The following is a 131,071-nucleotide window of genomic DNA, read 5'->3' on the forward strand; positions in this document are numbered from 1 at the left end:
TCTTCAAAATCTTGGTGCGTCTTATACTCCAGTGCGTCTTATACTCTGAAAAATACAGTGTATGCAAGAAACACCATTTGCCTGCAACCCAAAATCACAAAATAGACCAAACAATAGAAAATGAAGAAGCTAAAGTGCTCTGGAAAAAATCTCCAAACATAAAGACCTGCAAATAGAAGTAGAAAGACTGTGGCAAAGAAAAGCAAAGATAGCAATTGCTTTGATGGTATTTCAATTCAATTCAATTCAACCTTTATGGTCAGTGCACAACACGTTTACAATGAGATTGGCTGAGCCTCCCTTAGTGCACCCTCCCCAACATAAATACATATCGCAGTGAAAGAAAATCCCTAACCCAATAAATCATACTAACAATACACAATCCTCTATACATACGGTATATGTGCATAACATTACATTATAATATATTGCACCAATATGAACATGTTGTCCTGGTCCTGAAAGGCCACCTGATATTCAGCTTTACTATTGATCAAGATTAATCTGGGTGACCTTTTATCTCCCACCTTAAACAGAGCAGGCAGAGAGTGAGAAAGCAAAAGCCGCATGCAAAACCTTTTCTCAAACCTCTTATAATTTACACAGCTTGCACAGATTGTCATAGGGTTAGAAACTTAATTTCATATCCATTAGTTCACGCAAACCTCATGGTTTTCTCAGTGCTCTGAAAACAAAGGACCCCAGAAAGGAGGAAAAGAATACATTTTCTGGCATATAGCCCGGAGCTTTGTTAGGGAGGGCACTATCTCACATTAGGTTGCTGAGAATACACATTTTAAGTTACTTCGCTAGGCTACTTGGCAATTACCCTGGAGTCTTTACCTTTGCAGTTGTCACGTTAGGTTACAATGGAGCTTCTCTCAGCAGCAGTTAACAAAAGCTGAGTTAGGTTACACTCTGTGTATGCTCTAATCCTTTCAGAACATTGCCAGGGAGCATTTAAAATGTTGATATCTTGATTTTCTTTCAATTTAAATTATTACCAGCCATGTCAGAGACTTTTAATATAACACTCAGCGGTGAATATCTAAACAAATAAAAAAAGAAACAAATAAAAGTTTGTCGGTATACATTGTGAATCTGGAGAACGGAAGATGTAAGGCCAGCCCCCTGCAATGTGTGCGTGGCATTCTAGATCATCAGTGGCAGCAGAGTCCACTTCTGTTTTCCCTTAGAAGCAGCAAACCTCTGAAGATGCAGTGTTTACTCTCGCCCCCACGTTTTCTTCATTACAAAGTAAAATCATCTCACATATACTGTGTGATGATAGGAGAAGACAATAGAATATTGTTTCTCAATCTTGGGAATTTCCAGTGGAATGGATTTCAATTTCCAGAATTCTCCAGCCAGCATGACTTTTTCTTTTACTTTACGACCCTATAATCCCTCACATCAGAATGGAGTCGTGATGACTAAATGGAGCTGAGCATTTACTGGTCAGATGCCCATCCTGACGCCTACACAGAGCTCAGAGCAAATATTTTCTCTTTGCACCCAAAGAGAAAAATATCTGTTGCCCTCTAGAACCGAACTCACAACCTCCTGGTTGTAAGGCGAGACCTCCACTACTAGGCCACCATGCTGCTCTCTCCAATTAGCATGACTATTGCTGAGAATTCTGGAACTGAAATCCACACTTCTAAAATTAGAATTTTCCTGCCCTATCTCGTTATGCAAAATTCTCTGCAACCTCATTATTGAATGGAAGGCCTTGCTTTGAGGTTCCTGAACCCTGGCCCAGTACTTGATCCATTCCCTTAAACATATATTTAATTAAGGATCCAGCCACTGTAAAGATGCACATGCAAAAGCAATCTGGATGACTTTGGGCCAGTCACTCTCTGTCCAACCCCACCTCTGTTGTTGTGGGGAAAATAGAAGAATGATGGAGTATTACATATGTTTGCCACTTTGTGTTATTTTCATAAATAGTAGTAAAGTAGCAATGATAGGATAAAAATGAAATGAAATAAAATAAAATTCTGAGCTTCCGTGGCCCAGGATTGGGAAACTTCATCATGCCTGAACATAATAAAGAACTATGAATTAGTTCAGGGAATGAAACTCTAGGAAGTTATCACCCAGCCCTCTCCCAGAAAAATGAAATATCCTAGGAAATATTGAAAAGGCAGAATATTTCCATGGATGTGAAAAGGAAGAAACATGTTTTATAAAGAGAGCTTCCTGCCCGCACCCACTTTGTCAATGGACCATTAAAAAGGCCAAGCCAGTCCCTTTACATAATAAAGAGTTCTCCCCTTCAGCTCCAGGGGATGGGATTAAGGCATGATAATATTGGCCTTTATCCAACTCACCACATGGCATCTGAGAACTCAACCACACCTGGATTCAAAACGCAGCCTAGAGAGTTGCCCCTGCATGTCCCCATGGGAGTCTGACAACCAATCAGAATACAAGTTCAAGATCAAAGGCCAGAGAGGGCATAAAACCAGGGTCTCAGCTTCTCTTTTTTCCTTCTCTTTTTCTCCACCAACATTGAAGCATGTGATCACCTTTTCTGTTCAGGACTCAAGCCATGTGGTCCTGTCCACCATTAAAACCATCTTTCCAAGCAGCCTCCATGTCTCCAGTGTCTTTTTCCCCACTTGGAGCCGAACCCAGAAGGACATTTCTTCCAACAAAACTAACTACTTAATACAAATGTATCAGGGTATGTTGCAACAGGAGTCTTTCCCCCACTTTCATGAGTTATATCCTGCAAAGTGTAGCATAAAATCAAATAAGAGTAGAATATAGGTTGCAAAGCTGCAACCTTCCCTTTATGTATTGTAGAGGACAAGAGGAAGAGCTGTCCCCAAGAGAGAGATCAGGTAAGAGGAACTAAAACAGGAGCAAAAAAAATAAGTTGAGACAGTGTCTTAGACGAGCACATCCTCAGTTCACATAGAGATGAAGCAAGAGAGAAACACATTCAGATTTGCAAAATTATTTACAACAAAAGTACTCTTGGCTCTATATACTATTGGTCTCCTAGTCTGATAAACCTTATAGGGCTGACAACTGTAGATGCAATCAGAAAGAAGGGAAAGTTTTATAGGTGACATCTCCCCCCACCCCAACATTGGCTAAAATGTTTAGCAATATGCCCCCAAGCTGTTTGAAATTTAAACAAACACCAGACACTTACTACTACATGTGGCAGACCTGTAAAAAAGCAAGGAAATTTTGGTTACAAATTCATATGTGGTTAGAAAAATGGTTAGACAACGTATAGAGTTCAAGCCAGAATTATTTCTATTAGGCGTTATAACAGATGGCTATGATAAAGGAACAATATACCTAATATTACACTGGGCGCAGCAAGAATGGTGTATGCGCAGCAATGGAAGAGTGAAAACACCCCTTCAGAGGAGGGGATAATAAGGAAGACACTAGTCTGTGCAGAAATGGATAGACTAACCTTAACAATAAAAGACAAAGGAGAGACAAAATATCATGACACATGGAACAGATTTTATCAATGGTTAGAAGTACGAGGTGGAAATCAGAATACAAAAAAATTAGGGTAGAGGGACCTGGAATGAGATATTATACATGCATCATGGTATTAGAATGAATTTGATGGTTAAAAATAATTGTACAATACTAGCCCTGTTTAAATAGTATATACGTTATTTGTTTTCACTTTGGTTTTTATGGCAAGTGAAATGCCAGGACAATCACACTGTGTTCAATATACTTACATATGTAAGTAATAAAAAAATATATTTTTTAAAAAAGAAAGAAAGAAAGGGAAAGCTGTACTGTCATAATGCAACTGGGAAAGAATGGGAGCAAGGGAATTGAGGGTCATGAGGTTAGAATATTTACACATGTTCTTTGTGCTTCATATATACAGAAGAATATTTACACATATTGAGACATTTCCACTAAGGATCTGCCTCAGTCTTGTTTAGGACAAGTTTAGAGGCTTCTTCTAGTTTGGGCGGCCTTTTCTTCTGATTTTGATTTTCAGAAGATTTGATTTGATTGCACCCACACAGAGATGAAGTAATGACTGCATTCCAATCAGGGTAGCTGCTTCCAAGAAAGACTTTTAGTCAGAAGCCCTTACGAGGAAAAGGAAGGAAATCCCTTAAAGGAATTAATACTGAGGGAGGGATTTGATGACGGAGTAAAGGAGTCACTGAATGAAATGTATATAAGCTATCATAATATGCCTCCCCCTCCCCCCCTCATGACCGGTTCACCTAACAGCTTGCTGTTATTGTTCTTGGGTAAAAAATAAAGACTTCCCGTTTCTTTTATCCTGGTTCAGAACAAGCCTGGTAAGGAACAAGATTCTAACAATGTTTTTTTTTTAAAGCTACCAATAGCTAAATTGACCTAGATTCAATAGATACAAAGCACTGGAAACTTGGCCTTTTATATCTCTCTTCAGTGGCTGAGAGAAACGTTTATTTCATGAAAGGAAACTTTAAAAGAAAAAGGAACTGTAAATTATAAAGGCCTACACAACTGTTGTAGAAATGAATCGTGATAATACAACTATTTCCCATAAGCTCTTTATTGTTGTTGTTGATGTCTCTTTATTATTGTTGTTGTTGTTTATGTCCAAGCCTTTTCTATTTCTTTGTGCCTGGCTGGGCTTCTAAGCTTTTCGTCTTTTCTGAATTTTTACTCCAGCTGAAGGAAACAGCTAGAAGAACGTTTCCCTCATAGTAAGTCTGAGGGAAAGGGGGGGAAAAAAAATCTCTTTTCTGCACCCGTTTTTCTCAGCTGCTGCCACTTCTTCTGGTGTCTCTTTCTCCACAGGGCAGCCTGTTCTTTTCGTTGATAATTTACTTTCGTTCCTGGGCTTTAGCTCTGTTTATTCAGCCAACAAGTCAGTGACTGCTAGGTTCCCAAGTGAGACATCTTATCCATCTTTTCCTCCCTGCCTGCTTGATTGACAGCTGTTGTATGATTGGCAGTTACATTGCCCTGATGGCGGGGGTGGGGGGTGGGGAGGAAGGAAGGAAGGGGTGGAGAGGCTTTCCGTCTGCTCAGGCGATAGGTCCTTCCAGGGCAAGTGCAGTGAAATTAAGAGAAAAAGAGTAAATCTGAGGGGGGGGGGAAGGAGCAAAAATGGGGGAACAGAGCCAGGACAAAATACTGATGGATCCCGTCCCCACATAATTGCCTGTGCCAAAGAAGTCTACTAGATATTTTGATGGGAAAACCATAGGTGAATGACCCAGACGGAATAAACATCTATTGGCTGAGCACTCAAGAGTTATATTTCAATAACTGCGTAAGATACATACTTTTTAAGTTACACACTTTTAAAAATTAACTGTCAGTACAATGGCAAGCTACTTCCAAAATCTTGCCAAGAAAACTTGACCGACTTGTACAGGCAATAATCAGAAAACAACATTGACTCAAAGTCTCCCTACCTCCCCCACCCTCTCTTTCACACACACATTAAAATCATGTCCGATTCATGTTCCTACAATCTCAAGCAACCATGTAATATCCCGTGTGATACTTTAAGTGCTACTTAAGCCAGACGTGGGTTCCTACCGGTTCGGATCGGTTCAGACGAGTAGGTAGTAACTTGGTCTGCTATGCCCCTGAACTGGTTCTCTTGGTAGCACCATAGAAGCCGCCATCTTCTTTTTTGCTTCTGCGCATGCGCAGCAGCAGTTTCTTTAGTACTGCGCATGCGTGTCCCTGAGTGAACTAGCAGTAGCAGCAGCCGTAACCCACCCCGACTTAAACCTTCCTACACAAGTACGCATTCTGTTTTCTGACAGAGATATCCACTATGTTAGTGGAGAAGAAAAAGGTACATTAAATAAAACTTCACCTCATCTGCTTTCATATCGGAATCCGAGACTGAATACATACAGATTGAGCCTTTTTTTGGGGGGGGGGGGGAAGAAATGCAGTGTTTTATACAAAAACCAACACTTCTGCTTTTTGAACATGTGCTTGGAAAAGGTAGAAAAGAATATTCTTCAAACATTTATAAACTACCAGTGGTGGGTTTCAAATTTCTTTTAGAACCTCTTCTGTAGGTGTGGCCTGCTTTGTGGGAGTGGCTTGCCAGCCATGTGACTCGGTGGGCATGGCCAACTTGTAAAATGTGGTGAAACTCACTTAGCAACGCTCTTGCTTAGCAACCAAAATGTTGGCTCAGAAATTCTGGCATTTGAAGCACACAAGTCTTAAAGCTCTCAAGTTACAAGACCCTTGCTCCCGGAACCCTTTAGAAAAAAAACTCGGGTGTTCAAACTTGACAGCTTTAAGACTTGTGGACTTCAACTCCCAGAATTCCTCCTCTCGCTCTTCATCTTGATGATGTGCAGACAGGCGGGGGGAGGGAACTGGAACAGGTTCTAAACAGCACTGTACATTTGTTGAACCTCTTCTATAGAAGAAGTTAGAACTGGCAGGAACCCACCTCTGTAAACTACTAATATAATTAGAAATTATGTTCAAGCTGACTTGTGAGATGAAAGGTCTTCAAAAATAACAAGAAGGGTTATGCTTTTCACAAGTTCTTCAATTATTATTTTTAATTAGCTGTATGTGTGTGTGTGTGTATCACAAATATTGTAGACACCCCACCCCACCCAATATTTAACTTTTCCATTTTAAAGATGTCTTGTTGATACTAAAGAAACATTTTTAGGCTCTGTAAATTGGATGTCCTGTAGGCATTTTAAGCTATACTTCCCATCCAGCATGACCAGTGCATGAGAATGATGGAAGCTATAATATTTCATCAGCTCTGGAGATGATGAGTTTGAGGGATGCATTTGTATGGAATATTCTACTTTGATTTACTCAATGATTGCAAAAGACATAAAAGCTACAATATTTTTAAAGTATAATATCAAATACATTAATAGGTAGTCCTGGACTTAAGACTTATTGGTTAATGACATAAAATTGCAATAGGCCCAGAATGGGTTTTCTGGATATCATCTTCTGGATATCACTTCTTATCATAAAATCTCATGTTAACCATATGACTTGACCACATTTTGGGTGCCTGACAATCAGCTTGCCTTTATGACCATTACAGCATCCCAAGGTCATGTGACCATGAATTTGATTTTTATTTTTTTTGCCAGCTTGGAAGAATGGCTTTGCATATACTATGGCATTCACTTTATGACCATATATTCGCTTAATGACTACAAAAAATTGTAAAATCAGCTCTGGTGACATAGGACTTATGACTGTAATGACTTACAACCAGAAATCCAGTTACAGCTGTAATCATAAGTCAAGGACTACCTATAATAGATGCAACATATTTAAATACATTATAATTCTGTTCAGGTTTTAACTGTTTTGCACTAAATCTCTCTGCCCTTCCTCCCTTGTTTCAGTGTACATGTAGGCCTCCTAACCACAACATTTGGTTTCAGATGACAGGAAGTAAACAGATTATGAAGTTTGAACCAGACGAGAAATTGTGAAATACAAAAAAAATTGTATTGAGGAGAACATAATGAAAAAATTATGGTGTAACTTTATTTTGGGAATGTAGCCATTTACTTTTCAGAGTAGTTTTGGTACTTGAGATGAAATAAAATACTTCAAACCAATATTTTAAGTTGCTTACATATTTAAACAATTGCATAGCATATTCATTAACAATTTAATTAATTTTTTTCAATTTTTTAAAACTCTCATTTTTCTGAATGAATAGAGTCCTTGCTGACCATTGCAATTGAATAGGCAGATGATCCAGATGGCTAAATTCAATTTTCCCCAAAAATACAGATAGTCCTTGACTTACAACAGTTCACTTAGTGATTGTTCAAAGTTACTATGGCACTGGAAAAAGCAACATGACCATTTTTCATACTTACAACTGTAGTTGATTGTAAACAGTGATGGTGTGTGTATGTGTATGTGTGTGTGTGTGTGTATTATATATATATATATATATATATATATATATATATATATATATATATATATATATATATATATATATATATATATATATATATATATATATATATATATATATATATATATATATAAATATATGTTTCTGTTTTGAAGTCATTCTTGACAGTTATCTTCAGAGGTCGTTTGCTCCTGGCTTATTCCTAGGACACAGAGAGAGAGAGTGACTGGCACTCACTTGGTACTCACTTGGCTTCTTCATGCCTAAGACAGACTACAACTCACAGTCTCCTGGCCCAGAGCCTTTACTCACTATTATAAACACAATAAGGTTAATACAGACTTTGAATAAAAATACCAATATGAAATGAGCCTCATATAACAGCTTGGCTGTCTGCATCTTAGCATGAAAATTGTGTTTTAATATATGAAGAAAGAAGGGAAGTTGTAGAGAGCACAATATGCCCTCCTTACGTCATCTTCCTGTGCCATATCCATCATTGGACATTGGCGATCCTATTTTTATCAACAGCCGCACGAAAAAATGCTGTTGAGTTTTGTCCCTTAGATTTTGAAGCCATGACATTCTTCTTCTGTCTGGACCTCATTTGCCTTCAATCTTTCCTATTAATATTTCATATTAAGTGAAATATGCTGTATTTTTCTGGGTGTCGCATCACATGTCCAAAATATTCTTTCACTTTTTTATGGTTTTGGTGAGTTCCCTTGGCTTTCCCAGGTGGCTTATCACCTCATTTCTGATTTTGTCAACCCAGTTTATACATAACATACACTGCCTGTAAATCCACATTTCAAATGCTTCTAGTCTCTTCTAGCTTCTAGCTATGGGTATCATAACCTATTTATGACTCCTTACACCCTTCAGTGCTAAAGCAATTCTGTTAAAGTTGTTAAGATCATTTGCTGCTTTTGGTGGTGATTTGTTGGCCCATTAAACATTGAATTCTCAGTCTGGTGCTATACCTGCACAGTTTCTCTCAAAGTTGTTTTAGTTAATATTTAGTTACCATTGAGTCAAGTTTGACTCCTAGTGATTGTATAGATAAATAGTTGCTCTCATGATCAGTCTTTAGAAATAATTTGTCATTCTTCCAGGGACATTTCAATAACCTCATTGATCCAGTTCATCTTTCTCTTAACTGTGTTTCCTTTGTTTTCCTCATCCTTGAAACAGCATCCCATGGCTAAATTAGGAGCGTTTCCATTTACTGAGTATCATCCCCACTAGGAAATCATCTTTTTTTAATTTTTCCACCGAGGAATAATTGATTGCTTTTTACCGAAATCCTAATCATCAACACCTGCCAGCTCTCTTGCTTTTGTTAGAATGATGAAAGCAACATTACACAACACAAGACCTGCTACTCTCAGACAGGCATAACCTGAATGCTCATAACTCAAAGGGCAATGTTTGTACCATAATGTCACAATGCTGCATGATTCATTCTGACCCCTCTTGCTCCCCCTTCCCCCACAAATGCCACTGATCTGATGCAGATGAGAGGACCATAGTTTAAAAGTGTTTATTCCTCTGTCTGTCTGTCCATCTGCCCAACCCATCCATCCACCTATTATCTATCTATCTATCTATCTATCTATCTATCTATCTATCTATCTATCTATCTATCTATCATCATCATCTATCCATCATCTATCTATCTACCTACCTACCTATCGATCATCTATCGTCCATCATCATCTATCTATTTATCATCTATCCATCATCTATCTATCTATCTATCTATCTATCTATCTATCTATCTATCTATCTATCTATCTATCTATCATTTATCTATCATCATCTATTTATCATGTATCCATCATCTATCTATGTACCTATGTACCCATCCATCCATCCACTAAAACTCTTGTTCCCATAATGTTTATGGATAAAACAGTGCATTTATAAGGCAACCATTTTGAACCAAGGTACTTCAAATGGGCTAATTTACAAAAGGCATTCAAAACTGGGACAAATGACCCCCAAGGGAATAAAATTAGGCAAATTTTATTAAACATTTTAGGATATGAAATTATCATAAAGCATTTATGACATAATACAAAATGTCATAAGATATTTTCTGTGGTCAGCTCCTCACATTTGATTATGCTATACAGTTCAACATGGGCTACTTTCAAGGCAGATACATCTCTGAATATCCTCCTGAATTTTAAAGAATTTTTCCAGCATATTAGAAGTTTTGTCATGTTGAAAACGAAAACACTGAGATACCTGGTAAGGAAATATTTATGAAACAATGGCCCATCTTGTCTAAAACCTATTTCTATAAACTTTAGCTAGGCAAAACAGTGCAATGGTTTTCGAGCCAAGGGTACCTCAAATGAGCTAACTTATAGAATCCGTTCAAAGTCCAGGACCCAAGGCTCTTAAGGGAATGAAATTTGGAAAAATTGTGGCTGTTTCAGTGTTGTTGGGCTACTGCTATGGTCATGTGACCCTCATTTGCAGCATTCTATGACTGTTTCCCAGCCACTCTTGCAATCCCTCACTCTCTCCACCACCCAGCAGCAGCCCCCTACCTTCCCTCTGAGAAGGAAAGGGGAGAAAGGGGAAAGAAGGGAAAGAGAGAGGGATAGGGGGGAATAGAAAGGGAGGGAGGAATCCTGGTACATCTTTCCTATCCTATACTCCTTCTCCCAACCCCTGCACGGATCTTCTGTGGCACCTCTTGAACGTGCCCACGTACCTTCTCCCATTCACTTCACCACCCCTCACAAACCTCCCCCAATCCACGGAAAACCTTGCGTGCACCCCTATGCACTCTTTGTGACCTGTGCCACTTCCCTGCGTGCCTCCCCTGACCTTCGCAGCACCTCATGCACACCCCAGCAACTCCCATGCACCCTTCTTGGTCCACCCACCCCCACGCACACACTTTCTTACTCATGTGACACTGTTTCTCCATTCCTGTTCACACGCCGTGACCCACAGAGCTCATCTGTGTGCTCTCCATGACTCCTGTGACATCTCTCTCAAAAGGAAATTTTTTGATGTTCCCTGCAGTTTTTCCATGAGGAAACTCAATCAGGAAGCTGGCAGTCAGTCAGAAGTTGCTCCCACTCCCATGGCTTTTTAACCCATCATAATGAAATCTGTTCCTGTTTCAGTAAGAAATATCTCTGGAACAATGACTCAAAAGGTCATGAGTTGTCTAGTAGCCACATAATACCAACTGGAAGACTAATGCTTCTATTCTGATTTATGTTATTCTTGGAAAATCCTTATTTTTAAAAGCTCTGAATTTATCAACATTTATTTTTTCCCCTTCTTCTTTACTTTTCCACACACTGTTCATCTTTATCTGCTCTTTATCAGCCTAAGAAAATAAAGCTATCATAGTTAGTTCTTTGCCAACTGCAAATTCACAAAGCACACAAACTGATATAAACTTCAGCTTCCTAAAATTATACAGTAATCCAAATTTGTCATTTTCCATTTGTACTTTTATTATCTGCATTTTCAATAGCAAAGCAGGGTCAGATGCGGGTCTCATATTATTAGAGGTTCACTTTTGGTTCCAGTAATCATCCTTTTCAAGGCAGTGTGGGTAGAAAAAAAATCACCATATTCACACCATCCTATCCTGTAAGCTTTGCTCTTTTTGTGCGTGCTTCATCACAATAACATTTTTCCATAGGTCATGACTTAGGTTGATGAAGATGTTGTTGTCATTGTTATCTCTGTGAGGGAAGAAAAAGAGTTGTTTTCTTCAGAAGATGCTGTCTTTTGGGATCTTATTTCAATTTTTCATAGTTTTTATTCATGTTAAACCAGAATCATTGAAATTATGCAGTCTAGAAATTTGAAATCTCTCTATATAAATGCGAAAACACTCATATAGGAATCATGAAATCTCCAGAACCATAAAGCCTACAAACTTGAAATTTGGCACATATGTTCTTCTTGGCTTCTAGGTGCTTGGTAATAAAATTATTTTTTGAAACAACCATCAAAGCATTAGTATTTTGTATAATATTATTTACACGCTCTCATGCTAAGGAGTTAAACATTCTACTGCCCCTCCCTATCTGAAAACCTGGACGTGGGCATGGCCAGCGTGTGACTCATCCGGCCTGCTGGTTGGGAGTTTGGAAGGGAGCCTGAGGGAGAGAAGGGGATAAGACAGGTGGGGCTTCTGTGGGGCAAACCTGAGATAGAGAAGTGGATAGGATAGGGGAGTTTTCTGTGGGGCCAGGATGTGGGAGAGAACAGGATATTTCTTTGTTTATATAAGTCAATGGTTAGAACTCTGCTCACGAGGCCCATCTTTGATCCCTTGCTGATGTGACAAATGCTCCAACTTCCCCTGGTTGGAAAAAAACAAGAGAGAAAATGTAGTGGCTAATCAGCTTTATGTAAACTTGGAAGAAGCAGGACCCATTTCAAATTGGCTTTAAGGCTATAAGATTGTGATTGCTTTGATTGGCCTGATATAGGAATATTGTGAATTTCTTTAGATCCTTCAGCATTTTTGATATTATCAGCCATGTTATTCCTTTGGGTTGCCTAAGGGATGTGGGTTGGGTTACTGCACATTCTCTCAGGTAGATTTCAGATGGTTGTGTTTGATGGCAGTTGCCCCTCAAAACAGGAACTTTTATAAAGAGTCTATCGGGGTTTAATTCTGGTACCAATACTTTTTAAACATCTACGTGAAACACCAAGTGGGTTCATCAATGATTTTTAGTGAATTTTATAAATATTCAGATGTGTGTGTATGATATGATATATAGCATAGTAGTGCTCCAATATCTAAGGGATTGCCGCAAAGAAGAGGGAGTTAACCTATTCTGCAAAGCATCTGAAGGCAGGACAAGAAACAATGGATGGAAACTAATCAAGGAGAGAGGCAACCTAGAACTAAGGGGTAATTTCCTGAGAGTGGGAATAATTAATCAGTGGAATGACTTGCCTCCAGAAGTTGTGGGTGCTCTAATACTGAAATTTTAAAGAAGAGATTGGACTATTTGTCTGAAATGGTATGGGGTTTTCTGCTTGAGCAGGGGGTTGGACTAGAAGACCTCCATGGTCCCTTCCAACTCTGTTATTCCGTTATATATGAATAATAAATGAGAGCTGAATCCAAGAAAGTTAGAGGTATTCATTATGAGGAACTTTGATTTGGAAACAGAGAGAAATTCTTCTGTGGGTTAAATTAAATTCCTGTGGAATGAACAAGTATAGTAATAAAGGTTGAGAGTGTTTGCCCGCTGTGACTAATACAGTAAGTATTCCCATTCCCTGAAGAAAATGATCTAAAAATGACCTGCAGACTGGACTACTACAATGTACTCTATTTAGGGCTGCCTTTGTAAATAGTTGGAAGTTATATAGTTAGTTCAGAATATGGCAGACTCGTCTCTAGAACAGCTCCAGTGATTATATTACCCCTGCTCTCTAATATTGTCATTAGCTGCTCATAGCTTCCTGGGCAGGATATAAATGCTGACTGTCATGTTTAAAACCCAATGTGGCTTAGACTAAGATTAGCTAAAATAATGTTTCTTTGTATGATCCTCACTGTTTGCTCATTAGAGCTTCATCTTTGGATAACCACTCCGTGGTTAGGTGATGCCTGGGATGTCTCAGCTCTTCTCAGCATTCCTTCTTACCTATGGAAGGCTTTCTGGAGACATCAGGGTTGGGTGTGCATAAGAAGAGCAAAAAAAAAATGCTTCCCCACAACCTAGCAATGAAAGCCTTGCCCCTTTTTTAGGTGAGCCATAAACGCAAAGCATCTTTTAGAACTTTCAAACTCATACATTCCACCTGGATTCTAATGATATCAATTGCCTTTAAGATGAGATGCTTGGGTAATATAAATAGGGCTAGCACTAACAATAATACAATACAATACAATACAATACAATACAATACAATAGCAGAGTTGGAAGGGACCTTGGAAGTCTTCTAGTCCAACCCCCTGCCTATACTGTTTCAGACAAAGGGCTATCCAACATTTTCTTAAAGACTTCCAGTGTTGGGGCATTCAAAACTTCTGGAGGCAAGCTGTTCCACTAATTAATTGTTCTGTCAGGAAATTTCTCCTCCGTTCTAAGTTGCTTCTCTCCTTGATTAGTTTCCACCCATTGCTTCTTGTTCTACCCTCAGGTACCTTGAGAATAGTTTGACTCCCTCTTCTTTGTGGCAACCCCTGAGATATTGGAACACTACTATCATGTCTCCCCTAGGCCTTAATTAGACATACCCAGTTCCTGCAACCGTTCTTCCTACGTTTTAGTCTTCAGTCCCTTAATCATCTTTGTTGCTCTTCTCTGCACTCTTTCTAGAGTCTCCACATCTTTTCTACATTGTGGTGACCAAAACTGAATGCAGTATTCCAAGTATGGCCTTACTAAGGCATTATAAAGTGGTATTAACACTTCACGTGATCTATCCCTGTTTATGTAGCCTAGAACTGTGTTGGCTTTTTTGGCAGCTGCTGCACATTGCTGACTCATATTTAAATGGTTGTCCTTTAGGACTCCAAGATCCCTTTCAGAGTTACTACTATTGAGCAAGGTACAACCTATACTGTACCTGTGCATTTCTTTTTCTTGCCTAAATGTAGAACCTTACTCTTTTCACCATTGAATTTCATTTTATTAGATAGCGCCCAATGTTCAAGTTTGTCAAGATCCTTCTGTATCTTAGACCTATCTTCTGGAGTGTTGGCTATTCCTGCCAGTTTGGTGTCATCTGCAAATTTGATGAGTTCTCCATTTATTCCCTCATCCAAATCATTGATGAAGGTGTTGAAGAGTACTGGGCCTAAAATAGAGCCTTGGGGTATTCCACTGTATACTTCCCTCCATGTAGATGCAGTTCCATTGAGGACTACACGTTGAGTGCGGTTGGTCAGCCAGTTACGAATCAATCTGGTGGTGATGCTATCTAACCCACTTCTTCTATTTTATCTAGTAGTAGGTTATGGTCTACCTTATCAAATGCCTTATTGAAGTCCAAGTATCAACAGCATTTCTCTGGTCCACTAATTTTGTCACTTTGTCAAAGAATGCAGTAAGATTAGTCTGGCATGATCTGTTTTTGACACACCCATGTTGGCTTTTGGCTATTACTTTGTTTACTTCTAGGTGTTCGCAAATTCATTGCTTTTCCATTATCTTTCCTGGTATTGAGTCAGGCTGATAGGTCTATAGTTTTCTGGATCTATTTTTTTTTAAATTTTGAAGATGGGACCCACATTAGCTCTTTTCCAGTCCTCTGCAGTTCCCCGGTGCTCCAGGATCTCTGAAAGATATAGTCAGTGGTTCTGAGACCTCGTCTGCCAGTTCCTTCAGAACCTTGGGGGTGTAATCCATCCGGTCCTGGCGATTTGAACTCGTCTAGGATAGACAGGTGCTCACGTACCATTTTCTTCCCTATTTCAACTTGTGTTCCTAATCTGATTTTGTGGTGGTGTTTTTGATAGGTTGCACTGTTTTATCCCTTTGTGTAAAGACAGATGCAAAAAATGAGTTAAATAGTTCTGCTTTCTCCCTGTTGCTTGTCACCTTCTTGCCACTTTCTCCCAGCAATGGACCAATTGTTTCCTTAACTTTTTTCTTGTTTTTTACATATTGGAAACTTTTTTTGTTATTTTTTACTTTTGTGGCAAGCCTTTCTTCATTGTGAGCCTTCGCTTTCCTCACTTCATTTTTACAGGCTTGGGCTATTTGCTGATATTCTGCCTTAGTTATGTCCCCCTCTTTTCACTTTTTATACTTACCTTTTTGTCTTTCAATTTGTCAGAGTTCTTTATGCAGCCATGCTGGTTTCTTTTGGGAGCTGTTATTTTCCTTCTTCATTGATATTGTGCTAGACTGGCCTTTTATAATCCTACTTTTCAAAATTTCCCAAGCTTCTTGAGTTGTTTTCCCCTTGAAGATCATCATCCATGGAATTCTTCCAAAGCTCTCTCTAATTTATTGAAATTAGCTCTCTTAAAAGTCCAAGTCTCTAGTTTGACTTTGTTCTACTACTTGTGTCTGCATAATGTTGAATTCCAATATTGCATGATCGCTTGCCCCCAAGGTTCCTGTAGCTTCAACACCTTCTATCATTTCCTCTCTGTTAGTGAGAATTAAATCCAATATGGCTGATCCCCTTGTTCCCTTCTCTACTTTTTCGGAAGCAAAGTTGTCTGCTAGGTTTGTTAGGAACCTGTTGGATCTTCCACTTGGTGCAGAGTTTGCTTCCCAGTTGATGTCAGGGCAGTTAAAATCCCCCATTACTTTTGTGGTGTGCTTCCTACATACCTTAGTTAGCTGACTAGCAAAAAGTTCGTCTACTACTTCCTCTGCTTGGTTGGGTGGCCTGTAGTATAGACCTGTGGCAATGTCATCCCCCCCCTTTAATATTGACCCTAATGCATTCGTTATAGTTCTCATCTTAGTTGTGCTCTATTTCTGTAGAGATGTAGTTATTTCTTATATATAGTGCACTACAACTCCACCTCCTCTATGTGCCTTAATCAAGTTCGGTTATTATTCGGTTCAAAATACTTTTTATTTGCTTGTTCGTTCGTTTGTTTTTCGGACCAAGAAGACGCTCCGTCCGAATTCCTTCAATTCACTAGAAGAATGGGAATCGTAAAGTCAAAAGCTCTACATCAGAGCCTCTCCCCAGCGTCCGAGCCTATCCCGGCCCTTTCCCTTTCCCTCTTCCTCCATCTCCTGTAAGCAGACTTTGTTTTTTGCTTTCACTTCTGATTCAGTGTGACTGTGAAAGCAGTTTGCGTCGTTGCCCCACACCTCGTTTCCTCTTCCCGCCTCTCGCGGCGCAGATCCCGAAGATACGGAACTTAGCCGAATTTTCGCTTCGAAGAAGAACTGGGACTTGGGACCTTACCGAGTGGATTACAAACGATCGGTTTTCACGAAAAGCCAAGCTTTTAGGAACCAACCGAGGGAAAGGACCTCTCTGGCGTAAAAGGTACGGAAGGGGTGGGAACAATATTAACAACGGAGGGAGGGTGAGAGCCGATGAGTAGAGGTAATCGGCGAAATATCCAAGAAATTCCGGAGTTAAGCAATAGGGTGAAAAACGACAACAGATCCGGACTGCTGTACAAATTACTATTATTATTATTATTTTAATAAAATCGGTCTATATGTATGTGGGGGGTGGGGGTGTCCAGCTAACAGAGTAATGGAAATTCGTGAAAACGCACACGACGTGAGAACACCCAGAGGGGGTTAAATCCCGCGTGGGACCTAGCAGTCCCGTTACCCCTTGGATTATACCCTGAACCCAAGACAGTTGAATTCATAATATATACTTGTTATGGATTCGAATCCTAGCCTGTGTGACCATGCAGTTAAAGTGATAGGCGCTCGCACACACCCCGATCTAAGTGACGGATTTCGGAAGAGTTTACCGGTTTGTGGCTTTGGCTGATTTCACTTTAATACCCATACTTACTCATAAATAATCCCTCGAATTCTGTAATTATGATTCGTGCATACCATTTGCATTGTGCGTAATATGTTGTTCTTGGCATCTGCATCATTAGGAGTGTGAAAGTTCATTTCTGTGCACAATTGTTTTGGTTTTACAGAAATGACAAGTGTGAAGGCCAGTACAAATTAATCCAAAAATCTAGTTGCAATATATGTGGGGTCCTTCTTGGCTAGCTGCCACCCGCAGGCAGGACAAAAGCATTATTTGTAAGAGGGATGTTTCCTCAATGCATTCCTACAATTTGTTCAGAAGAAGCATGAATTCTCTCTGGGGTATACCTAATTTACATTAAGAAATTTTGATTAAAAATAGGTCCTTGTATATACTTTCTCAGTTTGACAGGGCAACAGCAAGGTAAAGTGAGATAATGATTAATTCTGTGAATCCTATGTCAGATAGACCATGAAGATTCGTGGAAAAAATAGGGTTTTAATTAAAAATGGGTGATAAAGATGACTTTTTTTCACTATAACATTAGAGTGGTAGATTATTTGCATTGGCAAAGATTGAGCTATGTCAATCTCTCTCTGTGTTGTGTCTTCCGTATTAGAGTACAACTCTCAGAATTTTGAACTAGAATTTATGTATATGACTTTGAATTCTTTACAATTTCACATAAGACACTTCTAATATAATATGAGAAATAGAAAAATATTACTTCTTACTTCGTAAAGTGTCTTTATTTTATTGTGTCCTTTGATTCTCCCCTTTTGTTCTTTTAATACAAATTATTGGGAAAATATGGTAATGGCTGTGAATTTAGTTACAAAAAAATATCAGTTTTAGTGTAAGTATTTATATTGTTTTAATGTGTATTTAATTCATTTGGAAATAGCTTATGGTATAAGTATCACAATATATATTATTGAATATACCATGACTGAAAATGATACATTAATAAAACCGATCTTAGAAAAATGTTCTTGTTGCTTTTCACAGCCTTTTCCTTTCCTATAGCAAATATGTCAGTGACATTTTTAAACATTTTTATTACAAAAATGTATATGCTGTGGCATGTAATTAGGTTCCATCAAATTGCCTTCTTGTATCACATTTAAACAAATTATTAAATTATGCATCAAAATTGTCTAATTGAAATGAGAAGTTTATGGGCATTGACAATGCCCATAATGAAATGTCTCCAAGCAAGCAACCTAGCTCAGATCGCACCAAGGATTCTATAGTTATTGGTCATTTTCCATCAAGATCTGTATCAAATTTAGCATTCTTTTCTGGGGGAAAAAAGTTATACAATTTAGGGAGAACGGTGAAATTGGCTGTGTCTAAATTCAGAATATTTTTCCCAATTAAATATGATATTCCATATGGTCATAATACTTAATATATGTTTTAGCAGTTGAACTGTCATTTATTTATGGAGTAGTAAATTATGGAGTAGTAAAAATAATTGAATTCATTTTTGAGAAAGCAGAAATAAGATTACTTCAGTAGATCCTCGCGATTCCTGCACAGAACTGTTTTAATGTTGGTTGAGCTACAATTTTGTTAATGGTGGTTTCTCAAATGAAGTTGGTTGAGTTACACCTAGCACTAAAACATAAGCCACAGTTTACCAGTCACGGTAGATATATTATCATATTACAGTAATCACATAAGTAAATCACATTATGATGTGAGAATTCAACTAGAAAGTCAAGATATTTTGGCAGATAATTTACACTGATTCCTCAACTTACAGTTTTAATTTTAGTTTATATATTGATCATATTTGTATAGCCATCACTCTCACATAATGATTCTGGGTGGTGAACATAATGAAAGCAGTCCAAATACATAAAGATGTATTTATTTAACAGCTTTAAATTAAAATAAAAACAAGACCAAATAAAATGCTGAAAAAGCCTATAAGCGAGTGCATTCAATTAACTATCATACAGCCATCTAGCAAGTTCTTCTCTGCCAAGGGATCCCCAAATCAGGTGACATAATCATGTTCTGAAAGGCCAATAGGGTCAGGGCCAGTGTCATCTTCATAATAATATTTCACAGGACAGAGGCCATGGTAGAAAAGGCTCATTTGTCCCAGGTTCCACATGATAAAATTCCCTGGCTGATGGGACTTTCAACATGCTGTCCTGCCAGACATGATGTAACTGTGGAGGAGCGGTCCATCCAATAACCTGGTCCCATGCCATATATGGCTTTAATTGGACCCCAAAGCAAAGTGGCAGTTGACTTAGCTTGCAAAGCAGAGGTGTAACATGTTCAATCCTTGGAGCACACATAACTGCCCACATGTCTGCATTTTGCACTAGTTGAATCTTTCCCAGTCGTAAGGATTTATGATTCAAATAAATAGATAATAAAGTTATTCTCCAATAAGAGGTTTCTGGACACGGTTTCTTTGTACAACTTATTATATGTCATTTATCCATTCCTAAATTTTCTGGAGATTATAGTTTCAGAAAGTTGTTGGTTTTCTTAGTAACAAGATTATTTATTTTTGCGCCGTGCACATCTAGTTCTGTCAGCAAAACCATCAATGCATGAGATAAACTATTCAGTGCCAAATATGCTGGAGCATCTCTAGGTCACCAGACAGCCTCTATCTGAAGTTCTTTAGCAAAGGGGAATTCACCAAGTCTTAGGGAATTCCGTGCCCTTGATATGTATAGTGTTTCTTAATGTCTAATCTGAACCTCTTCCTTTGTAATTCTGGTCATGTCACCCGAGACAATTGAGAATGAGTTCATTACCTGCTCTGAGTGGCAGTCCTGATATTTGAAAACTGCTATTGTATCTTGCCTTGGTTGTCTTTCCTACAAGTTAAACACACCAGATCCTTTAATCTTTCCTCACTAGGCTTTGTTTCCATAGTGCCTGTCCTCGTCTCCCACCTTTGATAGCATTTTTCTGAATTTGCTTTAGTATGTTAATGTCCTTCTTGAATGCTGATGCTGAACAGAGTATCTTAGGACAATTGCTTCCCATGTTATGGATTCTAACTCCTGTTAGTGTATCCCTAATAATATTTGCTCTTTTAATAGCTCCCATATACTGATGGCTAATATTTCGTTGTGATCAATAATGTCATCCAGTTTCCTTTTACATGTACTATTTCCTGGTCTAGGCCTCAGCTCAGTACTCCTTGGAAGCCTCTTTCAAAGTGCTAATTGGATACTTAATTAACTTCTATGCCAGACAAAAATCAACTATGTGCAGATGGCAATCTGCATTGTTGATTCTTTTCTCCGACATTAATTTATTGCCAAAGGAAACATAAGATCAGAACTTTTTTTGTGATTTGTAAATAGAGGGTTGGTTTGTCACAGATCCACCACTTCCTTCAGCTCTAAAAACGAAACACATGCAAGAAATAAGAATAGAGATCTAAGACATGTTGGCTTATTCAATTAATTGGGACGTGAAAAGCATAGAGATCATTGGTAGAGCCATGATATTCAGTAAGACTACAAAAAGGAGAAGGAAGGGGAGAGAAAAGAAAACTTCGTTTGGTGTCCCTAGATCAAAAATAGTTGTTCTGTATGTATCTGTGCATGTTTAATTTTAGCGTCCTGTGGTTTCATGACAATTATTTTGAAGAGATGAAAATGGGTTGTTATAGAAGAATCCTTCTACTGCATTCAGTATTGACAAGGAGGAGTAGGATCATGTTCATGAGGAATCCTGCATATGTGCCGCCCACAATCAATATTTTCTTTTACAAATACAAGTCCAGGAAAAAGCATAGCTACCATGCATATTAGACTGGTAGTACAGTGGAGCAATTCTTCCGGTGTTTGGTGCATACTGGGTGGGAAAGTTACCTGTGCATGTAGACTTTGTTTCCTGTTGAACTCAAAGATAACAGATGCTAGGGCTATGCTTTAATAGAGAATAAGCTTCCTTGCAATAAGCTTCTAGCTATTGCTGAAATACTATACATGGCAGCTCTGTACAATGGTAAAGAACAAAATGTCTTGGACCAGTTCTGGATCTTTTGGCTCTTTCACTTCCAATCAAAGAATGACAGTAGAATAAAAATGGATCTTTTTTGTGATATGTGCCAGGAAGCCATGACAACTTTCTGTGGATATAGTTGCAGATATTTATAAAACTTAATCTATATTATAATGTCCTCAAAAAGTTAATTTCAGGATGCTAGAATACAATATGCTCTTTATATGAAGAGGACATAGAATCTTAGGACCTCAGAGGTCTTCTAGTCTAACTCCCTGCTCAAGGCAGGGGACCTTATACCATCCTGGCGAAATGGTTGTCCAGCCTATTTTTGAAAAACTCCAATAATCAAGCACCCACAACTCTAGGAGGCAAGCTATTCCATAGATTAATTGTTCAGTCAGAAAATTTCTCCTTCTCGGTTCTTCTTACTACTTGGTTTGGCATGTTGTAACCAGAGTTATGCAGTCATTATCATGTTAGTCACAGTGCTGGGATTCAATTTTTTTTACTACCGGTTCTGTGGGTGTGGCTTTGTGGGTGTGGCAGGGAAAGGATACTGCAAAATTCCCACACTCAAAATTCCCACTACTGGTTCTTGAGAACCTGTCAGAACTGACTGAATATCACCTCTGGTTAGTCAATCATTTTAAAGAAAAATATCTTGATTTCTGTCTTCCGCTCAACTTATTTTATTTGTAATGGTTGAGGTATAACACTCATTGTGATTTCCAAGCCATGACTTATGGCTTTATTCAGTTTGTGAACTCAATTGTTGCCACCTTTTTAATAAGCTATAGTAAAAATAAAATTTCAGCGCACACACATTCCAAGACCCCACTAAGATTTCATTGTCAGATGGTTGGCAATATACTGTACATAGCAGTGAGTGAAACAATAATGTCAAAGTGATATTATTTTCTGAATGCCACAATTACATACATTGGTCACAATGTCTCATGTAAGAACATTACTTATGGCATTTGTATGATGACATGAGCGTATACATGTTATAATTCCCTCTCTCCTTAGATAACCGTATGAATAGGTGTCACTTCACCCAGTTCAAAATGGGATCTCTTTGCGTGTCCTGCTGACCCACTTCTGCCCATACTTTGCTGTTGACACCATGGTTGAAGGACTCAATTAAAGGACGAACACGCTGCATACGGACAAATTCAGTAAAACTCAAGTAACAAACTCTACAAAAACTTCCTACAAACTTATTGTAACTTGAGTTACTTAATCACTTATCCTCCCACCCCAAAGAAACAAGGATTGCCCAATATTTATTCTCAACTATGCCTCTGCAATATGAGCATTTCTCAGCAAATATTTTGCTAACATAAGTGGGGTGATGAAATAAGCTGCTCTGCAGAGATATGCATCCTGTTAGAAGAATAAGGGAGGAGAAAGTTGGCTTCTGAATGGAATCCAATTGCAGATGAGTTCCAAATTTTCAAAATTCAAGGTCTCTTCTCCTCTGAATGTTTGCATGATCCAGGACAGAGGTGGTATTCAGCATATTCTGAATTCTAGAGAACCGGTAGCGGAAATTTTGAGTAGTTTGGAGAACCAGTAAATGCCACCTCTGAATGTCCTGGCCCCCATCTATTCTCTGCCTCCGAAGTCCCAGCTGATCAGGAGGGAATGGAGATTTTGCAGTATCCTTCCCCTGCCATGCCCACCAAATTATGCCCACCAAGCCATGTTACGCCCACCAAGCCATGCCGACAGAACCGGGAGTAAAAAAATTAGAATCCCACCACTGATCCAGGACTACCATACTTTTCCTCCTATCAAAAATAGATCACCTTTTGTATTTCAGTGGATCCAGGTGAAAAACAAAGCAGTAGTAATTGATTTTTGCTTGTGTTGCTCTATAGTGGCCCCAAAAATCTTTGTGGGTTCTTCTTTTAAAGCTTCTTAGTCTGGTAACCATTTTCTCATGGTAACAAATCCTATATATAAACTGAGTCCTTCTCAACACTATTATGAATCAGACTTTTCTCACTTCCCTTTAGCATTTAAGGTCTTAAAATGTATTTGCTGTTGGCAAAATTAAGCGAAAAAATTATGCTTGTACCCTCTAGCAAACAACCTGTGGGCTATAGGGACATCAGAAACAGGCTATGGTTGCTAGACATTTTATGTTTTACAAGAAATTTCCAGGTTTTTATTTTGCCCGTTTCTTTGCGAAATACGAACTGTTCACTTATTTCATAATAATGTGTATCTTTTTTCCTGTGCACCGCTTGGAGAGTCCAAGTGACGGGTTAAATCAGTCTGGTTGCTCTGGGACTGAGGAATCTTTTTCTTGGCCATGCCTCCTGGTGTTACTTGGCACCAGAATTTTTTCTCAGTCTGCCCGTTCAGGACTTATATTTGTGAGCTCCAGTGTAAGTTATCTAGGCTTGGACTCTCCTAGTTTTTTTCCCTTTCTTTTTTCTTAATTTGTTCTTTCCCATAGCTAACAGTTTAATTGTCTCCCCTTTTTGCTTCACGTCGTTTGAATTCTCCTAGAGACTCGGAGGTAGGCGTGGTGGTGGTGGGTGCTCCGCTTGCTGTGCCGCCTTTGGATGGCAGTGGAGAGCTGCCGCATTTGCTGCCGGCGTTCCCCTTTTAGTTGGAATTTGTTGTTTTTGCATTTTTCTCGCCCTTTGGAGGGCATAGCCGGCTGCATGAGCTTCAAGCTAAACTACTGGCAGGAGACACTCATCTTCGCCAGGACATAACTAAAATTATTGCAGCGTCCCAGTATTCGACTGATGCCTCCCTTAACGCGGCCAAATTTGCCTCTAGGGCATTAGCATCCAACGTGACCTCCCGCCACCTCCTCTGGCTCCGTCACTGCCAGGCGGACCAGAAGAATAAATGGAAATTGGCGCCTGCCCCGTTTAAGGGGTCCAAATTATTTGGGGAGGTCTTAGACCCCTTCTTGATTGAATCCAAAGATAAACGTAAAGTTCTGCCCACCCTGAACAAGAAACAGGATTCTAAACCCTCTCCCTATTTCAAGAGGCAGTCCTTTCGTTCCAGTGAGTCCGCACGATCCTCTTTTGCTCCCTCAAACAGACCAACTGGTCAGTCGGGAGATAGGTCCCATGACAGGCAGTCCTTTCGGGACAGGGGTAGGCAGCAGTTCAACTACTGCAGGTCCAACCACAGAGGGGCCTCTAACAGGCCCTTCCGCAAGTCCAAGTGACCATCAATGCTCCCCTCCCATTGGGGGCTGACTCTGGCTGTTCGCTCCCCAATGGGCACTGATCACAGAGGACGCCTGGATCCTTCAGATGGTCAGGGAGGGGCTGTCCTTGGAGTTTCTCTCCCAACCCCCTTGGAAGTTCATCCGCTGTCCAACCCCCTCTTGCCCACTGAAGAGGGAACTCATGACCCAGGAAATTCACCATCTCCTGGAGATCAATGCTGTGGAACAAGTTCCACCCAACCAGGAAGGGAGGGATTTTATTCCATTCTCTTCCTGGTGCCCAAGAACTCAGGGGGGTGGAGAGCCATCTTGGATCTCAACAACCTCAACCATCACATTGCATACAGGAGGTTCAAGATGCAATCCCTGCAGATTATCCTAGCGGGGATTCGCCAGGGGGACCTCCTCACGTCCATCGACTTGAAGGAGGCTTATCTACACATTCCCATTCGGCCACAACACCGAAGGTTCTGCGGTTTTTCTATGCGGGCCAACGCTATCAGTACGGGGCCCTTCCATTCGGCTGTCAACTTAGGCTTTCTTTTACTGATTCATCACGCTTCCAGACCATCTCAAAATTCTGGCGCCAAGTAACACCAGGAGGCGTGGCCAAGGAAAAAGATTCCTCAGTCCCAGGGCAATCAAACTGATTTAACCTGTCACTTGGATTCTCCTGCAGTGCACAGAAAAGGACCCTTCAGGTAAGCCAATGGTCATTCTGCTCTGGGTTTGTACACACTCTTAAATATTTTCCCAACTCTTGATGGGAGAGAAAATAGCAGGAAATCAACAGTGAACTGTCAATCAGTTAGCTGTTACTGTCTTGTTTGAACTATATAGCTTTTGATGGTAGCTGAAAAATTCATACAAAGCTCTGTTGTATTAAAAGATGGACTTTGATATGATTCAGCAAAACATGACCCTTCTATTACAGTGTTAAAGAAGAGTGTCAGTACACTTGGAAACCTTTAGCCCAGTGATAAACTTGATTGTTGCCTTGATTCTTGGGATAATCTGAGTAGACATTATTTTGTAGAAGTGTGTGAGGCATAGGAATCTACTTTTTTTTTTTAAACAAAGCTCAAATTATGTGAATTATGTCAAATTATAGAAATTAGGTGCTTGGATATAAACAAGATCTGGCTCAGAGATGTCAGTGTTACCAAAAAGGAAGGGAAACAGATGAATCCTGCCCATTTCAGATGTCAGGATGTTATATCCAATAAAGCATGCAAAGTAGGTCAAAAGTTGAAATCATTCTCAAACTGGGTTGCCTCTACAGCTACTCAGCTTGTTAAAATACACATATCCATACATCATACAACACCAAACCATTCTGGACTGAATTATTCTAAATATTTACTTTGTTAGTTAGTCTTAGATCATAATAACAACTAACTAATGAACTTCATTAATTAGCTCAGTTTATTATTATGGACTAACATCTTTTTATTTGGCTTATTAATAATTAAAAACAATAGTCACACATTTGCTAATCAGCATAAAAGATAAAGGTAAAGGTTCCCCTCGCACATATGTGCTAATCGTACCCGACTCTAGGGGGCAGTGCTCATCTCAGTTTAAAAGCCGAAGAGCTAGCACTGTCCGAAGGCATCTCTGTGGCCATGTGGCTGGCAGGACTAAACGCCGAAGGGTCACAGAACCTACTCACCAAAGGTGGTCCCTATTTTTCTACTTGCATTTTTTACTTGCTTTTGAACTAGTAGGTTGGCAGAAGCTGGGACAAGTAATGGGAGCTCAATTTGTTACACGGCACTAGGGATTTGAACCACCAAACTTTCTCATTGACAAGCTCAGAATCTTGGCCTCTGAGCCACCGCGTTCCTCAATCAGCATAAAACAGATGACCAAGACAGTTCATAAGTATTTTGAGAAGTAAATCAGTGCTCCAGGGTCCATCGCTTAAGTCATACAAAATATCTGATTCGTAATTCATGTCAAGGATCATCTATTGTGCTAAGCCAAGTTCTGGTTTGTTTGGGTTGACTCAGTGTATGAACTTGTGATGGGTGCAAATCCTACCAGCATTGTGTGATGTTGAAGAAAGCCAGTGGGAAGTCAAACATTGATAGCATTGGACAGAAAACTACCAGGAAACCCAGGACTATAAACTAGATGGGGAATTTAAAAATATTAAAAGAAGACAATGGGAAACAACTTCTGCTTTGCTGCCCAAAATCCAATATGTATTAACTCATAGAAGTTGAGTTTTTTCACCCACTTTTCCACTTGTAAATGGGCTACAGGACTTCCTCCAATCCTAAACTTTTATTCAAGACTGCTTTTACATTGTAGGAAAAGCCAGATAAATAAATAAATACATTTGCACTGCAGCTTCCCATATTTTGAAGCTGTAACCAAATTGAGTCAGGAAGATTTGCATGGAATACACATTGCACTATTTGATGCAAAGAGGTGATAGCAGGATAACAACATTAAGAGAAAAGCCAACTCAGTCTTGACTATGGTGTTTTTATTTCCCCCTGTGCTATAGTGCAGGGGCCCCCAACCTTTTGGGCACCAGGGGCCGGTTCCATGGAGAGAGGTTTTTCCACCGTCCAGAGGGGATGTGGTTTCGTGTGCTACCTGCATCCTGCAGATGGGGCTTTGCTTGTTTCCGCAGCCTGGTTTCTGCCATGTCATGGACCGGTGCCAGTCCATGACTGGGAATTGGGGGCCCTGCTTTAGTGGGATCAGAAAAAATATTATTGGGCTAACTAGAAGTATATAAGTAAATATTGAGATTGGGGATAAGACTCTGGTGTTATGTATTAATTATGCAAAAGAATGATTTCCTAAGGGCTAGAAAAATATCTAACAATATTTTAGCTGCCAAAATGTTTGGTTCCAAACAAATGTTGGTGTAGCTGTTCCTATCTGACCACCAGCCTGTCTCTCGTGTAAGGCTTAGCAGCTTTGCTTGGTTTCCACAGAGGAACTGAAAAAAGAGAAGGTTATTTTAATAGTGTTAGCCAGTTGCTTGGTGACTTTAATTTCTTAAATAGTTTTTTTCAGAGCCATTCCCATAATGACCTGTTATTACTCCAAATGCATTAATATTTTGGTTTAATCTTTGGAAGGGTAGTGAGTATAGTTTTCTGTTGTTAAATTTGGTCTTGGTTTTAAGTGGATACTTAAACATGTATATTGAATTTTATTATATAATTTGTGCATTTTATGTTTTGTTATGTTTGGAGAGCCATTTTGGTGTAGTGGCCAATTTGGCCCCAGACTAGAGACCAGGACTTCTAGTCCCACCTTAGGCACTAAGCCATTTGGATGACCCTCCACCAGTCACTCCGTCTCAGGTTCTGAAGTTTCTCTGAAGTTTAAGGAACTAGTCTGGGCAGTCATCAGGAGTCAACACTGACTTGAAGACACACATTTTCTTCCCCCTCTCCCCACTATATTAGATCCATCCTTATCAGTTTTACTGGACAACACAATAAGAAAATAAATAATTTACTTATTAAGTGATAATGAATAAATATTAAAAATAGGGTACCACTCATGGGTGGGCTGCTACAGGTTCTCCCAGGTTCAGGAGAACCTATAGCTAATGTTATGGCTGGTTTGGAGAACCTCCAAATCTCACCCCTGGGTGGCCCTGCTTCGCCCATCCCTCCTCTCCCAGGATTCTCCACATGGCCCATTTTGGATGCCAGGTAAGTGTAGGCCTGCACGGAGGCTCAGGGAGGGTGAAAATGAGGCTCCTGGAAGTTCTGAAAGGCTAGAAAGGGACCCATTTCCAGCCTTCAGAGGGCCTCCAGAGTGTGGGAGAAGCAATTTTTGCCCTCCTAGAGACTTGAGGAAAGCCTCTGGATCCTGGGGAAGGTGAAAGTGCTCCCCCCCGCAATGGTGCAGGAGGCTGACTAGGCCACGCCCATCATCGCCACGCCCACCCAGCAACCGGGCAGAGAACCCATTGCTGAAATTTTTGAAGCCCACCTCTGGTACCACTCCTTTTCTAAATAATCTCTCTTGCTGTTCTAACATGCTTCCAGATGCCTGAAACACTAACAAATAAAGTTTCAAGTTAAAAAGGCAGATGGGAATGTTATGTGTGTGAACAACTCGGAACAATGGCAAAATCAAAGATATTGCGTAAATGCTGATGACTTCATACAGTATAAGGTAAGCTCAGGTAATTGTGGCTTGGCATCACCTCATGGAACTAGTTACCTTTTTTAAAATTCTTGGATGGAAAGAGTGGGTAGAGGACATTCATTGTTGTCTTGCCTTTCTGGAAGTTGAGATACTTTCCATGAATTTTCAGGAAATTGTGTAATATCATGTGGTCACTTTGCTCAAAGTTGGGCCTGAGTCTTTCAAGTGATTTCAGCAGGGCAATGAGTTCAAAATCTTCCGATACAGGCCACATGATATTCAATAGCATTTCTTGAAATAGCATGTCCTTTTATCCTTTTTAGTAGCAGCTGTCTGGTTTATGAAGAAGCACAAATTAGCTCTTTGGAGCTGTTTCGCCTTTCTTCTGTGAAAGAAAATCACCGGTAAGTTCCTAAATTGGATTTCTGTTGGATTTCACTTCTTCTGGAAGGAAAGCAAGCATAAGAAATTAGTGGTGACGTTTGTGATATTATTAATTTACAGGTATATAAGTAGAGCAGAAGTGGAGTCACAGAGGAGTCTACTAGGCATGATTGCATTATGTTTGAGATGGGTGGCTGTACAAATTCAATAAACAAATGGATAGATAAATACACTCTAGATATGTTTCCAGAGTGAAATTTTGCATTGTTAGTATCTCTTCAATCAACTTACTGCTCTCTGTAATTTGGAACAATATTAAAACATTCTTCACAATCTGGGTGTTCGACAATGATTTGTTTTAATATTGGCTTGTTGAAAAAAACCACAGTAGCTGGGTTCATGCATTGTACCAAGCCAAAAAACATGATGCCTAAATTCCCAAAATATGCTAAACCAAAATCTAACAAAACATATGTGAGAACCAGCTATTCATACGTAATTATACCTAACTTCAAGACTTTTTACTCACCAATTACTCAAAGCAATAAATCAGGGGTATCAAACTCACAGGCCAGGGGCTGGATGCCTCACCTGCTGGCCATGCCCACCCCCAGTATAGTGAAGGGGGGAAAGTTGTGATACATCACATGATGACAACATGAAGATGTGAGTTTGACACCCCTGCAATAGATGTTCAAGTATCTATTGAAGTAATTGAATTATATACTATCAGAGACTATCTGGATAGCTGAGGCTGATGGGTATTAAAGTCTACAAAATTCTAGAGTCACTATCCTAATTAAAGATATACCACCCATCCTAATGAAAGACAGGCTCAGTTAATAGCATCTGTATTTTTTTATGTAATCAGCATCAAAATAATGTGGTTTATAGATATGGAAGCCTCAATTGCACTTGCCTTTTAATTCATTAACCTAAGTTACACTCTCACTTCTTAGGAGAAAGCCTCATTGATATTTATGGGGATTACACGGGTTCTGAGTAAAATGGTTTGTATCAAGTATTCCAGCTCAATCTTCTTCAACTAGGCATCCTCCAGAGGTAGTAGAATACAGTTCTCTCTTCAACAACTGGAAGAGGCGAAGTGGGAAAGACTTCTTGGTTTGCTGTTTCTCATTGGGAGACAGAGTTTTCGCTTCAGCTTTCTTCTTGATGGACAAATGTTATAGCAATTTTGTGTTGAACTAGATCCCACTTCTTGAAATTAGGAGGAGGAGAGTTAACGGCATGAATCCTTTTGGAGTAAATATTTGGAGAAAGGTTCCTAAAATAGATGGGAAGGACAGATTCTGTGATTGGATAGTCTGAAGAAAAATTCTTCTTAAATCCAACAAAATAGCTCAGTGGGAAACATGTTGAAAGACACGTATACAGTAAACTTGGGGTTAAGATTTGCTCCATCAGATAGGAACAAAAAGCTGTTTTTTTTCCCTGAATGTGCTTTTGATTTAGTGGAGGTCCTAATCTTGTTCCAAGATTTTGTGATTAAGTTAATGACAATTTAGCTGTCATTAATCTACAGATTCGCTTCACAGTCCATAGTTTGCTAGGTTATGATTACTTTAATCAGGGTTATTAAACCCACTGGCACCAGATAGGTTCAGACATTGATTGCGCTGACTCGTAAACTATGTTTGTTGAACCACAAGTTTAAACTTCATCTTACAGAGCATGTTAAGGCAAAGCCACATTAAGAGATAGCAGACTAAATGTAACCAGCTGATAAAGAGAGCTTCTAAGCCAGAAATTAGGGGGGAATATACACAGTTTCCTATATTATTATGGTGGTAATAGTTGTTGCACATCAGCCAGGTGCTTAGGCTGAATTTGGCATTTTATCCATCTGAGACCCTGCCAAGGACATGGGATAGGCAGTTGTTGTTTGAAGTAAAGTTGTTCTAAGTAAAGCTGCCTTTTGCAATTGATTGATGGTGATTTTGCCAGTGCTGAAGATGTTCAGGTGGTGCTCCAGATGCTTTGAGTTTGCATCCAAGTGGCTTTATTACTATTGGTACTATCTTTGTTTTGCCCCAATCGGTCTTCTACTTGTATTTGCAGACTTTATCCTTTCCAACTCTGTTATTCTATTCTATTTGAATCGATTCAATTTGATTCAATTCTATGTGTTAACTGTATTGATTGTATTTCCTCCACTGAGTTTGGGTTTTAAGTGAATACATCACTTTCATGATGTATTCACTTCTAACCTTCTTCAACATGCTTGATAGTGTTAGCTTGAAGGATGACAAGGTATTTGTAGTGATTGTCTTCATCAGATTCTTGATGTTATTTCCACAGGGCATCTTCTTCCCTTCAGTTTTTCACTACTTTCCCCGTGTTGATTGTAAGAGTAACATATTTGTCCCATTCAAATTCCATTGCACTTTCTTGGCTGTATACACAATGCCGAAGCAATAGCAGTTAGCAGTTAGACTTATATACCGCTTCATAGGGCTTTCAGCCCTCTCTAAGCGGTTTACAGAGTCGGCATATTGCCCCCAACAACAATCTGGGTCCTCATTTTACCCACCTCGGAAGAATGGAAGGCTGAGTCAACCCTGAGCCGGTGAGATTTGAACCGCAGAACTGCAGAACTGCAGTCAGCTGAAGTGGCCTGCAGTACCGCACCCTAACCACTGCACCACCTGAAGCAGTTCTACTTCAGATGGTGTTTTTCCGTATAGCTCCAGAGCATTCATATAAAGGAGGTAGAATAGTGTGGTGGAATTTTGGATGTTGGATAGCTATGGTCTGATTTGCTCAATATTGTTGACAGAGATATCAGTGCAATGACAAACATTAGAGGTAGTTGTGAGTCTTCATCAATGATTCCTGTTTTGATATTAACCTCTCCCAGTATTACCATTGATTGGCAACTGTGTCCTCCATTATACCATTGATATTTGTCCAATTCAAAACATATATTACAATTAAAATTTAAAAAACTTTTAAAAATAATAAAAACCGTAAAAACCATTAAAACAATAAAAAACAGTTAAAACATTAAAACGTCTAAGTACATATAAAAGCACAATATCTGGCCTTTTAACAATATAGCCTGGTGACAAAGCCCTTGGAACATGTAGCCAATCTTCAGTTTTACTTCTATGCAATATTTTGTTAAATGTATTGATGATAAATGGGTTTAGACCAGTCAGATATTTCAACCAAAACTTAGGTCATTTATCTTCACCTGATGCTAACCAATTCTTGATCTTCCCTGACCTTTTCTCCATCATTTCTGCTGGTATTACAAGTTCTTTCATTTTGAGTGGCTCGGGAGGCTGTGAGTTTGATCCTAGGTAGAGGCAGATATTTCTCTCTCTGGGCACGATGAGAATATATCAGCTGAATATAACGCCACATTGGTGGCATGAAGGGTGTCTGGCCAGTAAACACTCAGTTCCATTCAGTTGCCCAGACTCCATCCCGCAAGGGATTGAGGTCGTTAAAAGGAAATTACAAGTTCTTTCATTTCAATTTCTTTTTTTACTCTTATATTTTTTTAATGCAAGCTGCATTTGGTTACCCCATAGTTGTGCATTGCAGTTTTTCTTTTGTTGACTGGTTCACCGCAGTCTCTCCATTGATGGATTGGTAGAAATGTTTCTGATTGGAATGAAATTGGAGATTCTGCCTGATAATGCATAATTCGAGCTTTGTATGTGTTGAATTTCATGGCTTCAGGTGTAATTTGTTACTTTTATTTCCAGTACTTTCAATTCTGCTCCGGTGAAACCTTTTATTTTGTATTATAAGTCAGGGTTGATCTGCAGTCTTCTTTTCTATCATTTCTAGAACTGGTTATTCTGATTGGTGCATTCTTTTCAGACATCCTCTTGTTGGACTTGATTTGTAATGGCAGATCGTTATTTCTTTGTTTCCAATCTTTGTATATTTTGCAACTCATCAAAAACATTCCTTCTAAAATAGTTCAGCAGTTGCTGGTCCCAGATGTTCAAGCCACCGTCCTGAGTCCTGTAGCCCATTTCTCATCAGATGTTCAAGAACTCCAACACCTAGTACGATTCTACTCAACCCAAGTAACAACTTATCTAGTACAGCTTTCTGTAAATTATGTTTCACCATATTTTTTATGTGAGAGATACTCTTCATCTGGTTCCTCTTATAAAATATATTCAATATAGTTGAATGGTCACAGGTGGGAATGAACACCTCACTAGGTTTTGGATGCTTCTGAATTGAAAGGATTAGGCAGCTATAAGCTGTTGCCTAGGGAGTGCCCGAAAGTTTTTCCAACACACATTCTTCCGGGAGGCTCCTTCCATGTCCTTTATGTCCTGATCAGTATACACTTGTGGATCATGTTATGACACCATGGCAGAACACAATTACGGTTACTAGTTTCTGGGAAAGATCTGTTTAAATTGAATATATTTTGATTTGAATTTTTATCTCAAATTTTATGTTGTATACTATGCCTTATTTTAATTGTCACGCTTTTGACATGAACAAATAAATATAGTTGGTATGGCTCTCATCTTTCTCAGAATGCACAAACATCACAACCACACCAAGATAGTGTCTCGCTGTTGTTGTTGTTTTTGTTGTTGTTGTTGTTATTGCGTGGTTAATCTTTGGTGAGATTCACAGCCTTTGGGGCTGGTTGGTAGTTCAACAGCTGGAGTCCTAACCAAGGACCTAGGAACTATTAAGGTAACGTTGGAATATATAATTATTCCAAGTAGGGTGATTTTTTGTAGAATCAGAATGTTCAAGTCTGATAAATTTAAAATTTCCAAATAGCGAGGTAGCCCTTTGGGTATTGCTCCAAGGGCTATAATTACAATTGGGACAACACACAATTTCTTTTTCCACAATCGCTCAACTTCAATTTGCAAGTACTTTGTGATTTTTTTCTTGCTGTTAATCTTCAATTTGTGCATCTCCAGTTACTGCAATGTCAATGAACCATACTTTTTTCTTTTCAATTATTGTTATGTCAGGTGTGTTGTGGGCCAAGTGCCTGTCAGTCTGGATTCTGAAGTCCCACAAGATCTTGACTTTCTCATTCTCTAAAACCTTCTGAACCTAATGGTCCAGTGGTTTTTGCTGTACTCAAATCCAAACTTTTGGCACAATTTCCAGTGAATGATCTTAGCAATGCGGTCATGGCGTTGTAGGTAGTCAGTTTGTGAAATTTTGCTGCACCCACTGATCAAGTAGTCAACTGTCTCATCATTCTCATTACAGAGGCGACATTTGCTGTTGGTGGTAACATGTTGAATTTTGGCCTTCATGCAGTTTATGGCTTAAGGCTTGTTCTTGAGCTGCTAAATTAAAGCCTTCCGTTTCTTTTTTCAGTGCTCCTGATCTTAACCAATTCCAAGTTAGCTTTTGGTCAGCTTTGCCTTCAATACTTTTCAAGTATTGGCTATGCATAGCTTGTTTTTTTCAATTTTCAGCTCGCTTCTCAATTACTTCTTTTTTATATTCAGCTTTTGACTTAGTTGTCTTTAAAAGGCCTCCTTTATTTACTTCCTTACAAACTGTATTGGTTCTTCACTTTTCTGGATGTAATCATTCAAGCTGTGTTTTTCTTCTTCCACAGTCTGTTTTACTTGTAGGAGTCCTCGACCACCCTCTGCTCTTGGTAGATGATGATATTATTATTATCACAACAACAGAATTGTATCACAGCGGCCAGTTGTTCCACCGGATTTAGCATTGATTACTAGTCGGGCCCCACCCAGGGGCCTAGGGCGTCGTAACGTATTTTCGTAATATGCGTGCAGATCCAAGCAGTGCGGCTTTTTGCATTTGACTGATGGTGATTTTGTCAATTTTTAACTGTTTTAAATGTAATTCCAGTGCTTTTGGAATAGCACCCAGTGTGCCAATTACCACTGGAATTACCACTGCTGGTTTGTGCCATAGTCGTTGAATTTCGATTTTTAAGTCCTGGTATTTTGCGATTTTTTCATGTTCCTTCTCAGCGACCCTGCTATCACCTGGTATTGCGATGTCTATGATTGTGACCTTATTTTTCTCAACCAGTGTGATGTCTGGTGTATTATGCGCCAGTATTTTGTCCGTTTGTATACGGAAATCGGACAAGATCTTGACCATCTGATTTTCGGTGACTTTTTCAGGCTGATGTTCCCACCAGTTTGTTGCTGCTTTAATATTATAATTTTTGCACAATTTCCAATGGATCATTTGTGCTACTGAATTGTGCCGCAATTTATAATCAGTCTGCGTGATTTTTTTACAGCAGCTGAGTATGTGATCAACAGTTTCATCAGCTTCTTTGCAAAGTCTGCATTTGGCATCATCAGAGGATTTTTCGATTTTGGCCTTAATGGCATTTGTGTGGATAGCTTGTTCTTGCGCAGCCAGGATTAGTGACTCTGTTTCTTTCTTTAATGTACCTGTTGTTAACCATAACCAAGTTTGTTCACTGTCCACTTTATCTTTTATTTTTTCCAGAAATTGGCCATGCAGTGCTTTGTTCTGCCAACTCTCCATTCTTGATTTTATCACATCTTTTCTGTATTCTTGTTTTGTCTGTTGGGCCTTCAGTAGTTTTTTGTTCTTTACTTCGATTAATAGATGTTCTTGACTGTCTTTTAAATAATCAGTCAGTGCATGTTATTATTATTGCTGCTGTTGTTGTTATTGTTGTTGTTGTTTGATGCATAATCAGCCAGATGTTTAGGCTGGATTTGACATTTTTATCCACCTATCAAATCCTTTCCAATGGCTTTAAACTACACTTAATGATTCTCTACATGTTCTTCCCCAAATTTGCACTGCAATTGAGTAATTTTGAGTAATTTTCTTAATTACCCCTGTATTTCACAACTTTTAATGATTATACTTGCATAAGATGATATCAGTGGCTGAAGTAACACTATTAAAATCTTAGAAAGGGTGTTTTATTCAGTCTTTCTTATAGTGAGTGAAGAAAAAAAGCATAGTAGGATCTTGAAGGCATATTAATTAAAAAACCCTTGTATTATTTATGCCCTTTCATCCCAAGTCTTCCACTTATTTTTACAAAATGTTCCAACATGTTATTTGAGGAAAGATCTGTCTAATTTCTTCATTTACGATTAGGGTATTTGTTTAGTAAAACTGAATAGATGTAAAACTTATCAAAAAACCCTATTTTAGAGCTTAAGATCATAAAATTAGAGAGTTGTGCAGTTGAAAGACTTTAAACAGATAAGGGACCCCAAATCTCAGGCTTTTATTCAGGGTGGATAAAAATCGATAGTTAAAAAAAAAGGAATGATTTTTTAAAATTTAAATCAGATTTTTTTTATTTAAATTGGAGTTTTTTATTTTTATCAAATTTATTTTAATAAAATGCTTCTGGAGTAAAAATTTATTTAGAGATAGTTTTCTGTTTAAGAAACATTAATATATTTAATTTATTCAGCATACAATGGAGCTTAGTTATGTAGCACGAGGCTGTATATTCTGCAATATTTACATTTTTGGTAAACTCATTCAATGAATCCAAGCTCTGCAAGCTAAATAGAAAACTTCATTTTGTTTATGAATAATAATATTAAAGAATCACTACAGGAGTAATGATTCTTTACATTTAAAGAGCACCTATCATTTCAGATCCATCATAGCAGCACCTGTTAGCGGGCATCCACTCACCTGCCCGCCACATCCCTCACTTCGTTGTGTTTTTGTTTCATCACCAGCCATCCCATTAAAGAGAACAGGACTGTCAGTGACTCAACAGTAGGTCAGAGGAGGAGCAGCTATGGGACAGATATGATAGTTTCTCTTTAAAAATTATTATTTAAATCAAGTTGATATAAATCAAGCCTTTTTACTAGTGATTTAAATTGACTTGATTTAAATTAAATGCACCCTGCTTTTGTTTTAGACAAGCTATTGGCAGCCCAGTCTCAAACTGGAGGCTCAAGTCTCATACAAGCAATTACAGATAGTTCCATTATTCAAGAATATGCCCAAATTATGCTTGTAATCCCCCCTCCTGTTAAGAACCACCCACTTTTAACCCATATTGATAAACTGTTCTAGAATTGTACAGTTCTTATTGTCAGGAAGTTGTTCCTTATTTTTAAGCAAAATCTAAGTAACTTAGTAGATAACTATACATTATACCTGATATTTCTGGTCCTAGTTTCTGTACCAGTGGAAAATAATTTCTGACTAACGGATATCCTATTTTCCTTCAGTCTTATTTTCTCAAAGACTGAACATCTCCAGTTCCTTCAGTCTATCTGACATGGCATTTCTCCAATGTTTTTACCTTCCGAGCCTGCTCCAACTCTCCATTTGTAAACAATGCCCAGAATCACAAATGGTACTCCAGCTACCACCAGTGCAGAATAGAGGGGAATAAGAACTCTTTATGTGTTTTAAAGTGCTTCTAACCCCAGTCCAAAATTGCATTAGCTCTTCTAACAACTATCTCATAATACTGGCTCATGTTTGGCTTGCTGTCAGTGACCGCACCTAGTTCCTTCTCCAAGATGGTGCTTCCAAGACATGACATTTTATATGCGCGGCTTGGATTTTTCTTTTCTAAATGTGATACCTTACGTTGCTCCCTCTTGAAGGACACCTTGCTTCTCTCAGCCCAGGCTTCTAACCTGCCCAGGTGAGATTTATTTGTGTTTTGTCTTCCCGGATTTTGGCCAAAGCTCCCATTTTTTGTCATCTGCACATTTGAGAAGCAGAAAACAGGTTGCGTACAAATTAGGAAACTATGCACAGCATGGCTTCTGGAATTTTGGAAGCACAGAAAGGACTGCAGCAAAGTAGCATGAACTTCTTGAAAGTTTGCCATCTTCTTAATAACATCTCCATCCTGTTACTGGGAGGGGATTTTAATAATTGAGCAGTCAGTAGTACTCCAAGCCCCTGCCTATCTGCCTCTCCCACAGGAATGCATTGGGGATGTTTTTCCCTCCGGATTTTTTTCTCCTCAGTCCGCAATTGGACCCATCCCATTTTCAACATAGTCTTTCTTTTGCTTGCTTCTTGTTCCATACCAAATTTGGTCCCATTCTGTTTATGTTTTTGGAGTATTATCCTGTTGATGGGCGGAAGGAGAGACACACATATACCAGAATCTGTTTATCTCTCTTGGTTGTTTTTCCCTAACATTCTGTTGGGTTGAAAATAAAAAGGTAACAGAAGCAACTGATTTGTCCTGGCTTGTGAGTTGGGTAGGAATTCGGTTGGGAAGTGAAGATTCTTATAACACTGCAGGGAACACTATTAAACTGAAAATGTGCATTTTGGTAATAGGGAATGGTGTCAAAACACCCAGTGTGACATGCACTTTGTAAAATGTGGTTTATGATTTAGTGAAATAGGTGGGACTTCAGCAGCTGATAACGTAGCCAACCGTCTCTTACCACTGTGTGCAAATTGTCTTTGGGCTTGCTCTCAGGAATGAATTTTTGCCAGCAACATTCCATCAAATGCGCTAGTAAAAACAAGAATCTTGTGATAGCCCCAATAGCTTGCGGCTGTTTTTAGGAGAGTGTCTTCTCTTACTGTCTCTGTCCATGCTATGAGATCAGGCAGGAAAATGTTGCCCAGTCCTATTGACTAAATGGTGCCATCTTGTAGAATCCTGGAGGTGTATCTTCTCTGTCACCATTGTGGTTTTCTGGAATACCATTCCACCTAAGGTATGTCTGGCCCCAACCCATATATTCTCAAAAGCTTTAAAAGATTGGCTTTTGAAATCAACCAGAAACTCAGACAATTTATGATATTTCCTCAATATATTGGTATTTCCTACGACGTGTATGCCAATTTAAGTCTTTCTGATTTGGTCACCGTATGAACCTAACAAGTTATTGTTATCATTGCTAGTTGTTGCCTAGGCTTTGGTGGACTCTGAGCTGTACAGTAAACAAAACGCAGTTTATTGACGTGGCTTTTTCTTTGGGTGTTGCATGCTATTTTCAGCACTTACGTCTTCCTCATTTTCGACTTACTGTGGCAAGGAAGACCACACAGATAAATCCAGAAAGTCAGGCCAGGCTTAGAGCTAAAAAAAATAGTCTGCAGAAGACCAAGGTTGACAAGGTCAGTGTAAACAAGGCGGAAAAGGGGCAGTACAACCTGATGATTTGCTTAATAAGTTGGTCAAATGAGAACAGAGAGCGGAGGAAACTTGGGAAAGCTGCTGTGCTGCAACTTTTGTTGCTTTTCTTCCCAATCTTTTTCCCCTGTTGTAGCAAAAGGGAAATAAGCAAGAGAGAAACAAGTCTTGCTTGCTTCCTTATTTCCCTGATGCAATCAAAAGCACATGGGGAAACTCTGAATTTTTTTTACAGCCCAGCAATTCAAAACAGAGTGAGCAAAATTTTATTGGTGCCTCAGTGCAAACTCCGACTTCTTGTTTGCCTTTCCTCTATCAAAATTCAACGCAGATGGCTTCATACTAGTCAAAGGGCATTAGGCAGCTGTTCTGTTTTTCCCCCCTCCCTAATTTATTTTCACTGTTGTTGTAATAAAATGAGAGAAGAGATAGGGAAATACTGCAGGATCTGACAAACCTTAGGGTAGTTCCATAATAAGAATTTCATTACCATGAATTTTTAATTATTTCTGCAGTTACCCTGCTTCATATACAAGCAATTGAAGGCTATTTGTGACCAGTAATGTTTAGTTGCTAGAAATTTAACTAAATACCTCCATTCTCCGAGTTCTGCATGGCTAGTTGGGAGCTATCGGCGGTTATCAGACTTTGCTATAGGACAACATGAAAATCCTTTTCCTCAGAAGGTACAATGCAAGGTTGGGCAATGGGATCAGAGAAAGCATTGGAATAAGAATCATTATTCCTATTCTATCTGTATCTCATTTTGTCACTACGGATTTGTTAAATATTCGTATTACAACTTGGCAGCATCATTTTCTACTTGTACAAACAATTATGTCATGTTCCCTAGACTAGAAAAGACAAAAATAGAGAAAGAACTACATTTTTTCTATGAATAGTTGAAGAGGAATGGTTAAATTTCAGGAGCTCTATCGTGAATTTTTAGAGCTTCAGATTGAATGCTTTTTAGTTTGAACTGAACTCAGATTTAAGAGACAGATACACAATAGAAACAAAACGGACAAGTTTTATTTTAAAGACACTTGGAATCTTTTTTGGATCTTTTTTCTAGGATCCTGGCTCCCTGGTTGCTGACATCATTGGAAACCAGTAATGCCACTAGCACTTTCTCCATGCCAGGTGTAAAAAAGAAAGTGACTTACAGTTTGTAAGTCCTTGACTTACAACCATAATTCAGCGACGAAAGTTCTGTTGCCAAATGAAACTTTTGTTAAGTGAATTCTTATTCCCTTCTTGCCACAGTTGTTAAGTGAATCACTGCAGTTGTTAAGTTAGTAAAACGGTTATTAAGTGAATCTGGCTTCCCCATTGACTTAACTTGTCAGAAGGTCGCAAGAGGGGATCACATGACCCCAGGACACATCAACTGTCGTAAATATGAGTCCGTTGCCAGACAGTCAAATTTTGATCATGTGGCCATGGAGATGTTGCAACAGTCATAAGGGTGAAAAGTGGTTGTAAGTCACTTTTTTCAGAGCTGTTGTAACTTTGAACGCTCACTAAATGAACTGCTGCAAGTCATACCTGTATGCTGCACATACATATGATACTTAACATATTTGAAAAGTCACTCCATTTTAAAGGAGACTCAAACCACAGTGGGATTTAATGGATCATGAGATGCATTGTGGAGGTGAGCTGAAGCAGAAGAGATTAAGATGAAAATAAGAGGATGCAACAAACCTAATTTGCACATACAACTGAGAGCATTGGATAACTCTTGAGTTCCCTGTGTACTTCTGCCTGATGTCTCTGCTTCCTTACAACAATTAGATACACAGAGCTTTTCCTTCTCTGCATTTCCTCACTGTCTGGGTCAACCCTTTTTCCTGTGTGTCCTGACTTTCACATTCCCAGCCTGAGAATGAGACATTATTTTAGCCATTTTCACCTATAATGACATTGTATAGTAATGGTGATAGTTTATTAATTGATTAGTCTTACAACCAAATCAATAAAAATAAATAAATAAATAAAATACACGATCTGATTCCGGGATAAAAATAGATAAAAATAGATAAAATACATGTATGGTAATACAGAGAGTCAGCAGTCAGATAAAAGCATCACCCTTACAAGCAAGGTACCTCAATTTGCTCAATATATCGAGTTCTTAGTGTAATTCCCACAGCACTGTCTTATGCCTAAGGATACCTAATGGTGTAGTAGGACTGTATTACTATCATCCTTCTCCCCTTTCCTATTAGCTACTCCGATTGGTATCTTATGACTATCACTTTATTGGTTGTATCTTATGATTTACAATTGTATCTTATGATATATGATTTACCAATTTGTTGCTTGTATGTACACTGAGAGCTTATGCACTGGAGACAAATTTCTTGTGTGTCCAATCACACTTGGTTAATAAAGAGTGTTCTAATTCTAACCCAGAAGCATATAAAACAATCTATTAGTAGCATAGTTGTATTTCCCCCTTCTTTTAACATCATCCGAGGACAGCCTCAAAATTTTTGCCACCTACTGCCTTTGAGTACAGTTCTCAAACTTTGCAGGACTCAACTTCCTAAAAGGATAAAACTAAGGATTTCACTGGAGATAGGGCTGTGTGTGAAATAAAACTACCATTTATTTTGAATGATTAAAGCATAATCTGACTATCAACAGGGGTCTCAAATATTACGGGACTATAATTTCTTGCAGGGTCATGTAGGCAAAATGGAAGACAAAGCCCAGGGCACTGTTTCTGCTTTGCCTGCAAACCTGATCAGGCTTTTTAATTTATTTATTGTGAAGTTCCTCCAGTTGTTGCATCCAAACCCCTAGTTTTAGAACCTCTGCCTTACAGGGTGGCTGCCAGCAAATGGGAACGATGAGAGATACGGTAGAAATCAGCAGTATAGCTTTCTGCCAACTCACGGTGGGTGGAGAAAGTGCATTTCCCTTCTCTAAAATGCCCCAAAGATAAATAACAAATTGGCTGCAGTTCAGCGCTTGACATTCAGTGATTCAGTTCCACATGCTAAGCCATAGTCTAATTTTCTTGGCATTCATGTTGAACCTAGCTGTTTGGTTAGGTACATAAATCCTAACAATAAGATAAACAGATTTGACAGAAGATATTCAATGATTAAGACTCTGGCCCATGCACAAGACAAAAAACAAAAGCAATTTATGCCCAGTTCCCCCCCCCCTCATTAAAACTCAATGGTCCCAGGCTCCCAGCGACATGAGAGCGTGGCCCACAATTATAGTATGAGCCAAAAGTTTACTAAGGAAAAAACTATTTTCAGTCATTCGGAATACAAGGAGGGTTGAAACTAAGGATGCTTCCAGGGGCAGCGTTGGTGGGAGCTACTGCAAAAAACCTTTAACTTCTAGCCCAAACTCCTTTCACTTTACACATTAGTAGAGTCTCTCTTGGTGTCCAGACTATATTGGAAGAATCATGCTTTGCAAGGTTCTATATAAGATGCTTTAATGATAAGATTTAGGGTAAAATATGGAATCTTAGAAACTCTGGCAAAACAACTTTCTAAATTGTTAAATCCTACTACGTCCTGAGGAATAATCCCATCATCCTGGAGCTGAAGATCTTTTGTTTTTTAGATAGGCTGGTCCAGTCTTTCTTAATGGGCATAAAATATCTGGGGGAGGGGAGGTATTAAGAGTGAGTCTGCTTCCTGCTTCTAAAAAAACATGTTACTCCATTTCTCATTTAGAGAAATATAATATTCTGCCTTTTTAATATTCCTCAAAATATTTCATTCTTCAAAGAGAGAGGTGGGTGCTAAATTTCTACATATGGTAGGAGCTGGAATTTTCTGGGAAAGAGATGTTGAGAATGTAAACCAACAACAGCAATTTAGGACTGAAAACTCTGGGAAGAGAAAAGCTCCAAATTAAACCCATGAGGGTATAAAGTGGGACAGTGATTTTTTCAATTGCCAGAGGCAATAATCTGCTATTTATTTACTTGTTAAATTTGTCACCTGACTCTCAATGATTCTGTGCAGCTCACATGTAAATTCATTTTTAAACATACAATAAGAAGCAAAACTAAAAGAATAAGAGATGACAAAGGTGGGGCAAACCAGAGTGTAACAAAAAAGAAAGAAACTCAGGCAATCTAAGAGAGCCTTCATTCACCCTTGCCAAAGGCCTGAAAGAAGATCCAGATCTTATAACAGGGTTTCACTTCTGCTTTTACTGTAAATATTGACTTCATTCTGCTAGGGATGAAGAAGCTAGGAAGCTTCAGCCAAATTGTAGCCTATTGACTGCATCCTACCTGCTCAGTATCAAACTTAGCTAGATTGTTCTACTGTTTTCTTTCTCTCCTGAATGAGATCCAGAGGTGGTATTCAGCAGATGCTGACCAGTTCTGGAGAACTGGTAGAGGAAATTTTGATTAGTTTGGAGGGCCTGTAAATACTGCCTCTGACTGGCCCTGCCCCCATCTAATACATCTAGAGAGGTATGAAAAACTATTTGATGTTTGCATTGGGACTAGTTTTGGACTCAAATTAGTGGAAAAGACCCCTCAGGCAGGAAATGAAGTGTTAGTCAACACTGTATCTTGTAACACCTTCTGTGTGATGTATTGCAATAATGAACATTGGTTTTTACCATTTCAGATGACCAATACCAACACATCCCTGTGGAGCTATGTCTCCACCATGTCTCCGGAGCGGTTCAACGGCTTGTATGAAGAATTTCCTCATACTCTACGTTGTCTCCTAGGGGAATGGCTAGAAACAGAGCCATGGTAAGTCTGCTAAAAAGGTAATGAATGGTAAATTTAATCACCTCTGGCTATGTGTGGTTTTTAACCCCATGTTCCTAATGTACAGATGGGTATACCTTGTTCTATTTCCATCTGACTATTTTGTTTACATCATAAATTTGGAATAGTTCCTTGTTCAACAGAATTGTGCTATATTTATCATTTCTAGATCTTCATTACATTTCAGTTTTGACTCAGAAATCATCTTAGTCAGCCTCTTAGAAATCCATGAGTAATATGAAGATAATATATAATAAGATGGGTAATATGTTCTCATCTTACTCAGATCCTTCCAAGAAGTTTGGCAATGCAAAGTGAGGTTTAAGAGTGTTACCCTTTTCTTGGTAATGGTTTGTGTGATAGATTAGGTTGAGAAGAGTCACAAGTTTATGTAGGAGATTATAGATTCTTGTGAACGGGGTCTTTCTGTTATCAAAATCTTGTGAACTACGTTTTCACTCAAATCTAAGCTTCAAGTGTCTTTTATTACCTCACTTTTTTTTCTAACATAACATTTACTTGAGTTTCATTATCTCTTATTGCTCCTTTTCGATTTTCTCTAGAGTTTATATCTCAGCTTTGTCCTAGTTTCTATCTCAGATATGTATGCATGCTTGTGTGTGTGTGTGTGTGTGTGTGTGTGTGTGTGTGTGTAGGTGTGTATAATATCTATCTGTCTGTCTGTCTATCTATCATCTCTCTCTCTCTCTCTCTCTCTCTCTCTCTCTCTCTCTCTCTCTCTCTCTCTCTCTCTCTGTCTACCTACCTACCTACCTACCTACCTACCTACCTACCTACCTACTAGAGAAACACCCCCACAACATGAATAAACGTGACGATACCTCCCACCTACCAGACATCTGGAAACTACCCCTAGTCAACAAATGAGTCCCAGCCATGAAAACCGACACTGGACCCAGAACAACACAGGATGCCACCCTCACCAGACTCAAGCCCAAACCCAACCCATAGATGAAATGCAACCACTATCCAGAAGCCAAACCACGGCGGCATCACCAACTGCTGCACCTCCCTCCGACTCCCACAAAAGCAAACTGACACACGCCATGAACACATGGCCAGACCGCAAACTCGGAGCCAAACCAAAGCCCGGGATGTTACATCACAGCCATCTGCTCAGGACATTACATCACAGAACTCAAGAGGCTACAGTGCAAAGGCTCAGGATTTTACAACACAGCCAACCTCCCAGGACTCAGGATATCACTACACTAGAGCTCAGGATGTCATCATACAGCCCATTACCCAGATCGTTACAACACAAAAGACTAATGGACACACAGCTAGTACCTTAGCCACACAGGATGTTACGAAACAGCCGACTAATCTGCATACATCAACTCCATCAACTAATCAAGATGTAACAACACAGCTAACCAACCCGCTTACAGCAACAAAGCCAACACCACACACACACACAATATTTATAGAAAGACGCCATCTCCGATCACGCTTTGCTCCCACAAGCCCGAAGCTGAAGGCACCAGCCTGAAGATGGCGAGTGGGACCTCATCAAAACATCGCCAGGATACTCTCAATCTTACACGGAAAAAGACCTGAATACGCCAAGACCTGCACACCTGTACCTGTGAATATCTACTAACACACACACACGCAAGTGAGCAAAAGCTGCCTGCCAGCGCCAGCTGCCCCTGAAGCCCCGACGCGTCCCGCTCTATGGCGCGGCTTTCCAAAAGCCGCCCCCGAAGCCCCGACGCATCCCGCTCTATGGCCGACGCATCCGCCATAGAGCAGAACGACAGCCATAGAGCGGGACGCGTCGGGACTTCAGGGCGGCTTTCGGAAAGCCGCACCCGGGCTTTGGCACGGCTTTCCAAAAGCCGCCCCCGAAGCCCCGATGTGTCCTGCTCTATGGCGGAAAGCCGCACTGGGACTTTAAACTTTAAAGTCCCGGCGCGGCTTTCCGCCATAGAGCAGGGCGTGTACCACTCTATGGCGTGGTGTGGCAACATGGCTTAAAAAAATTAAAAATTAAAAAATAAAGTGCCAACCCGCGCGCCACCAGAGGCGGGTAAAACACACACACACACAAAAATTACTTATAATAATACAAATTACAATTACTTACAAATTACAATAATTTTGAATTCCTCCCCCCTCCGACCCACATACCTTTTCCAGCTGTTTCACAGAGGATTTCAACTCTCCTCTTGTTTGCCATGATGAAAATGTAAAAAATGTAAAAAGAAAAAGGGAAGAGCTGCTGAAGTAAGGCTGGGTTAGCTGCTGCCAGAGCCTCCAATGGATGACTCTGCTTAACTGTTTAAAAAAAAGCCTCTAAAAAAGTGCCCTCTGCAGGAGGAGGCGAGAGAACCACGTGCCTCCTCTACATAAGGAATTTTTCACCTTTTAACCCTTGCTCTGCTCAAGTGATCATAAAGATAGACTAAAGGAGGCATGTGGTTCTCTCGCCTCCTCCTGCAGAGGGCAATTTTTTTAGAGGCTTTTTTAAACAGTTAAGCACTAAGCAGAGTCATCCACTGTGACTCTGGCAGCAACTACCTCAGCCTTTTTCCTTATAATTTTTTTTCCGTTTCATGATGACAGTGGTGAGGCCCTGCCTCCCCTGCCTCCCCTGTCTGCACGTCCCAGGTATGCAGGTTTTGGCATATTTGGGTCTTTTCCCATGTAAGATTGAGAGTATCTTGGCATACTCTCTTATCTTATCTCGGGAAAAGACCCGAATACAACAAGACCAGCATATAGATATAGAGATATAGAGATATAGAGATATAGAGATATAGAGATATAGAGATATAGAGATATAGAGAGATAGAGAGATAGAGAGATAGAGATAGAGATAGAGATAGAGATAGAGATAGAGATAGAGATAGAGATATAGATAGTTTTGGCTATATATATATAAAATATTATAAGCCTCCAGGGAATAACGCTGTCCACTCCCCCCCACTCTTCTTCAGACTCAAAGGCACATCTGATGTATTAACTAGCTTCATTTGTTGTTTTGCCTGTGATCTTGTAACTGGCCCGGCTCGTTATTCCCTGGGGATGAGCAGCCCAAACTGGAGGCTGCTCAAACAGGAGGAAGGAATAGGAGCATCGATTAACATGCCTGATATAAAAACAACAAAGTTAATTACAGGTGGGAGGTGCACACAATGGCCAAATTGATTAACAGTGTCTAAAGGCAGATATCTCTTTAATGGTTTTTACACTGCTGATTTTAGCAGTAGGTAAGGAAGCTAAGTGAGCAACATATTTTAAAGTTCCGGAGATCCCAATGTCTGTTTCTTTTTTTATAACTACACCTGGAACTCATATTTTTGGGATGTAGAGCATGTCTCAACCTGGATCCAGACTCAAGTGCCCTCAGATTTTCAGTTAGGGCTGGGCTTGGGTTTGCAAGTGGGTAGAAGTATTTTCTATCCTTACCCTGGGGCTTATCTGAGAGCAATCCAAGCTTCAGTGTATCACTGAAGCCATGGTCCTATCTTCCTGGATACCACTGCACTGGACTCACTTTGGTGTGGTTTGTTTGGCTCCTTCTCAGCCTTCTTGTTGGTGCTATTCTTTTCTGACTGTAATAATCCAAATTGGACTTGTTGCTTGTTGCCCTTTCCACTTGCTCCTTTAGTTTGAATGTTGTTGCTCTGTCCACCTATGCTCTGGTTTGGGTGGTTACCTCTGATTTCTACTGCTGTCTACCACCATCATTAAATTTCTTCTCTTTGCTGGCACCGCTCTGCCCAACATTTTCAGGACTTCAACCTTGACTTTCAGCTTCTTTTCCTTTCTTTTCCATGTTCCTTATTCCTGTTCCTTTCCTCTAGAATGATCTCTTCTTACGCCCTTCCATTGTTTCAATGACCCTCTTGTTCTGGCAGAATGGGAGTCTTTATAGATAAAGGCAGAAGGAATAGCACAGGGACCTTTTTGCTGCAATGCATCCAACTTTCTCCAGTTTGAACCAGCTGAGGTTAGGAACTTTGAAGAGGAAGATGGCTTGGGTGCAGGCATAGTAGCCTGGATCTCTACCCGTCTTTATTTTTACCTTTTTTGTCCCATTTCCCTGCCTGCTCCCGACATTCCCCCTAGGGAATTTATCAACAGATCAGATTCTTTCTGTACTCTTCTGGCTGGAAGGCTGCTATCTGCCATGGTGGAGAAGATACAAGATCTTGCCAACAAGAACTGCAATTCTGCTGCTCAGATTCTTCAGTTTGTTGTCAACATTGAGGTATGGAGGCTGTAATGTGAATGTGATATGTCACCGAAAGGATCCTCTTCGGCCCTACCACAATGTACATATTTATTTCTGTGTCATCCATTGTAATGCTGAATCCTGTGGTTTAAACTTCCACTTTATTTTCTAGATAGCAGAAGAAACAGAGTTCCTTCTACTGTATTCTCCTTTTTAAAATGGTAGAAAAGAAGGGCTGGGCTTTAGCTTAGCTAAACATTTCAGGCAGCATTCCCTAGATCAGGGGTCGGCAACCTTAAACAGTCAAAGAGCTACAAAGATCCTAAACGGAAGCCCCTGTTCAATTCTGGAGCTGACTGGAAGTCTGGCTCCCCCACCATAGAGTTTCCTCCTAACATGGCGTCCTTTTTACTCTACCTGTCCTAACCGAAAGCTCCATCAATTGTGGAGCCGACCAGTGACAGGGAGCTGCAGCAGAGGGATAAAAGAGCCACAAGGGGCTCCAGATCCGCAGGTTGCTGACACTGCCCTAGATTAAGAAAAGGGATGTCTTCTTGTCTGGGATGAGGGAAATGATTACAAAAGTTGTCAATTTACTAGCTCGTAACTGAATTAAGTTGCTTCATCACAGAAAAAGGCAAGTGTAGGCATGTTTTAATCTGAAGTTCTGGCATAGAATCATAGCCAAGCATGACATGCAAGCTGCTTCTTGAAAATTGAACCTCACAGATCTCAATCAACCAGAGACCAATTACAGAGATTGGTCTATAATTGGATCCATCAGACTTATGCTTTTAGTTTTGCATCCAAGCAAAATCTCCTCCCGTCCCAACGCACACCTCAAAACCCAGAAAAAAAGAAAGTAAATAAGATCATATCCCTGAGATTTATGATTTTGAATTAACATTTTTTTATGCAGCCATGCCAGTTGCTATGACTCCACAGAATTGCCATGCAACACACTATGTTTTTATTCATTCCTGCTTCTGCATTGCTATTTGCTTTTGCAGTCAGGAGCTTCCTGTTTATACAGAATCTTGATATTGCAACAGAAGGAAGTCAGGACCACAAGCAAACATTATCCGACAATGGTCTCTGATTGCTAGGAGGCTCCTTGAGGTTCAAGAATGGAATCTAACTTAACTTCTAGTGAAGTTCAATGACTACCTAGGCTCAGTCTTCTTTCAACAATCTTAGAGAAGGGCACTTTAAGAAAGGGAACCCCCTAGGTCCTAATGCCCAAGTAAATTTCAGAACTTCAAGGCCGCAATGCAAGAAACATGCATATGTAAACCTGGTATGCACAGTATATGAAGTAGTGTCCTGAATTGACAGAATGGGTTGAACCAGAAATGCCTGGAGGGCTCCAGTTCTGAATGTTTTACAACAATTCAAAATATGGAACCTTACCCAGGAGTAATAATTCATGGTGCCGCTGTTCTTTTTTTGTAAACAAACCAGAGGTGGTATTCACTGGTATTCTGCAGAACTGGTATTCTGACCAGTTCTGCAGAATCAGTAACAGAAATTATGAGTAGTTCAGAGAACAGGTAAATACCATCTCTGGCCCCGTCCCCATCTATTCTCTGCCACCCGAGTCCCAGCGGATCAAGAGGAAATGAGGATTTTGCAATAATCTTCCCCTAGAGTGGGGTGGGAATGGAGATTTTACTGTATTCTTCTCCTGGCATGCTTGCCATGCCAAGCCACACCCACCAAGCCATGCCACACCCACCAAGCTACGCCCAGAAAACTGTAATAATTTTTTTTGAATTCTACCACTGAAACAAACATCAAATCTGTATTAACCTAAAGATCTTTGCACAATTTGTGATTTAGAATCACTTGGGAAGTATAGGTAGGTGCTTCGCTTCCCAGAACTTGAAAGGAATAAATGTTTAACTTGTATGTTTCAACTTGTTCTTAACTCTTTTTAATCCACGCTTTAATTTAAGTATTTATGTGGCTTTATTATATTGCTATAAATGGCCCAGAATCACTTTGCTGAGATGGATGGTGTAGAAAATTACTAAATAAATAAATAAAATTAGCCAGTACAGCAATTCTAGGTGAATTTGTTATGGAAAGAATAGTGGATTATCCCAGAAGTAAGTAAACAGAAGGATGACAAGTATTAACAGTTGCCATCTGCCTAACAATTACAGAGCAGATATCGGAAAGATCCACTGCAGCTGGCAAATGTTATAAAAAGGATCTTGGAAGCAGAGCAAACAGCAGTTCAACAGCAGGTAAGAGATTTTCCACATTTGTTTCTGAGACCTAAATCATTTCTCAGATTATCAAATCCCATCTGTTAGACAATGGTTAAAAATGGAGGCAGGGACCCGACTCATATTACCACATGTGGTGGACTTGCACTGAAGCCAAAAGATACTGGACTAAAATTCACATGTGGTTGGAGAAAATGATGCACAAACATATAGACCTTAAACCAGAGATTTTTTTATTGGGAATCATACCAGAAACTTAAAATAAAGACTTGAAATATCTGATTGTAAACCTTTTAACAGCAGCTAGAATTTAATAACAATATACTTTGCAAAAAAAACTGGAAAAAATGAAACAATACCAAAACAGGAGGAAGTTATTTGAAAAATAATGAAGTGTGCTGAAATGAGTAAATTGACATTTGAAATTAGAGAACAAGAAAATGAGCAATTCTATAAGATATGGGATTTGTTTTATCAGTGGCTTGATAAAAAACCTAGAAATGAAAAATGTTTTATTTATGTTTTAATTGAAGGAGATAAGTGATAATACAATCATGTTGTTAAATAGATTAATAACGATACAATGAAATATTGACACACATATGAATTGAATAATTTAGAATATTTTGTTTTAAAATGAAGGATAAGGATAGTAATGAATCTATGTAAATTTGATAGATGATTGGTGATATTATGCATAACTCTAAGTAGTGATGTGTATTATAAAGATATCCTGCTGATAAATAGTCTAATAAGGAAGTAATGAAAAATTGGTACATGTATGAAGTGAGTATTTAGAATACTCTGTTTAAAAATGAAGGAATAACATTTGTGCTTGGATGTATGAAAAACAAGGACAATAATGAACATAAGCATACTTGATGGATGATTGGCGGGACTATGCATAATTGAAAGTAGTGATGTATAAACATAAACAGTTGGAAAATTCTTTTACACTGTAAAAATAATCAGTGAGATAAGTGATTACATAAAGGTATATTGTTATTAAATAGACAAGGAGATTAGGTTTGCTGAAAAGAAAGAACTATTAACTGTAATTGAATATATGATGTACAATGAAAGTGAGATACTTAGTTATACTAGACGGAAATTTTGTGATTGTATACGTAATTGAAAATATGGATGCACAAACGCTTGTAACCAAATGACATGCTGTATGTAATGAATGAGAGTTTTATATGTTGTCTTTTATGTTTAAAAAATAAATAAAAAAATGGAAGCAGGGCAGCTATTATCTGTTGCTAAGGAGCCAACTTAGCTAGCAACTTCCAGTGATTGCAAAATCCATTCTAGCCCTTGGCATCCCAAGGTTGTCTATGCCTTCCATGATATGAGCGCCATCAAATATTACTTCTCTCTTTACTTTTATTTGTAAAATCAGCACAAGAGGTACAAGCTATGCTAAAAATGTGCTGGTTTCAGTCTCTTTTGACTGTTGACTTGGGACATTCCATTGTGTATAGGGCAGTGATGGGATTCAGCCAGTTCGCACCTATTTGGGAGAACCGATTGTTAACTTTCTAAGCAGTTCAGAGAACTGGTTGTTGGAAAAAATCTCCTTTTGTTTTTCCCTTTTTGTTTTACTTTACAGGGCTAATCCTGTAAGGAAGGCAGGAAGGAAACATTCTGGTGTTGTTTCTAGCCTAATCTTTATTGCCCTGCTCTCAGAAACTGCCTTTCTGGTTAACACTTACTACTTAGTGACAGCTGAAGCGAAGCAGCCATTGATATTAGTGATGTTGAGTTGGCCACGCCCACACAGTCACATGAGCCACGCCTACCCAACTGGTCATTAGGGCAGAGAACCGTTTGTTAAATTATTTGAATCCAACCACTGGTATAGGGTCTCTGGCCTGTAAGGTCTCTGTCCTGATGTGTTTTTTCAGCTTTTATTACCCGAAAAAGAGTTCTGTCCTAAAAGGAATACAGTAGGGAGAATCATGTCTCATTTTTCCCTCTTGCAGCATCAACATGTTCCCCTTGTCATCGAACGTCAGCGGGAAGAACTGATGTTTCGATTCAGCATACAGAAGCTACAATACAGACTTCAGGAGATTCAAACTCTCCGGGAAAGCTTCCAGCAGATGAAGGGCAACACCAGAGGTAGGATATAATATAAAGAGCATTTGAGAAGTTTGGGCACTGAAAAAGTATTGAAAATACTGTACCTCCCCCCCCCCACCCCTCCAATTGTCCCTTCCAGTCTTTCTTGCTTGGTGCACATACAACAAGGAATCTTGGCAGCAGAACGGGCCATGTTTGATCCTAGCCATATATGGACACCTAGATATGAACCACTTTAGTGGATCAAACCCCTGTCATATTTCACTGTGACTAGTACAATACAGATATTAAAAACTCTTATATACACTTACAATTATTACATAGGCATGCAGGACAGGGGGCAGAGTATCCTCAGTATTAATAAGCCACCTGAGTTTTCAGAGTCGTTCTAATTAAGAAAATTTCAACATAAGCTGCGTAATGTCTCAAAGGTGCTTTTTCCTTGAAGACATTTCAACTGATGAAGCTTGTTGATTGAGAAATGAAACATCTTTAAGGAAATCAAAGAAAAGTTCAGTTGCCTTTTGAAAAAGCATCTTTAAGATAACCATGACCTGAATGATTGAGAATCTCCATAGACAGTAATAAGCGTCCTAAATTTATACTTGTGGAGCAGATACTGTACTGTACTTAAGCAATCACCCAGAGTTGCTTTAGATGTGACCGTATAAATCTTTTAAATAAATACATTTTCCCCCTTAAAAGAAATATTTTTAAAAACAGAAAGGTATTTTTTCTCGCATATATTAGGATGCCCGTACCCTTTTTTTTCCATAGCAGATTGATACAAAGGAAATCAGCAAAGGTGGGGAAGAAGAGAGAGCTGCAGAATTTTTTTGTATGTATTTTTATATGAATTTTATCTCTTTTTACTTGAAAACTCAGTTAGTAAGACGGGTGGTAGATACGTTTGATTAAAAACGTATTCTCTACCTCTTCAATCTATGAGGGGAGGAAAACATATAACTGAGAAAATTCATATATGGCAGATCCATTATCCTGGCTTCAAAGAGATGCTCTCGAGTATCCAACGAGTGGTTACTAGCTTTGGTAACCATCAATTAGGAACTACTAGTACTTCCTCCCTGCATGGGGAAGCCAGTTTGATGGGAACTTGTCTTTGGGATCGTTCCTTGCAACAACACCTGACATTATAACATCTGCTTTGTTGTTTGTTGTGCCTGGCTGAGGCTGGGGTTGTTATTGCCATAATTCACATTTGAAGGACTGTACCAAAACACTGCAGCTTGATGAGAAGGGAAGAGGCATCACACATAACTTAATAGCCCTCACTTAACTCCTAATCTGCTGGGGCAAGAGTCAAAGATTTAGTGAAAAGACTTTGGCAAGCAAAAACAGAAGTTGGAAGAGATAACAAGGGAAGTTACAGCCACATCTTGACAGCATCAGTGTTGTCACTTTGTTTACTGCATAGGACAGTGATGGCGAACCTATGACACGCGTGTCAGTGCTGACACGCGTAGCCATTTGGGGTGACACGCACAGGATATCATGCGATTCATCCTCGGCTCCTGCACGGCCGCCGAGGATGAAAGAATCTGTGCTGGAGGAACGGGGGGGGCGGGACGTGTGATCTCCCCCGCCCACACTCACTTACTGTATCGCTGCCGCCCCTTTCTGAGCGCAGGGGCTGCTGGTAAGACGTGTGTGCCATGCGCACACACGTCATCAGCGCGGCGAGGGAGGACCCGCAGGAGAGAAGCGCGGGAACAGTGCGCGCCTCTCTCCAGTCAGGCCGGCACAGAGAGTCTACTCCTGGGACTGTCGGTTATGACTGCACCACAGCAGGGAACAGCGGAGTGCCAACGGGAACTGTGAGCGCCATTAGCAGCAACTATTGGGGTGCCATGGACTTGTAATTGCCCACAATAACTGAGATAAGTGAGGGGGAGGTTGTGTTAGCTTGTTAGGCTAGTTAACCCCTAATTGGCTATCTATAATTCTATCTGCTGTCACTGGCCCACTGATGGAGCACCCAAAAAATAAAAAACAAAGGTTAAGTAAAGGGAGTGGTAGTGGCAGTGGCCGACCCTTTCAAGAGACATGGAGCGAGATGTATGGCATTATAGAAAAAAATGGCAGATCATTTTGCATTCTATGTACTGAAACGGTAGTAAGCAGAACGTGGAATATAAATAGACATTTTGAAACTAATCATTCCCAGATCTTGGAAAAAAGTGAGGATGAAAGGAGGGAATACATTTCCAGGAAGCTACACCTTTATAAGAGCCAATCTAACTCCATCCTTAAATTTATGAAAGGCTCTACAAATTTAAACTCTGCAAGTTTGAGCATTGCTCACTCCATAGCTCAGCATGCAAAAGCGCTTAACAAAGAAGTTACTAAGCAGGTATGTTAAATAATTTGTTTTTGGTTTATTAAATACAATTATATATTGCAATTATACATTTTTGTAGTTTAAACTATAAATTGCGCAAAATTATGTTTTTGTCAAAGTGACACACAACGCGAGTTATGCTCGATTTTTTGCCGATTTTTGACACACCACGCCAAAAAGGTTGCCCATCACTGGCATAGGACATAAAATTAAGAATGGGTGACCTGCCTTTGAGGCCTATCTCTGCTCCCTAATCTTCATCTAGAACAGAGTTTCTCAACCTTGGTGACTTAAAGTCCTGTGGACTTTAAGTGGCAATGGTTGAGAAACACTGATCTAGAACAATGCCTTTTGAGCTAATCTGGCCCTTCCATGTTATTCCTATGTTTCAGAAGAGCACAGGGCTCTTCACTACCTCCCATTTGCGTCAGAGCTAAGTTTAAAATTCTGGTACTTTCCAAGATCTGATTTCTCTCATCTCTTCCCATAGTTTTTTTTTTTTTTAATGCTCTTCTAAATAGGGTCTTTTTCTTCTCTTTTCAATTCCTTCTGCCACAGCTACTAGTTCTGGGATTTTAAGAATCTAGACTTATATTTATATATATATTACTATCATCATACCTCAATCTTCATATGACTATGATTGTTTTTACATCCCTTTATATATTTATATATATTTAATTTAAAACATATAACTTGATATGAATGGTAGGTGATTACTGTGGAAGGGATGCACGAAAGCTCTTTGTAACCATTTGACACACTCTTTACAATTTGTAATGGAAGATTTTTTGTGGTGTTTGTTGTGTTTTGTCTGTTTGTGTTTATTTAAAAATAAAAAAAATATTTTAAAAAAAATATTAAGACCTTATGACTTATGACCCTAAAATCAGTTCCCTTTCTCTCTGTGAAAATGTTACAACTTTTAAAAAGGGGTTTAAAGACCTTTTTATTGGATTAATGCATGTTTGTTTATGTAGTCTGGTTATTTCAGCCTGTTCTTACTTAGCTGTCAGTTTTCTATTAACATCTGCTTCAAATTATGAATACACTTGGTCTTCAGCCAGCTAATGTTATTTGATTGATTTGTAATTGTTATTTGTGGGATTTTTTTCTTTCTTTTTTCTTTCTTACCATGCTTTGGTAAATATTAATAAATGTATTATTAAGCAAACAGAAGAAGGTTTTCTCCAGTTTGTCCAGGGACAAAGAAATGAAGCACTTCCCTACCCATTTCACAACAGTAGATAAGATGCATCTGTGTATTAGCACATATCTCATCCATTTTCTTGGCAACATTTGAAAGGCCATCAACCCATATAGAGATATGGATGTGAAGGGCCAAATAGAATGTATCTGGTCATGTGCATATCATCTGCCAGGAACACATTATACCAAGCAAGCCTTTTCCCAGGACTGTAAATCAGTTTCAGGCAACAGCCATACAAGTTCATGCAACTATTTTAAAGGGTTCTGTATCTAAATTCATTTTTGTCATTTGATCTGGATCACTGCATAGACTTAAAAGGCAATATTCCAATTGGTCTTTTTTTAAAAATTTATTATTTTAAAACATCCATTGGGATAAAAATGGGTACAGGTAGTCCTTGTTTAGTGACCACAACTGGGACTGGCAACTCAGCTGTTAAGAAACTGGTCTCTAAATGAAACCACAACTGTGCTTATACAAATGTTATTGAAGTCTATCTGTACAGATTTCAAATACAGGGAGAAATGAAGATAATAAAGCGAATCAATTTGGCTTAGTGGTTAAGGCCACAGGCTAGAAGTCAGGAAGCTATGAGTATCAGGCGAGAAAGTGGGAGATTGTGAGTTTTAGACCTGCCTTCCCATGAAAGCCAGCTGGGTGACTTTGGGCTAGTCTTTTTTTTTCAATCCAACCCAGCTGACAAGATTGTTCAGAGGAAAACAGGAGGAAGAAAGAGTATTGTGTATGTTCACACCTTGAGTTATTTATAAAACAATATATATATATATAGCAGTTAGACTTATATACCGCTTCATAGGGCTTTCAGCCCTCTCTAAGCGGTTTACAGAGTCAGCATATTGCCCCCAACAGTCTGGGTGCTCATTTTACCCACCTCGTCGGAAGGATGGAAGGCTGAGTCAACCTTGAGCCTGGTGAGATTTGAACACCGAGCTGCAGATAAGTCAGCTGAAGTAGCCTGCAGTACTGCACTCTACCCACTGCGCCACCTCGGCTCTATATGAAAAGGGTGGGGGATAAGAAGGAAAGTAGTAAAGAAGAAAGGGAAAAAAAAGCAGTGGCTTCCAACTTTTGTTCACTGCAGTAAAGTACAAAATAGAGATCTCTCAATTTTTTACTTTTACATCATTAGTGAATATTAGACACTTCTATACTAGTCGGATCACCCAAAATTTCATAATTCTTTGCTGTTTTGAGCACAAAATAGTCTTGAAGCCGTTTCCAAGTAGAAGCAAAACTGGATGCATTGTTTCCTTAATTAAAACAATTAATTTTGCCATCTCTGCTTGCTGTGTCATGTTTCCCATCCATTCTTCATAAAACCACAACTATGCTTATTATTTTATTTTAGCTTTTTTTTTTTGTTTAGATACTGTGAAGGTCATAAATATGAGAATTGGTCATAGTTACTTTTTCATCACTTTTATAACTAAACAGTCACTAAATGAAACAATCGCTAAATGAGGACTACCTGTATCTTTTTGCCATTTGTTATTTCTATAATGCATGCTCAAGCTTCCCTAAAATATGTTTTTAGCACACATTTATCTCATGGTCTTTCTTTTTAAACTTTTCCTGAAATAAACTCTTGTTTTTAACATAGCTACTGTACCTCTAAAATATAAAATTTCAAGCCTTATAAACTTATTCAAAAATATATTTTGAATATATAATGTCCAAGGGCTATTTTATTAATATTATTGCCTTGAAATATATGGACACTAGTAAATTTCATTCATTCCATTCAGATTATACCTGCCTCCCACTCCTAGCAAAGTGGTGAGATAGTCCATATTACGGGTTATCAGTGGAGACTGATCACCAAAGAGATCCACTGAATATTGTTTTTCTAATTATACTATAAGTGGGGAATTTTGTGCCCAACTTTCAGTAAACGAAAGAAAAAATGATGGCCTAAAATGTGTGCAATAATTAGCTTGTATGTGAAAACTGCCTATAGTCATCGTTAACCCTGCATTTGTGATCCTCAGCTCCAATGTCACAAAACTCACTGGACTGTCAATTTCCAATTCAAGAGAACCTGCCAGCAAGTGTAAGTTACCAATACTACAAATAATTTATTATGGAGTCTTGATTTTATTTGCTGTTTTCATTGCTGCCCTATTTTTTTGCTGTCTAAACTCTGAGTCCTCAAAGCAGTTTCCATTTCTAATTCTAAATGGTCTAAAAGAATGATTGAACTACTTAAGTGACCATTCTATTAAAAATAACTAAAAATGGAAGCTGCCTAATAAAATAACAAATACGATTAGTAATTGCCATTAAAAAGTCAAGCAAACTGGATAGATTTTAAGTTTAGGCTTACTCTTTGTTCTCAAATGATTTAAAAACATGTTCCAATATGGGAATCTGTCCAAGAAAAGGTTGTCAGTGAGGTTTATAGTTTTAATGTGCAATAAAATATGCCAGTAGCGAAAGAGAGTTTCAGGAGAGCTATATTTCAGCAAATGTTTCCTGGAATAGTATGTCTGTTGTTCCTCTTTTGCAATAATTCATTTATAATTTCTTATTATATAAGAAATTCTTATGAAACCTGAGAACTACTTGTATGTAATATTCTACCATCCCTGTTAACAGTAACTGTCCAATACAAGTAGTCCTCAACATATGACCTGAATTTAGCCCAACATTTCTATTGCTAAGTGAGACATTTGTTAAGTGCATTTTGCCCCATTTTATGACTTTTCTTGCCACAGTTGTTAAATGAATCACTGCAGGTGTTAAATTAGTAACATGGTTGTGAAGTGAATCTGGCTTCCCCATTGACTTTGCTTGTCAGAGGATCGCACCCAGGGACACTGCAACAGTCATAAATGTGAGTCAGTTCCCAAGCGTCTGAATTTTAATCACATGATCATGGGGATGCTACAATGGTCGTAAATTTGAAAAATGGTCATAGGTCACTTTTTTAAGTGCCTTCGAATGGTCATCAAGTGAACTCCTGTAAGTTGAGGACCATCTGAACACTCCAAGTTGCATATTTTAGAACAGTGTACTAAAGGTGCAATAAATTACTTCCTTGGTTTTTGTATTTGCATTTGGTATAATTTCTTTTATTTCCAGGCGGTTCTATTTACTTAGAACAGTAATAATGACGGCCTTAAAAAGTGTAATAAAACAATGAAAGGAAGAATTAATTAACAGCAGCAAATTCTAAAACGGGTTCCCAAGATAAAATTGTCTTTGACTAAGTAAAGCTTAGTCTAAGACTCTAAAATAAATATAGATTAAAAGGCCCATAAGGAAAGTTGCCTGCTATAAAAAGATTTTTAAAAACCTTGCCTTCTCTGGATTGTTCAGTAACAGGAGGTACTATTGAAAAGTTGTCCATTTTCTTTGGTCTAGGATGGTATTTGAAATAACATCCAAAGCAAGTTTGTTTGGTGCAGAAAAATAGTCTTTTTGTAGCTTCTTCAATCTCTAAATTGCTTAAGGAGTAGAATAACAGTGTTGGAAGGGACCTTGGAGGGCTTTTAGTCCAACCCCCTGCTCAAACAGGAGACCCTACACCATTCCATTTCATTCCACTCCAGATAACTGAACTGAATCTAGCCCATTTTTAGGAGAGTGGAAAAATTGTGACAGTTTGATTTTGTTCAAATAATGTATTGCCAGTTGATTGGCTTTCTACTCCCCATTTCTAAAATCAGTTCCCCAAACTCCAAGCACCTGGGGCAATTCCACAGGCTTTTAAATAATTCAGCATGTATACCGACTGAAATTACTGTTGTTATCATATAGCAGTTAAATAAGGTTATGACTGAAATCCTTTATCCAGTAGAACCTCTGGTCACGAACGCTTCTGACCACGACCAAATCGAATTCCGACCAAAAAATTCACTCCCCTCCCCCCCCCATGGCCGATTTCACCTTCCGTGCCATTTTTTTTGTAAGCGCCAAATTTCCAAAATTAGGTTTGGGTCATGACCAAATCGGCTTGTGACCAAAGTTATACAACGAATTATGGCCATGACCAGAGGTTGTACTGTGCACTAATTTTTTTTTTTTTTTGTTTAGCTTAAAGCTACTGAAATCTTATATTCATGCACAGAATTGCACTGTAAATATCAAATATTGACCTTTGGGAAGTTAAAAGGCCAAGAACAATTTCTTAGAAAGATCTATATAAATCCAAGTGTTAATAAGGTTACAACTCACATCCTATTGGAAAGAATTTCCCTTCATTTCCAAGAGCCAGATAAGTTCCCCAGCTTGAATAAGGATTAAGAAAAACTGATGCTCATCCTGACCGATGAATTTTTAAATGCCAACAGAGTTGTGAAACCTTGGACCATGTAATGCTCGAGACCAGGAATTTGTATCTTTAAAGAAAAAGAAAATACAGCTTTCCTTTAACAAGTTTTAAAATGGCTTTGAAGGCTACAAGAGCTTCTGTGGATTAGAGCCGAAACATTCCCATTAAAAAAGAATCAAACATGTTGACAAATAAGGATTTCTAAAATTGTGTATATAAAAAACTTAAATTGCATCAGCATTGTTACTAGTCAAAAAATGCAGCCCATTATTCTCTTGCAGTTATTTAGCCAAAGCAAAAATGATGAAGAGGTCGTCTAGGGAGAAGAATTGCATATAACCAGAAATATGTTTTTTAAATGCCTGAAATATTATGGATGAAATTGCCCAGCAACAGAAATACAAAAAATGACCCTCTCCAAAAGCAGTTTTTTTACAGGCTTCTGTTTAGTAATGCAGAGCGTAAACCAAGCTAGGGAAAGCCTTAAAGAAAGCTGTGACCAGCCTCTGATTTGTAATGGCAATATTGCTTGTATCTGTTCAGTTCAGCTTCATCAGCTGCTTCTCCCAAGTATTCGGGCTAAAAAAACTTACATTTTCGAAATAAAAAATGAGAGGTGCTTAAACATCAATAGCCATAGGCTGTATGTTTTTCAGAGTAGAAAAAAGCCAAAGCCAAGAGCAGATGGAAATGTGTCTTTTATTTTTGATTATATTCTTTCTTTCTATCTCTTTGTTGGTTTTCCTTCTTCCTTCATGTATTGTTTCTGTGTGTGTGTCTTTCTCCTTCTCTCTCTCTCTCTCTCTCTCTCTCTCTCTCTCTCTCTCTCTCTCAACCCCCCCCCCACTTATTTTCTTCCATTCAGTTCAGCCACCACCAACCTATTAACCCATTGATTTCAACCCCATTAAGAAGTAATAATAGAATAGTAATTTGGGCTATTTTTTATTTGTTTGTTTACTTCCTGCCTTTATTGTTTTTTACAAATAAGGTGGCAAAGATATCCAACACACCTTCCTCCTCCTATTTTTAAAAAAATAAGATTACTGGGGAAGGGCAAAATTAATCCTTGTAAACATCCTAGCCCCTATGCTGCTAAAAACATTTTGTTAATATTGTTTCTGTACTCAGTTGAATATTGAGCAGGGTAAAATTGTTTGGAATGCCCAAACCCTTCAGTGTAAAATATTGCTTTCCCACGCTCTAAATAAACATGTTAACATGTTGAGTCAAGTTCTACATGTGGATGATCTATGTCTTCCTAGAAATCACACAATATGGATGTCCTAACAGAATTCTCCACTGCATATCTGACAGATACCAGAAAATGCATGTCATTTTCTTCATACGCACTCATGTATCCCTTTTCTTAGTCTCTTCAAAGCCTTCAAGGACTGTTCATGAAGATGGACAGTGAGCTAGAAGAGGCCAAGAAGAAGGTTCTAATGAGGCTTCTGATTTGGAAGAGGCAGCAGCAATTGGCTGGGAATGGAAGTCTGTTTGATGAGGACTTGTCCCCGCTGCAAAAGAGGTGAGTTGTGCAAAAAGAATGTGTTACTTTCTGTCAGACGGGATGTTATCATTCTGAATCTGTCGTGGTTTAATGCTGCTTAAAGAAGTAGCTGAATGCAAACTTGTCATGGCAATGTCTCTTATGGATCTACTTTCCCTGATAGAGGTCTGTGGTTAATGTTACCATATCTAGAGGTCTAGTGGTGTTGGTCGAAGTGTAAATCTTTATATTTGCTTGTCAGATCTTAGATGCATGGTGGCCTATATAACAAGCAAAAGGAAATGTCTTATCTCTATACAGTACTCAGCTCTACAAAAAAAAAAGAAGAGCTAAGCACTACAGCTACACTAAGCACAGGAGCCCCCCCGGGTTGTGTGCTAAGCCCCTTCCTTTATTCTTTGTACACACATGACTGTACCCCATTGTATAACACCAACACAATTATTAAATTTGTGGATGACACGACAGTGGTGGGCTCATTAATAAGAACAATGAGTCTGCTTATAGGAAGGAAGTACAAGGGCTGACACTGGGGTGTAAAGAAAATAATCTTGCGCGTAACACCCCAAAAACTAAAGAACTTATAATTGACTTCAGGAGGAAGAGAGATGTACATTTATCATTGTACATACATGGCGAGGAGGTGGAGAGGGTTGGTAGTTTTAAATTTCTGGCCATTTCTGACCTCTCGTGGATCATGAATGCTAACATGCTTGTGAAAAGGCACAGAAGAGGCTGTATTTCCTGAGAATGCTAAGGAAGATAAATCTATCTCAGCATCTACTTCTGTTCTACTATCTCAGCACTATTGAGAGTGTCCTGACATATGGCATTCTTCCATGGTATGGGAGCAGCTCCACAGCAGATGAAAAAGCTCTACAGAGAATCATTAAACTGCCCAGAATATCACCGGGCTCCAGTTACCAGCCCTGGATGACATCTTCGCATCTTGCTGTTTGAGGAAATTGCATAACATTCTCAGAGACTCTTCCCACCCTGCTTACAATCTTTTTAGATTGTTGCCTTCTGGCAGAAGATAAACAACAATTAAAACTAGGACCACACATTTTCTGAATAGCTTTTATCCCAGAGCTATAGTTGCACTCAACAATGAACTAGAGGGCCACCATCAGTGAGCTATTGACAGCTATTCCCCGCTTAGGGGCAGGGAATTTTTTGGGTGGGTGGGGGTGTGTTTGGGGATTGTTATGTGTGTTGGACCTGGTCTCTAGGTGTTATGTGAATTTCATAGTATGCGTATACTGTGTATATAGGTACAATGACAATAAAGTAAAGTAAAGCTTGTATTGATAATGAAAGCTGAATAGATTTGTATATGTCCTCTCATAGCGATTGCCTGAACTAGTCCCTGCAATTTTCTTGACATGGTTCTTTTGGAAGTGATTTGCTTCCTAGGATTCAGAAAGAAGGACGGTCTGAAGGGTGCCAAGCTGGGCTGTGCCCAGGTGGGACTAGAACTCACAGCTGCAGGTTTCTAGGTGATTTCTTAACCATTACATCATGTTGGCTTCTTATAGCTGTATTCTACATGTTTACTATTTGTCATAATTGCTCTTGGTTTACTGGTAGTCATGCAGAATGATCAAGAGCGATTCAGACACTGAACCCAATCCCAACCATTGGTCATTTGTATTCCTCACCCCATCTGGTTGACAATATTTTAGTAGCTATTACTCCTTGTATCCTTTATATCGCTCTCATCATAAAAGCAAAATACAGGAATTGGGCATGGCTAGTCAAGTGAAGAGCAGGACCAGGGCAGACATGATAGCTGTGTGCTCCAATATTTGAGGGGCTGTCACATAGAGGAGGGGGTCAAGCTATGTTCCAAAAAGACCAGGCAAGGAAGAATGGATGGAAAGGATCAAGGAGAGATTGGTTCCATAAATAAGGAGAAATTTTCTGACAGCAAGAACAATCAACCAACGGAACAGCTTGCCTTCATATATTGTGGATGCTTCATCACTGGAAGCTTTCAAGCAGAGACTGGACTACCGTCTTTCAAAATTTGTGAAGGTTCTACCGTCTTTCAAAATTTGTGAAGGTTCTCCTGTCTGGGCATGTGGGATGGACTAGATGACCTCCAAGGTCCCTTACAACTCTGTTATTCTGTTATACATACTTTACAAAACTGCACATGACATAGAATCCTTTCTAGATGGGACAGCCATCTATCCAGTCTAGAGTTCTCTTTTGAGTCCAGTACTAGTGCTTGATTGTTCTTGATCATGAAGGATCTACTATAGCCTAATGCCATGTGGGCTGGGGAATAAGGGAATTTACTGTAATCTAAAACTTGGAGGGCAAAAGTTAAGGAAGTTTGTTTTAACCCTTGCTAAAAATGGGGCCCATCTTTAGTGCTTGGTAAAAAGTGACTGCTATACGCCTTGAAAAGTTTGCTTGTTTCTTGGAACTTAGATAATTTTGGTTTGGATGGATGTGAGATTTCAGTCTGGGATGTAAATCTGTCATGTTTCTAACAGGTTGGAATGCCTGGTAGATATTTGGTTCCAGTTTCGCCAGCAGTTGATTACATCTGGAGTTGAGCTTCAATCTCATATTCGAGAACATCTTGATGATACATTCAACTCTCTTATACAAAAGTAAGGAGGATCTCTCTCATAAAGTACTGTCTTTCTTTCTTTCCCACTGGCGTCTCCTTTCATGCTATGCCTAGTATGGGGATTGTTGTCTGTGTTGTTTGCTGACTCTAGACCATGGATTATCAGCAGGGGAGGCTGAAGATATTCAGAGGAGATCATAAAGATATTCTATCAACTGTTTTTGATGTTGGTTTTTTAAAGAGTTGAAATTAACATTTCAGCCTAGCATCAGACTCTTGATTCTATCAGCTTTGTTTCCTAGGTGTGAAACATTAAAATAATATTTTGTATTCAAATGATGCAGAACCATGATCTTTGACCCATTTCTTCAATTCGTTGCACATCAAAATCTTCCCAATAATTGTCAAGTGTTCCTCAACCTCAGCAACTTTAAGATGTGTAGACAGCATCCTGACTGGGAGCTTCTGGGAAGTGAAGTCCACACATCTTAAAATTTATGAGGTTGAGAAAGACTGGTTTAAGCAATTGGTTTTTAAAGATATCCCCAATCTGGTCCTTGCTTTCTCATTTCCCCTCCATTCTCCAAAGAAAACCAAAACAAAGAGATTAAAAGCAACAAAAAGCTGTATTTATTGATAAGAGGCTTCTTATCAATAGACTGCATGCGCATGTAGGATTCTCTAGGCAAAAAGAGAATGGTTACAGGTGGAACAGGTAACTCTTAAATACACAAAATGACAAAGGAATATGGGTGACTAAGGAATAGTTTTTTAAAAAGCTAAAGGGGACATAGAGCTACAGTCTAGCAGAACAAGATTCAGCCATCATGGGAGCTTAGTTCCTTGTTGCTCTCAAAACTTTCTCCACAATTTTCTTTTGCCTTTGTGCTACAAACTGGGACAGGTATTCCTATCTAGAGTCATATTTGACCCTGGAGCTATGAGGGGTGTGTGTGTGTGTGTTTGTCTTTGTGTCTGTGTATGTACATATGTATTTGTATATACACATCTATGTACAGCTTTATATACACACACATAGACACTTATATGTCTCTGTGTAAAGTAATAATGTATTGGACACACTTACGAGTTGTAAAGTGCACATCAAATTTCCCGGAGGAAACAACTTATTTTCCTGAGCTCTTAAATGCACTATATTTTTTGTATTACTCTCTGAAGTTTTTTTTTTGTTGAACCACACTTCTGTTATAGATTAAAACAGGCAAAATAGCACAGACATCAGAAACCAAGCAAGTAACCTATTTCTTGATCAAGGTTTGTAAAGTGCCAGGAAACCTCACTTTTCCAGAACCAGGTAAAATGGGCTTCATAAACAGTAGCCCATATTTGGTGGAGCAGTGTTTAGAATGCAGAATTGCAGCCTAACCCACTGCTTACCGCCAGCAGTTCGATCCTGAACAGCTCAAGGTTGACTCAACTTTCCTTCTTTCCGAAGTGGGTAAAACGAGGACCCAGATTTGGGGGGCAATATGCAGATTCTGTAAACTGCTTAGAGAGGTCTGTAAAGCACTGTAAAATGGTATATAAATGCTGTTATTATATACATACATACATATACATATATACATATATACATATATACATATACACATATACACATATACACATATACACATATACACATATACACATATACACATACATACATACATTTGATGATCTTATCACGCTAATGACATTAATGTCAGCAGTGACATTTCCTCCAGTTTCATGGCCATTCATGACATATGATCCCCCTTCCCCCAGTTACCAATTGCAAGTCTGCTCATTGATCCATTAAAGCAAGATTTCACTGTACTTGCGAAAAGGTTTGTTTTATATCTATGCAAGTAAGAATAAACCTAGCTGTCCATTTCAGAGAGCTCAAGCAGCTTCACATGCCTTCATCTTTTCTATCTTTCTAATTGAATATGCCTTTAATTGTTTATATCTTATACTGATAGATATGTTACAGCTAATAAATTATGAGTATTTTCTCTCCCAACATGTAAAAAATCCAACATCATGCATCTTCATCATTTGCTGAGATATGCGGAGGAACTCATAGTCCCAGTCTCATGAATATTTGTGTATATTAGTCATTGAACTTTTTTTTAGATCATTAGTCATTGATTTTTTTTGAGATATGCCTAATTAATAGTCCAAGTTTATGGCCTGTGACCAAAGATATTTTCTTGGAATATCTTCTTGGATTTACTAATGTTCATATTCTAACAATTAAACAATGTAGGCAGTGTGTAACTGGTAGCTTTTTATGACTTTCATGATCAGATAAAAACTCAGAGCAGAAAACCATTGGTTTGTATTTCACTTTTGTTCAAATACCTTGACAAAAAAGCAAACATTTGTTCTGCAATTATTTTTGACTTCATCATTTTCTTTGGCAGAACCAGCAAGGTGATTTATGATTAAAGCTGTTAACCTCTCTTCTGCCTCCTCCTCCCCATTTTAAGGCACTGCCAGTTGCAGTTCTAACTATAAAGAGTACTTAGATCTATATACAGTTTCAGAGTGCTTTACAGCCCTCTCTAAGTGGTTTACAGAGTCAGCCTGTTGCCCCCAACAATCTGGGTTCTCATTTTACCCACCTCTGAAGGATGGAAGGCTGAGTCAACCTTGAGCCAAGTCAGGATCAAACTCTTGGCAGTAGGCAGAGTTAGGCTGCAATACTGCATTCTAACCACTGTATCACCAGGGTCCCTAAAGTAATTGAACTGTTTTTTTCTGTACTCTTGAAAATGATAAAGCTTAAGTTTTCCTCCTTGAGTATTTATTTATTTTTATTTATTTGTATCCCACCTTTATTTTTACAAATCATTCAAGGTGGTGAACATATCCAACACACTTACCTCCTCCTATTTCCCCCACAACAATCCTGTGTGGTAGATTGGGATGAGAGAGAGTGACTGGCCCAAAGTCACCCTGTTGGTTTTCATGGCTAAGGCAGGACTAGAACTCACAGTCTCTCAGTTTCTAGCCCTGATAGACCAAACTGTCTTTCTGCATGTATGTGTGCATATTTATGTATTCTTGCTCACATAAGATGGGAACAAATGTCTTGAGGGTGAAACTCATTAGGTCTTGTCAATTACAAGCAGGAGCTGAAGTTTACTCTATTGTACATGTAGTCCTCCACTTACACTTATAACCTGGGCCAAAATTATGGTTAAGCAATGGCAAACATGATGGTCATTAAGCAAACATGGCATTTGTTATGCAACTATATTATACCTAATGGGTGGGGTTTTTTTGCTGAAAATCAGAAGTAAACACTGGTTTCCAGCCAAACTATCACAGACTATGTAACGGCTATAAATGTGGGTTGGTTGCCAAGCATTCCAAAAATGCAATCATGTGACTGCAGAAGGGAAAGCCATTGGCACTTCAAAACTGGGTTGTAAGTAGTTCCGGGGATATCTGTTGTAACTTCAAACGGTCACTAAGCAACTGGTCATAAGTTGAGGGCTACCTGTAAACCCTTCCTTTCCAATGAATTTAAATGTAAATATTAATTCTCTTCATGCTAATTATCCCAATGCCAGGGTAAGTGTTCTGAAGGGTGGGGGAGTGGGGAAAAAAGGTGATAGGATTTTCCCTATTACCCAACTTCCTTGTGAGTTGAATTCAGGAAACCTTCCCTGATATTTGCATCATTTATGCTCACCTAGATGTTTGGGGTCCTATTCCCTTTAATGCTAGAAAACAAGGCGAAGCCAAGGTAACATAGTAAACACAGTTGCAGTCATGTGATTTTATAATTAGTGACCACTTTGCTTAAAGACCAAGTTGCTGCTCCCAATTGTAGTTGCTAAGCGAGGACTTCCTATACACTGCAGTCAGATTTGCAGGATTAATATTGGCCCTGCTGCGTAGAACCTACCAAGAAATTATCCATACAAAGGCTAAAATTACATTAATATTGGTTATTATTATATACACAACAATGTGCAGTTGCACCAGCCAGTTCTTTAGCTGGCATTGGGCCATCAAACGCATAGTTCTTCCCATGAACTAGGATGTCATAATGTTTTGGGGTAGTATATGTGTGGATCCAAATAGTGCTGTCTTGTGTAATCGAAAGATGGACATTTTACCAATGTGCAGGTTTTCTAAGTGCCATCCAAGACTTTCTGGTATGGTACCCAATGTGCTGATAACCGCTGGTACCACCACAACCAGTTTACCCCATCTCTCAATTTTGATTTTCTGAGCTTGATACCTTCAGAATCTTTGACTTCTGTTCTGTTATCCCCTCATATCACCACTTTAATTATCTACACTTTCTTCTTTTCAATCCCAAATCTGATGTGATGTGCCAAGACTTTATCAGTTTGTACTTGGAAATCTCACAATATTTTATCTTGCTCATTTTTGGCTTCTTATGTTTCCCAAAAATTTTATATAACTATCACATGGTAATTTATATAGAGGTTCCAGTGAATTATATTGGCCACGATGTATGGCTGCTGTTTATAATCAGTTTGAGTGATCTTCTTGGACAAGAAGAATACACATATAATCTACTGTTTCTTCTGTTTCTTTGCACAATCTGCACTTTGAGATGACTTTATTTGGTTTGTTTAAAGTAAAGAGATAAAAGAACAAAAACTAATGATAGAAAAATTCAAAAGTGCAGAAAGAAAAAGGCATACAAAGACTTTCTTCAACAACAACTATGAGCATAAATTTACAAAGACCTCTTTCTATAAGTTTGCAACATAACTTCCATTTTTTCCTATTATTTATTTTATCTAGTCATAAATCCTTATGTCATAATTTCATTTGTTTGTGTTTCATGCCAAAATTCCCAAAGCAGCTTCTAATCAGCATTAAAATTAATTATGTCTTTTCTCCAATTAAAGTTTGCCTTCTTAGCCAACTTCACCAACTTCACCACCATTCTTCCATTCTAGATAATGTCAGGTCCATTCTAGGTAATGTGCATATAAAAGTCTTGTTGCTGCAATCAAATATGGAAACAAACTTTCATAAATGTTTGCCCAACTGGTTGACCATTGGTCCAAAAAGATTTTGTTTCAGTTATATATCAGTTTTTAAACTTGTCAAAATCAATGTGTGTATTTCATGTGGCCGAGCAGAATCAGACGAGGAGGAGGTTGAGGGAGGGCCTGGGACCTGGAAGGCTCTGATAAGAAAACATCATTGGAGACAGAGGCAGAGCCAGGGCCTTCTGTCCTCCCCCAGGTGGAGAGACAGCTGTCCCAGGTGTGCATATATACAGGAGGAAAGGAGAGGAGAGCAAAGGAAAACAATAAGCCAGCTCTCAGGGAAAGGTAGACACTAGCCAGCCCCTCTCTAGTTGGGAAATAAATAGGAGGGGTTTGGGAGTGGTCGATTGTTGCAGACAATTGTTCATTTCTAGTATACAGCAAAAAATTCGGATTCCTTTGCCAAACCCAGGTTTGTTGGGACTAATTTTTTTTATCCATGTAAATAAAAGACTGTTACTGCCCTGTTATAAAAAGGGGTTTTTTTTTTACTCATGAGTAAAGAGCTTATTATTACTTGTGAAGGCTGGGTTAGAACAGTATTTGACTCCAGATGTTTTTGGTTTTTTAAGAGGCTCATCAAACTTCCAACATGCATGCTATCCCATAGTGTTTCCCCTCCCGAAGTTGCTCTTTCCATCCTAAACCAGAATTTTTTCCCCTCTGCCTGCTGTCTTTATGAATAGGGACAGGGAAACTTAGAACTTAGAATAACTTTATTGCCACTTTGAATATACACTAATTGGCATACATTAAAATGTAATTAAGTTGCATACAGCTGTCAAAGGATTTCCACCTCTAATGTAAACATGGCAGGATAAATAAATAAATAAATAAATAAATACATACATACATACATACATACATACATACATACATGAGGCATGCATAGAAAATTATGCATGTGCCCACATATATTATGACATGGAGAAACAACACAGCCTAGTTCGGATGTATACATGTACATTGCAAGAGAAATAAATCTTGCAAGTTTACCAGATGGATTGGCATAGGGAACAAAGCTGTTACAGAATCTGGTAGTCCTGCTATAGATACTTTGGAACCTCCTCCCAGAGGGGAGCAACAAAAACAGATTGTGAAGTGGGTGTGTGGGGTCTCTAACAATGCTTTGCGCTCTAAACACATAGCACTTGTAAGCAATATCCTGGGAAAGGGAGTAGGGTGAATATTAAACCCTGTTGCTGCTGTTCCCAGAACTGGCTCTTCTGATACTTGAGCCTGGCTTGTGTTTCCCCTCCAGTTCCTTCTTGGTGGAAAAACAGCCCCCGCAAGTTTTAAAGACGCAGACCAAATTTCAAGCCAGTGTCCGCTTCCTGCTGGGACCTCAGTTACTCAAACATCCGCCAACATCATTTCTGGTCACGGCTGACATTGTGACAGAGAAACAGGCCCGGGAACTGACTGCCAACCATTCTGCCTCTGTCTTTAGGTGAGAGACTCAGTGTATCTCTCCTGATAGCTTTGTTTCCAAGTTTCTTTTTTTTTAAAGGATGTATTTGGGGTGAGAAGGGAACCAAGGCATAGATTCTTAAACACTGATCTTAAACACAGTGAGAGAATTTCACACGAACTGTTTATAGGAACTGCTTTGATATATACTTTCAGGGCTCCACATATGAACTGTTTCACTCTTTTCATGTTGACGGAAGGAGAAAGAAGAACTGGCAAAATGAGGAGCGATTTATCTCATGTAACTAGTGAATAGCTATAGTAACTTACAGAAGACTTAGAATTAGACTTAGAATAACTTTATTGTCACTTTGAATGTACACTAATCGGCATACATTAAAATAAAATTTCATTGCATATGAAATTTGTGAAGGTGGAGAAAGTGAAGTAACTAAATGAATAAAGTTCATCTTCAACTCAAATGATATCTGGATGAGAGAAACGTATCATAATAGTTTGCCCAGAGAAGTTTTGAAATTATTCTTAATAATATAGCAAAAGATAAATTTATAGGTATATAGAAGCGCGAGAGCGCGAGAGGAAAAATGAGTAGTAGTAGAAATTCTGCCTGCCGATTAGTCTCCAATTTAAAAAGCAGTCATTCTGTTATTTCTTGGCAACGTACAGGTAGTCCTCAACTTATGATCACAATTGAGCCCAAAATTTATGTGGTTAAGTGAGACATGTGTTAAGTGAGTTTTGCCCCATTTAAGACTTTTCTTGCCAGTTGTTCAGTGAATCATTGCTATTAGTAACCAGGATGTTAAGTGAATCTTGTTTCCCTACTTATTTTGCTTGTCAGAAAGTTGCAAAAGGCGATTCCAAGACCTTGAGATACTGCAGCGGTCATAAATATGAACCAGTTGCTAAGCATCTGAATTTTGATCACATGATCATGGAGATGCTACAAAGGTTGTAATTATGAAAAACGGTCATAAGTAACATTTTTCAGTGCTGTTGTAACTTTGAACAGTCGCTGAATGAACTGTTGTAATTTGAGGACTACCTGTAATGTGATAGCCTGTTTCTTCTCTTCAGAACTAATGTTTCAGAATGAAATATTTTACGAAGACAAGATTAGCTCCAGTGTTTATCCATAGGAGAACTGTTTTCACTATAGCACATAAACTTTAGAGTGGGAACTCTCAGGCCTCAAAGTTGAGTCTATCACAATGAATAATTGCTTCCTGGTAGTAAAGGAACCAGCTCATGATCTCTTGTTTTCCTTTTGACTTCAGTGAAGGCACTGGAGAGATTGTAAACAACACGGCGTCGCTGGATATAAATGCCTCCAGCAATTCTTGTACTGCTCAGTTCAAAAATTTGGTAAGTGGATTGAGAAGAAGTGAGTAGGAGAAGAATTGAAACAGCCTAACTGGTAAGATAGGCTGTAAAATGGGATGAGAAGCAATTTACCAAAAAAATGCAGAGAAAGCAAAATTGGAGGGGAAGGAGAGGTGTTGATCATGTCTGTCATTATGCGTGTGTGTGTAAGCTCAAATCAGTTTACAAGAAATCTCCATGTCATGGTCAGCTCGCTACGCAAACCCTGCTCTGTACTAGACATCAGCAATTTGGGGGTGGGGTGGGAGAAAGCATTGGAATGTGAGGTGGGTATTGAGTAGGGTACAGGAATGTAAGTGTTGGCTTGAAGCCTGAGACTGATCCAGCTCCCCAAGGTCATCAGCTGGGAAAAAGGCTGAGAGACCATTCCTAAAACAACATGAGTATAACCAATTGGCTGGACAATGGAGAGTGGGAGACCAGGGGAATGTTTTTCTATGCTATTTGTGTGTGAAAATGTTAAAACTAGCTTTTCCCCTTCTATACTCACATGGAATTTTCAGTAAAGTTATACTCTTGGTAAAAAATGTCCTCTTTGCCATCTCAACCAGTGAGACTGTTGACCACCCCAGAAGTAACTCACATTCAGACCATGGCCATGATTAACTTTAGAAATGTAGCAGTGTCAACCATCATTTGGGATGATGTAGCTCAGGTCTTGCACCATGACAAGATGCTAGAAGTGGTAGTATGACGTATATACCTTCAGACTGCCAGAGGGGATAATACTCTCCCATCTAGATAACTATAAGAGGAAAATGGGTGCAGCAGGGAACACAATTCTGATCCAAGTTTCCCCCCCCCTTCCAAGTTCCATCTTGTAAGGGAACTTTTTAAAAAATGATTTCCCTCATCTTCAGGACTGTTGCCTTTTTTTTATCCTCAACTCATTGTATTTCATGGGTATAAATCAAAAGGAACCTGTAGTTTTTTCTATTTTGCCCAACTTAATGGAAGCTTACAAATATAAAACAAAGGCATCTGAGTCCTCTATTAAATTCCACGAATGAGTGGCCAGAATCAAAAAAGAAAAGGTGATATGTGGGGCTCAAAAGATGTCCATGTAGCGCACGTTGGCATCTTCTTAGACCAAATGTATCTTTTCCTAAGATTGTGCAGCAGCTGTGCAAACCCAGGGAAAAATACGGCTTCTTTAAGGAGTCATTGAGAGATCTAGTAGAAGTGCCCCCTTGTTGGGAATCCCCTTTTCTCCTTCAAATCCCGAATGGTTACTCAACCTTACAAGAGATGTTTGCTTAGAAGCATGTTTGGTGAGCTTTGTCATTCAAGAAGGCCATTGGGAGGGGGGGGGGTCAACATATTATAAGCTGGGAGATAAGATTTGGAACAGATTTTCCCTTGCAGAAGTTAAGCCAACAGAGATTTGCCTTTTCTCATCTTCAGCTTCTCAAAAAGATCAAGCGTTGTGACCGCAAGAGTACAGAATCCGTAACGGAAGAGAAATGTGCTGTCCTCTTCAGTACCAGCATCTGCCTTGGACCCAAACAAACCAACTTCCACCTACAGGTAGAAACACCATGTGGGGGCTGGTATTATTCTTATAATTGGCACTAGTGCCATTAGTTGGCACAAGAGATGTAATGTGCTGCTGGCTTATTGCTTCCTTGAGAGAGAGAGAAACACACAAATAGGTTAGGCAAAGCCTCGAAAAGAACCAAACACCATTAGTGTCCTTCTCTGTCACTTCCCTCTTGAGCAGTTTGGCACCAGAGATACAAATAGGATGCAAATTTCTAGGTCTGGCAACAAGAAGGTTTTGTGGTGCACTTTTGGGAGGAATAATTGATCTGCTATGAGAAGAAACACTCACAAATGGGGCAGTATCAGGATTGGTTGACTATATGATGTTTTTTTATCCATGCAAATTTCCTTCTCTTGCCCCAGGGTTCTTTCAGTAGAACTTGGCAACAATTCTGTTTCCAATAATGATGTCATTAATCATGTATTAAACCCCAGTTTCCAACAATAGACAGATAGCTGGTTGTCAACCCAACTTCATTTTCTTACTTAAGTCTCTTTGGGTTTCTGGGCTTCACAGGATCTAATAGGATCTCTGTTTGTATTGTACCACCTTTCCCATCTTGTAATAAATTGAGCTTTATTACAAGTTCCTTAGGTCTGATTTGAATACCTTGCTTTTCTGAGAAGATCAGGAGCTTATGAAAGCTGAGATGAGTAGAGAAAGTTGGGAGAAATTGTCAATTTGGTGAGATCCTATCTTAAATTATTTCGTTCAATATGTTACAGTAGGGGAAGGCTTCGGGTAGTTGGCCTTCTTCATGCAGTCACTTCTTGCCCTGCTGTGTACCCTAAAACTGGTTTAGACTGGCTTGAATCCTGCACAAAATCACTCCTGATAAGAGCTCAGGATAGTTCTATATAAGGTGATCTAAACTGATTCAATCAGCTTAGCTCTAAGCTGATCAATCAGAAACAAAAGACAGCAGTCCATTTTAAAGAAAACCATCAGTTGTTAACTGCAACTCTTTGCTCCCTCCTGCTTTTCTAGGCTCTGTCGCTTCCCATTGTGGTAATTGTGCATGGAAATCAGGACAACAATGCCAAAGCCACCATCTTATGGGACAACGCCTTTGCTGCTCCCGTAAGTGAAAAGTGCAGACTAAGACTGCTAATCATTAAGGGAAGAATTTAATGTGGATATTTAATTGTCATAAAAGTGTGGATTCTCCCTCCCCCCATCCAGACCTTTCGCACAGCCCTCAAGATCTGGCTATCCCGTCAGGCCTGGGGATAAAGATCGTAATCCGTCCCCACCCGAATGATGAATGAATGTTGTGTTCTATTTTAATTTATGTATTGTTTATGTCTTATTGTTTTGTATTCCCCTCCCTATAAATTGTAAGCCACCCTGAGTCCCCTCAGGGAAAAGGGCGGCCTATAAATAATAAACCTAAACCTAAACCTAAACCCCCCACATTCCTTAGGAGAAGGATTTGAACCTATGAGCCTCCAGAAATCTAAGCCAGCCAAGGATGCTAGGAGCTGTTCAGCAACTTCATCCCAGAGATTCCCCATCTCCAACCTAGAGCCTCTCTATAATACCTACCATAGGAAAGGATCTGGTGGGGCAGTTAAATTCAGGGTTAAATTCTTACTCAGTCATGAAAATCACTGGATGAGTTTAGAATAGCAAAGATGGGGGGAAATCATGGACACTGCCAAAAATTCTCAAAGAAAAGTAAGATATGAACTAAAATTATTCCTGCCATTTGTATGTGGGGCCACATACAGTGGCTTCTCACTCTACCATTATGCCAGTTTCTGGAAAGGAAACTTTTCACATAAACTTTCTCTACGTGGCCCAATGGCGTTTCATATTTCAGGCTGAACTGGAAAACTAATCATAGTTCCATTGGTGTAAGCCAGTGGCACAGTGGTTAGAGTGCAGTACTGCAGGCTACTTCTGCTGACTGCTGGCTGCCTGCAATTTGGCAGTTCGAATCTCACCAGGCTCAAGGTTGACTCAGCCTTCAATCCTTCCGAGGTCAGTAAAATGAGAACCCCGATTGTTGGGGGCAATATACTGACTCTGTAAAACTGAGTGGGCTGTAAAGCACTATAAAGTGATAGGTAACTCTAAGTGCAATTGCTACTGGTATAAACCAGCTAAAAGAAATTGATAAGGCAGTGTGAAACCAAGGTAAGATTTAGAGTTTCTGTTCTTAGTGAGGGTTATTTTTTAGTACCAGATCAGCCTTTGAGGAAATATAGGAGTACTGTTGCCTGCTACAATTTATAGCAGGAGTGTGATGGATGCTCTCTCTCTTGATCTGTTCCAGGATCGCATTCCCTTTGTGGTGGCCGAGCGTGTTAGTTGGAAGGCAATGTGTGACACACTCAACCAGAAGTTCCTTGCTGAGGTGCAAACCACAAAAGGTCTACTCAAGGACCATTACTTCTTCTTGGCCCAGAAGATCTTTGGTGACAATATCACCACTCTAGAGGAACTGCAGAGATGCCACGTGTCTTGGTCCCAATTCAATAAGGTCTCTCCATGGGTTTTGTTAGAAGGTTGATATGATAACCTCTTCAGCTTATCTGGTTAGTGTCATCTGTTTCTCACCCTCACTTTGTAACTTTCAGGAGATGCTTCCTGGTAGAGGATTCACATTTTGGCAATGGTTTGAAGGCATCCTTGACCTCACCAAGAAATATCTGAAGAACTATTGGTCTGACAGGTAAGAAAATAAATGGATCAAAACCAGGATGCATTACATAATTCAGTTTGGTGCAGTGGTTAAGGTGCTGGACTAGAAATGAGGAGATTGAGTTCTAGTCCTGCCTGAGGTATGAAAGCTGGCTGGGTGAATTTGGGCTAGTCACTATCCCTCAGTCTAAATTTTCATAGAATTTTTGTTGTGGGGAAATAAGAAGAGAGAGCATTATGTAGGCAGCCTTGAGTTGTAAAAGATAAAGGTTGGATATAATTTTTAAAAAAAAAATAATAATTATAAAATCGAATTAGGAGTGAAAGTCTGAAAAGAGAACTTGTTTTCCTCCCAATTTTTTTTAAAGTATAAAAAAGTACATTTGTTGACCAGATCGTTTGAGTCTAGATACCAGCCTATACTGATACTCATAGAATAAGAAACTGCAGCTAGTTTTTCCCCCCAGTTTCACAATCAGAGAGGTGCACTTTTTCTTTTCAACCATTACTACAATTCTCTAAGCCCTGCAGTGTTGATTATTGATTTTCTCCTCTGTTTTCCCCCCTCTATCTGTCTATTTTGTTCATGCAGATTGATCATGGGCTTTGTCAGCAAGCAGTATGTTTTCAATTACCTGAGCAATGCTCCAGCTGGGACTTTCCTGTTACGTTTCAGTGACTCTGAGATTGGTGGCATCAGCATCGCCTATGTTTCCTACTTCCCAGATGGTATGCCTTTGCATAGGAGAGCTCCATATTCACAGAGCTGAAAGCGGAGGAAAAATAGGTTTTTCTGTCTCTGATGGATAGGTGATCGTCAGTGAAACCTTTTTCACTTTTACTCTGAAGTCAGCATTGTTGAAACGGAGAATAATGTTATTATATTCATATGCCCCCCCCCCAACTGCAAGCAATTCTAGGCAATTTATAATTGTTAAAACATTTTTTTAAATGAAGAACAATACAAAAAACAGCACAAGACAAACGAACAAGGATGTCAAAGAAAACAAACCCAGAAGGGAACAGAAAGGAAGAAAGGAGCTCTCCCAAGGCCTGGGCGAAGAGCCAGATCTTTAAGGGCCTTTGAAACACCAGCAGGGTGGAACCATTTAAATTCCAGGGGGAACTTCATTCCCGACTGTAGGCATGCTTCCAGAATCCCAATAAGTGGCAATGTTTAATTGATATTAATTTGGCAGTGCATCAACCCTGACAAATTGGTTGAGCACTTACTATGGGAGAGAAGCAGTCCCTCAAATAACTAGGTCCTCTGCCATGTGGGGCATTACAGGTAGCAACCAGCATTTTGAATTTCACCCCAAAGCAAACTGGCAACCAGTGCAGCTCACAAAGCAGAGGTGTTACATAGGCATATTGTGGCAAATCCGTTGATTCAAAAGGGCAAGGAATCAGCTAATTACATTTCAGATCTCTGATAACCTCTGGTTGTAAGGTTGCTGGGAAGGATGGGTGTGGTTATTGGTGCAAAGCTGCATGGCTGGAGCTGGCTGTTGGTGAAACTCAGTACACCTGCATGAACATACAACACGAGTCAAATTATCTACTCAATATTGTTCTACTTCTCTAACAAGCAGCAGTATTTTTAGGGGTTCACGTGAAATCCTTCATGTTCCTATCATGGAGCAGTTTCTGCTTCCACCATTTTATAGTGGCTGTCTGAGTTTTCATGTGTATACTGTATATAATATATACTCCCAACAATTCCTCCTGGGATCTCTGTGCCTCACTGAAACACATGACTTGCAATTTGCCATCAAGCAGAACTCTCCGGCTAAGTTTGACCACAGCTGTGCATTCTCAGCAGAGTGAGGGTTTAAGTCTTACAGGAACACTGCGGTCTTGCTAGGAGCAACTCCAGCATCTGGCTTGTGTATCACAATTCTTGGAACCTAGTTGCTTGTTGGCTAACCACAACCTCGTCTCTCCCTTGATTTGCTATTGTAAATTTGACTGGACCTTGGACTGCTCTACTTGGAAAGTTGCCTTGCCCAATTAAGTTCTTATCAATAACTAACTGCTGTTTCCTTGCTGTGGAGATTTGCAAAAGCAAGTCTTTCCCTTAACACACCAAGTGTCTGGCTTTTGAAAGGGTGCTAAAAAAAATGACAGGATGGGAATGCTGGACAGTTCCCCATGATTCACATGCCCACCGTTGCATGGCAGCAGAGGAGATCCAATCACTAGTCTACCACTTTGAAGATCGTGTGGCCTCTAATTGCTGCAGCAGGAAGGTTGGCATTGGAAGTAGGAAAGAACACATAGCTTTGTGGTGAGGAGCAGGACTGCAGTTAGGTGTTGGTGCAAGTATATGACGTACCCCAGTTTTGGCAGCTGCCTGGGCATTGACCTCTTGCATTTTCAGCCAAAGCATTGCTTACTCAGGCAACTTCCAGGCTCACCTATTGAATTATTAGCCAGTCTGCCTGCCAGACTGTTGAACTTTAGTTCTTGCCCTGCAATGGAGATTGGATACATAAGATAATAGTGTGGCAGCTTCTAACTCCCTTGGGATTGGAGACTATCAAGGAGAAGAAGAAATGTATGTGTCGGGTGTAATGAGATAAGCTGGGAAACGTACAGCAGTCAGAAATGCACCGTGGCTATTGAGGTACAGGAGGCAAAAACAGCTCAAGGATACTACTGACTGATAGCTAAGTTATTTGACTGCTGAGAGGTTGGTTACATCTGATAGGTTCTGATGAGAAAGGGATGGCAGATGATGTATAGAACATTCACAGTAACATCCAGGTCATAATGGGCAAGGGAATATATGATGGGAATCCAGGAGCAGGAGGTAAAATGACAGAAGAATCTCCTAGGAGAAAGACAAAGTTGAATTATGAATCCAAATCAGGGATTACATCATAAGTGATAACAGTGGTAAAATGTTTTTTCTTCCTCTCATCAACCTTTTAAAAATGACCCATTCCCTGCTGGGGAAGAAAGGGTCACAAGAACATATTCAGGACTGCTGTGAGAAATACTTTAGGGATATGACAGATAAAGTTACTTGGATTCACTCAGAACTAGATTCCAACTGGGCAAGTAGCGAATGAGATGATCTTGTCCTTTTGCCTGGAAAGTCTTTGCCCTTAAATACAGGATCGTTGAGACTGTTAACATGGACATCTGATTTTTAGACCCTTGTTATTCCTGGCTAGTGAAGTTTCTCTTGGGAGTGATATGTGGTTGGGAAGACATGATAAATGAAACCTTATGGATGGTTCTGCCTGGCTTGAAGGAGTTAGGTGTGTCTCCTCCTCAATAAATTGTTAAACTTGATCTGGGCAATTTTTGGCCAGTCTCCAATCTCCATTTTCTAGGGAAGGTGACTGATAAGGTGACTGGTTATAGTTTGAGAGGGTCCCGGACAGTGGTGGATTCCTACCAGTTCAGACCGGTTCAGCCGAATTGGTAGTGATTTGGCGGCCTGGGTCATTGGAACCAGCAGTGACCCAGGTCTGCCATACCCTGAACTGGTTCTCTGGGTGGCGCCATAGGCGCCACCATCTTGTTTTTCGCTTCTGCACATGCGCAGAACAATTTTTATTGTACTGTGCATGCATGCACATCAAGCGCATGCACACACAGTGTGTCCACGAGAAAACTGGCTGTAGTGCCCTGGTCCTGGAGGAAATGGATCATGTGGCTAGGTATAGAATGGAGATATCACTGAACATATGTGTCGATGCTTTGTGGCAAAGCCAGCTGGGAGATGTTGCGACTGTCCTGATTTCCCCCAATACTCTTTGGATACCATCAACCATGATATCCTAGATTAATTGTAGGGATTTGAAGTGGGGTGCATTGTGTTGTAGTGGTTCGCCTTTCTCTATAGCCTGTTCCAGATTGGAGTAGATGTGAAAGAGCGGTGGAGCCGAAGTTCCCTGATCTCAGCCCTCCAGTAAAATCTACATGAAACCATTCGTTGACGTGGTGGGTGGTACCATAAGTATGCTAATGACACCCGGTTAGTCATCTCGATCCCAAGTCAATTAAGCAATGCTGTTGCTGAGATCTAAAGGGAGGAACAGATCTATGCTTAATCCAATTTGCATGTTACCCAGACGTGGATAGTCATATAAATTTAAATAATCAATTATAATTTGAACTTGTAGAAGTCCCACCCAAAGGCCTGATATACAGAGAAGCCTAATTCAAGCAAATCCAATGCATCTAGAAAATGTGGGTGGCTGCTCTGGATCATAGGTATATATTTTGTGTGTGTGATGGGCTGACATTTTCATTTCTTTACGGGCTGTTTTCTCTTCCTTTGTCTCAGGTTCCACTCAGGTGGAGAACATCCAGCCATTCACAGCAAAGCAATTGTCCATTCGTTCACTAGCTGACTGTGTTCTGGATCTCCCACAGCTCCATATGCTTTTTCCTAACAGACCCAAACACGAGGCTTTCAGAAGAGACTACAACAGTGAGTGGTGGGGAGAAGGGCAGGGGAGGAGATACAGACCAAAGGAGGCTCAATTTTTTACAAGGGTGTCCTTCCCTAAGTGAGCTCTTCCTCTCCTGTTCCTGACAGGGGCAGAATTTAACATTTGATGGAATATATCTGGTTGAAAATCAAGTTGGGAGGCTTGATGGAAAAAATATGGCAGGCGTGGCTTTCAAAAACCAAGATCCAAAAGAATTCCATTATTTAAATTATCGATTCAAATTCTTTAAGCTTACTTACACCCAAAAGGAATTTTTTTTGCCAATAAACAGCAAAATGAGAAATGTAACATGATTAGAGCAGCATAAATTAAAAAATGACAAAGTAAAATGGCAAGGCATAAGATTTTTTTCAATTAGATAAAGAAATTTGATTTATATTCAGAATTCCCAAGAAAACACCTGAAAAAGGAACAAAAATGGCACCAAGAATACTTCTCTAAGAAGTTATTCCCAAATTGTTTTGCCACTATAAAGAAGTGCCTCTGTTTTAGAGACTGTAAATCAATTTACTGTGCACATGGTCCTATAGCAAGAGGGCATTTCTGGTTAAATTTCTTTTTATGTGTTTCTCCCCACCCCCCTTGACTTTATATTTGTTTAGATGGATATAGTAAAGAACAAGATTAAGTTAAATTCGAAAAACAGAGGAGCAAAATTAAAGTCAGGGAGAGAAAATATTTTATGTGTCCCACAATCAAAATAACTAGAAATGAATATGCTCATTGTGTAATGCTAGTCTTAGCTGAATAAAATTATCAAAATATAGTAGGAAATGTGTATTTTGACAGAACATGTATTATAATTCCGCCTGCCAGCACACATTTTAATTAAGGTTCTTATAGATCACAAAATAATGTGAAAGTGGAGCTTAGAATAAACACATATAAAATGGCATAGACCTGATCGGGGTTGATTTGCTCTGGGAGTTCTCACGCATGAACATTCATATTTCAAGTGACATGACGCATAATCAAACAAAAGGTGTGTCTGCAGAGCTTTTGCTGTATGTCAGTCAGAAAATACGAAGAGGCTCATTTCTATTGATGAACTTAATACTTTTTTTAAATGACTCAGAACCTGTTTGGAGATTCTAAAGATAAGGCCGAGCAAGTTACAGGATAAACTCCATCTAGTATTTGGATGGCAGCTCATAAGTGGAATTTCTGCCTGGACCAATTCCAGCATCCTTCTCTGAGAATTTCTAAGTCATTGAATGCATCAAACCCCAAACAACTGATTCATCCCTATTTAAGACTCTACATTTCCATAGTTGATAAACTTGAAGATATCAGGCTGAGAACTGCTGCTATAGAGGGAAGCAACTTCTGCTTTAGGGCTTCCTCTTGTTACAAAACTTCCTTGAAATTACTTTCTGTACAAAAAAATATGAACCGATTTGTGTGTTGAGAAGCTAAAATGTGGTTATGTTTCTTTCCACAGCAGAGACACGAAAAAACACCAGCAGTTACGTCCCAGCCACAATAAAGATAACTGTAGACTCGTGAGTGTGTGAATTCTCCAACTTTTTTCCTCTTCTCTTAACATTTCATGGGATTGGGTACAAATATGTTGACCATCTTTTCCTAATTAACCTTTCCAATAGTAGACAGGAAATTCAGACCTATCTTAATGAAGGAAGATCTGAAAAGCACTTTGGTCAGATGGCACTTTCTTTCACTTATGTCCCCTTTGTCCTTAGAGCTTAGAACATAACATAACAAGGTTGGAAGGGACCTTGGCGGTCTTATAGTCCAAGCCCCTGCTCAAGTAGGAGATCCTATATACCATTCTGGATAAATGGTTGTCCAATCTCTTCTTGAAAACCTCCAGTGATGGAGCACCCACAACTTTTGGAGGCAAGCTGTTCTGATTAATTGTTCTTGCTGTCATGAAATTTCTTCTTAGTTCTAGATTGGATCCCTCTTTAATGATCTTCCACCCATTATTTCTTGTCCCGCTTTGGAGAACAAATCGACCTTCCCCCTCTATGTGGCAGCCCCTCAAATATTGGAAGACTGTTATCATGTTGCCCCTAGTCCTTCTTTTCACCAGACTAGATATATCTAGTTCTCTCAACTGTTCATCGTACAATTTAGCCTCAAGACCCCTTATCATCATTTGCTTTTCTTTGTATTTTTTTCTAGGGTCCCAGCATTTTTTGTGTGTGTATCATGTTCTTCCATTACTATCTTACTGGATTTCCAGTTTGGGCTGTTTCTCTCTCCCTCCCTCCCTTCTTGCTATGGGGAAAGGAGTCCAACATAACATTATCAGACTGTTGAAGGAAACTAATGGATAGTATCTGGGTGGGGTTTTATTATACGCCATCCAGGGTCACATTCATGAGATGGACAACTATATATTGTAATTTAGATGGATTTAGGTTTAGGTGATTTAGATTTAGATTTCACCTTCTCCATCAGCCTTGATTTTATCCTATTGGTATCATTTTGAACAAGGCAAGTGAAAGCACTCTTTAAGATTAGATATGCCTCTTAGATCAGTATCTGTGAAAGTGCCAAAAGTTAACAAATGGATGTTCACACAAGTTGTGTTCAATTCTAGACCCTGCTTATTCCCTACATCAATTCAGAAACCAGTTGACACTCTGGGCAGCTCTAATGTGAATCTTGCAGTCCATTCTGATTCAACTTATCATGAGTAAGAACTTACTGATTGATTGCAGAGAATCCTACCATTGTGTGTCTATTATATAATGAATGTCTACGAAGGAGTACCAAGAGGAACTACCTTCTCATTGCCCCTATTTTTTATCCCCCAATCCTTCAAAAGTCCCTGTTTCACTGATTGGTTTCACTCCTTTAACATTGAAGGAGAATGCTGTGGAAGCCCAAGCTTGAGCTATTACTGGGCCTGGAAAATGAGAAGAAGGGAAGAGAATAAATTGCTATTTGTCTTCCAATCAAATGTATATTATTAATTTGTCTGGTGTACATGTATCTGATTATATTGGGTGTGGGAGGGAGGAAGATAAGAAAAGAAAACAGAACTTTTGTTCTGAAGAGAAGCTGCAATCTCAGGGAAAAGGTTGAGGGCAAGATTTCTCACCAATAGAAAATGATCCACCTACAAGTTCTGTAAAGCTGTTGTCTTCCAATGGAAAAGAACAATTTCATTTACTCTGATGTGAAACCATAAGGAAAAAAGGATTTAGCTTCCGGTAGCGGCAGTACGGTAGGACCATGGCCAGAGCAGTTTCTGGACTTCTACTAAGAGATACAGAGAAAAAAGAACATAAAATGCAGCTATTTATAAAATGCTTCGAAGTAGGATTGATGTAAGCATCATCTTCCCTTTGATTTTATGAAAGAAGATGTGAAAGTACTGTGCTAGGTTTCTTTTTTTGTAGTGTTGATGTGTATCCTTGGTATGGTTTTACTCAGAAGAAAAAAATGCTGATTAATTCAGTCTATGGGTAAACAGTAAGAAAGATGACCTTGACAGAAATACACAGGAACCATTACTTAGGCAAAAGTGACTGAAACATTATTTTATACCCAGAACAACTAAATCAGTGGTGAGATTCAATTTTTTTTTACTACCCGTTCTGTGGGTGTGGCTTGGTAGGCATGGCATGGCTTGGTGGGCTTGGTGGGCAAGGGAAGGAACTATAAAATCTCTATTCCCTCCCCACTCCAGGAGAAGGTTACTGCAAAATCCCCATTCCCTCCCAATCAGCTGGGAGGCAGAGAATAGATGGGGGCAGGGCTAGAGATGGTATTTACCAGTTTTCCGAATTACTCAAAATTTCCGCTACCAGTTCTTCAGAACTGGTCAGAACCTGCTGAATACCACGTCTGAACTAAATCCCATTCAGAAGCAGCTCAGACAGACTGGAATATAAGAAGGAAGAGGAAGTACAACACAATGAGACTTGAAAGACTCATGTCAGCTCCTTTGAAAGATGAGATCAGGAAATCAACTCTGCAGAAAGATTAAAACTACTTTTATTGAGATTGGCTATAAGTATGATATATCATTCTGACCTTAAAGATGTTTCTGCCCCTTTTGTCTAGGTGGCAGTTCCTGCGTATTTCTGTAAGATCCTCTTCCTTACTCTCTACGCTAAGTAGTAGTATGGGCCAATATTGACTGGATTCTCTGACCTCTTTTGTTAAAAGTAGTGATTCAGAGGGTGAAAGTGGATGTTGACTGTAATGTGAATGAGAGCAGATGCCTCATTTCTCCCTCCCCTCATTATTTTAACAATGCAGCTGCCCTCCCTTTTGTGGAAAGATATGAATCTCAAAATGCTTCATCGTTTGTTCGTTTTTTTAGGTTTCAGCTATCTTTGTTTGATATTGAAATAGAGCCAATTTAGTCTAGTGCTTAAGCACCAGGTTACAACCAGGATTCCAGGAGTGGATTCTAGCCCATTTTAGGCATGAAAGCCAGCTGGCTGACTTTGGGCCAGTCACTCTCTTTCAGTGCAATCCACCTCAAAGAGTTGTGAGGAAAATTGGAGGAAAGAGCATTAGTGATGTTCACTGTCTTGAGTAATTTAAAAGTAGTAAAGGCAGAATATTTTTTTTAATGTCTCTCTCTCTCTCTCTCTCTCTCTCTCTCTCTCTCTCTCTCTCTCTCTCTCTCTCTCTCTCTCTCTCTCTCTCTCTTCTCTCTCTCTCCCCTTGCTTTGTAAAAAAATATCCCTATCCCTATCTCTGTTTCAGACCAAAGTACTTAGGAAGACAGTGCATTGATTTGGAATTCAGGGTGTCAAACTGGATTTAATTGAGGGCCGCATCAGGGTGGTGTTTGACCTGTGGGGAGGGGGAGGGGGCATGGCCAGCTCAACATCACTCATTGAGGCTCCGTTGTTTGCTGCGATGGCCTCCTGCAGTCCTATGCCAGCAAAGACGGAGCCCGGGCGGGAGCTCCATTTTTGCTGGCAGAGGTACCATGGGCCGGTCATTCACTGTTTCCAGGGTGGCCCCGCAGGCCAGTTCTAAGCACCCCATGGGCCAGATTTGGCCTGTGGGGCTTGTGTTTGGCACCCTTTATTTAGGTGGAAGGAGAGAAGCTTCAAAGGAAATGTGTTATGAGGAATGATTAACTGCTCTCTCCTGTGCTAACTTTGCATCTGGTGGCATCATGCAAGTTACAAAATGGTGCCTATTGTGTGATAAAAGTTATATTAGGTAAAAACCACTGTTCTGCTTACTCCTCACTTAGAATGGCACTGTAACTCAGATTCTTTCTCCCCACCAAACCTTTCTCAAAAGGCTGTTGAAGGGAGCGGACCCCATCTAGGTCAGGTTTCTCAACCTCAGCAACTTTAAATGTGTGGACTTCAAGTCCCCAATTTTCCCATCCAGAATGCTGAGTTGAGAAACCCTGATCTACACTGCCCCTGGAGGCCACTTGAAGGAAGAGCAAAGTAAAAATGCAGTGTAATATAAATAGAAAGGTAGAATTAAAAAAACAATTGAGCCCAGAATTTTGTCCCAAAGTTGTGACAGTTGTAAAATGGGTCACCATGTGACTAGACCTGACTTTACAACCTTTTTTTGTGGCAATCGCTAAGCAAGCATGGCAGTCATTAAGCAAACACTTTGCTTTGCTCTTCGTTGAGCAAGCTCATTGTTTGCTGTGAGGCAGTTTTTGCCAGAAACTGAAAATAAATGGGGGCTTTCAGAAAAAAATTATAAATTGGCCTAATTGCCAAACGCCCAAAAGTTGGTCATGTGACCATTGAGAGAGGCATATGTTACAACTTCAAAACTGAGTCATAAGTAGTTTTTGATTGAGGGGGGATTTTATTGTAACATCGACTACCCTGTTTCCCGGAAAATAAGACCTCCTCAGATTATAAGCCCAATCAGGCTTTTGAGCGCATGCACTAAAATAAGCCTTCCCCTCAAAATAAGCCCTCCCCAAAAATATTGCAACACACCATCAGCGTTAAGGTGACCACTCTCACCGCCTCCTGCACCTCAAAAATAATAATATGTCCCCGAAAATAAGGCCAACCTTATTTCGGGAGTCAAAATAAAATAAGACCCTATCTTATTTGGGGGGAAACATAATAATTACTAAGCAACTGATTGTAAGTCAAGGATTACCAGAAAGTAAAAAGAAATCAGTGCAGGTGTATTGTATACTCATTTCAACATTTACAAAATCTTGAGATTATTTTGTCCAGTGTTTGACATAGCTTTCTCTTTGTTTGCTGCAGCCCGCCAGTCATGGTTCCATCACCCATTGGAACATCTTTACCCAGCAGCACAGCATATGGAAGCTCACAGTTGCCATTGTAAGGATCCCTACCTGAGCAGGTTCCTTTCTGTTGTCTCAGTAAGAATAGCGGCAAGCAAGCAGGACACTGACTGAATGTTATACAGCTAGTCCGCAGTTAACCAACACACTAGGGACCAGCAACTCAATTGCCAAGCCACGTTCATTAAGTGAAACTTCATGTGACCACACCCAGACTTATGACATCAGGTTACATTGTGGTTGCTAAGTGAAACACCCCTGGTTGGTAATAAGAGATCATGTGACCGAAGCTTGCATTTTTACAGCTGGCTTTTCCATTGACTTTGGAATTCCGCTGTGAAGCTTACAAATGGTGATCATGTAACCTTGGAATACTGCATGGTTATAAGTGCGTGCTGATTGCAAAGCATCAGAATGGCAGTCATGTGGCCATAGAAAATTGCAAGGGTCTATGTTTGAGGATCAGTCATAAAGTTACATTTTCAGTGCTGTCCTTACTTCATAGTCACTAAACAGCCATTGTTAACCAAGGACTATCTGTACTTAGATCTCACCAAGAACTATTTAATCCAGCATAATGTAGAGATCTGGGCATAATATATAGGAACATTTATTGAAATGTGCAATATGAAAAAGCAATAAAAATAGCTATTTGCCCAATATTGATACCATACATAAAGCCTAATTTAAATATAATTGGACAATTTAAAAGCATATTTGCATATTGTCATATTAATTTAATGCAAGTTCTCTTTTTCATTTTGCAATATTGGGCAATCAACCCAAATTACCTATAGAGCAAAAAAAAAAAAAAAAAAAACCAACCCTCAGAGTCATTTCCCATCTCACTATTCAACTGGCTTTGGATTTTATGTTGATGCCACCTAGCAATGTCAGGGTACCCTATTCCACTTTTCAGAGCTGCATTGTGACCACCCTTTCTATCCTCTCACAGTGACTTAATGACTTGCTCATACCCTATGGGCAATGCTTCGCCTCTTGGTCCAATGGATTCATACCCCATGTGCCAAGATGTAGAGATGCCGGACCTCTCTATGCAGACTGAGAACACCATAACATACTCAGAGAATCTTCAGCTCCATGTAATGGCAGACCCATTAAGGTGAGCATAGATGGCATCTTGCAAGTGGAAAGATAATTATCAGAGACATTTATCACGATGGAGCTTTGCAATATTGCTTTTTTTTCCCCTGTAGTTTTATCTGAACGCATGTCATTGCTTCCTCCAGAGTCCCCAGAAATTATGGTATAGGGAACCTTTTACAAAATCAATTATTTCAAGCAATCTTTCAAAGCATGACAGGATGACATACTTCTTATTTGATTGAAATGCTAAGCAAATTAGTTTAACTATCAATGTCCTCAGTTTCTGATTGCTGAGGTTAGTTACTGAGAATGAAGTAGACACTGAATGGCAGATAAAACAGGGCAGGGCAATGTAGAAAGTGCAATTGAGAATGATAATTGTTGGACTGATGTCTACAGAGGTTCTCAGTCATCCAGGGCCTGGTTGTCCCAAAAGTGCTTTTTCCAAAAGGCAACTGGACTTTCCGGTTTTTCTTTGAAGATGTTTCGCTTCTCATCCAAGAAGCTTCTTCAGCTGGGAGCAAAGAAGAAAACGAAACATCTTCAAAGAAAAACCAGAAAGTCCAGTTGCCTCTTGAAAAAGTACCTTTGGGATGTTGGATTGATGAAATTTGTTAAGAAGCCAAGGAAGCTGGGGGATGGCAAGGCTGCAAATTTGTAAGTTCTTGGCCGGAAGCCAAGAAATTGGGGAGGGAAAATATAATGGGATGATGGCATGATCTTGCCTGTTGGTTGTGAGGTGCTTCATGAGAACTAATTCCTCAAATCCATTTGCTCACTGCCTGTTTCCCCCTCCTCCCCCCCAGAGTGGCTGAAACCATTTCCCCACCTTCCAGTGAAGAGTTTGAAAAGCTTCTGCACCCAGACCAAGACCTGCACCCGGACCTTCACTTTTGCCATAATCCAGTGTGATCCATTTTTATGTGCTTGTCGTCTTTCTCTCTAATACCTTGGAGATACTTTAATGGACCTTTTATGTACTTCTATCAAGCCTGGACATAAACAGTGATGGCTGGCAACACAGAAGACTTACTGTGTACAGAAAACTACTCCTGGGCCTATCTGCATGTCTACTTCATCCAGTTAGATCTTTGCAAGTTCTTTTGAACCAAGACCTGCTTCAGTTGTGTGCCAAGTCAGCTCTGCCTATATTGTCAGCGCAGCCAATGGAGCAAGAGAGGGTCGCCCACTCACTCACATCTCCTTTGCTGTGGGCAATAATGCCTGGGGGAAGGGGGACAAATATGATGCACTAGCACCTCTTCGTATTTTATCACTTATGTGTTACCTCTGGATCGCAAGGGAAATTTTGTGATTTTTCAATTATAGAATATTAGATTAACTTATCAGTACCAGCGGCCAAGAAAGAAAACATTTCATCAGGAACTTCAGAAGAAAATCTCTTGGTTCATTTAATGTAGGTAAAATTTTGGTTGGGCTGCTGATTCTTTCATGTATTTAGATGGATCAGTTGGGCAAATGAAAAGATTCCAATGGAGTCTTCATTATTTTTCATTTCTCCTTTGGAAGAAGAGACACCGCATTTCCTCCCAGAATTTAATGTTCCACCCAGGAGCCTTTCTCCGTATCATACACAATTGTTAGCCAGAGTGAGGTGACCATCTTAGACCAAAACAAGAGCAATGGTGGGGAAGTGTTGAATTTCACATGGCCTGCCTTACCGATTTGCCAAAGTAACCCGCTGCCTTAGGTATGGTGGTGAATGCAATCTTCCCCGCAAGTTTTTGTCCATAGTTTTGGGGGCAGGGAGGTGCGATTCAATTTTCATCCAAACAGCTGCAAAATATTTTGGTCCAGTTTTGCCAACTTGCAGTTCCTCTATAAAAGATGGAAGCTAGATTTTTTACACCTTTTTTCTGATCCTGAGTGAATTTTGGATTCTTGAGTTATGGACTACAGCACCTACCATATGCCATTTTTTCTGGGTAGGACAATGTAAAATCCAGATTTCTCCTATATTATCAGCTAGCACAGCCCAACCTTTTATACTAGATTTCCTGTTGTACATATTCTATCCTCATTTGCCAATATCCTGGTAAAAGGTGCAGTGTAAAATAACCCATAAATAATACTTTATTCCAAAATAACAAAATAAATAATCTATTGTATACATTACAAACGAAAGGATGCTAGTTTTCCCATAAAGACACAAAGGCTATAGGGTAGGAGATGGAGACTTGACTTAATAGCAGTTGAGTATTAATTTTAACTCAATAGGAGTTCCAAGGTTTACCTGAACAATGTGTGCTTTCCAAGTCAGTTTGTTCCAGCAAATGTTGCTTTCAGACTGCTTTGAAGGAGATCAATATAGCAATAGCACTTAGACTTACATACTGCTTCACAGTGCTTTTACAGCCCTCACTAAGCGGTTTACAGTGTCAGCAATATTGCCCCAAATAACCTGGGTCCTCATTTTACTGGCCCCAGAAGGATGGAAGGCTGAGTCAACCTTGAGCCGGTGGGACTTGATCTGCCAAACTGCTGGCAATCAGCAGTCAGGAGTAGCCCGCAGTACAGCGCACTAACCACTGCGCCACCACGGCTCGTATTGTTCCGTCTTTATCTCGTACTGTTGTTATGCTATAATTATAATGAACAAAAGAGAATGAAAGAATGTTATTTTCCTCAGGGAAGATACAATCCCTGGAGGGGAAACTGATCCTCTCCTGTCCCAGAGCCAGACAAGGAATTAATTCCCTTCTTTTTTAAGGTTTTCCCAATTTAACCCCTATTCGCCATTAACTTCTTTGGCAAAAAGGGGGCTGTACCCGTGATGGCGAACCTATGGTACGTGTGCCAGAGGTGGCATGCGGAGCCCTCTGCGGGCACGCGAGCTGTTGCCCCAGCTCAGCTCCACCACACATGTGCATGCACCTCCTGCCGACCAGCTGATTTTCAGGTCTCTGCCATGCATGCGGGAGACACATGTACAGGGGTCGGACGCACATACACAGAGGAGCACGGCACGTGGGAGCACGGCACGTGGGGGGGTGTCAGGTGTGCATTGCATTATGGGTGTGGGCACATGTGTGTGGGCTATTGGCACATGAAGACAAAAAGGTTAGCCATCATAGAGCTATACCATTGAGAAAGCCTTGTTAGGAAATGATCTCCTATTCCCTTAAACAACAGAGTAGTTGTAAAGTTAGTGTTCCCTTAGAGCAGCAAATTGAATTACAATTTGACACTATTGGATGTGCGTATATTAAGGGTACCGAATCCAACTTGTTCCGCTCAAGAATCCTGTTCAAAAATCTCAGCAAATAGATTGGGGGGGGTGGGGGGTGTCAGACATGGACCTAAAACTAGTAAAGGATTTTTATCCAGCAGACTTATAAAAGCCTGTGATTTTTCATTAGCCGATTTTACTTTCTATGAAACTGCTTCAAAATGGAAGATCCCTGCAGGATCTTCCATTTTCTGCATGTCATTAGAGATCAGCCCATCTACTTCTCACTGTGATGGCACTGGTTTCCTCTTTGCTGTTCATTCCTCTTCCCGATTACAGGAAATTGAAGTGGTAGGGAAGAAAATTTCAGGTAATTCTCGACACACAACCGTCCCTGTTAAAATGGCAATGAAAAAAAGCGACTTACAAAACAAGTCCTTGCACTTACAACTGTCTCAGCAGCCCCAAATCATACATGTGATCAAAATTCTGGCACTTGGAAACCGGCACATATTATTTGATGGTTGCAGCATGAGGGACGGGTGGTGGTGGTGGTGTTACGTTATCATCATTTGTGACCTACCCAGATGGCTCCCAACAAGCAAAGTGAACGGGGGAAGCCGGGTTTACTTCACTGCAGTGGTTTGCTTAACAACTGTGGCAAAAAAAATATAAAATCAGGCACGATTCGTTTAACCACTGCCTTGCTTAACAAGACAAATTTGGGTCACAATTGTGGTTGTTAAGCTGAGGGTTACTTGTATAAATAAGCTCAGAATAGGAGCGAGAAGCCTTAGGAAAGGAGTAGGAGAGCACTGAGAGTTTGACGCTCCACCTGAATCTCAGCAAGGCCTCCCCTCCGCCTTTGTTGGATCCTTTATAAATTCCACGTGTTCTGGTAGAAAAGGGATGGATTCTGATATTCACCTTCCTGCATCAATAGAATACAGGTAGTCCTTGACTTACAACAGTTCACTTAGTGACCGTTTGAGGTTACAATGGCACTGAAAAAAGTGACAACCGTTTTTCGCACGACCATTGTGGCTTCCCCAAGGCCACATGATCAAAATTAGGACGCTTGGAAACCTATTTTGTATTTATGACAATTGCAGCATCCTGGGGTCATGTCAACCCTTTTTGAGACCACCTGACAAAGCAAAGTCAGTGGGGAAATCAGATTCATCCAACAGCTGTGTTTCTAAGGTAACAACTGCAGTGATTCACTTAACAAATGTGTCAAGAAAAGTAGTAAAATGGGGCAAAGCTCACTTAATAAATGCCCCGCTTAGCAACAGAAATTTTGCACACAATGGCAGTTGTAAGTCGAGGACTACCTTTGCACAAATTAAAACTGCTCCTGGGATGCAGTTTAGTGTGGAGGCAGCTGTTGCTAGTGTGGCCCATATCCAAATGGCATCAGTTCAATCCTTATTTTTAATGGGGTAAACTTCTATCCTCCCTAGAGCCATTCGGAAACAAATTACCTCCAAACATTCCAAATTCAGCTGAACAGCAATCAGTGCTTATTATTAACCACAATATAAAATCAGCAGGCAAGTGAAGTAATGAGGATATTTTCAGCACTGTATACACGATAAAAACCAGGAAAATTCTGGGGATGGGCAAAATGCGTGGTGTTAAGATGCCCCAGTTCTCATGATCTGAGGACCATCCTTGGGCATAAAAGTGACTAAAGGGACCATATTCCAATGGAGGGGAGGGGGACACAAAAACTGAATTTAATTCAATTTACATATTTTGCTTAGTTATACAGATAGCATAGTAACCTCCATTGTCTTTGATACATCTTTTTTCTTCCTTCTGTCACATCAAGAATTATCCTTGCTATGGCAATTTGCAAAATGGTTTGCAGGGTGTGTGTGGCTACAAACAGTCCTGGGGATGCAGTTTCTGTGCATACAGGAAACATCTGTGACAAAGACTGAAAGGCAACGACAAACATGTTTCATGTGTATGTGTGTGGTTGAGAGTACAGGACAATTTGGGAACAAGATATATTGTTTATGGCCAATCACTCATATGCCTTTCAATAAAATATGTACAGGATACGTATGTGCTTTTTTTATGGCTATGTACCCCTCAGTTTCAAGTCTCACGTGGGAGGAAAGGCTGTGAGGGTAAGTATGACCTTCCATTAGTCCATCAGAGGGCCAGAGATTTGGTCTACCTGAGCTCGTCCTATCAACTGTAGCCAGGGCACCTCTCTTCTGTGCTGAATTAAATTAAGATGGCAGGCTTCCTTCCTCCGTCATTTGCTGTCCATAGGTCCATGCTCTTCTGTTTTTGAGCCAAAGCATGCTCTCCGCTTCATGAAGAGAATAGGGTGAAGAGTTGGTTGTGCTAGTTATGACAGTTTCCTCGCCTTCTGCGAGGAAGTCCCACAGCCTCCCTGGGAATGACGCAGAGGACAGCCCCCCTGTCTAACGCTCAGAGCTGGCCGGAGTATTATTGCTTAATGGCTGACCAAGGCCGTCCCTGCTTCTCACTGCCGGCTGGTGTCTGGTTCCACCTTAATGCTGTTTCTTCTTGCCTCAGGCTGTGCTGCTGGAGGCTGGCATCGCTCAGAAAGAGTTTCCCCAAACTCTAAAAAAAGAGAGGCAGAAATCAAAAGTGAAGATGTCATGATCCATTTCAAAGCAGTCATATGGACATATAATCCGGCACAAGGAAAAACAGTTCAATATGTTTCCTGTTTGAGCACTGAAGCCACTTTCATGTTTTATTGTTCTCCAACGGCTACTGGATAAGGTTCCTATGGATACCCTTTGCCTCATTAAAAATCCATATCTGGATACTTTTAAAAACTATCAAAGTTAAAACAACTGGGCAGAGATTTCTCTAATAAGGGGCTATTAATGTTGGGGTGTGTGTGTTAACACCGACTGCGATGAATATGACTTCTCCCATTTTTCAGAGCCTAAACCTCCACTTTGGAGACCAGCAAAATAAAGTCCAGGTAAATCTGTCTGCTGTGTTTTGTTTTGTTTTTCAATTTCTATCCTGCCTTTGGAATCTGAAGAGGACTTAAGGCAACTAACAAAACTTAAAAATAAAATTAGAACTGGGCTGGGATTCAGCCGGTTCGCACTGGTTTGGGTGAACCGAATGTTGATTTTGCATCAGGTTTGCCAAATCTGGTTGTTGCAAGAAGCGGCTGGCCCCGTCCCTCCCCTCCCAGGAGTCTCCACACGGCCTGTTCCATGCCAGGTAAGTGTAGGCTCTGGGAGGGCGAAAAATGGGCCTACTGGAAGTCCAGAAATGGGCCTGTTTCCAGCCTATGGAGGCTTTCCGAAGTCCGGGGGAGGACTGTTTTCACCCTCCTGGAGGCTCGGGGAAAGTCTCCAGAGCCTGAGGAGGATGAAAACTCCCCTCCCCCCCCCCCGCCATGGTGCAGGAGGCTGAGTAGGCCACTCCAACCCAGCAACCAGGCCAGGAATGGGTTGCTAACATTTTTGAATCCCACTACTGATTAGAACTATGTCGTAATAAAGCTCCAGTCTTTTCCCAAAACATTTTGGGTAGAATCCAGAAACAGAACGAATTGCCTTGAGTCACAATCCTGTTCCTTGGTTTCTGAACCACAAACATTTAGTGCCCCAAAAGTGCCCTGTGCCTCACTAAAGCTGACAAAGCTGGCCTTTTCTGAATGATATGCAATTTGCTTCTTTCCATATTCCAGGACACAACTGCAAGATGAATCCTGTAGTAACATATATTTTTGGCAACTTGGTGAATCTTTTCAGAAACAAAAGCTGCTCTTCCCCCTCCTCTAGTATGATTTCAGTTTCTTTAACACCAACCTATTAGCTTTTCAGTCTGCTCCCTGAAAAACATTAATAGTTTTGGCCTCTACTAAACGGTGGCCGTGTTTCCCCAAAGGGATGCAACTGAGCTTCACGAAGATGGAGACTGTAGCTCTCCTCATTCTCAATTGTATCCTTTGCTCCTGTCAGGTTCCCTGATAATGTTATTGTGTCAGCACTGACAGGCTTCCTCTTGCCATCTCAGCCCTCTGCTGCCCATCAGATTTCAAATGAAGCATGAGGAGCCTTTTCTGCTGTGGCTCCTGCGCTTTAGAGCATCTTATCCCTGCCCAAAGTGAGATCTGTTATCCCCCCCTTCTGATCTTCCGTAAGGACTTGAACACCTGGCTCTGCCAGCTGGCTTGGTCCCCCAAATGGGGGAGTATCAGGCTGTTGTTAATGGATTAGGAAAAAATCCCACCTCCCCTCCTGTGCATCCTGCTCCCTCCCTCCCCATCTTTTAACTGTAATTTTATTTTTGATTGTGAGTCTATTGTATTGTTTTTAGAAATATTTGTGTTTTATTATTTTATAGCTTTTAATGTTGTAAACCAGCTAAAGTAAACTCACAGCAAGGTGGATAGCAAATATATGTAATAAAATACAATAATAAAATATGAAATACAATAATAAAATATGAAATACAATAATAAAATATGAAATAAAATACAGCTAGTCCTCAACGTACAATCACAATTGAGCCCAAAATTTATGTTGCTAAATGAGACATTTGTTAAGTGAGTTTTGTCCCATTTTACAACTTTTCTTGCCACATTTGTTAAGTGAATCACCACAGTTGTTAAGTGAATCTGGATTCCACGATGACTTTGCTTGTCAGAGGTTCATAAAAATTGATCACGTGACTCCAGGACACTGCAACCATCATAAATGTGAGTCACTTGTCAAGTACCGAATGTAACTCACATGACAGTCACACGTAAGTTACATTCATACATGTGGAAAATAGTCCTAAGTCACTTCTTTCAGTGTTGCTTTAACTTCAAACGGTCACTAAGACCACTGTTGTAACTTGAGGACTACTTGTTAAATAAGATTAAATAAATAAATAAAATAAAATACCAGAAAGAAAAGAAAATTAAAAGGAAAGCAGCTACTTACCAGGCATCTGGGGTTTTCCTTGCAAACAGGGGCTGAGCCGTCCCACTCGCTCGTGGGACACCAGCCGGGCCAATCGCAGCCCTTCATCCATTAGTGTCTGCTGCAGGATGTGACGGCTCCATAAGCCATGTGGCGGGAGGCTCAGTAGTGCATCCGAAGCGGTGTTGGGGGGTGGCGTAAGTCGGGGACATGACCCAGTAGCTGTGGGGAAAAAGAATCAGGAGGGGAAAGACATGCCTTTAAGTAAAAGGTATTAAATCAGTAGTATACTGTTCTCAAATAACCTGTCCTCAGCTTCAGATAGCTAGAATAGGCCCAAAGGTAACAGAGAAAAGTTGATTCCCAATATGCTGCATGGAGTTATCGAAAAAAAATATAGTGCGTTGCACTTAAAGGTGTGTGAGAGAGAAAGCAGGAAGGCAGATTGAGTTTCTTCAAGTATCCTTCCTACAAGTGGTTTCCTGGAGGAAATGCAACACCTTTTCCTAAATAGTCTGTTAGAGACGGGAAGAATGACTACAAAATCTGGAGGACTAGGTGAACTTTAGAGAATGTGTGTTTTTCCAGAAAGGGTTATCAACGTTGCATAGAAAAGTGAAGACATATTACTTTAATCCAGTGCTTTTTAAACTTGGCAACTTTAAAATGTGTGGGCTTCAATTCTCGGAATTCCCCAGCCAGCACACTAAATTTTGAAGTTGTCAAGTTGGAAAAACATTGCTTTTTATCGGAGAATAAATAAATGGATATCTAAATCAGAGGTGGTATTCAGCCAGTTCTGACATGTTCTGGAGAACCGGTAGTGGAAATTTTGAGTAGTTTGGAGAACTGGCAAATAGGCTGCCGTTGCCCCCACTGCCTCCCAGCCGATCTTTTTTTGTTGCCCTGAACAGGAAAATGGAACTGGAAAGCAGGTTAGAGGGGTAGGGAGAGAATGGGGATTTTGCTGTATCCTTCCCCCAGGAGTGCAGAGGAAATGGGGATTTTGCAGCATCCTTCCTCTGCCATGCCTACAAAGCGATGCCCACAGAACCAGTAGTAAAAAAGTTTGAATCCCACCACTGGTCTAAATGAATATAATTGAAGTTCTTCAAAACTATTAAGACATTTACTCTATTACTATTGCTATTACTCATGGGGGGGGGGGAGAAGAAAGAGGTAAGGAGAGGAGGATGGAAGGGAGAGGAAGAGAAGGAAAGAGGGGAAGTAGGGGAAGAGGAAGAGTAGGAGTAGGAGAAAGGTAAGGGAAGAAGGAAGGGAAAGGAGAGGAAGAAGGAAGGAAATAGAGAAGGGAGGGAGGGAGAAAAGGAAAATAAGTTGGTGTTACAACAGGAGGAAGGGATGGTAAACAAAGCAACCCAAACTGTATAACATAACCTCTTAAATGAAATAAATGAATGTAATTGAAGTTCTTCAAAGCTATTAAGACATTTACTCTATTACTATTGCTATTACTCATTTTAGATTGCTTTTTAAAAGAAGTTGCTAATTTGACAAGTAGCTGTTCACAATGAAGGCTGAACAAGGTTTTCTCTTTTTTTTCCTATTTCATCCCTATTCTCTGAATGCACAGATGTTCCTCAATTTACAACAGCTTATTTAGTGATGGGTCGAAGTTGCAACGGCTCTGAAAAAAGTGACATGACCGTTTTTCATATTCACACTGTTGCAGCATCTCTATGGTCACATCATCAAAATTTAGACACTTGCGGCCAATTCATATTTATGACGGTTGCAGAATCTCATGGTTACGTGATCCCCTTTTGTGAGCTTCTGACAAGCAAAGTCAACAGGGAAGCCAGATTCACTTAACATCTGTGTTATTAACTAATCAACTGCAGTGATTTGCTTAACAACTGGCAAGAAAGTTCGTAAAATGGGGCAAAATTCACTTAACAAATGTCTCACTTAACAACAGAAATGTTGGGCTCAATTGTGGTTGTAAGTTTAGGACTACCTGTATAAAGTTCTCTTGCTCAGTGTTCACAAACTAAAACAAAAACACGGAAATGCTACAGTGGTGGGATTCAGGTTTTTTTACTACCGGTTCTGTGGGCGTGGCTTGGTGGGCATAGCATGGCTTGGTGGGCGTGGCAGGGAAAGGATAATCTTCATTCCCTCCCCACTCCAGGGGAAGGTTACCGCAAAATCCCCATTTCCTCCCCATCAGCTGGCACTCGTGAGGCAGAAAATAGATAGGGCAGAGCCAGTCAGAGGTGGTATTTACTGGTTCTCCGAACTACTCAAAATTTCCACTATCGGTTCTCCAGAACTGGTCAGAACACGCTGAATACCACCTCTGAAGTGCTAACTGGATTCTGGAGAAAGTGAAGTCAACATAGTTTACGTTGGGGTAAATAAAAAATCATTAAGTTAAAATGATAAAATAAAGATATTAAAGTATAAAATAAATCCTATAAATAATCCTACAATTTTGCAATGAATAATCTAAACACTATAAATCAGTGTTTGAATAATCTAAACACTATAAATCAGCGAATGCTGGCTGGAGAATTCTGGGAGTTGAAGTCCAGACATCTTCAAGTTGCCAAGGTTGAGAAACACTGCTATAAATAATTAGGACAGATAACTTTACAAGGCTATAAATAAAAATAGAATTTATAAACAACCGTAAGAATGTAAAGCTATGCTAATTTACATTAAGTTAATGTTTGTTGAAGCCCCAGTAGGTTTATTTGGATTAAGACTATTATGACACAACTAATTATAACAAAAATATAGCAGAATAAAACTTAAAGTGGTATATTTGTATTAAAAAGAAGAAGAGGGAAAAAGGACAGAGAGAGGAAAAAACAAAGGAAGGAAGCAAAAAAATACTAAATTATGGACATCTAATTAAAGCTCAGTACCACCCCACTCGGAGAAAGCTGGTTTGGATACACTCATCATATTTAAACTACCATGTCGTTTGTTTAGTTTTGGTTTCCAGAATGTTTCGGATTTGCAGACTATGATTCATGGCTTAGCATGCTGTATAAACCTAGCCAATCATGGTTTCTTTCCACAAAGCAATGAAATTAATAATACTTTATGTCACAGTCACACAGCAAGTGAGATAGAGTGGGGGTGGGGAGCAGCGAACTGACATAATAGCCGAGGTGGCCCAGTGTTTAGGGTGCAGTACTGCAGGCCACTTCAGCTGACTGTTATCTGCAGTTCAGCGGTTCAAATCTCACCGGCTCAAGGTTGACTCAGCCTTCCATCCTTCTGAGGTGGGTGAAATGAGGACCCAGACTGTGGGGGCAATATGCTGACTCTGTAAACCGCCTAGAGAGGGCTGAAAGCCCTATGAAGTGGTATATAAGTCTAACTGCTATTGCTATTGCTATAAAATGTACAACTTGCAGCTTCTATTTAGTCAACTTGTAGTTAGGGTTAAAATAATGCACACAGGATAAAGTGCGATTCAATGCGGCACACACAAGGCTGAGCATGTTCCTTGCTCTTGTAAAGTAGTGCCAGGGGTGGGTTTCAGGTGGTTCGCGGCGATCCCCGCGAACCGGTTGGTCGGCGAACCCGGAGTAAGTAAGTAACTTCCGGGAACGCCAAAGGATCCACCCGCCCGCCCGCGTTTCTTACCCGGTTTTGACGAGTTCTGCGCTTCCATGCATGCACAGAACGCATACAGCGCCTGCGCGATCCTCCAGGAGCAGCTGGAGCATCGCACAGGCGCTAGTACGCATGCGTGCACTGCGCACGTGCATGAGGACGCTGCAGGCCCCGTTCCAACCGAACCCACCCCTGAGTAGTGCATGAGAGTCACTGTTCCAGAGACAAGATGGATTCCACAAACAGGAATGACATCACTTTGAAGCCTACCAAGAAACAAAGCCTCTTTCATAGTTTCCCATTTTACAATCTACTTCCACAGTCAATACCCACGGAAATCTTCCTTAGAGCCCAGAGCACCCACCTTGCGGATGTCCATCTAAGCTTTCCCCAGACAAGCTGGCTGCGTCGTCTTCTACGCTGGATCGGTATGGAGGAAGGAAGGGTTCACAGACCAAAGGAAGCTCAGGGCGGCTGTGTTCTGTAACCTATTGGGAGAATTACCAAGAAAAATAAAAGAGAAGCTGCCTGCCTGCCAATTTCACTTTCTCTGTGAGAGCTGTAAACTTTCAAAACTGAAAAGTGATGATACATTTTTTTTTTACTGCAAGCTATAAATGTCATTCAACAATGCTTTAATTTGCACCCGACATATAATCTTGGAAGAATCTGAAATGTACGGCAAGTAATAAGCTTGTACGATTTTTAATGTTAAATTATCAGCCCGGATAATTGCCTGGAATCATGTTGTATACAGATTAATATAACATTTCCTCCTGCAATTACTTGCACTAGAATTAGTTTCCATTTAATCCGTTTAGTTACAAATGATACTAGAAGGGTGGGGTAAGAATTTGACAAAAGTAACATTGAGACTTTGGAAATCTTGGTTTTGGAGCTTGGAACTTCAAAAAAAAAAAGTGTTTTGGCCAGAATTCAGCGCACAAGGAAATGGTAGCCTTTGTCTCTTTAGCCTGTCTCCTTCTAATCTGCCTACTCCCTGTCAGGACTGCTATGTAATTATTTTTAAAAGCCTCCATTAAAGAGGACCCTCCATCTCCTGAATTGGCAAGAAGCACATCCTGTTTCCCAAACCCTATAATCCACTCTCTCCCTCTCTAAATTGCTACAGAGCATGCTTGCAAATTTCAGGTAGAAATTGGTAGGCGTTATGCCTGTCTCATTCGGTAGAACAATGAAGACGCGGAACTGATGATTTCTGTGATGCATGTGTTAACCAGCACTGTGTCTCCACTTTAAGGCAAACGCTGTCCTTTTACACATTCAATTCATGGGCAAAGTCAGAGCTGGTTGGGAATGGGGCTGGAAGCAATTTTAGATTCCTCAACTTTCATAGATCAATGTAAGCTTACATGTAATGATCAAATAATACATGTAATGAAGAATACAATCACAAAGTAATGAATTTTGGGATGGAGAGGTGGCCTCTCTCCCTACAAACAAGTCAGTGGGATGGAGCCCATTAAATGGCTCGTGTGATCTGCTGTCGCCGGGTCAGGGATGGGGAGTGATTTTATTATTATATTAATTTATTTGATTTTTTAAAATTATAAATAAATAAAATTATTTATTGTTTTAAATGTGGTTTTTATATTCTGTCACCATGGGCGAATAGGCGGCAATATACATTAATTTAAATAACAACAACAACAACAACAACACAGGATAAATATATATTCACCATCCATTCAGAAATGTACATATACACTAATATATCCAGAAAGATGTGCTTCCATATTAGATAGATAGATAGATAGATAGATAGATAGATAGATAGATAGATAGATAGATAGATAGATAGATAGGTGGGTGGGTGGGTGGGTGGGTGGGTGGGTAGAGGGATGGATGATAGGATAGAGACAGAGATAGACAGAAATATATCTGTTGCCTTATTCTTGAAATTAAAAGTTCCCAACTAGTAAACCCAGAGAATTCTCCTAGCTCTTCAAGGACCCACAGGCCAAAAGACAATGCTGTCACACTGGTGAAGCTAGACTGTTGAGAAAACTTTACCATATTCTTTATCTAAGATTAAAAACAATTTTTACTAACATTAGCCTGGTGTTATCTGGACTCAGAAGAGAAGGGTAATTTTAAATTAATCCTAATCTCCAGCTTCTGGTTAGAGAGAGGAGAGGTAAGGGCAGTTGTAAAACTGAATTATTCTGGTTGCAGCATTTTTTCTCTCCCCCCCCCCCCCTTTCCCCAGCTCCAAGCTCTTAGGCATACCACAAGTGTGAGAACTGGAGACACAAACAAAAACACGTGGCCAGCCAATCAGCCAAAAATGGGCGGCCTCTCTCCCCACAAACAAATCAGAATTGTCCTCCTCTGCTAGATCTTCTGAAGTCAGACCAATAGGTAAGTGCCAAACTAGCCTTAGCATGCAGTATAAAAAGAACAGCAGGTTTTCTTACGCTATCACTCCTCTCTTCCTATTGGTCATCTTCTGATTCTGTTCTCATTTTGCATAATTTATCATCCAGGACATGAAGATATGGCAGGCAACAACAAAGAGGGGCATCCTACTTTCCTGATCTGAATCTCTTTAAGGACTGAAAGATTACAAGGGGGGAAACCCAGAGAAACCTCTGCTTCATTGAAGAAAAGATTCAAATGCATCACTAATTTACAAACAAAGTATGCATCATTTCATCATCATATTTCCTACAGTATTTTTCTCTGAAAACTCAAAGCATTTCTTGGTCTTTTTTTCTCTTGTGCATACACATATGGCGTATCTCTTTCACTTACCTCCTGCTTGAAGCGCTTAGCTTGTCCACCACAGTTTTCATCTGGACGCAGCCTGAGGACAAAAGTCATAAAGGAGTCAGCATATCTAATTAAATAATATATCCAGGAAATGACTCCTAGCCCAATCACAAAAGAATCATTCATGCAACACTCCATATGTTCTGGACTACCTTGGTCCAGGACATGTGCCTGCGGCCAATTTAGCATTTACAGAAATTTGCAACCTGGGTGGGTAAATTGAATGAATACAATTTAATGGCCTGATATAAATATATAAAATATTAATAACATCACAGAAGCTAACTATCTGTTGCTAGGGTTATATTAATAAATCTTGATATTTATATTGTTCTGTTTGTTTCCTAGTATGATCTGATTGCTTATTAGTAACCTATGACTATCACTAAGTGTTGTATCTTATGATTATTGATGAATGTATTTATTTTTTCCCCTTTTATGTACACTGAGAGGATATGCACCAAAGACAAATTCCTTGTGTGTCCAATCACACTTGGCCAATAAAGAATTCTATTCTATTCTATTCTATTCTATAATTTTCCTGAAACACAGCTTGCTAAACGGACCATGACTCAGTCTATTCTACATATTAAGCTTCATTGCCAAGTCTGTCGCACTAAGTTACATTTCTGTTCATTCTGGTCTTTTTAATTAGGCCTAACTGGATAGGATCACTCATCATGCTTCCCATCGTTCACTGGTTGTGACGGCTGAATATACAACTTAAAGTATATATTAAAAAATTACAGGTAGTTCTCGACTTACGACAACTGAGCACGTTTCTGTTGCTATGCAGGACAATTGTTAAGTGAATTTAACCCTATTTTACGTCCCTTCTTACAGCAGTTGTTACTTGAACCACTGCAATTAGTAACGTGATTGTTAAGTGAATCTGACTTCCCCATTGACTTTGCTTGTCAAAAGATTGCAAAAAGCGATCACGTGTCCCCAGGATACTTCAACCATCATAAATATGAGTCAGTTGCTAAGAGTCAGAATTTTTATCACGACCATGGGGATGCTGCAACGGTTGCTATGTTGAAAAATGGTTTTTCAGTGCCAATGTAACTTCAAACGGTCACTAAATCAACTGTTATAAGTCGAGAGCTATCTGTATCCTGATGGGTAAAATAGGCCCTTATTTTAAACATAAGAAACTGATAGGCCCTTATTTTAAACATAAGAAACTATGGCCTCATATGATGAAAATGTGTTTTAGTTAATCTTTGGCTCAGGTTCTCCATCTGTCCTAAAATTCATATTTATGAGAAAATCTAATCTTTCTCTGCAGAAATAATTGCAATTTCACATGGTTGCTCAAATCAGGATACTGAGATTTATTTCAACCATACTACTCAAAATGGTATGAAAGTGTAATTTTATATGGATGAAGGCAAATATACCATATTTCTCAGAGTATAAGACAGACCAGAGTATAAGACGCACCAAGATTTTGAAGAGGCAAATAAAAAAAAAAGTTTTTGCACTCTGCAGACCTCCCCATTTCATGAAAATGGGCCCTTTTTAAAAAAAAAAGGGCATGCATAACCTTTAGAAGGCTTATAGAGTGCTCCTGAGGGCTGGGGGAGGGGGAAATTGAGCAGAAAATGGCCCATTTTCGCTCATTTCTGCCCTCCCCAGCCCTCAGGAGCACTCTATAAGCCTCCTAAAGGCTATGCACGGCCGTTTTGGTGAAGGGGGCAGGGTTTTGGGAGGCAAAAAATGCTGTATTCAGTGTATAAGACACACCCAGATTTTCAGCTTCTTTTTTGAGGGAAAAAGGTGCGTCTTATACTCTGAAAAATACGGTAAGTGTTCCAGGATAATGTTGCAAGATCCAATCTGTCTCAGCCCCCGAGATATGTGGCCAAAAGCTCGGAAGAGTAAACTGCTGGTCCCATTTACTGACCCAGATTAGATCTTACAATTTTACATCCTTATTTAATAAGTGATCACAGTCGGACACAAATCCTAGTTCTCAATTTTCACCTTTAAAAAGGAAAGTGATTAGTTCAAAAGTCAAAGCAGAAACTTTTTATTTTACTTTTTAAAACATTAGAATAAAAATGAATTACAGGAATTATATACTAGAATTACAAATACGTAAAAACTCTAGACCCCCAAATTTCAGCTTTAACGGGACGTGGTTTCAAAACGGAAATTTTGGAGCTGTTTTTCAGATACAAAAGTTGGGGATCAAAACATGAAAACTCAAGGTTCGTGCAGGATTATTCCTATACCGTTTGATGATGATTTCCTTTTTTGGTGAAACCAATTTCAAAGACAAAGAAGTAGCAAATTAATAATACAAGGATTATTTTCTGATTGCCTGAGATACTCTTGGGATAATTACGTGTATTCATTAGCATTAGTGGGCAGATAATTAACATAGGTGGACAAATCTTACTTTAGCTACAGCTTAGCAGAGAACGCTTTGTATCAAAATTTAGCATACGTCACATCTAGCACTTATTTTTGACAGCATGCTCAGTAATATAGGAATCAAGGTCAGATGGAATACATGCAAAATGCCTTATTTATCTACCTGTTTTTTGGGGACATTTCAAAAGGTGTTTCAAATTAAGTTTCTTCACGCAACCTGAAAGGGATACCCCCAAGGTGCTTTTTGAAGAGACAACTGGGCTTTCTGGTTTTTCTTTGAAGACGTTTCGCTTTTCACCCAAGAAGCTTCTTCAGCTCTTGATGAAAAAGTGTCTTCAAGAAGCGAAAAGCCTTCAAAGAAAAAAACAGATAGTTGCCTCTTGAAAAAACACCCTTGGGACAATCCTGACTTGGATGACTGTTGGTAAAAATATGACCAAAAGCAACAGCAATTTGTTCTGCCCACCGAGAACCTTCCCAACAGGTTTACAACAATCGTTCAAGAGATTACAGTCCAGTTCGAGAACCTCCCATTGCTAAGAAAACCGCCAAGATCTGAGTCTTACCTAGAACCTTTCAGTGAAGAGAGATAGCTGCTCTCCCGAGCCACCTGACGTGACAGTGAGAACAATTCCACACGACGCAACAGCAGTGAATTGTCTCGCAGACAGAACTGAGCAGCAGCCTCATTAATTGTGAGCTGGGAGAGAAGAGTGAACAGAATTGATTCTCTGAGGAAGCATAGGACCTCAAAGAATATTAGGCCCACAGCATTTAAAGCTCTGATTCTCAAAGTTTCTGAAAGCATGGGCCAGTGAATAAACTAGCTTCATTTGAGATTGACAGTCGTCTTTATTTTTAAACCTGTTTTAAAATTAAATTTGTATCAAAATGTAATTCAAAATTATGTATTTGCTACTGCTTGTATTATTTTATGTTCCCCATCTCTTGATACACCTTAACACAAACTAGTCAACAACGTTCCTCAATATTGGATAATTATTTTGCATGTATTGTGATAAACACTAGGATATTTTAATACAAATAGATACAAAGAGTGAAATATTGGAATTATGAATAAGAACTAAGTATTAATTGGAAAATTAGAGATTGAATAATAGTATTATTAAACATGCCTAAAAATATAATAATTAGCAGTTGAAAGGATAAAATCAAACAATGAGTAATTAGATAAGTGAAAGAATATATTTTAATGTAAGCATGTGTATTAATAGCAGAATTATATGGATTTGATGAATGGGAAAAATATGAATAGATCTACCCTACATGTTTAAATAATATTGTAATTGGTATTAGAATTGTACATTGAAGCACTGAACAATGAAAGAATGAAGGATGAAACTTTAATATAAATAGAGGTGAAGAGTTAAATAAGGGAAATATGATTAATAAAGCAGGTGAAAGATGGAAGACAGAAAAGAAATGTCTTTGTATATTATGGTGACATGAATAAAAGAATAGAGATAGAAATAAGAGGGGAATAACAGTATATATATATATATATATATATATATATATATATATATATATATATATATATATATATATATATATATATATATATATATATATACATTTTAACATAACAAGATATATGTAATAATAAGAGGGAGGTTTAGAAATTGAAGAGTGGTAGTATCAGGTACGTTTAAACAATATGAAACAATGAAAATGAAATGTAATAACTGTGAGTAATATACTATGTTTACTTGTATCAAAATGTATGATACCCAGATATCACACTGTTCACGCATTGCTATATATAAGTAACATAAAATAAAAAACTTGACCAACACCCCCCCCCCAAAAAATCCCAATGTTCTTCAATAGAAATCTTTGAGTACGAGGAGAAAAGAGGTGAATAGATCAGCCCAATGAAATCTCATTTTTAGTTATCGATCATATTTTCTATTACATTAATGCTATCACATATTACCTTCTACATTGTTCATCACCATATATTATTTGCAATATTAATGTTAATCATAATTTTTGGTAAATCATTGTACATTTTAGTCCCTTGAGGATTTTTAGTTGTATACTATATTTTAGTATATTAGCTATAGACTGATTGCTGACTGCTGTCATAGGAAGAACAACAATCCCCTAGTTTTAAACATTATTTATGCTGGTCTTGGATTGAAAATATCTATCTATCTATCTATCTATCTATCTATCTATCTATCTATCTATCTATCTATCTATCTATCTATCTATCTATCTATCTATCTATCTATCTATATGCCATTGTCTGTTTGAAGCAACAGCTCCAGTCATTACATTGCACATGGATTCACAATCAGTAACTGCATTTGAGGCCTGTTTGTTATTAGCATTTTCTTGAAGTTAATATTCACATTCCTTCATGTATCATCAATTACAGACTACACGAAGCACTTTTCGACTAAAGAGCCATTTTCATGAACCAACTAACTGGCATTGAAGCCAGAGAAGAAAGCCTGGCCAGCAAACATAAGGTGAGTCTCCACAGACCCTTGATGGTTTGCAGAGAACAGCTGAAGAATGATGGATATTTAAAGAACTAGCAGGAAAGAGAAAAAGAGAGAGGGAGAGAGAGAGAATGAGACAGGAAGAGGGCGGGAGAGGGAGAGAATGAGACAGGGGGAAGGGGGAGGTTCTGATCTGGGATAAGGCAGATGCCACATCCACTAAAATTAACTCTAAGTGAATCAGTGGATATTTCTGTTAGTGAGTGAAAGACTGAGGAGCTCATCCTCTGCAGTTACTCTCTAAGGCCCCACTCCTTGGTTCTTCATCCAAAACTCTTGAAGTTAGTGGTCCCATCACTGTGAAACTCTTTTTCCATAGAAACTTTTAGATTAATTCTGTATCATTTAAAAACAAAATTACTACCTTCACTACATAGGCTAAGACAGAGGACTGCACCAGTAAGGCCTCCTTGGAGTTAAGCTCAGTTCTCAGGGATTACGTCAGCAGTCATAGGTTTTTTTTATGCCATCTGGGAACGAGTTTCCTTCTTTCAATATTTTTTAAAACTTCTTAAATCTGGCCTACTCCCCCACTATATCCTGAGCAGTGGTGGGTTCCGGATCCCGATGCAATCGGTACGCTGCAACGGAGCCAAGCATCTACCACGTGCACACATGTGCATGCGCTCACCACCTGCAATGCCTCCGGCTGCTTGGCGGAGTGTTGCGCAGGCGCCGTACGCTCTGTGCACAAATGCCCCGATTGGCTCGTGTACCGGTCATATTCCACCACTGATCCTAAGGACCCCATCCAAGTGGTGAACAGACCTGCCCTTGCCTAGCTTCCCTTTCCAGATTAAGTCATCCAGATGTTGACCCCCGCTGAGTGTATAGGTTTTTTTTAAATTATCACAGTAGCATTAATATTAGACATTTTTTAGTCTACTAAACCTATTGAATACTTAAAGTAAATGTCATTCCTGAGTTTTGGTTGACCAGTGTAGCTTCCCTCATGGCTCACCTCATGAAGGGTGAACTGTTTGCCCTCGCATCGGCGTGTCTCACCCCGCCCATAGATGGCACTGTGACGCCGGATCTCTTCTTCTTTGTGAGGGTCCCCGTTGTCCATCTGGAAGATATGCCCCACTGTTTTAGCCAACTTCTTATTCAGCTTCAGGAGAGTCTTCAATTCTACATCTCCGCTGCGTGGGCAGCTGCGCAACAAACGATCCACCCCCTCAGACACTGCATGGGCCAGCTCTGGATCGAGATGCTCCGAGGATGTTGGGGGATCGCTGGGTGAGGTTACCCCTCCTTCTTCTTCAGACTCGGGGTTCCCCCATTGCATGGCTGGCAAGGGGGACATCTTCTCTTGTGGCTCGGATGGGCTTTTGGAAGGGGAAGTGGCACTGGTTTTGCCAGGGATCTCCACTGGACTGGTGTGTCCGTTGGTGAGTGATTTATGGCCTTCGGACTCGGAGATCTTGAAGAGTGGTATGCTGCTTACAGGTATGGAGGGCACTGGCTGGTTGAAGAGACGAGGATTGGTTGCCCACTCCCGCAGAGCCTTCTGGAGGCGCCGGACATGGAGTGGCTTGGTCGCCATGCCAACCAGAGCCATGATCTCCAGGAACTCCTCCTCACAAGCCTCGCACAGTTGCTGCACATCATCACCGCCCTGCTGGATGAAGGTCTCATAGTAGGAGAGGAGGTTGGCTCTCTGGAGGACACGGTAGAGTTGAAGTTCACCCAAGGTACGGGGCAGCAACAATGCCATTGCCTGCAGGGGTGACAGAGCGAGACCATGAAGGCCAATATACACGTAATCCTCAACTTACAGCCATTTGTTTAGTGACTGTTTGAAATTACACCACCACTGATGTGCACGTCCACCACATATGGTGGTATGTTCCATGTTGTTGGTTGCATTTCACACTTATGACATTTGTAGCATCCCCATGATCACGTGACCAAAATTTGGACCCTTAGCAACTGACATGGATTTACGACAGTTGTACTGTTCCGGGGTCATGCAATCATCATTTGTAACCTTCCCAGACAGCTTCCAACAATAGTCCCTGCTCTGTAACCTCTACATCACTGTCATATTCCTGAGGCAAACAAGGCCCCAGCTTTTTCCTTACTCTCTCCTTCATGCTGATAACACTACCCTCCCTTTGCTTTCTTGGAATAAAGTCCCACTGTGCCCAATGAGGCGCACTTCTTATTAAGTGTATTTTCAGGCTGCTGCTGCTGCAAACTTCAATTATTCTTTAAGATCCCGCTTTCTTCCTAGCTTTTTTTTTTTTTAACTAATGGGAGAATTTGATCTTGCACTAGAATTCACTAGGGATGCACATTCTGCATCCATCCCACACTGCAACCCCAAGCCATCTCATCCATTAATCTTGCCATCAAAAGAAAGCCCTTGTACTCCGCTTCAGTTTCTTACCTCTGCACTGTGAGGGTTTTTTCTTTATTAGAAATCTTCAAGTACAATAAACTACCCTGACTTACAATTACGGCACCCCATGCGTGTAATTGTCTTTGCCCTACCAGCCCGATAAGCATTACAATGAACCTTCTGTCTTTTGAAAACCCAGTGTGATATCTTCAACCTGCTTAGTACACATGCGTGCACACACAAAACCTAGATTTTCTGCACAAACCAGAAACACCTCTGCACACACCTCTTGCTGAGCCTAGTAACCAACATGCACACACATATCAGACTCCTCCGAACGCCCACTGCTTGTTCCTTCTTTATCCACCCTTGTGCACGCTCTGTATTACAAGGCCATTAAAAGAGTGAAGCAATGGGCTGGGGTGGAGTTGGCACTCCATGGATACCAACAGAGTTGCCATTATTTTCTCTTCTTGGAAAAGGCTGAAGATAAACAGCGGGTGAGGAAATTTTGAGAGTACATGTGGGAGATGTGTGGGTGTGGAAGGGAGGGGGGGATAATGGGAGAATGTGACTGTAATGTGGGAAAAGCCTTGAGAAACTGGGCAAAGCGATGCTGCCAAGGGAACGGTCAGATAAGAGACAACACGGCCCTCAGCTGGATAGTGGGCGGGACAAGAGGCTCAGAAGGGGCTCTCCCTCGTCTCTCCAGCGTTAAAGGAGACGGGGAGAGAACTGTACTTTTAGACTGGCAACATTTGGTCAATTATAATGAAGTCACATTAATTCATCTGGTCATAATTCTTAACTTGGTGAGGCCAACAGCAACTGATGGTTGTTGATAGACACTCTCCAGATCAAACTTGACTATCTTCTTATAGTTCTTGCCAGTCTTCTCTGGAGATGCTAATAGGGCAGGTATTAAAAGTACAGGGAGTCCTCAACTTACAACAGTTCATTTAGTGACCATTTAAAGTTACAACAGCATTGAAAATTGTGACTTATGACCGTTTTTCACACTTTGGACCACTGCAGCATCCACGTGGTCACATGATCAAAGTTCAGGTGCTCGGCAACTGGCTCATATTTATGACGGTTGCAGTGTCCTGGGGTCATGTGATCCCCTTTTGCGACCTTCTGACAAGCAAAGTCAATGGAGAAGCCAGATTCACTTAACAACAGTATTACTAACTTAACAAAAGAAATGATTCCGTGGCAACAACTGTAGCAAGAAAACTCGTTAAAATGGGTCAAAACTCACTTCACAAATGTTTCTCTTAGCAATGTCATTTTTGGATTCAATTGTGGCTGTAACTCAAGGACTACCTGCAATCATCCAAGGACCTTAAATACAATACTGCCTGGCTTATCATATTTTGGAGTTATTTAACATTAACATTTAAAGCACCGGAGAGAGATTATAAAATTACAATTCTAAGATTACTATCTGGAATATAGTTTTTTCTTAATCCCAATACTTTATATTTCTGGATAAAGCATCAAAGATTAAGGTGTTTTATGAGGATGTACATAATCTTAACATCTATCCATTTTAACATCAGTATTTCAATTCCAAGTTGAAAGCACAGTTATGAGGTTGCATTTATCCTGGCTCTTTTTTAAAAAAATTAAACTCTTCCCAGCTGCCTATTCTTTCTCAGATACCAATGCTGGTGTGATTTTTCTGGGAGCACCATGGCAATGCCCCAAACTGCCCTCAACTACAGATCCTGGCTACATACCTAATACAAGCATTCAACTCTTTGGAATTCAGACTTAAGTATATATAGAGAGAGATGAGAAGGTGCCTGAGCCTGTGCAGAATCCACCAGCCCATCGGACTCAAGGTTTCCAGACTAGGTTTTTTTAAGAAAAAAAAAATATTTATTTGATTTGTCAATCATTTACATGATAATAGATATAAGAATAAACATGAGTATGAATGACATGGGGACGAATAAATGAGGATAGTAGGACAGGGAGGGTGGTGCGCTTATGCACACCCCCTTTAGGAGACCACTTAGGAATGGGATGAGGTCAATAGTAGACGGTTTAAGGTTAGTTATGGGGATTTGAAGCAAATAATATTTGCCTTATTTGGGAAGAAAATAAGGTTGCCCAGGTGGGGGGCGTGGCTTGCCCCCCCCCACCTAAAAAAGCAAGCTCGAGCCCCGAAATCTTTGTTAAAATATCCTGGCATTTTCACCAGGGTCCCCCTTTGCATCCGAGCAGCTTCTTGAAGAAGCGTTTCGTCGGAAGAGCTGCGAGGTTTGGCAGGCGGATTCCTCCAAGGCAGTTCTTGACCCCCTCCCCATAATTTGCTTCCAGTCGCTCCCCTCCTCATCTCACCTCTCCTGCTCATCTGCGCCGCCTCCTCTATAGCCCCCCACCCCAAACTCTCCCTCTCCTCGCCCCCCGTGGCAATCTTACCGCGCCAGTGGATCTCTTGCCAGTCCGACCGGTGTGCCCGTCAAGCATGGACCCAAGGCCTCGGAAGCCTCGCTGCTGGCCGCACCTTCTCCTGGCTGTCGGCGGAAAGGTAGAGCCAGAAGGCGCAGAGCTCCCAAGGCGGCACCCCTGCCCAGCTTCGATGGTGTTCTGCGTCCCTCCGTCGGAGCTTCTCCGTCCGCCCCGCACCCCCTCCTCTTCTTCCTTCCTCCTCCTCCTCCTCCTCCTCCTTTCTCTCTGCGCGCCTCGGCGTTGAGCCTTTGGCACGGAATTGCCTCCCACGCCGCCGGATTTACAATGGAAACGGTGGCGGCGGCGGCAGCGGCTCTGAGCTGCTGCCGCGCGTGGGAGGCTCCGGGGGCGGCAGGCAGCTTCTGCCTCGGACCAGAAAAACTGCAACAGCAGCAACATCAAACAGCCTTCGCCACCGCAAGCGCCGGGGGAGGGGGAGGGACGACATTTACCGCCCACCTTCCCGTAGGAAAGAGCAGATAGGATTCCTACCAACGCCCCCCCCCTTCCCCCCGGCGTTTTATCGCCCCAACTTCTTCCACTTCTCTTCGGCGCGGGCGTTGGCGAGCCTTGGAAGGAGGAGATCGCGTCGATCCGGGGACGGGCATCGTCGACCTGGCGCTTTTCTTTGCCACGTTTTTGCAAGCCTGAGCTTTTAAGTCTGGAGATTCTCAGACGACCCTGAGCTTTGTGGGGTACGCGCACCACTTTCGTGCACTTAAAAGAAAGCGGGGTTTCCTTCCCGGGTGTATGCCTGCCGCCGCTTTTCCCGCCTCTGTAGGTTCATAGCGTGTGCGCTACGATGCTTTCCTTGAGCGCACTTGCATGCGCGTTGTAAGCGACCTGTCGGTTCGCTCACTTGGGCATTGGGGTATACACGGGGTGGGGGGAGTTCAGGGCAGGGTTGCTGGATTTTTATTTTCTGCACTGACATGGGTCCTATTTACAATTTGCGGGATGAAGTTCCGCGATCGGAGGGGGTTGCTGAGTAAACAATGCATCCATTCATCGGAGGCATACGAGGAGTTCCCAAATATTATGAGGCCCAAACCGGGATACAGGATTTGACTCGGTATTTCCCAACCTAAGGCATTTTACAGACTTCAACTCCCAGGATTCTCAGCAGTGATCAAATATGGCTGAGAAATTCTGGGCGTTCAAGTGCATGCATCTGAAAGTTACTCTGACAGGAATTGATCCACAAAAGCTACTATAATTGCTTCTCAGTCCCTGTTTTACGCTGAATTCTGCGTCTATTTTACTGAAACATGCAAGGAGACCTGCTGCTTTATTTTTGAAAAGCAAAAAGTGGTGCTTTACAAATCCATTATTTATTGAACTGGATGTATGGGAGATGGTGAAAACACATTGGTATCCCCCCCCCTCCCTCTACCAAATAGTGCAAAGATACGGTTTGGATAAAAGAACAAGGCTGCTTCCTTTTCGATAACAGAAGAAGCTATATACTGTATGTAAATTCTGATCTTTGTTTCATTAATAGTGCACAGTAACTTTGGTAGAGAAAGACTGCTTATAATTTGTAAATACCAGAAAAAGTATTTCTTGATCCTAGAGAAGTACCCTCTGTCTAAATTATTGATTATTGTAGCTACCGTAATGGAAACAATAAAAACTACTCTATGCCAGCTTGTGTTGAGTCTTCAGGTCAGTGCTAAATCCTGCAGATTGCCTGGACAAGTCCCTGCAGTTTTCCTCGCAAGATTTCTTGCAAATACTTTGCCAGTGTCTGCTTAAGGACTGAGAGCAAATGACCAAGATCCCCAACTGGTATCCTACACCATCTCTTTGTTTCTAGCTGGATGCCTTAACTACTACACCAAATTTAGCCATCTGGCAGCTGTTCAACATCTCAGAACTGATGGATCTTCCGTATCATCTATTTGATTCTTTTAATTTTAAATGGCAACATTGACATGTGATTGGAATTTGATGACGTAGAGATTGGCCCTAATTTTAGAGAGAATGATTATCTCAGCACATAAATCCAAGTCCTTTGATATTCCTGTATTGCTATAGACAAGGAGGTGGAATGGTTGTGGGATTTTATACATCATTTTCCAGAATTATTGTTTTGGATACTGTGCACTGTGACTTTGGATGAAAGTTGGAATGGTGTCCTTAGCTATTTTAAGCAGATGGTTTGAGTAAGTTGCCCTTCTTGTTACTTCATTTTCTAGTTGTGCAATTCCAATTGCAGTGTTTCCCAACTTCAATACCAATAATGCCAAATTTCTTTACCTACTAAAACTTTTTGGGACACTCTGGTTTGGTGCCTGTCCAACTGGATATTTTTTTAAAAAAAATTGTTTTAGAGCTTGTCGGTTGTCTGAAACAGAAAGCATATATATTGGCTCATCTCAGATATATCTTGAAAACCAGCATAGAAATGCTTTTATAAATTAACAAAAATGTGCACATTCCTTCTCACTCCATACTCTCAAAAACCCAATCGTGGTTTTTCATTGCACATCCATCTAATGCTGACAAACCCTCAGTTCCTTATAATCCTAAATTTCTACATTCCTTTGTAGCTGGGATTAGTTTATGCGTTTATTTTTGGATCCTCTTTGTGATACAGGAAACATTGCTGTGGGGTTTGCACTTACGGAAGTTCCATTCCTTTCTCTGCCACCCACACACTGTGCCTCCCCCCACCCACACACTAATGCTCCTTCTGATAGCACTGTCCAATCTGTTGCAGGTCTCTTGGCTCGTCAGCAACAGAGCCATTCTCTGCATGCAAAGGAAGATGTGGGCAGAGAGCTTGCTCTGCAGAGGTGGGGACCTCTGACCAACTTTAGCTGTTGAGAAAAGATTTCTATTCAGAGATGCCCGAGTATTAGCATAGAATTCCACTAAGTGGCCTCTCACAGGGCTTGTGACTGCATTTTCTCAAAGGTGTGTGTGTGGGGAGGGGGAAATGCCAAGCCCTCCATGGCCAACCTCAGGCCTAGGTCTTTTGAGCCTGGAGTCCCTTAAATTGTGCTTAAATCCCATCTGTCTCCAAAACTCAATATGCCACACGGACATAGTAGGAAATAGCTATAAAGGGGAAATGTTGGTTGAAGGGCAAGATTTCAGCCCCACCTTTACAGCCCTTTATGTGCATGGCTGGAATTAAAAATCTATATACTACTGAAATTTTTGTGCTTGTTTGCAACCTTCCACTGGCGAAACGGTGCATCACAGGGCAACATTTTTTGAATCAATATACTTCAAATGGGCTAATTTTTAAAATGCATCCAAAATCTGGAATCTGTGACTCTCACACAGAGTCGAAATTTGGCAATTCATGGCTTCATGCTTTGGTGCTGCTGCACTGCCGCAGTCACCGTTGGCTCAGTTCAGCTCCACCACGCATGAGCCACGCCTCATGCCAGCCAGCTGATCATCGGGGCGCATGTGGGTGGGGCTGTGCATGCAGGTAGGGGGCTGCGCGTACATTGCATTGGGTGTGTGTGTGTGCTTTGGGCACTCACTTTAGAAAAGGTTAGCCATCGCTGACTTAGAGTCATATGATTGTTATTTCCAATGCTCCCTGACAGCTTACCATAAGTCGGTGGGAAAACCAACAGGAAGCATAAATTCAACAGAACTAGCCACTCATGCACTCTTCCCAACCTGTGCTATACCAAGCATCCTTGCTGACTCCTGCAACCTCTCATACATCCTTTCTGACCCTCAGCAAGGAACATGCACCTCCCTGACCCACATGGCATCTATTGTTTTATCAAATCAATGGGAAAGCCAGCATCAAGTTTATACTCAATGTGACAGGAAGGAGGGAGAAAGGCAAGGAATAAACCAGGAGAAAGGGGGGGGGGGAAGGAACAGGAAGAAAAGGAGGGAAGAGAGGAAGGAGGCTGGTTAGGAGAAAGAAGAAAGAAGAGTGAAGGAAGAATAAATTCTAATAATCCCTGTCAACTTCCCATAATCTCAATAGAGAAATTGACAAAAAGTTGGATGTTTCTCCCACTACCACTGATTTTTTGGCCACCCATAATCATTTTTTGTTTTTGTTTAGATAAGGAAACAATGATCAATCAGAACACAATTGTCCAGTTTGATAAAAATAATCAAGTTGCACTGAAAGCAAGAGTGAGTAAACATGTATGAGATTGGAGTGAATGAGTATATATATATATCATACAAACCGTGGGTTGCTTAATCATAGCTTATTAAACCAATGGGTTTGTAGAATATGCTAAACCATAAATTTTGATTTATAAACCACAAATGCTGGGATTTCAGCCTAAATCAATAGAATTATAATACCATGTATCATACATATACAAGAATTGATTCATACACACACACTAGTGCAGTGTTTCTCAACCTTGGCAACTTGAAGATGTCTGGACTTCAACTCCCAGAATTCCCCAGCCAGCGAATGCTGGCTGGGGAATTCTGGGACTTGAAGTCCAAACATCTTCAAGTTGCCAAGGTTGAGAAACACTGCACTAGTGATTTGGAGCATGAGAGAGCACCCTGGGGCAAAAACCCAGCTTGGCAGCCCGATTACTTTCTTTAGTCTTCCCACCGGATTTTACTTTGTAAGTGGACACACAACAAAGGAGCATTGGCAGTAGTTAATCCCATTTCCAGCAGCGCTCTTTCTTCAAAAACAAGCTGCGATGCTAGGAATGTTGGTTAAGAGGGAGGCTTATACATTAATTCATCTGAGAGCCACGTTAACACACCAAGCAAGTGATTTTTTTTAAGACTATGGCAGTGTTTCTCAACCTTAGCAACTTGAAGATGTCTGGACTTCAACTCCCAGAATTCCCCAGCCAGCGAATGTTGGCTGGGGAATTCTGGGAGTTGAAGTCCGGACATCTTCAAGTTGCCAAGGTTGAGAAACACTGGACTATGGCTATTCCCCATGATAAAATCACAACTACTGTACAGCATAGTTTTTCTCATCCAGCCGATCAGGGTTCTTCTTCCAGTTTTTCTGAGGCAACATTTGAAAATTATGGGGGGGGGGGAGGAGGCGTGACCCGAGTCCAAAATCTTCCTTCGGAGAAGCGCCGGGGATGTGGTGGTGCTGCAGAAACATTGCAAAGATCATCGTCTCGACTCCAGGGGGCAACTAACGTCCCTTCTTTTTAAAGGCGAGCGAATCTACCTTTATAAATTAAATAAATAAATAAATAAATAAGTGAAATAAAATAAAACAAACCAGGAGAGCCAACCTAGAAGCAAAAAAAAAAAAAAAGGCGCTGGTTTGTCAACCCACACTCCTCCCTCCAGATCCGCCACCCCCACTCCTGTGGTCGGTCTTGCCTCCACGTGTTGGCCTCCCCCGCGCGGGACTGACGCACATCCTGCCGCCCACGCGGCCAGTGGCGCGCGACGCGCTCTGCTCGCGGGCCTGGCTTGGAAGGCGCGCGCGCCCACGCCCGGCCTCTTGCTGTCCCTTCAGGCGCTAATAAGAAAAAGAGGGGAGGGGAGAGAGAGAGGAGTATGACAATTATCGGGCACAAAATAGAATGGATTTCTCCCTCCTTCCTCCCACTCTACTTTCCGTCTCCGTCCGCCCTCGAGAAATAGCCCTTGCTCGGGAAAGAATTACAGCCAAGAAGCTGAAATGCGTTTAAATCTTAAACTTCAAAAGTGGGCTGGACTAGAAGACCTCCAAGGTCCCTTTCAGATTTCTATTCTATTCATTATTCCCATACCTATTCATATCCTATCCTATCCCCCTATCCTATCCTATACTTTTTGCCTGAGCTTTGATAGCCTTGTGCTCCCCCAGTTTAGGGTTTTTCAGTGGAAGAATGGACTCTTCGCCCTCCCCAACCTGGCGTCTTCCAGATGTATTCTACTATGGGTAGTCCTCAATTTACGACCACAGCTGAGCCCAACATTTTTATTGCTAGGTGAAATAGTTGTTAAATGATTTTTTGCCCCATTTTATAACCTCTTGTGCCACCGTTGTTAAGTGAATCGCTGCAGTTGTTACGTTAGTAACAATGCTGGTAAGGGAATCTGGCTTCCCCATTGACTTTGCTTGTCAGAAGGTCGCCAAAGGGGATCACATGACCCTGGGACACTGGAACCGTCATAAATATGACTCAGTTGCCAAGCATCCAGATTTTGATCACATCACCATGGGGATATGGTACAATGGTAGTAAGTGTGAAAGATGGTTGTTAAGTCACTTTTTCAGTGCTGTTGTAACTTTCAACCACTACTAAATGAACTGTTGTAAGTCAAGGACTACCTGTACAACTCTGAAACATACAATATCCCAAAGGTATGGCCTAGCCCGTGACCCGTCAAAACCGCGGTCCACAAAAGCGCGCTCGACGAAAGCGCGCATTTGACGTCATCACAGTGCGACGAAAAAAAATAAAAATTGAAATAAAAATAAAATTAAAGCAAGCCGATTCACATAAAGGTAAGGGTTAGAGTTAGGGTTAGGTTAAGGGTTAGGGTTAGGTTTAGAGCGTTAGGGTTACATTTAGCATTAGGTTAAGGGTTAGGGTTAGATTTAGGGTTAGGTTAAGGGTTAGGGTTAGGTTTGGGGGGGTTAGGGTAAGGTTTTCGCTTTATTTTTACATTTATTGATCACAGCGCGATGTTTTCGTCGCGCTGTGATGACGTCACGTACGTGCTTTCGTCGAGCACAATTTTGTCGTCCGCGGTTTTGTGGTGGAACCGGCCTAGCCATAATTGGCTAGGAATGACTGCAGTCATAGTCAAAAACATCTCGAAGACTCCATGATGAGAAAGTCTCTCTATCTTCTCCGTGAAGTTTCATCATTAAGGACTGGATTTTTTAAGAACAGGGCCAGAGGCTGTGAGTAGTCATGTTCTGTGCTGTTCTATTCATTTACAACAACACTGTGATGGATTGTGGAATTCTTTTCTCAGTTGTATAGAGGGGCAGTGCTTGGTAGATAAAGAATCCAAGTTGGCCGTTGGGCATTTTGGGGGTACTTGCTTATTTGTTTTGTAGGCGATGACATAATAGATGACATAATACAGATTAATTAGCTGTTACCAAGACATGTAATTGAATAGATAATTTACTCCCCCTCTTTTTTTGCATTTTATAAGTGGCCTTAGTTTTATAGTGAAGGAATTAGTAGCCGAGTACAGAAAGGAGTGATAGGGAATATGGAACACAGGTACTCCTTGACTTAACTACAATTTATTTAGTGACTGTTCCAAGTTAAAAGGGCAATGAAAAATGTGACTTATGGCCATGTTTCACAGTTAACAACCATTGCAACATCCTCATGATCATGTGATCAAAATTTACATGCTTAACAAAGGGTTCATATTGAGAAGGAGGAGCCAATGTCGCGACGAGATGGTTGTGTGGTCTCAATGCTCTGAGACCGCAGCCAACACTTTTGCCACTGGGTGGTCCAAACGGACCTAAACCATCCCAAAGAGACAGTGAAGAGGAAGAATATATCTTGCTGATCTCAGGGATATCACAAAATCCTTGAAAGAAGCAAGAGAAGTTTTTCAAATTGCTGACAAAAAATCCAGCCAAGGCTGACAAAGTCAGGGCGGCTCCAAAATGGAAGGATACGGAAAGAGAAAGTGTTTCCAGCTGTTGAGGAATTTTTATGGTTTTAAAAAAGAGACAGCCTATAAAAACTCAAAAACCAATTTAAATTAAAGAATAGAAGAATCAAGCGGCAGAATTAAATTTGGAATGGTTTTGGACAGTGGTTATCTTACTTTTTAAATGTTATTTTCATGGATTGAATCTATGCAAACCTTTTAAAATAGATGGATTAAGTTTTCTTCTACCTTCTCTGTGTGACTCTCTGTAATTTACAGACTAAAGTTTTCCTCTTTTATTGCTGTGAGTGTTTTTCTAATTCATTTAAAGATTGGACCTCTTTTTCTAATTTGAAATATAAAAAAGATACAAAAAGAAACTCTTTTTGTCTCCGCTCCGGAGGTTAGGAGGTTTTGTTGATCAGAGTTTTGTGTATTCAAAACGGAACATTTTTTTCTTTCTTTCACGGATTGCTTTGACTGGGCACCACAAGGTTTTACTGTTTGGCTACAGACTGATAAGAGGGCACAGATGTCCCTTTGAAGTATGTTTTCGACCAGAGAGAAATGAGAGCAGCATTCTTTGTAATCTATGCTTTAATTTTGTTGATCTTTCAAGCTAGAGTAGCTGTGTTTGTCAGAATGACACAATCTCAAGAAAAAATAGAGGTCTTGACTTTGCTAAATATATTTTCAGAACTACAGAAATTATCAAATATAGTAGAGAAAAAACTGGAATACCTAGAGCACATAACAAGAAAATATGATGAAAAAATTGAAAATGTTTGTCAAATGCAAAACGGGGTGATTGAAACTCAAAAAACCAAAGTGGAAAATGAATATAAAGAGACTAAACTTGCTGATATCTATGGTAATTGGTTTGTTCCTGAAAATGGAAATAATGGAATACAGAAAGAGGAATTAAATGGAGAGGAAATCTATTTCAAAGATATAGAAGAAGATAAAATTAAAGAAATTATGGACTTAAAGAAAGAAATTCCATTAGCAAAAGTATTGATAACACTGCTGACAATCAAAGACAAACTGAATAAGGAAACAGAAAGAGGGCATCAAGATTATATGAGAGATCTTATAAGCAAGGAGCTGCTAAGAGGTCCATACAAAGCTGATCAAGAAGATGATTAGAGGATTGGTACCACAAATGGCAGAAGATATGAGATTGTTTTGTTATTGGAAAGATACAGGTTGATAGATGGAAGAATATAACTTAAAACTAGTTAAACTTAGTGAAATTTAGTGATAATACATATAGTTAAATAAATAATTGATGATGATAATAATGTATACAATGTGTAGTGTTATGATAAGTAATAATTGGATATGAATATTGAATGGTACCCATGAAAGGAAGATTAGAAATCCTTTTGGATTATATACAAAGGTTAATAAAAAAGAACTAAGTTAGATACAGTTAAGTTTTGATTATTAGGGGAAAAATGTTATGATACAGGATAGTCAAATAAAGGAGGGATAATGATGACAACTATATATGTATGAGTATAATATAAGGAAACTAGATGAAAATTGCAAACAGGGATTTGGAAAGGAGGATTAGAAAAGTTTGTTATTAAATATTATGGATGTTTAGCTAGAATAGGACATAAAGATTCAGTATTTTTGGAGGATTTTAGAAATATTAAATGAAATGCCAGTATGTGGTTATGTATTAAATCTTGGTATATTTTATGATGAAGGACGTTTAAACAATTATAGTCAAATAAAAATGGAGGTATAAGGGTAACATGTATAAATATTTGAGTTAAAATACTTGAGTTAATATGAATTATGCTTGATGACTGTGGAAGAGATGCACGAAAGCCTTTTGTAACCAACTGATACACTTTCTACAGTATGTAAAGAAGGAAGATTTTATGTGTTGTGTTTGTTTTGAAAATTAAAATAAATTCTATTTTAAAAAAACAAAACAAAAAACAAAGGGTTCATATTTATGACAGTTGCTGTGTCCCAAGGTGATAACCTTTTACGACCCCACAAGCAAAGTCAATGTGGAAGCCAGGTTCATTTAACAACTGGATTACTAATTTATCAACTGCAGTGATTCACTTAACAACTGTGGAAAGAAAAGTTGTAAAATGGGGCAAAACTCACTTAACAAATTTTTCATTTAACAACAGAAATGCTGGCCCCAATGTGGTTATATGTTGAGGACTGCCTGCATATATTTCTGAGAATAGGATATCAAATGCTATAAAATATAATCCCCCATAATCAAGCCACTTAAACTACAATCTCATTTCTTCTCTGAAGTCCATTAATTCTGAAGTCCATTAAAATCTAGCAAAACACATACAGACTGTCAATAACTGTTCTTGGTGGAAAAGGAGAGAGCCTAGAATTTTTAAATTTGAGACATAAATGAGCAGGTTCAAATCAATTTTACACAAAGACCTCTCTGGATAAGGTTTTAATGCTGGCAAAAGTGGAAGGAAACAGAAGAGGACCATCTACAGTAAGGAAGATGGGCTGAGTTACAGCAGAAATGAGTGCCCGATTGAAAGACCTGAGATAACAGGTTAGGAACAGATTGTCATAGAGAAATCTTTGTGGCCGGTAAGAGTCATCGACAACCACTTGATGGCTCACATAATATTTTTTTAAAAATGCTCTCCCAGTTTCATTGACTCACAGTTCAGATAAGTACCTGAAGATGCTTACAGTATTTGTTTTCTGTAGCAAAAACTGGCTAGCTTTTCAACAATTGTAATAGCTATCCAAAAATCCTATTAAAACTACACTAGCTAATAGATGTTGCTAGTTGCTCATCCAGAAATTTTCTTTCATATTTAGTGACCAAGTCGTTTGAAATGAAGCAGGACAGAGATGTGTATCTTGTATCTTACCAATCTGACAGATCACAGGCTATTCCCAATATTTTGCATCTGCACGGTCTCTCTGGGATGCCCCCTGCACTGTGGGTGAATTGGCCCAGTGTGCTAAGGACCACAGGTGCATCAAGCCATGAGCAGAGCAGTGGTGGGCAGCATGTGGGAAGGGACTTAACAATCACGTTATTAAGAAAATATTTGACATTAAACAACTGGGTCATGTGGGATGGAGGGACAGGATTGTGAAGCATTTTCATCCCACACAGGATTTTTTTTTTAAAGCTCCATCCGCCCCCCTGAGCCGTTCCTGCCCCCAGCTTTAGCCTCCCAGACAGAATCAAAGAAAAAAGCAATTCATTTTTCCATTCTGGGGGGTGCCTGAATTTCTCTCCCTCTCTGAAATTGGAAGAATGAAGTAACCTGCTTTGCATTTAGCTCATTTGCCCCCCTGCTTTCATATTTCAGGCTATTCTTTCAATTTTAAAAGACTATAACTTAAAAAAAAATATAACCAAGCATCTATAGGATATCTTACAGCATGGTATACTTAATTTTTTGTAGCAGTTGCATCCCACCATAGAGAAACCTGTGCATCTCCGTTGTCAATCTTGCAAACAACAACCACCACCACAACCCCAAACTCATTTGTCTGAGAAAAGTGTTATGCAGTAGGCTTTGGCTATCAATGTTAAGCAAAGGAAAGAATCTCAGTTCTTTGGTCCCTCTGCCTACCGGTATTGATTGAACGGCAGCAACTTTGAGGATTTTCAGACAAAAGCTTTTTCTGAAACCTGCTTGGAAGTGCCAGAAACCAAATCTGAGAGTTTGGGCATTCAGAGCATGTGACATTTAGTCACTGACTTGTATTGAACATGTCGTAATCATACTATCATTCTTTAATCTTGCCTGATTTATTTTTTAATCTCCAAGCAGTTACAGATTCCCAACCATAGCAAACTCTTTTGGAGATGGAAATTACTGAACTGTCACCTTTCTTCAGCTGTCATTGGAAGTCCGAGTGTCTCCTAATTTTATCCCTCTAACAATTCTGTCAAGGTAAAATTGAGTGGCTCAAAGCCACCCAAGGGTACTATGTGGTCATGAGAGACATGGGCCCTGAATACCAGGGTGCTTATTCAACATCACAACCATTACAGTGCATGCCTTTTTACGTGCATGTCAAGAAGGGATGTAGCTGGCAACAATACCACATGCTGGGATTATTAGTCACCAAAGAGCATTAAAAAATGGGAAGAGTTATGTTGAATTAAACCATAGACTTGGGCCACCAGACCGTGATCCCAGGGACGTAACCAAGGACCATTAATCTAACTAACAAATCCTTCTTTTTGTCTTTCTCTCTAGCCTTGAATGTGATTTCTAGGAAAAGCTTCCTGAATTCCATCAGGATAGAGTAGACTATTAAATAATTTTGTATCTCTCTTCAGTGAAAATGTATCCTGGAAGATTACCAGGTCTACCAAGAAGAGGAAAAATGGTGTTTGATTCATATATTGCAGTCATAATGCAGATATGGTTTGATTTAACATGCAAAATCAGCTCTTGTGGATTATAAACCATGATCTATGGCTTTGAAGAGTGTGCTATCTGAATAAATAGATGCTTGTTTGATAAATTGTGAACAAACATACCATGGGTTGTATGTGGACCAGTTATTTGAGCACCTATACTTAGGAAAATGTCAGGATCTGCTTCCTTTTCCTCTCCTCCATTTCATTTCCATTCTGTTTTGTTTTTTACATCTGAGCTCAGGGGTTTTCTTTCTGGACTGGTGGCATGGTAAGATGGTGCTATGACTTTGGCACCAGAACAAAGGTTACTGACAGGCATTTAGGCATTTTGGCATGACACAAACATGCTCTTCATTGAAAGCATTTGTTATTAGCTTTGCTAGAGAAACTACAGAAAACGAATATAGGCTATGGAAGGCAATAAAGGATGCCTTATTTTTTCAGGTAGGCTAATGATCTTTATTGCTGGGCTTCTTTTGCACTCTTAAAAAAGAGGATTTAATCTGAAATCCTATATCAGTGACTACATTCTACTGAACTTAATGGAATATAAGTATCTTAGTATAGACTTGCACATTAATGCTTAAACTGAAAGCCTGTAAATTATGATAAAGTGGCATAAAAATGGGGGCAAGATTACTTTCTCTAGCAGCAAGTCTGAAATATGGCAATTTATATTGTTGTTGTTGTTGCAAGTATCTAAGATACGAGTTAGTATGTGGGGAAAAAATCAAATGTGATCTTTTATTACACATGTTCCTATTAGATTTCAAATAGAACAAATACTCTTTTTCAATAAGATAAATATTCAAATATCACTTGTACCCCATCATGTTCTGTTCTATCACTTAAGAACAACCTTACAATCACTACATAAAAATAATTGGAATATAATTTATACTGTGCATAAAACATACATATTTTTTAAAAAGGCAAATAGCAGGGCTTAAGTTGGCTGGTAATTATTGGAGGAATCAGAATAGAGGTGTTTTTCTTTTGCATTCTGGAGAAAGTTACACTTTTCTTTCTGAAGCAGCTATTTGTCTTGGAAATTCAATTGCAGTGTTAAAGAAATTATATTTCTTAAGTCCATATATGGGGGAGTGGAGGTGGGGGAGATTAAACTCTGCTTGCTGTAACTAGTGGCAAGTATTGCATTTTCTAAAACATACATTTTTAAACAGTTTTAAAGATGTATTTGAGGTTGTTCTTAAATGCTGCATTATAACCCTAGCCAATAAAGGAGCAACATGGAGTTATGGCTTAGTAAGGAAACATTGTTGTTGTTGTTTTAACAAAACTTGTGATCTATTGCTGTTACATTAAAAGATTATCCTATGGCTTCCAAACACATTGGAAATGCATTAGTCCTCTGTTTTTATGATTTATGAGTGATTACATAATAGGTTCTTTGTAACTGATAATTGCAGACAAGGACCACACTTCCTAAGTCAATTAAACATTGAATAAATCACTTGTTGCTAATATAAAGGTAAAGGTTCACCTCACATATATGTGTTAGTCGTTCCCAACTCCAGGAAGCAGTGCTCATCTCCATTTCAAAGCCGAAGAGCCAGAACTGTCTGAAGACATCTCCATGGTCATGTGGCCGGCATGACTAAATGCTGAAGGCGCATAGAACGCTGTTACCTTCCACCATTTTCTACTTGCATTTTTACATGCTTTCGAACTGCTAGATTGGCAGAAGCTGGGACAAGTAATGGGAGCTCACTCCGTTACACAACACTAGGGATTCAAACTGCCAATCTTTCTGATAAGCTCAGCGTCTTAGCCACTGAGCCCCCATGTCCCTATTTTTTATTATTTATATTGCTAATATATTATGCCCTAAATCCATAATTACAAATTCAAGTAGCTGAATTCACATAGTACACTAAAATATATTGTTGGCTTTGGTTTATCATTTTGTATGAACGCAAAACCATTATCAAAATGTTGATTGCAACTGCCGTGTTGCAAGCAATTAAATGGAAACCATCATAAAGTCAATGAATGTCTTTTCATTCGGTAAAGTAATTTCTGATTTGTATGCTAACTGCTTATTTTGTGATCTGCTATTTGAAGTACAGTAGTAATTTCTGGGTACTGCCATAATCTACATTTGACTTTGGAGTTAAAAGATTTTAAAATTGGCACTTTTGACACCTTCCAGATTTGAAAGTATTTTGATTAGAATTGTATAACTGCCCTGCTATGCAATCTGTTCCTATTCACATTTTTGCAAACTGGGTACTTTAAAATCGCAGTCCTAAATATCCTTTTTCCCCTTCAACTGTGGTTTTTAAAAATCATCTTATTTTCCTACCTTTGGAGAATACTCAGTCAGAATAAAATCAATCAAAAATATGGGAACTAGTTCCTCTTTAAAAGTAACTGGTAGTATTGTCAAACAATGTAAAATGAGATGACAGTCATTCATGCAGGCAAATGAAGGATATTTTTTTTGTCCTAGGAGCATTTTAAATCAGAGCTTAAGAAACAGTTACTTTGAAGCATAAGTTTATTATTTATTGGCAAGTTCAACACTGGAGTCCATGTTATAAGCCCTCTTCATGTTTGATTACAGTTACAATTAATACTGTAATTGTGCTAGTTCTTCATCCAAAGACTAGATCACAGGATGTCACCAACCTGTTTAGAGATCCAGGTATTTGCTAGTCAATAATCATCTCAAACAGAGAGCGACCATGCTTGCAATTGGAAGCCGTTCAAATTGCCATAAGAACAAAGAAGGGCTTTTGCTGGGAGAGACCTGTATCGGCCACTACCACAACCAAGTGGTTTTTAATAATCTGGTTCCATTGTTCCATGTATGCTGAATAAAGCAAGGCGTGTGAAATTGAAGTTTAATCCCTGTTGCTGTGCAGATAATTTACTGTACTGCTGTAGTGAAGAGAGACTTCTTCACCTGTAACTTGGAATAAAATCTGTCAACATTCTTTCATTACAGTAATGGCATTATTCCAATGTCAGAAGTAAGCCTCCATCCATCCTGAAAAGGTACACAAATATCTAGCAAGCAACAAAACCCATTTGACTTAGGGAGCTCAGCACAATTCATTTGTAAGGTTTTGAATTCTTACACAGGTGTGTCCAGTCCATGGCCCACAGGCTGCATGTGACTCTGGGCAGCTAGTTATGTGGCTTCACAAGATCATAAGCTTTTAATGTGTGATTTATATACATTAACAATATTATATATGTTATATGTGGCTCAAGACAATATTGTCTTGTTCACTCAGTGTGGCCCAGGCAAACCAAAAGAATGGAGACTCCTGCTGTAAACCTTGCTACTATGATTTGGCTGTGGGCTTTGTTGATTCCCCCAGATCCACATTGTGTAGTTGACTAATAGAATAGGGAAAACATGATTTTAGCTTCCTGAAGAACAAAAGCTGCATATCAGACAGGTATTACAAATTGTAACCCACCCACTCCATTAGCAAGAAGCAAGTCTAGTGATTAAGGTACCTTGTTGGAAACCAGGAAATTGTGAATTCTAGTTCTGCCTTAGGCATAAAAGCTGACTGTGTGAATTTGGGCTAGTCATTCTCTCTCAGTTGAGTCCATCTCACAGGGTTGTTGGGGAAATACAGTAAAAGGAGGAGTGTTAGTTATGTTCACCGCCTTGAGTTATTTATAAAAAATAATAATTTATGATCAATAATATTTAGAAAATAAAATAAAAAATGAGATAAAAATAAATACATTTGCATTCATAAGCTGATGAAAAATATAGTCTATGTCTTAAAGCAACTGGTTGACCAACTCATTGCTTCCAGTCCTGAGATCCCTGTTGCACATCACTTATCTCTATAAGTAATACTCACTTGGTTGGACCCCTTCATGTTATAGCTTTAAATCATGAAAAGAAGGCAAGATTTGATATAGGTCTTCGGTCTGCTGAATTGCATCCAAAATTATGGTAATGATGGGCTTCTTAATGCAGCTATACAAGCTGCCATTCCAGCATATTTCTCTCCACCAATAACAAGAGAAATGCTGATTTATATAAGCAACCTTGGAAGGTGATAAATGATAAAACATGAATAAAAGAAGGTGGACATTTCAGCCAAAATTAGCAACTTTTTTCTAAATAGCAAATGAACAGCAAAGCCCATGAGCATATTGAGTCACCAAAAATAGTAACATTTGCCCAGTGGGTAAATTACAGAACCTAGTGAGCCTAACTTGAATGGAGTCTACCTTTAGAATACAAAAGATTTCAACAGAATGAAAAGAACAAAGGGAATACCTGGCACAGTTTTCCAATTTTATTTCAGAGACAAGAGCCATCAGAAAAGAGAATGGGCTCTGTGGCAGTGAAATGAGTAGCATCAGCGGGGATAGAAGCTGAAGCATTAGGCTTTGCAACCAGAGAATGAAATTGCGCAACAGTTAAACGCTCTCAAATCTTGAATAAAAAATATAAGGGTTCTTCCTTTTCATCTTCCTGACTTAATATCAGGGAAAATAGGGGTGTTTGCAGATAATAATGTAGGGATCAGTCCCTTCTGCCCGAGGTAAGAGGTCATTAGAAGTGCTATCCTCTTACCAACCTCAGGGAAAACATGATATTGTGAAATAGAAGGAACTTTCCCTGAGGAGGCGGATCAGTATTTTTGCTTGTAAAACACTTACATAATGAGAAAACATCACTCTCAAATGGTGGTCTAGAAAGATCATCTACTGTAGTTGGTCATTATTTCCTTTTTTGAAGCAAGAACCAACCCAATTATTTTGTTTCTGACACAACAAAATAAACTCATCTGAAGTAAAACAAACGTAACATAAATATGTAGGATAAATATTTATAAATCAGGTTATGTCCCATGGCCCATAGCTTGGCTTTTGCACTTACTATGGTTAGTCAAATGGTTAACTAATATGTTTCAGTGGCCTTAGAACAAATTGTTACTTCCAGTTAAAAACAAACACTTTTAAAACCTGAGCACTACAGAATTACAGTATATCGGGTCCTAACTGCGTTCTAGAAAATAAAAATGGCAGTGGTTGTCATAGTAATTTTAGTTGGTGTACTTAGCTACATTTAACCAAAAGTGAGTTCTAGAAATAAGGCATCAAAATGGTATTGAGATGGGAGACCAAAAGGAAAACTTGCTAATGTAAAAATTGGCACTGATTAGGTAGGTCAGTGATACTATTAAAATCCCACTGCAACACTATTTGTAAAGGTTCACATTTATAAAGTTTAAAATATAAAGTGTCCCAACACTTTTTCCAGCACAAATTTCATCACATCGGACCTTCACTGAACAAAGGGCTTTAATTGTAGCAACACGAGTTTCATAGGCCAGTAGCAGCATTTAAAGGATGGATTTTTGAAAGTGGTTTTGACACTGCATCAACATACCATTAATAATTAGTTTGGTTTGTGAAGCTTTTGGCTTCATAGTTTTTAAGTTTTGTTTATCTATTTCTTTTCTAGCTAGTTTCCTTTTGTTATTTTTCTATAGAGAACTTGTAATAGTTTTTTTTTAAAGTCATTGTGCCTACTACATTGCATATTATTTCCCCATTCTGTGAGGATTCAGAGGTGGAATTGTATACAGTAATTCAAATAATCAGAATAGAGACAGAAGGACCTTGGAGGTCTTCTAGTCCAGACTTCTACTCAAGCAGAAGATCCTATACCCATGATAGTGAACCTGTGGCACATGTGCCACAGGTGGTATGCAGAGCCCTCTGCAGGCACATGAGCCATCATCCCAGCTCAGCTTCACCGCGCATGCACATGCGCCTCCCACCGGCCAGTTGGTTTTGGGGTCTCTGCCGTGCCTGCATGGGAGGTGGGGGTGCATGTGGGACATGTGTGTGCACGTGTGCGTGTGATGCATGCAGGGGGTCACATGTGCATGCGCAGGGGGTGTGGAAGATGCATGCATGCGCTGGGGCAGAGGACTATATGCATGCAGGGGGAGCGTTGGGGTCCCCCACCCCCACACATTGCATTATGGATGTACACACATGCGCGACAGCACACATGTGCACACTTTCAGCACGCAACAACACAAAGGTTAGCCATCACTGCCCTATACTCTTTGAGACAAGTGACTGTCCAATCATAAAAACCTCCAGTGATAAAGCTCCCACAACTTCTAAAGGCCAGCTGTTCCACTGGTTGATTGTCCTCTCCTTGACAATTTGACATGCCTTGTCCTTGATTAGTTTCCATCCATTGTGTCTTACTAAAGCTTTATAGAACTGTGCTAATACTTCACGTGATTTTGACTGTATGTCTAAACAAGGATTTTGTTAGCTTTTTTTGGATGCCGCCGCCGCACACTGCTGGTCCATGTTTAAGTGATCGTCCACTAAGACTCCCAGGTCCCTGTCACAGTTGCCTCTGAACTCTACTGTACAATCCGAATTGCCCCCCCCCCCCCAAACTGCAGCACGCCTTCGCACTCTGGTTTCCCGCCCTTCATCAATGCCACACCCAAGGAGTCCCATTTGCGGCCTGTCATTCGGGAGGCTGTTGCTATTGCAGACCCTCGATGGTTGTTAAGGGAAATCACTCTGCACTCTTGCGGACGAAAACACCCCCCCCCCCCCGCTTTGCCTGCTAAAAAAAGTACTGCCATTTCCCCCCCGAAGAAAAAAAGAAGGGCGGGTGTTTGTCACACACTTCTCAAT

The 131,071-nt window shown here is 39.9% G+C and overlaps 2 protein-coding genes across 7 annotated transcripts; one reads left to right on the plus strand and one right to left on the minus strand.

The window, feature by feature from the left end:
• Positions 1–4,247: 4,247 nt before the first annotated feature.
• On the plus strand, positions 4,248–93,495 carry STAT6 (signal transducer and activator of transcription 6). Of its 6 annotated transcripts, none has more exons than XM_087710612.1 (21): positions 4,248–4,310; positions 43,758–43,888; positions 48,005–48,146; positions 50,276–50,359; positions 52,327–52,465; positions 58,005–58,066; positions 61,663–61,820; positions 64,307–64,426; positions 70,678–70,866; positions 72,125–72,212; positions 73,635–73,757; positions 74,761–74,853; positions 76,052–76,258; positions 76,356–76,450; positions 77,012–77,148; positions 80,723–80,869; positions 82,333–82,393; positions 83,458–83,553; positions 87,089–87,166; positions 88,085–88,252; positions 89,043–93,495. In XM_087710612.1, exons 2-21 carry the CDS (start codon positions 43,758–43,760, stop codon positions 89,146–89,148), a joined length of 2,424 nt encoding a protein of 807 aa, XP_087566738.1. In that variant the 5' UTR covers positions 4,248–4,310; the 3' UTR covers positions 89,149–93,495. The 6 variants fall into 6 exon arrangements, with proteins under 6 accessions (XP_087566738.1, XP_087566741.1, XP_087566737.1 ...); XM_087710611.1 differs by lacking the exon at positions 4,248–4,310 and adding an exon at positions 16,656–16,873; XM_087710615.1 differs by lacking the exon at positions 48,005–48,146 and having other exon boundaries at positions 4,290–4,310.
• Positions 93,416–112,647, minus strand: NAB2 (NGFI-A binding protein 2). The gene is made up of 7 exons (XM_087710617.1): positions 112,420–112,647; positions 108,607–109,365; positions 105,681–105,814; positions 102,715–102,766; positions 100,304–100,427; positions 96,370–96,570; positions 93,416–94,030 (listed from the first exon to the last, which is right to left on the minus strand). The coding sequence occupies exons 1-7, from the start codon at positions 112,465–112,467 to the stop codon at positions 93,930–93,932; spliced, it is 1,419 nt and encodes a 472-aa protein (XP_087566743.1). The 5' UTR covers positions 112,468–112,647; the 3' UTR covers positions 93,416–93,929.
• Between the last annotated feature and the right edge of the window lie 18,424 nt (positions 112,648–131,071).

This window comes from Thamnophis sirtalis, unplaced genomic scaffold (genome assembly GCF_051295495.1).
Source record: "Thamnophis sirtalis isolate CommonGarterSnake01/CBP01778 unplaced genomic scaffold, rThaSir2_p1.2 scaffold_3, whole genome shotgun sequence".
Classification (NCBI taxonomy): Eukaryota; Metazoa; Chordata; class Lepidosauria; order Squamata; family Natricidae; genus Thamnophis; species Thamnophis sirtalis.

Excerpts from the sequence above, each read along its gene's own strand:
- STAT6 (XM_087710612.1), top strand. The coding sequence starts at position 43,758 with ATGACCAATACCAACACATCCCTGTGGAGCTATGTCTCCACCATGTCT. Across the intron at positions 74,854-76,051 it reads ACAACGCCTTTGCTGCTCCC|GATCGCATTCCCTTTGTGGT; the intron begins GTAAGTGAAAAG and ends GATCTGTTCCAG. Across the intron at positions 80,870-82,332 it reads TTTCAGAAGAGACTACAACA|CAGAGACACGAAAAAACACC; the intron begins GTGAGTGGTGGG and ends TTCTTTCCACAG.
- NAB2 (XM_087710617.1), bottom strand. The coding sequence starts at position 112,467 with ATGCTTGACGGGCACACCGGTCGGACTGGCAAGAGATCCACTGGCGCG. Across the intron at positions 105,815-108,606 it reads AACAGTTCACCCTTCATGAG|CTCACAATTAATGAGGCTGC; the intron begins GTGAGCCATGAG and ends CTTCTCTCCCAG. Across the intron at positions 96,571-100,303 it reads CTTAGATGGACATCCGCAAG|CTACTGGGTCATGTCCCCGA; the intron begins GTGGGTGCTCTG and ends TTTTCCCCACAG.